This window comes from Brienomyrus brachyistius, chromosome 18 (assembly GCF_023856365.1).
Source record: "Brienomyrus brachyistius isolate T26 chromosome 18, BBRACH_0.4, whole genome shotgun sequence".
In the NCBI taxonomy this organism is placed as follows: Eukaryota; Metazoa; Chordata; class Actinopteri; order Osteoglossiformes; family Mormyridae; genus Brienomyrus; species Brienomyrus brachyistius.
This window is the reverse complement of record NC_064550.1, coordinates 12,692,643-12,836,821: the sequence shown is the minus strand read 5'-3', so window position 1 is coordinate 12,836,821 and position 144,179 is coordinate 12,692,643. Positions and strand designations below refer to the sequence as shown.

Genomic DNA, 144,179 nt, shown 5'->3' with positions numbered 1-144,179 from the left:
CACTTCAGCGCTAAAACCACCAGTCAAATCCAGCCAAATTAAACAGTTTCTGATACGAAGAGTGAAAAATGGTATAAATAACACAGGAAGCATCGCACGTCGGCAGATTTTTCCTTTCTGCTTCCAGCTCCGCCTCTCTTTTTGTCCTGTTTCTGCTACTCCCTCCATCGCCCGTCCTCCACATTCGCCTTTCCCACCCGCGGTCCCCATCTGTGTTTGTAAACACAGTGCGTGTGTCAGACAGTGACGTCACAAGAGCCCACTGTTATTTGGCCACATAATGTAATAATAAATCCTCTTCTCTCAAGCCACACCCACTCCCAGCACTCCATCCCCCCTTCTCCCGTGGCCCATCCCAGATCCCAAGTCCCGCCTCCTCATTGGTCCTGCATCTGATTGGATGCAGCTCCCTTTCCAGCAGCACCAGTACCAGACTGGCGATGCTATTGTTATGAAGAACAGTGCATTAATTGAGTACATGTATACAAGCAAAGTTACAATCAAATGAGGTGCCACACATATTGTATTAAGGACCATGGCACTCAGAAATACAGCTTATTTACTTATAAAAAAGTTTTTTATGCATGTAAAAGTATATTTCATTTTTTTTAAAGAAATAAAAAGCATTTGATATACATCAATAGTACATCAAATATGTTAATTATATTGTAAAGGTACAGACATTTCAATAAATATTTTTAAGGCAACAATTTTTTAACTGTATTTCAGCATAGAAAGTATAATTACAAAAACATCCATCATATTTCCATACAGAATGTAAATCCAGCTTAGTACATATTTCTTGAATTTGGGATTTAACTTTTTCCGCGTATATGAGAAAAATGGTGTATCTACCTGGGACAGTTTGCCCTGGACTCAAAGCTGAACTTTAGAGCTTCGGGAGTCATGATCCGGTTTGAGACGTCACACCGACACCACTGGCTGTTCCCCAGAGAGAGAGCAGGAGACATTACTGGCTAAAACACTGGAAGTCGTCCCCTTCAGACAGACTGGTCACTTGTAAACATCAGATCAAAGCAGCATCAGATCAAAGATTGCACTGAAACAGATAAATATCGGGAAGAAAAAGTCCTGTGATATATGAATCCCACCTGTACCACCTCTGTCAAAGCATGCGGATATCTCTCCTCGTACCCCTGCTCCCCACCTGCGTTTGGATGACGCTTCTTCCCAGGTCACTCCTCAGAGTGGCCGCATTGGCTTCTCGTCACTCTCCAGAGCTTCTACTTCGACCAGATTCTTTATCATCATATCGTGTTCAGTCGAAAAGGAACCGGAGGCAGAAAGTAACATCTCACCGCACTCAGACAAGACTTGGAGCAAACACATCTCCGAAGACTGCCACTTTTCCAGCACGCCAAGACCCCTGACTTCTGCCCTGAAGTGAACGGGTCTGTGTCTGTTAAACCACAGGTTCCCCACAGAAACAGAGAGCAGACAGATCTGTTGATAACAGCCTGTTCCCTGACACAAGAGCACGGACAATCTCTGAAATCCCGTCATTTTGTAGCCCTGCAAACGGAACGAGAAGGGAACCGCGTCGGCCACAGCAGACAAACAGACGGACGGAAGATCACACTCTAGACTCACGTAATCACACACCCACATGCAGAAGCGGCAGCTATGAATCCCCAAACTTCATCCTTACACCTCACTGGCAGTCCAGGCATTGAGATTAGTCCCATCCAAAAATCAGGCACTAACATCACCGTTTAAAGTGCCAAGAAAGAAGCAAACAACGAAAAGGTAAAAAAAGCTGGAAAACATTAAATCATGCTGCATAAATACAGAGATAAAGGATCCAACAGCTATACTACTTGGACACGAAAAACAGCAATGGTGACAAATAAATGACCACAATGAAATGGTCCAAGTCTCAGGGTCCAACAGCAATCTCTTTAACAGCACGGAGCAGAGAAGTGCTGTCGGTCAGCTTGCTCTTATATACTCAGCCTTCTGCTCCTGTCCTCTGTGAGCCTCTAGTACAGCCTAGGTTCCTGGAGTCAAAACACGGCCTTCCAAATAAATCCCCCCCACCACATGCTCCACAACACGCTCCCCAAATCCTCCCAGGTCCAGCGTTGCACAATTTTCCCCCGTCGCCCTCTGCTTTGCTCCAACCTTGATGTTGTTGCGCAATGCGGATTCTCGCAAACCCAAAAGTTGGACAAGAGAGGAAAACAGAATGAATTCCAGAGGCTTGGAGTCACGGCTTCACTTTCTTTAAATGAAAAAAGGGAAAGATCTGGATACACTATTTCCCCCCTTTGCCACCCCCCAGTGCCTCCATTATGGAAACCATGTGTGAGTGTGGAGTTCACACCCCACCCACAGTGAAGTGTGTGGTGGACAGTGGGACAGAGGGAGGCTAGGGGCAGATGGGTAAGAAGAGAGAGGGAAGGTTCACACTGAAGAGGGAGAAAGAGAAGGAGGGAGAGAGGCTCGGAGAGGGATAGAGAACGAGGGGGGCGGCGGAGAGCGGAGGTGGAGAAACATCGAAGCGGAGATGATCCCGCCAGACTGTGCTCAAAATGTCAGGACTGAGGATTTAAAGGAAGCCAGGTGGGGAGAAGAGAGAATGAGGAGAGAACAGGAGGAAGGAGACCACCGTCTCCCAAAAAAAATAAGCAGGCTGTCAGCTACGAAACACACGGTCTGCCTTTCCTCACCCAATGCGGAGATGCAAAGGAAATGCACATTCATGACAGTAGCATGCAGCATGCAGAGGACAGACCGGCACATGCAGATACCCATATGCCTGCAGACCATTAGAACTCAGAATGTCCTGAGCGATATCCGCAAGGCTGTGAATTCAAATTTCAGATGCTGCTTTAATCACTATGGGAACCGCTGAAATAAAACAATAAGAATCATGTGCAGTACGCTGGGACACTTTCACAGAGAAGACATTTGAAACATTTCAGGTATAAGTCTCAGTAAATGTCAAAAACTCCATAGTAAGTGACAGACCACTCCTACTAGCAACGCGACATCGAACTTGCAGACAGAGGCGAATAGTTTCGCAAATTATGTTGTTAGCACCGATCCTTCGTAGGTCAGCCGGCCTCGCATGGTGAGGCCCGGGATTTTTCTCCGTTTTTGTGAATGAAAGCCAACACAGAGCGGAAATCCCTGCTCGCGTGAGTCACTGTTTTCACTGGAGTGGAGATCCTCATAGAACCTTCTGGAAGGACCTCGCTGGGGTGCGGGTGCCCGTACGGGCTGGAGCTTGGGCAAAGGCCAGTGAGTTCCAGTCAATTCCTTATAGCAGGGGTATGTAATCATTTTTCCTCACGGCCCAAATTTCGTCAGACAAGCAAAGCCAAGCCAAGGTCCGGGGGCGGGGGGGTTGGGGGGGGGGGGGGTTCCCCTCAGTAGATTTCACTGACTGGGGGGGCATACTTCATCACAAGGTCCGAATTACAATGTCCAGATGCGGACCACAGTCCACCATTTGATCACCACTCTCTTATAGTGATTTTAACATGAAAATAAAAATGTGCAGTTAGGCGCATTGAGTGACACGCTAGAACTGCAGGTTTCTCGTCTTCTCGTCTCGTTCTGGAACAAGCACACCTGGAGAAATGGCAGATTGCATGCTAATTGCATTTGTTTACCAAGGATGACGATAGCTGTGGTAGTTCAACATTGTGATCACAGCGCAAAGATTACGAGTTCAGATTTCTTGGATGAAAGCAACAGATAAATATGTAATGTAAAGTATGGTAGCTATACTTCGGCCTGCCAAACTTCTGGTATCAGGAAAATCTCATCGAAGATTTTCAATGGGCTTTGTCTGGTGAGTCCAACATGGCTGTCTACAGCAAGGGCACTTACTGACACTTTGAAGAGTGAATGAAGCTCAAAATCAGAAGCTTTCTATCGGAAATGAATGAGGTCTTCCACACTGCGCTGAAGGTACGGCCAAAGGCAGGCAGAAATGTAGTTTATTCGGAGGAACGGAGACATTTTTGCTACAGGTCCACTTTGCATCTGAAGGGGAGCGCAGATGAAGATCACTGCAGGACTTATCAGCAGATTGTGCCAATTACCAAGATGGACATGACAGCTGTATGTGGAGGACATGGAAGCAGTAAGTGTGTGCAGAGATCAGCTAGTATTCTGTGTGTCACCCCTCAATCCCGCTGATGTGGGATCAGCAGAGTTCAGGGACAGCACATCTGAAGAAGGAGTGGTCGGGGGGGGGGGGGGGGGGGCGGCATAAAGTCCACTTGTAGGTTTGTAGGTTTGTAAATTTGTCGATAGTTTTTCCATAATTATTCATCACTGCATTCTAAATGATGCCCCCCGGGTTCCAGTCCATGGTTTAGTCTGGCTTAATTGGACCCCTTTTTTTGCTGCATGGGCACATCTAACATCCACCCAGAAAAAGGGGAAGCAGAGAAGATGGGGTGGCGCTGATAGAGTCTGGAATTTTGGAGTGAAGTTTGCAGGTCAGGTACCATTTGGAGGCACTAGTGGGTTTTTGAGGCTAAATGACCTTTAACCCCGTTCCCAAAAGTGTCTGTGGTGAACCAGCAGTGACGCACTTCGCTTGGACAGAAAGAAGGGCAGGCCTACGGGAACCAGTCCCCACGGGCACAAATGTTAGTTAACGGCTCTCATTCTTTCCAAGACTTAGACAGGAAGTAAGAAACCAGTAGCAGAGGAAATAGGACGACCAAAACATCTGTAGAAAGAGGGGGAACAGAGGGGGCACCATTTACTGAGATATGGGGGGGGGGGGGTTGAAATTGTCACAGTCCCAGCACATCTGGAAGTAATCCGGAATGTAATACTCAAACATGCACACACACACACACACACACACCCTCACACACGCGCACTGAGCACATGCCGTTCCCTCACTGCACACACACACACAATCTCACTGCCATACAAAAACAAAATCAGACAGCGCCAGCAAATCTCATCCTGAAGCCAGCGGTACTGTTCTGCAGTTCTGGTGCCCCTAGTGGTCAGTGCTGGTCAGTGCTGCTGTTAATGCATCTGCATACGGCAACGAAATCATGCATTTCAAAAATGTGGATAAATAAAACAGGGATTCCTCTAGCCATTAAACATATCTGGCCTGTATCTCAACCAGACAGCCTGATATAATTAATTTCCCATTGATTAGCTGAGCCAGGCTATTCCTTCAGGCATCCAGATGTTGGAATGCAACAGAAACGAGGTTTAATGCTTTGAAATCAAAGAGGTGACATGCAAAGCGTTCCCATATGCCATATATTTTTTTTGTTGATAAAATTACATTTTGGGACACAATTACTTCCAAGGAAAATTATACATGACAAACATCAACACATGTTATGTATCAGTACTGCATGACTTCACTGCATTTCTGCACAAAACCACTGGATCAGTGGTAAACCAGTGAATTTCAGTACAATGTTACTAACATTTCCTATGACAGCTTTTTAATATATTAGAATATCCATATGGCATTTCAAAACCACCACTGCATTATAGCTCCCTTCTGTTTCAACACATTGGCTACATTTCAGAACTGTACTGAATTTCAGTACAGCTGCATGCTATTTCAAAGAAACTACTACATTTCAGCACCACTACTGCATTCCAGTACAGCACCAAAATGTCCCAATACAACTGCTGCATTTCTGTATCATTACTGCATTTCAGTGCAGCTTTAAAGCTTATTAATACAACTGCTACATTTCTGTATCATTACTGCATTTCAGTACAGCTTCAAAGCTTATTAATACAACTGTTACATTTCTGTATCATTACTGCATTTCAGTACAGCTTCAAAGCATATCAGTACAACTGCTACATTTCAGCACAGTTACAGTAGCACATTTCAGCACAGCTCCAAACCATATTAGTAGAACTACTACATTTCAACACCAATAGTACATATAAGTACAACTCCATAACATATCAATAGAACTGCCACATTTCAGTGCAACACTCCCGTATTTCAGTAACACCGTCATGTTTTCCACATGAAAATGTGTTTCAGCTGTGTATTTCACCAGTGAGGTTAAAAGAAAGCAATCAACAGCTCTGTTGTGTCAGTCAATACCTGTTAAACCAGTCACATTTGGAGATTGGTGTCAATGACTTGAAATAACCGGTTTGCTTAAAATGTTTTTGAAGACATTCAGGGTTTAGAGAAAGATCATTCATTCAGCAAATCATATTATCATCAGAAATGTGTAAGAAATAGCCTCCATTTATGGAAATGTGTCCTCACAAAGTCAGAAGCGAAACCACTCTGAGTGAGCTGAGTTCATCGTCATTGCAGTCAGCTTCTCCAATCCAAGAAGAACTCGTACCTTTAAAAAAAGAAAACTCATCTCCTCATTTGGCAGGTGGCTCCATGCAGAATTGCTCACAGAGATACAGGTAAGCCCAGCAAAGGCAATAAACCACTGATAATCCTTCTCCAACTACCCAGAAACAATTCAGGGCTGAGTGACTTTAGCTCTAGAGAGTGATGTGTGAAAGTCCAAAATGGCTGAAACACTACAACAACACATTTTCAGCCCAAACTGAGAGCCAAAAGACACAGGACAAAAGGACACAATACTGGAAAAGCACCAAGATAAACGACAAATGCCTTCTTAATTTCATTTCATATGAGACCTTTCCCCAACAGATTTTCCCCAAATGATTTAAATAGCCGCGTTTATGATAATAATTGCAACAGACTTGCTATATTCATGTGGTCAGGATCACACATTAAACCAGACTGATCACACCACTGCATGTTTTTTCATAGGTTATTATTCAGAAAACTCAGAGGGGGGGCATTGACCTCTAGGTCATATACAGTATCAGTCACAAGGTTTAGCACCTATCAATAGAACGGTATATTTGTACTATCCTCTACATTTTTGAACAATTACAAAAACATATACATTGTAAAATAACATATATGGAATATATGTATACACTGACCAAAAAAGCATTAAACAAAAACATAATAATTTGTTGGGGGGGGCAGCTTTATGGGTGGGGACTCAGTAGGTTGCTGGTTCAAATCCCTGAGTTGGCAGAGTGATCCTATCATTGGGCCCTTGAACAAGGCTCCAGGAACTGTCTGACCCTACTGTCTCCTTTATGACAGGATCATGAGGTGGCCTCCTCCAGCTGTCCTGAAGGAGGGTCCACATATGCTGAGCTTTCGTTGGCCACTTTTCCTTCACTCTCTGGTCAATCTCCTCCAAAGCCATTTCTACTGTGTTTAGCTCTGGTGGCCAGATCATGTGATGAGACACTGTTACTCTTCATTGTAAGATGCTTGGTGTGGCCAAACTGCTGACTGGTACTGTATGTGCAATTCTGCAAAGTATTATTTCATATTTCCTTCTAATTGATACTTTACTGAAATGTCATGTGGTAATAGTTGGAGGGAGCAAAAACATGGACTGTCTGTAGGTCCCTGAGGATTGGGAAACACTGCTCTAAGCTGTATGTGAGTGTGTGTGAGAGTATGTGTGTGTGTATGTGCGTGTGAGTATGTGTGAGTGTATGTGAGTATGTGTGAGTGTGTATGTGAGTATGTGTGAGTGTGTATGCGAGTGTGTGAGTATGTGTGAGTGTGTATGTGAGTATGAGTATGTGTGAGTGTGTGTGAGTGTGTATGTGAGTATGTGTGAGTATGTGTGAGTGTATATGTGAGTGTGTTTGAGTATGTGTGAGTGTGTATGTGAGTGTGTGTGAGTGTATGTGAGTATGTGTGAGTGTGTATGTGAGTGTGATTGTGTATGTGAGTATGTGTGAGTGTGTATGTGAGTGTGAGTGTGTGTGTATGTGAGTGTGTGTGAGTGTGTATGTAAGTATGAGTATGTGTGAGTGTGTATGTGAGTGTGTGTGAGTATGTGTGAGTGTGAGTGTGTATGTGAGTGTGAGTGAGTGTGCATGTGAGTGTGAGTATGTTTGAGTGTGAGCATGTGTGAGTGTGAGCATGTGTGATTGTGAGTGTGTATGTGGGTGTGAGTGCGTGTGAGTGTGAGTGCGTGTGAGTGTGTATGTGAGTGTGAGTGTAAATATGTGTGAGTGTGAGTATGTGTGAGTGTGAGTGCGTGCCCTGCGATGGATTTCAGTGCCATGCGGGGTTTATTTTGCCCTAAATTTACTGGGACGAGCGCCCTGCCTATCAGGACACTGTACTGGATAAAGGGCTATGGGAGACAGATCTAACTCCATCACTGTCATCAGTAATATGTTTAAAAACAACTCATGGCTTCCTGCATATTAACCTAATCCATTCTACTTTTGGTTCCATGGATAGTTTTGAGAACAGCCCTGAGTAGGAATACATGTATTCCTCTGGCAGTTGAATATCTTACTGTTTACAGTAATGATGGCAGCCATACATAAATATACCTCAACTATAATCACCTAAAAAGATCTCTAATGGTCTCCTTCATGGGAGGGGTTGCTCAGCTTCTCAGTCATCCAGAGGTGATCGTTTCAGTCGTTCAGTAAATTGCATTAGACAAAATGTCTGGAACGGGCAGCTTGTCGCATGCAATGCAGGAAACGTAGGTAGGAAATGAGTGAGCAGAGCACTGTCCTTATTAAGATGACAGAGGACGACAGGGGGGATCGCTAACACTGTCAGGGCTTAAAGTGAAGAGGAACACAACCGAAGTTATGGACAGCCCATGAAATGTCTGGGTCCTTCATGGGTGCTGTGAATAAAAACGGCAAGTTACTGAACAGATAATGCAGCTGTGTCACATCACAAGTTTTATGACTGCAGTTCAAAAGAATCATAATGAACCGATAAAACCAATCACCTGAGTACTCACACACGCCTACGTCGGTGAGTGTTTTTTAGAGATCTGGGCTGTTAGTCAGTTAATTATTCAGAAATTAGGTAATGACTGAAAGACCCCAGAAAAGCAATAAGGTTAACATGTCAGAGTACTTATTTCCTAAAATACGGAAGGTGAAAGCTGATAGTCTCTAAGCAGGGAAGCTAAAAACATTATAGGTGAAGAATGCTGCATATTGAATTGAGCCTGTGGATACATCATCACACCCAGAGTGCATCCCAGAGCAGTTCCCTCTGCATCCAGGCCTCTGACCAGGATAAATGTTTGGATTCATGTTTGGATGAATTTCATTACATTTAAATCCGAGTAGTTTTATATTATATTTCACCCTTTGCAAATTTGTTGTGAAAGACACTATATAAAAATAAATTGAACTGAATTATATATGGATGTTGGCTCAGTAGCCTTGAGTTATTGACTCTCATCTTCAGCTAGGGATTGAAACGCCACTTTTGCTGTGTATATATTGAAGATTCCTCTCCGTACCTGTTCCCCTGCGGTCCAGTGACATGCAGTGATGAGATCAGGTGTCTCTAAGTCGCCCGAGTTGGGTGTGCCTGGTGATGGACCGGTATCTTGTCCCAGAAGGCCCCAGCTTTCTGTGTTGAGCTCCAGATTCCCATTAAATTGTATAAGCAGTAGGAAGGTGGATAAAAATAGAAAAACATTTTAAGACTTGAAAGTATTTTAAAGAGGCTGCAGATAGATTTTAATGTTTCGCTGATGCGAGTCTCGCAATGATTTGTAAATTTTATTTAAAAAATGCATGAGATCGTTGAAGAGCCTGAGAAGGACGTGAAGCTTCAGCTGGATCTCTTCTTGTTGGCAGCAATGCTCTAACTTCTCCTGATCTGCTTCTCCTTTGGTCTCGTGCCACACTGTCTACAGGATGCTGCTAATCAGAGTGCTATGAATGCAGCATGAATGCATAATGAATAATGAATGTGCATTGATGGGCTATGAATGCATTATAAATGCATTAGGCAGCTGAACTTAATATTATATGAATGCATTATAAATGCAATATGAAGGTGCCCTGAAATGCATCAGGACCGGTGCCCATCTGGTCCTGTCCTATGTGTCATGTTCCCATTTGGCCAGCAGGTGCTGCTGGCCATCCTGTTCCCTCCTCTGTCTTGTAGCCCCTTCAGCCCTAGTGTGTTTCCTCCCTGCACTGCTGTGTGGCTTAACTGACTGAGTGGTTCCCTTTTGTGGTTATGGGTTCGAGGTTGGCCAAAGGCTAGCTTCAACTAATTAATGTTTGTTGGGTTGTTTTTTTTTAGTTCTTCTGGTTTAACGTTTGCATCAGTATTTCAGTTACAGTTCATTGTCTTGCTCCTTGTTTCCTGTTCATTTGTTTGTCCTACTTTTGTTTCAATTAGTGTTTGGACCTTTGTCCCCTATCTGCTAATTGACCTCTCAGTGCCTGTTATTTGTATTACATCATCTGTGCCTTGTTGCTCCATGCTCTTATTGATCAGTTGATTTGATTGTCTTCATCTGCTCCCCGTTGCCCCTAGTTCTGTGAGGCCACACCTACCACTCCGTAGTCATTGATATCAGTGTATTTAAGTGCACTGCCTTTGTTCTAGTCATGAGTCAGTCATTCTGAATGTTACTGTGTTCAAGTCACTCTGTGCAGCAGCATCATTATTAAAGTTCATGTTCTGTTCCTGGTTTTGTTCTTCCCCCCTTGTTACCTTTTTTGATATTTTTGTAGTTGTTCTTGTTTTCCCATTTGCTTTAGACCCCACATACTCTGTTATTTTGTGAGTTTCGCAATGTTTGTTTCTTTCAGTTTCTTTAATAAACACCTTTGTCTTGCAGCCATAAGTGAATCATCACCTCCTTTCCTCGCCCGCACCATGCCACGCCATAATAGGATGGTCTATGAATGCATAATGAATGTGCACCTAATGTTATATGAATTCATTATAAACGCATTATGCAGGTGTACCTAATGCTCCATGAATGCATTATGAAGGTACACTGAATGTTCTGTGAGTTCAAAATGATATGCACTGAATGTTCTATGAAAATTGTAATTGTAAATGCATTATGAAAGAATATTCCCAAATGAAGGGCTTTCCCAAATTAAAGGCCTATTAGGAAACAAATATAACAAGGCTGATCAGTCACTTACTGAAATGACTTTGTCACTTGGCAAATTATATTACAGACAAGCTAATGTGTTAGAAAAGCAGTAAAGTAGGAATCCAGTTAGACATTTTTTTCTTATTTTGCATGTTTGATGTAATATCTTAGAAAGTCCTTCACATCTAAGCCTGTAACAAAATGTTCTCTGACATGTCCTCTGTACATGTGTCAGGTTTTGCATTTGTGGTACAAAAGTTTAAAAAGTTACAGTAATTGGCACTAATCGACCTCTTCATTTTATTTATTTTTAAACTGCATCTTAGTGTTCAAAAGCTCTCCTGACTAGGCATCAATCAATAATCAAGTGATATATATATATATATATATATATATATATATATATATATATAAAATATAAAATGACAAGGTATACAGGCATACATTTCAGAAAAAGAATTTTCATTTAGGTTCAAAAACTTCAAACTTCCAAAAAAGAAATGTTGTAACTGCGATTGGTAGAATGAAAACACCCCCCCCCCCACCCACACATCCACCTGAAAATATTTACTTGGTAAACCCAGCAGGCTGACCCTCCCCCCTTAGACTCTGTGTCTCTGGACCCATCGGAGCATGAGAGTTCGCCAAGGTGGGCGATCAGATAAGAACAGTGGCAGGTTCAGCTATGTGCTTAAGCATGTGTGTAAATGACGTCAAAAACCTCAGCTAAATTATTCGAGGAAAAGGGGCAAATGGAGACTGCAAAAAGAAAAGGTAAGAGAAAGAACAGCACGAAAGATCTCTAAGTCTCAGGAAAGATAAAACAGGCATAAATGAACAGAAAAGAAATGCAACAACACAGTTTACAATGTGGATGAGGTGCTTCTGTTCAACATGAGGAACGAATAGAGGATTTTTAGGCTGATTTCCCTGGAACTTACAGCATTCAGCAGGAGTTACTTTAAAAGACAAATACAATGTGAATCACAGAACGAGCCAAACTGATTACATTCCAGTCCCCAGTCTAGAAGGTGATAGAAAAAAAATCACTCAAGATTCACTACGTCATACGGCCCCCACCCTTTGACTCCTGTAAGCAGGAAGTAAGGAGCGCATGCTGATTACTGAGCCGACCCTTCTGAATAGAAAATCAAACCTTAATGCTACAGCATGCAGTCACATATTAGTACAGGGGTTCATACAGTAAACTGGGGGGGTCGTGAGACACTAGTGAGAGGGTTAGGATATGATTTCCAGAATATTTTAAAAAAATTTTCAAAAGAGAAGTACTGCATGTTAACCCTAACTGCAACTGGTAGAATGAAGGACCCCCCCCACTGGTGAAATGCACACTCATTTGGCAAAATATACAGATGGGGACCAGCGGTGCCATAAAGGGGGGAGTCAGTTAGCACAATTCCAAGGGCCCTAATAATTTAGAGCATAATATGATTGGTTTGGATTGGGGGCCCTATATGATATGCTTCCATTGGCCCAAAATCTTTTACAGCACCCCTGACGGATACACCCCTCCCCCCAAGTCTCAGCAAAATGTACAATGGGGGACTGTTATTTTTTTTTTGGGGGGGGGGGGAGTCACGGGCTGAAAAATTTGGAAATCCATTTTGTAGAGAATTGTGTGCTTTTTCTAAGTCAGTATGACAATGACCTGCACAAAGTGTGGGTCCGTAAAGAAACGCAAAGCTAACCTTGTCTGGTGTGAAGGAAAACACTGGCCATATGCTCAGGTACCATTCTTTGTACAGCATTTACATCACATCAGTGGCTTATTATTTGCGTCTATTGTGTACACGGATTTCATTTGACCTCTATGACACAGCGGAGCTCACGGTAGCTTTGGATAAAAGTATATATAAACGACAAGGTGTGACTGAAGAATGGTATGTGACGGCACTGAATATTTGTTAGATTGTAAGCAAGTGGACTGTGCTTATTGAACCCAATGGCCAATGAAGGAGGCTGTGAGTGAGGAGATCTGCAGAGCTGGCGGTGACGGTGTTTGTGATGACGTTTCAGCTTTAAGATCGCAAGCATAGACAGATTTTAAGCTGAAGGCTTTTGCAATTGTGCAGTACTGAATGTGCAGCTTTTTTACCTCGGAGAGAATTTGCCAAAAGTTCTATCACTGCCCGGATCCTTCTTTTCATTGTATGAATGGTAATTAGGAATTTCGTGAGGATGACACAATGCGAAAAGCAGGGAGCAGAACAGACAAAACAGACGATGCAGCAAGCAGAACCAGCTGCAGGATTGTCTTAGTGCTGACAGGATAATAAACATCTTTGTACTAATGTTCTAGGTGTATTTGGTTCTAGGTGTAGGAAATGTCAGCAATGTCCAGATATCTCCTAAAGCTGTAACTGATGCCTGCATTGAAATAGCTTATGATCTGCTTCAGTGTAATGGTCAGTGGCATCAAAAATATATTCTTGTACATGCAAATTCATTGTAGTGTATTTGCCTGCTTGCTCACAAATGCAATATTTGTAGCGTATCACGATTTATTTATTCATCTCGAATGAGAGAAGTTGCCTTGCCCTGTTTAAAACTGTATGAACCCCTCTGTTTATAGGGATAGCTGATGATTACTGTGTGGTGTGCATGATCGAAAGTGTAATATTAATAATTGTGTTTTGTATTGTTTACTCACAAAATCGTGTACATATGAAAATGCTCATTCCAAGAAAGTTCCTAATCTATCACCTCATACTAGCCTTTTATGTAACTAATGCTCCCCCCCCTCCCAGGGGTAAATTTCATCGTCCCTTATTTCTAAATTGCCACATATTGTCTCTATTTTTGGGGTCAAGAAGTGACCAGCTGTGCTGTAGCTAAATAGGTAGAAATATCTGCAATTTATGGTGACATCAGTGTTCATATTTCAATTCTGTTCTATTTATGGTATTTTTTATTTCAGTGTAAGGCAGAGAAAACCATTACATGGCCTGTTATTATTTATCATTGTCAGTGACACTTGACAAAGTCAAGGTATGTGAAAACTGGAGTTTCCGCCCGAGAACTGCGACTCTGAAAGGTACTTTTCAGGTAGGATGCAGCACATTGGTGAGTCCAGGGGTGTCTGGAGCTCAGCAACAGCCATGGAACCATCAGGAAGGCCTATGCTGCTCCTGACACTGCTAACACATTTGATTACGTCACAATGACAGGGGATCAAACACTGAAGACGACAAGGGCTGGGAGGGGTGAAGTCAGGTGACACGTATAATATGGAATAAAAAAAAAAAATGCATTGAATTTCTTGTATTTTTCATGTGCATACTTTATGTAATGTTTCTCAAACCATTTTAAAAAGTAATTACTAAAAGGAATTTTCAAATACTGAACTTAAAGAAGAAAAATCTGCTAGATGTGCTATAGCATCAGTGTTGTGCTCCGTTGGCAGGCCTTATGCAGAAGGTAGGTCTGCTATAGTACCAGCGCTGTGCTCCTTGACAGGCCTTATGTAGAAGGTATATCTTCTATACCATGAGTATTGTGCTCCTTGATAGGCCTTATGCAGAAGGTAGGTCTGCTATAGTACCAGCGCTGTACTCCTTGGCAGGTTGTATGCATAAGGTAGGTATTCTATAGCATCAGTTTTGTGCTCCGTTGGCAGGCCTTATGTAGAAGGTAGGTCTGCTATAGTACCAGCGCTGTGCTCCTTGACAGGCCTTATGCAGAAGGTAGGTCTTCTATAGCATGAGCATTGTGCTCCTTGATAGGCCTTATGCAGAAGGTAGGTCTGCTATCGAAACTAGCGCTGTACTCCTTGGCAGGTTTTATGCAGAAGGTAGGTCTGCTATAGTACCAGCGCTGTGCTCCTTGGCAGGCCTTATGCAGAAGGTAGGTCTTCTATAGCACCAGCATTTTGCTCCTTGGCAGGTTTTATGCAGAAGGTATGTCTGCTATAGTACCAGCGCTGTGCTCCTTGGCAGGCCTTATGCAGAAGGTAGTTTTTCTATAGCACCAGCATTGTGCTCCTTGGCAGGCCGTATACAGAAAATATTGTAGATCTGCTATAGCATCAGTGTTGTGGTCCTTGGCACTCGAGCTGCTTTGACTGGAAGTGCAGCCAAATTGTTGTTTTATTATTACAATAAACCAGATGATGCTGGCAAAGCAAGCATTTTACTTACTTTTCCATTTCAGGTTTAAAACGTTGTAACCACACAGGATAAAAAGGTTGGGCCTGATAACAGAATTCAACCTACAAATACAAAGTGCCCAGGGCAGTACTGGGATGTGACTGTTAGTGGAGCCCAGGCACTATCTATGTGATGGAATATGGGACGTCAACCACTGCGCTGAAGAGGGGTGGGTGTCTCACTATAAAAATAGCTGAAAATATGGCCAACATACAAAATTTGTCATGGGGGCTGAAGCCCCCTTAAATAGGATCTTGAATCACCAATGATGTCATGTATTTGTGATATTGTTATCATTTCTGGCTAGTCAATTGGTTTATTTGGCTCACTGTTATAAGACGGGCCGGGACTCCACCCCCCAAAGAGGTGCTGCTCATCACTAGTTTCATTCAGTTAACAGTATAATCTGTTTGTTCCAACGATCCATCAGATCTCGGCATTCTTTTGTGCCTCCACAATGCAGGGCCAAAATGACTCAGAAATGCTAAATACGCGGAAAGACGCATGGTGTGCACGCAGCAGAGCCTCGCAGCACACCTCGGTTTATTTCCCTTTTAACATCTTATTAGTTTCATCACCTTTTTAATACAGTCACGCTACAGCCCTGCTCAAGGCAATCTCGACAATTTATTCATATGAGAGGCACACCAGGAAAGGCCAAGTTCAGCTTGAATCCACTGTGTTTAGTAGTAAAAAAATACTTTAGGCTCACAATGCCTCGCATTGTGCCACTCTGACCCGAAAAGCAAAAGACCCACCATCTTAACAGACATTTCACAGGAAAAACAACTATCGGAGAACTGTGGAAAAATGAAGACCGCCATATTGTCATACAAAACTTTGAAACATAGACACAAATAACGCAAACAAATGGTGTATACTATGCCGTATACATCCCAGTATCCAACAGGCTTATGCAAAACACACACACGTAAAAAAAAAAAAATGGAATGCAATAACGGAAACAGAAGATGAAACAGAAAGTTAATTTTTGAATTGGCAAAGACTCAATTACAAATGCATCTGCAAAGATGAGTCACATTTCGTTGTATTTTTCACCTGTACAACGGGTTTGACATTCACCATTTTTCAAAACAATACGAGGCAACTAACATTGTTTCAAAGAGTCAGTTCCCGAATTGCAGGGGTATCGGTCACAAAAACTGCGAAATTATTTTTTGCGTGAAGGGGAACAGGCTCAGAAATCGTGACGGCATAAACCGAACATGGGCTGACTGCGTCGGAAAAGAGGAACTCGGGCCGCGAGCCTAATCTCACCCACAGGGATTCACTCAGTAAGATAGCTCAAACTAAAGCATGAATAATTACAGAAATGACCCAGCACTCCAGTGACTCCAAGAGTCTGAGTCAAGTCTCAAGTCTCCATCATGGTTACAATTTGACATTACTATTTATCAAAAATGTAACTGGATTTTTGTTGTTTTCTGTTAGTAACTGATGCGACTAAATGGGAATCACAGTTCTATTGAACAGTTCAAAAAACCGGCATGTTTCATAGTTCCTCAGGCTTATATGCATTTTCAAAGTAATCGCTTAGAAGCCATAAAATTTTGTAAGAACGTTTTTGCAATATTTTTCTAACATGGATTTTAAACTGATACTTTCTCAAAAATATCATTATCATGATGACATCCCTTGCAGGAAATTTAGAAAATTGCTGTACTGAAAGCAGGTCAGACGGGCCCTGCTCTGGAGTCTGACCAAACCAGGTCAAACTCCGCCCTCAACTATGTCAGAGTGATGTGATTGGCTAATGAATGAGAATTGAGAGTCCATTTATCAGGCTTCTAAAGTGCGTGCATGTTTACAGTAATTTGCAATTTTCATTATTATACATCGTTCCAAAGCAAAAAATTCAGTTGATGGATAAAATTGATTTGTCTCTCAGTTCGTGTGTGTGTGTGTGCAATGAAATAAATGACTATGCAAGTAACACTGCAAACTCCATGTTAAAAAGTTAAATTAATGTGTGCAGTCGTGCTGCTCCTTTAGTCACAGGAGAGCGGTCAATGATATTGCGGTTCAATCGAATTATTTGCTGGTGTTATGTTTTTACTTTATTGAAAACCGTTCAATTTGAATGCGTGACGGAACTCTGAATAAGACATAACGTAACACGCCGTAGGCGGGCCGCAGTGCAGAGGTGCTGGAACTTTCTAAGTTATAAGGAAATACTGGTTGACTGGGAAGGGTCAGAAATGAAAAGGTGTTTTTGGGACATATCTGTTAAATTACCGGATTTATGGCAATGTATGCCGGTCTATGTTATTGTATAACGACACGATGAATATATAATTTACCACACAGGTTAAACAAATATTGTTTCTAAGCAGTACCTTCTAATGTGAAATGAAACTCAGAATAACCCTCAGAATATCCTGTGCTTTGTCAGATCGTGTCCACAGTTTGTACTAGTGGCAAAACGGAAAAAGCCTGTTGTTTGCTGATCCATTAGCAGTTGTTACATTTCCCCATGTCTCGCTTCTCCAGCTCCAGTTCTGCGCACAGCTGCACATCGTGATGTGTTTGACACCTCCATGGTTGGGGGAGAGTTGTACACTCAGTGCTTTGCCTGTATAAAAATTTCAAATGAGCCTTAAAGACTCTTTTTGTTCACGAGTTGCTATTGAGTCAGAGTGGAGTCCAAGTCAAAAAATAACGAGTTGGAAGTCAATTTAAGAGCGACTCGAGTGTGACTGGAGTTCGAATCGCAAATTCAAGTCCCCATCTCTGATTGTATGGTTCACATATTCAAATTTTATTGTACATTGTTCAGCCATAACATTAAAACTGCTTTCCGAATATCGTGTAAATCCCTGAGGTGCTTCCAAACCCACTCTGACCTTCCGAGACACGGACTCCACAAGACCTCTGAAGGTGTCCTGTCGTATCTGTCATCAAAACGTTAGCAGCAGATGCTCTCAATCCTTTAAGTTGCAACGTGGGGCCTCCGTGGATTGAATTTGTTTGTCCAACGCATCCCTCAGATGCCTGATCGGATTGAGACCTGGGGAATTTGGAGGCCAAGTCAACTCCTTGAAGTCTTTCTCATGTTCCTCAGATCATCTCTGAGCAATTTTTGCAGTGTGGCTGGGCGCACTGTCCTGCTGAAAGAGGCCGCCACCAACTGGGAGGACCATTGCCAAGCGGGATGTACTTGGTCTGCGCATAATGTTGATGTAGGTGGTACGTGTCAAAGTAACGTCCGCATGAATCCCTGTACCCAAGATTCCCCAGCAGAACATTGCCCAGAGCATCACACTGTCTTCACTAGCTTACCTCCTTTCCATAATGCCTCCTGGTGCCATCTCTTTCCCTAGGTAAACAACGCACATTCGCCCTGCTGTCCACATGATGTAACAGACAACGTGACTCGGCAGCCATGTCATCTTCTTCCATTGCTCTATGGTCCAGTTCTGATGCTCACATGCCACTTGCAGGTGCTTTTCGGCAGAGGACAGGGGTCACCGTGGACACCCTGACTGGTCTGCAGCTACACAGCCCTATATGCAGCAAAAATTGATGCACTGTGTGTTCTGCCACCTTTCTATGACGGCCACCATTAACTCTTTCAGTAATTTGTGCTAAAGTAGCTCTCCTGTAGGATCGGACCCACATACACACAGCCATTTTGGAGATGCTCTGACCTGTCTAGCCATCACAATTTGACCAATCACTGTCATTCACTTCACCTGTTAGTGGCTTTATTGTTATGGCTGATCAGTGTATTTATTTAGTGTTTGGAAGCAACTTATATCCAAGGCTAATACAGAAAAAAAGCACAACTAGATTCACAGAGCAGAAAACAAGGATTCCTGCACAATAAAAAAAGCGATATGGTCCGACGAGACAACTTTCACCACTTTTCCTACAGCCAGATGGGTTTACACTGTGAAACATGGTGTGGAGTTTTTAATCGTATTTGTAGTCATCTAATGGCAGTCATTAGATGTGATGGTCTCTCGGCATGAGTGCATAATGGCCAGTGAGTAGAAGGCCATTTTAGAGGATTGTGCGCGTCTTACAATACAAACCCTGTTCGCTTATGATGTTCCCATCTGCTAAAATGGTAATAGATAGATAGACAGATAGATAGAGATACTTTATTTATCCAGAAGGAAATTTTGCATGTCCACATAGAGGCTGCTAAATAAACAAACAGTGGTTTCGTGGATCTGAACATCGGAGAGCCTTTATGGGACATTCTGGAGTACAGAGTGGGAAGGACTTTTCCACCTCCTTCATCCCTCAGTGAACTGGTGGCTTTTCTTGAAGAATAATTAAATATGCCAGTACATACAGTTCAGGACTGTGGTGTCAACATTCCGTGAAGAACTGAAGCTGTTCTGAATGGTGGCCCTACTCCTTGAAAGGTTAACATAATAATACATATAGGATAACATAATAATAATAATAATAATAATAATAATAATAATAATAATAATAATAAAATATAATTGTATCCACACCCCTATAATCTCATACAAGAAAAGGCAGGTAATGATCCATTTACAGAAAGTATGGTAGATATGGTCCATCCTTACATATCTGATACTTTCTTGAAGACCATGAAATCAATATTATACCATGCAGTCCTGCTGCAGGGCTATAAATGACAGAATGATTCACAGTTAGGTCCATACTTGTCTGGACAGTAACACAGTTTTCATGATTTTCTACGCCATCACAATGGATTTGAACTGACGAGCTCAAGATGTAACTGTAACGCTTTCAGGTTTAACCCAAGGGGTTTTAGCTAAAATATCGTATGAGCCAATTAGATAATACAGACATTTTTATGCATGGTAACCAAAGTGCTGAAACACAGGCTTCAATCCTAATGATATGACACCTTATCAGAGTGCTGGACTGCAAACAAGAATAAATCAAGTAACGAAAGAAGAGGTTGCACTTTACTTAATACGATTTTATTGCTCGATGTCTCCGTACAAATGTGTTTAGGCCTAATGCATTCTTCAGTGTGCTACTAATAATGTACATTCCCAGTTAAAGAAAGGCAGATCCCTGCTGGACAGCCAATGATAACACAAGTGTCACACAGGGCATCACCAGACCAAACCCCGAATAAGCAGTTTTACACAGTCATAATACATGAAGCATAACACAAGTAATCGATAATATGTATACCATGTGACATCACAAAAATCTGGGTGAAGGAATAAGTCCTCATCCATTCCATTCAGTGCTACTGTATTTAGGGCAAACATACAGAAAGGGAGGCCTGATATCTGGATCCCACGCACATTACCAAATGCTAGGCTTCCCCCCTAGGGACGCCTCGGCACGCCTTACTGCAGTTGTCAGGTTGAGGTCAGGTGACATGGCCATTGAAAAATATTCGGTAACATCTTACTTGAAGTTCTCATCTATAATGTAATATATCTGCATTACAAACCATCAACAATGCATTACTACTAAGAATGAATAAAGCTTTACAGCATCTTCTATTGACAATCATAAGATTATATTGTTGATTATAATGCTTCATAAGCTCCAATGAAGCTCTCATCTATAATGCATTATAGATACCTTCATAATGCATTATAATGGCTGCTATAAGAATTAATAAAGCATTACAGCATCTTCTATTGACAATCACAAGGCATTATATTGTTGATTATAATACTTCATAAGCTCCAATGAAGCTCTCATCTATAATGCACTATAGATACCTTCATAATGCATTATAATGGCTGCTATAAGAATTAATAAAGCATTACAGCATCTTCTATTAACAACCATAACACATTATATTGTTGATTATAATGTTGTCTTGGCCCGTTAATGTTGCTGAGGCACCAGTGAATTCCGTCTTTTTAAGAATATCTCAGATTGTTGATTTGCCACTTTTCTGACAGGTGTATTTTTTCTCAGCCTAATGATCAGCTGCTTCACCTGCATGCAGCTCTTCAGTCCACATGTTCACAGTAACAGCTTCCAAAAGCAAATCCCACATTTGGGATCAACTCCAGACATTTTACCTACCTAAATGTTAATAACATAATGAAAGAACAACCTGCACTTAGCCATGGAACAGCTTGTCAGTCAATTGTCCAATTACTTTTACTCCCTTAAAAAGTGCTGTAATTCCTAAACCATTCCCCGAATTTGGATGCAGATACCCTCGATTTAAAGCTGACAGTCTGCACTGCAAGCCCACATTTATTTAATATAGTAATAACTTTATCAATTTGCGATATTTATGGACCTAACTGTATATTATACTCTCATTATTAAGATAATAAGTCTATCCATTCATTTTTAACATCAGCAAATCTGACAGTAATGATATATCAAAAACTTTTATTCAAAATATCGTGCACTTTTTTGGGTAACATCTTACATAAACACGTTTCAGCCTCTCTACGGCGCCGCTGTTTTCTGAATATTCCCCAGTAGGGGGAGCCAGGGAGCAGAACGTTTTCCGGAGACTAGCTATTGGGAAGTAACCGAATTTCAGCTGCAGATTGCGAAGTAGGGAGGTCAAACCCCATTACGTTTTAAATCCCTTCTTATAACACTTTCCCCGTATTCCTCGCACGCGCGTTTCATATTTTTCTAACAGATGGTTAAGAGGATGTGCATACAAAAACTGCTAAAAAATATGAACAAAGCACTTTGAACATTGTCATTTTAGGGCAGATCTAGGCAGTTTATGTGCGTCTTCCTCCATATTTTATAAAGACCACATAACGTGTGAAACCTATAGAGAAATGTGTTTATGTGTTTACGTCAACTTGTTTGAAGAAATAAATATATCTATTTATTAAAACTCTTAAAAGATACAACGAACGGTGGAAGAATGTACCTCTCCCGACATTTTTTTTAAGTCACGGGGGAGGATAGGACTGAGCGGACAGGAGTGGTCTGGTGGGTCTCTAGGGGGTCTGGAGGAGACGTCTCTGGGGGAAAGTGAAGACAGCTTGTCAGCTGCGCAGTCATGGTGCTGTGATATGGAGCGCAGGTACCACTCAGGCAGCAAAGCTGCTCCGAACAGGAGAAGCAGAGCGAATTTAGCATCCAGCTCCTGCAGCTCCGCATCATGTCAGCGTGACCGGCTAAGACGGGGCCATCCGAGGCGGTGCGGTGATATAGGAGGAAGGTTTACTCACCGTCAAAGTGAACATGACTTATTGATTTCCATGTTTTGAGGTGGGCTTTGTGCATCATGCAAGACGCCGGCCCGGGTGTAAACTACCTCTAGAGCGAAATAAACATCTCGCACAACAGTATGCATCTGCTGAACATCCACATCCCTGGGCGATTGCTTTCAAGCGCTGCGATGCTGCGTCTTGTTGGTGCGTTCCTGGTATAAGCCCTTGGAATTATTTAATCGTATGTGATGTGCATAATGTATTATATACTGGCCTTATCTACAGAGATTTGGTCTTAAGGCTATGTATTCGACTGGCGATATGCAGTTTGTTCAAAGAGATATATGTGAATTCTTTCTCAAAAGCTGAAACAGTGATTCTGGTGCATTTATCATTACAACTGTAAGGAGCACAATGAAATGTTTTTTTTTTTATCTTACTTACAAACGATATACTTGTCATCCACTGTTCACAAAAAGTTGACAAAGCAGGCGTGAAGTCAGTGCATTCTTATATAAAGACTTTTGTTCTTCCGGGTACCCTCAAGGGTCACGTAATTCAAGGGGAAACATATGTCAGTTCATTATTTGTTCTTGAGTAGTAAATGAGTAAATAAGTAGTTTGTACCCCCTCGAGTTGCCTTACCATTATTAACTAATTAGTTAACTGTTAACTAATATAGTGCCTGAATGGAATATATGAACTGTCATGATTGATTACTGGTGAATGAACATGGCATCAGTACATAACTAACATTTAGTTACTGGTTAATTAATGCATTAATTAAGCGTGTACTGCTGCATTATTCATGTCCCTCAAATAAAGTGTGGCCGACTTCAGAATATTAGACTATAAGTAATTCGCCGAAGTCAGTTATCCAGGGCTGTGCGTCGGCTGTTATCTGCGAGGCTTACCGTACAGTCCACACAATAAGCGAGCCAGTGACAGTGTGAGTGTTTATGTGAATATGGAATCAGTAAATAAGGGCTTTCATTTAAATGTTCCCAGTAAGTGCTGGAAGAGAGCGCAGAGGGCATGCGAGTCCCATTCAGGTGGCCTTTCTGAATGGGAAGAGAGATGAATTTCCGATTACATATGCCGGCGAGATAAGGGCAGCTTCACAATATTAAAGGTGTTATTCAAACGTCCATTTCCAATGAAGGTGACGCACATTTCCAGTCAGTTCCTGTATACTGATTGTGCTGGTAATTGAATTAATCTCGATATTTGGAAATACGCAGAAACGAAACGTTTCCCGAACTGTTAAACATCCTAGTATGACTCATAGAGACTTTAGTAAGAAGGGAGTGGGGAGGGAGTCGGGGTCAGACGGAGCATGAGAGAGAGAGAGAGAGAGAGAGAGAGAGAGAGAGAGAGAGAGAGTAAAAGACGCTGTGCGGCATATTTATAAATTCAACACTCCGTTGCTACCATTCAATTTCGCCATTACTTGTCGTTGTATACGCTAGTTTATGGAAAAGATATACTGCCTTTCTTTTCGATATCCCTCAGTGTCCATAAACCATATTTACGGGCAGCCCACATGAATTGGATTTTTTAACCTGCTTACTGGGAAACTTTAGTTTCTTAACGGCTGATTTTGGGAAGATAATTTATGTTTTTTATATATTGCTGTCAACATTGATTATAAATACCTAAACGGAATCTATTTAAGAAGGACCCGCCCTCTTTATTCTGTGTTTTGCTTCTTATATATTTAGAACTGTTATCTCACACCGAAGTCAGTGACAGCGCGAGATGATAGCCTGTATAAGGAGGGCGGGGGCATCAATGTCTTCCTTCTTTTAAGTGGAAAAAAATTAAAAAATAGTTAAATTGCACATTAATTATCGTAGTGATTCATGCAATTATGCGACCTACTACTAAAATTGTAATTGCATCATATACGGGCATTTAGGAACGACGTCACTCAGAGTGAATGGAATGAATGGGGGGGCACCCAAGAACCATTCCAATTTCACTGGCTCAGCCACTGACCTGAACGCTGCTCATATTTATTCATCAGGTCCCCCCCATACTCTTTTCCTGCCCACTCTTAAAAAAAAACAATTTTATTGGCTATAAATAAATATAACATGAGACTTACTCAAAATAACAGCTGCCCATCCCTCCCCAACTTCCTCTCTAAAACCCTCTCGCCTCAAGTTCAATTTTGGCATCAGGGAGAAAACGAGGAGGTGAGATTATGGAGAAGGAGGAACAGTGAATTGATATTGGCCGCACGCAGACCTGCGCGCAAACCGGAATAATTTCTGCGTTGGTATTCGAGTAAACGGGGTTGCCATGGAAACCCGAACACCCACAGTGTATTACAAGTAAAATGAAATAAAAAAAATATTCCGATAATCATTTTCATTGTGCGTGTGTGTATGGGGAGGGGAGCGAGTATATCGGAAACCCCAGAATAGTCTACCACGACCATGGACATGCCCTTCGCCTCGTGTTTAAGAAGGTTTTGCATGTGAACGGTACAGACGGCTCTTTTACAATATATTATACATTATTGGTACGGTACAACTTTAATAGCTCACTATGCGTAATAAATATCTCTGTGAAGGACAGACATGCTGTCCAGGGCATCCTTTGCACGGTGCCCTACTCCTCCTGACACAGGTTCCAGGCTGTCACTGGACAAACACTTATGGGAGATGTATGGATGGCTATATTTAGCAATGGGACAATGAATTGATTATTCCAACCTGTTTTTTGCCACCTAACCCCTAAATTAAATGGGTGGTTTCAGGTCCATAACCATAAATTAATTTCAAGTGGCGTTGATCCTGCTCTTTAGATATGCCTGATTGGAAGTGGAATCCTGGTAGATTTTGTCGGGGAGGGGTGGGGGTCAAACCAGTAATTTTACAATGTGTCTGTAAATGCCAGTTCCACTTGCCCACATTGGCACCCTAATTGGCAGTCAGATGAGTTTTGACCTCTGTCGTTGCAGTACCATGTACCAACAGCAGGTGGAGATATGACCCTATTCTGAGACACCAGTTTGGCCACGTACAGATCAGTGCTGCGATTCTGCTTATGGGTCCGGCACAGATCCGTGTTCTGATCACTCTCATTGGTCACATGCAAATTAGTGCTGTGATATTTCTTATTCGCCAGTTACGGGTTAACATTTTGATCTTATCTTATTAGTCATGCAGTTTCGGATGGACACATAATCAAATGCTTCAACAGGCGGCTCCGCCCTTGAGATTTGTGGAACTTGAGTTGGAGTTGAATGAATTCATTGACAATTAAGTTGCCTACTTTTGGAGTGAATGGAGCAACGCTGCCAAGAAGGAGAGTGTGGTAATGTAACGCAAGGGTGAGCTGCTTGTCCACTCCGATCATATTAAGACTTTAATAACAGGTTCTGTGTTCAATTCACGCAGATTTAGTCCTGAGTACTAGACCAGTGACGTCTGCATTAGTGATGCATCAGTGGCATCTATACTTTCTAGCTCCATAGCTTGTAATTTTTAATAAGTGCCTAATTGCTTTATCAAAATAGTTCATTGAATGACTCTCTCCATTACTTATGTACTAATCATGTGCTACAAAGGAATTGTCTGAAACCCCTGCATCCAGTTTTCACCTTGAGGGCAGTGGTTAACACCCTTAGGCTAGAGGAACAGGAGGGCAGTTTGGACCTCAGCATTAACCGGGCGGGGGTCACACATCCCTGAGACTGAGTTGCATAAATGAGGTATGACATCAGCCATAACACAGCTTTCCATAAAGGCACCAGGTGAGCCCCATGGGTGGAGCTGTGTATCCAAGGCAACCATGGGGGAGGGGGGGGGGGAGCGCTGCCACCTAGCGATGACACCCCCCTATTAGGAACCTGTTTTATCCCTGAAAGTGCCTGGGCAGGTAGAAAGACAATCAATCTTAATGGCCACGCAGTGGTGGAAAGAAAAACAGGCTTAAAAGGCAGGGAAGCTTTTGAGACAACAGCTTGATTTCTTCCCGCCCCCCCCATAGTCAGAGAGAGGAAAATAACAATGATTATTAAAAAAAAAAAAAATCTTTTCATGAAAGATGTGTTTTTTCAGGAAGAAGAAAGGTGAGCTCTGCATTGTTTTCTTTTGAATTCTTGGTAAATTGTATTGATTCATGAATATTTTGTTTGTTCACCAATAGTTTTGTGACAAAAGCAGGAGTCTGGATGGGAATGGGATGAGAGAGCCGAGATAAACGTCACATAAAATGACGTTTATTCCAGGCACAGTCCCTCGATAAGTGGATTTCATAATTGCGTGCCTTTGTTTTAAGAGCCCTTTTGCGTTCCGGAACGTCCATGTAACCTAGGCGACAAAATCCAGCCAATTAATAGCCTCTGCATGGAAGAAGGGAGACATCAGGAGACCAAAACAGGCAGGATCACATGGCCAGATGCACAGAGGCTCCCCAAAGGCCATCAGCTAATGCTTTCATTTCTGCACCGGCTTCATAGATCCGTAATTTCTGAACTCGGTTGCCATGTCTTCAGCATCGATTCCACTGAAATACATATGGTAATTGGGCCTATGTTGTACTGTGTGACAGATGTCCATTATGCATCTTGGCATTGAAGTATAATTAAGATAACTAAGTGAAATGTTCTAATTGCAAATTCTTAGTAATATTTATGTGATTTGTGTGACATAACTGCAGCACAGGTATTTTAAGTACGCGTTTTGCATGGATGTTTTTCGCGTATTTATTTTCCCAGCTCAGCCTTATCATGCCTGCTTGATAGAGCTGTTTGTGTGGGTATGAATACTCAGGTGTTGTGGGTGGCGCTTTGAGCGGTAATTAGGATCCCTTTCAAAGTTATGAACCATGTTAACTAAAACGAGAATGTTAAAAATGTAAATTGAATTTAAGAAGGGAAAGTAAAGACTATCCATATTCATGCGTCTTCTCTATCTCTCCCTCTCTTTTTACTCCTCTGTACAACTTTCCGAATGACTTCTTGCAGATATTCAGCTCAGACTATTCTCTACACGCCGCAGCAATGTATCTCCTGGATCTACGGAACGTTCTGGCAGACCCCCTCCAGCTCGATGCAGCTTTTCCTTCTTGTTTTACTCCCCAGGATGCCATCGCTTATCAGCCATTATTCGTTGTCTGTTTGGCGGCGAAGGATGGCAGGGAAAGCATGCGTGCAGCAGGATCTGGTTGGCTAACAGCCACTTAGCCGATGGTCACTGGAGGTACAGTGTCTTCTCTCAGGTGATGGGGGCGAACATTTTATTCTACTATGGTATGTGTTATTGGAAACCTTCACTCATGTCTGATGTCACTGCCTGCTGTTTAATGTCTTATCGGACACCTTAATTCACGTCTGATGTCATTGCTTGCTGTTTAATATGTTAATGGGCACCTTCACTCATGTCTGATGTCATAACTTTCTCTTTAATGGCTTGCTGGACATATTAACTCATGTCTGATGTCATTGCTTGCTGTTTACTGTCTTATTGGACACATTCACTGACATCTGATGTCATTGCTTACTGTTTACTGTCTTATTGGACACATTCACTGACATCTGATGTCATTTCTTACTGTTTACTGTCTTATTGGACATATTCATTCATGTCTGATGTCATTGCTTGCTGTTTACTGTCTTATTGGACACATTCACTGACATCTGATGTCATTGCTTACTGTTTACTGTCTTATTGGACATATTCACTGACATCTGATGTCATTGCTTACTGTTTACTGTCTTATTGGACATATTCACTCATGTCTGATATTGCTTACTGTTTACTGTCTTATTGGACATATTCACTCATGTCTGATGTCATTGCTTACTGTTTACTGTCTTATTGGACACATTCACTGACATCTGATGTCATTGCTTGCTGTTTACTGTCTTATTGGACATATTCACTCCTGTCTGATGTCATTGCTTACTGTTTACCGTCTTATTGGACATATTCACTCATGTCTGATGTCATTGCTTGCTGTTTACTGTCTTATTGGACACATTCACTGACATCTGATGTCATTGCTTACTGTTTACTGTCTTATTGGACATATTTACTCATGTCTGATGTCATTGCTTACTGTTTACTGTCTTATTGGACATATTCACTCATGTCTGATGTCATTGCTTACTGTTTACTGTCTTATTGGACATATTCACTCATGTCTGATGTCATTGCTTACTGTTTACTGTCTTATTGGACATATTCACTCATGTGTGATGTCATTGCTTACTGTTTACTGTCTTATTGGACATATTCACTCCTGTCTGATGTCATTGCTTGCCGTTTACTGACTTATTGGACATATTCACTCATGTCTGATGTCATTGCTTGCTGTTTACTGTCTTATTGGACATATTCACTCCTGTCTGATGTCATTGCTTGTTGTTTACTGTCTTATTGGACATATTCACTCCTGTCTGATGTCATTGCTTACTGTTTACTGTCTTATTGGACATATTCACTCCTGTCTGATGTCATTGCTTACTGTTTACTGACTTATTGGACACCTTTAACTCTTTCATTCACGGTACCTGCTTCCAGTGTCTGATAAAGAAATGCCACCCCAGGCCAAGGAGAACTGTCACCAGCTCCTTAACAGCTCCTTATGTTCTCCAAGATGTTGCTGCTGGTGCTGTGAGTGATGGCAAACAGGCCAGCAGGGGGCGTCCTGAGGATCAGGCGCGACATGACGACCCGGCACTCTTCCCCATTCTTCTGACATCTTCCTGCTCCGCTGCTGTTCTCCCACGCCTCCGTTTCTGTTCTGCTGAATCTGGCTCTTCTCTTCTGCCTTGTTTGTCCGCCAACCCTTTTCCATTCTGTGCATATTTACTCTGCCCATAAAACCCTTGAACTAAATTGCTTTCGGGGTTTTGTGGTGTTTTGGGAGAAGCTTTGCTCCTAACAGCTGATACTATCGCCAGTGACTGAATCGGTGTCACTTTCCTGTTTTTAATTTTAAATGACAAACAGCTAATTCTGCACCCCCACCCCCTAACCCCCCTAAACATACACAGTGTAAGACGTTTATGCACTCCATCAGGTGAATAAGCGGTTGAGGATCCAAATAAGTTAGCAAGGCCACTGATACATCATAATGGAAATAAAGGCAGAGATATACACAGACACATACACTCCACTGGAACACACATTGCAAAACTCAAATTACAGACTCACATACTCTTTGTGAAATATGTACTCATACAAACACACTGTCAGAGGCAGGCAAGCCCACACATACACACACACACACACACACACACACATACACACAGTGACACTGCAGTGCTGCACAGGTAACAACACAGCAAAACCAATCAGCGGCAGTTTATAAAAAATACCCTGGGGACATTGCCATTGTTACCATCAGACAGGGCTATTTATGCATCTGCAGTCTCTGTATAATAGGGGAAGAGGAGCAGAAAAGGGGGAAGGAGAGGGAGGGGGGGAAGGAGAGGGAGGGGGAAGGAGAGAGACACTTCATCCTCCATCTCTGTGAGCCTCTTCCTCGCGGATCCTTCTCCAGTGCTCCTCACAGCAGAGGCTCACACTGACACACACACAGAGGTTTGTAATTATATCTTTGTGGGGACTCTCCATTCATTTCTATGAGGGAAAACTCAAATCCCAACATGACGACCTTAACCCTACGCAGCCCTGACCTTAACCATAAGTAACCAAACAATATACGAGACTTTCGGCATTTTTAGTTTCTTGGTAACATAAACATAATTCGCACACACACACGCTCAGCCGCTCCGTCCCGCTGTTCTGCCAAATGAGCGCTGTGAGTAATGATGGTATAAGTGTCGCTTCTCCCACAGGCCAATCCTCTCACCCGGCTGGTACCTGTGATGTGCCAGCCCCCCCCGCCACAGCCAGTCATGGGGGCCTGTATCTCCTGGCAGAGTCTCTCTATGTGACTCTATTGGTGTGTGTGTGGAAGCGGGAGGGGGTCTGAATGGCATTACTGTCAGTAGCCCCCACCTCTAGGTGATCAGCCCCCAAAGGCCTTTCCCAACTAACACTTGCTGTCAGCACGGAGCATCAGCGCGGCCTCACGTGTCACATGTGGGCCGCTGGAGCCGCCAGGCGCGTGCGTCAGCGGGGCGATTCGCTCGTTCCCTGCCATGTCGATATCCAGCTACGGCATTTCGCCAACACCTCCCACTGACAAGATGCCAGGACGCATCGATTTAGCATTTCGCTATTCTCGCCTCCGACTGGCAGGTGAGGGTGAAAAGCCAGGGTGAGGTTCGGCCTCATCAACGCATCATCAGCGTTCAGGAAAGACTGCGTGAGGTAGCTAACAAGCAGCCGTCCCGCCCTTTACTGTGACACACGGGCTACTGGACCGTAGCTCGCCTCGCCATGACCTCACATTCGTTAAGGAGGAAGCTCATTAATCATCCCCCGTTCACTTCCTGTTTGATTTCTGCTCTTTACGCTCACATGCATACTTTTAGCTCACCTCTAGCCAAAGCCTCAGTCATCGCTGCAAACCACTGGTCCCTGAAGTTCTCTTGAACTGGGAGGAAGATCAGGGAGACTGGGAATTTGAAAGTAGTACGATTACACAGTGTGTGTGCGTGCGTGTGCGGAGAAAAAGAAAGACAGGCGCTATGTGGGTGTGTGTGATGCAGAGACACTGAGTGAGTACTGGGTAAAGTCAGGCACTGTGTCCATGCTTACAGGGTTGGTTTCATAACTTCACCACTGGTTATTTGCTAAAGCAGATACAGATCTCAGTTAATCGAACGATTTATATGAACAAATCATGAGCAGAACACAGCGCAGCTACATTTTCTCGCTGTCGATCTTCCATACAATTGAGTTAAATGCGAACCAATCTAATTATCTTCAGATGAAGTCAATTCCTTGCATTTGAACTCAATTAGCCTAGTTGGTATAATTTTTCCGAATTAGTGTCGCTAAAGTGTATCAGGACATTTCAGAAAGAGAGCGAGGGATGGATGGGAAGGATTCCGGGGGGCCGCCTCGACTTCTTCAGCTGCAGGGCCTCTGTGCTAGACCAAGACCAATGGGATTCAGAAATGCAGAGAGTGATGTGAACGTTTTCCCCGGAGACTCTTAAGAGATTCCGTCTGCGGTTCCGGAATGTGCGATGACTGCTCTGCGGTCGGGACAGGGTGTCAGCCAGCCCTCCTCCCCCTGTCTGGACAGCGCAAGCAGGGAAGTGGGTGGAGCTGGAGGTGGAGGTGTTGCTGGTCTCCCAGGCGGACATCACGAAGAGCATGTGGGAGGACGTGGGGCGGGGGTGGGGTGCCGCCAACGCCTCTGGGTCCCAGCCGAACATGAGCCTCCCCGTACAAGGATGCTCTAAACATCCCACTTCGACTTTCTGGAGGTAGCATTAAAAAAACAGTGAAGGGTGAGTCTGCTGTCTTTGATCGCTCTCCTTTGAAGGACCTACAAGGCATCTGTGCTTCAGAAGGAGGAGGAGGAGGAGGAGGAGGACGCGGAACTTTCCACGCTGGCATTTCCTTGATGCACTGAGGGTGGGGGCAGGGCGGGCTTCTGGACCTCCAGGGAGACCTTCTGCGCCGCGGCCTTGCATTTGTTCGTGTCCTTTTATTCACGGGCGACTGATGGTCTGGTGAGGAGGTAACAAAGTTATGGGAGACTGATAACGCTGTGAAATAAACTACAGAAAGGCAAGAAGCAAGGACCACTGTAGAATCATTGCAGAAAAAGTGTGTGTGTGTGTGTGTGTGTGTGTGGTCCAGATATACGTTACCTTGTGAGGACCAAATGTCCCCACAACATAATGAATACCCGTTTTTTTTTACCTTATGGGGACCAGTAAGGTCCCCATATGAGAAAACTTGATTTTTTAATGCGATGAAAAAACTAAACGAAAAAACTCTTGTATTTTGCTTGGTTACCTATGGTTATGGTTGGGGCTGGGTGGGGGTTAAGGTTGTCATAGTTAGCATTAACATTTTTCCCATACAAATGAATGAGCGGTCCCCAAAAAGATATGATTACACGACTGGGTGTGTGTGATGGGCTGTCCTGACCTGGCAGCATGATGGAGCCTGGAGCCCCTACTACAACACGTAGATACACATACATACATAAATACATACATACATGCATGCATACATACATACACACACACACACATACATACATGCAAACATACATACATACATGCAAACATACATGCATACATACATACATACATACAGTACATGCATACATACATACATACATACACACATACATACATACATACAGTACATGCATACATACATACATACATACATACATACATGCATACACACATACATACATGCATACATACATACATACATACATACATACATACATACATACATACATACATACATGCATGCATACATATGCAGATTCCCCATATTCACACGTACAGATACACATACTGCACCTATACACACTTACTACTACTGTACATGTACTTGGTCAAACAACAAATCGACACTTGCTGATGGACTGGGTGACCGTTAGCTCACCCCTAAAGCAGATCCTGAAACAGTCACATACACATACATGCACACGTGCACACACACACACACACACACACACACACACACACACACACACACACACACACACACACAGGATAATAGAGCAAGCAGTAAATTATTTTAGGTGTAATATGGGCCCAGTCCTGTCATGGTGATTTATGAAGAGCAGGAATATTCTAATCTCCTGGTGTGAGACACAAAGCATAGAACAAGGATTCTCACACTTACCGGCTGCTCCCAAAGGGCAACCTGAGTGAGGCAGACAGATAGACAGGCAGAGAGGGTGAGACCAAGAGTGAGAGACAAAGACAGGAAGAGACATACAGAGAGGCAGAGACCTGGATAGAGAGAAAGGGGGAGAAGAGAGAGAGAGACTGGGAAAGAGAAAGAAAAAGACAATGAATGTGAATATGTTCACTTAATTCTTATAAATTCACTTTCCAGTTTCTTGCTATATTATTATTGCAAAAACTTTTGTGCATTAATTATAATGTGCTGGCAGTATTAGTTTCATATCATGGCAAAATAATTAGTTGATTTTAAGATAGAGGGGAGAGGGAAATGGGAGGAGATGGATGATGGAAAGTCTGCATTCACAAAAACATTCTGGAGGTCCAGTGAAAGACATCTCACAATGCAAGCTGCAGAGCAGGACATACAAAGAAAAGCACAAAGCAGAATGCGATTGGATGCTAAACAGGCAGCAGAGGGAGGCAGGTTAGCTCATCGCATTGGAAAATACTGAACAAAGATAATACAGAACAGGATAACCAGAATGGACACAGGCTGAGGGAGGACAGGCTGAGAGATGGAGGACAGGCTGAGAGAGGATGAAGGGGACAGGTAGAGAGAGGACAGGGTGAGACATGGAGGACAGGCTGAGAGATGGAGGACAGGCTGAGAGATGGAGGACAGGCTGAGGGAGGACAGGCTGAGAGATGGAGGACAGGCTGAGGGAGGACAGGCTGAGAGATGGAGGACAGGCTGAGAGATGGAGGACAGGCTGAGGGAGGACAGGCTGAGAGATGGAGGACAGGCTGAGAGATGGAGGACAGGCTGAGAGATGGAGGACAGGCTGAGAGATGGAGGACAGGCTGAGGGAGGACAGGCTGAGAGATGGAGGACAGGCTGAGAGATGGAGGACAGGCTGAGAGATGGAGGACAGGCTGAGAGATGGAGGACAGGCTGAGAGATGGAGGACAGGCTGAGAGAGGCTGGGTCCAGCAGCTCACTCTATGCCGTAACTGGAATTCTGGCAGTAAATATGCATTTTGACTTCATTATTACTGTTATTATTCGCATGCACTGCTGTTGTTGCAGTGCTACTATTGTTAGACACAGTATCCATTTGTGTGCCTTTTGTGTAATGAGGTCACAAAAGCACTTTAACTTCTTATGCATTTAAACCAATTCAAACACCTGGTTAGAACAAACTATCCAGTTATGTCCAACATTATTACAAGTACTGTTATAAAAAAGTAGTTTAAGTGTTGATAAATACAAATTACCCATCTATATAGCTCTGGGGTACTGAAATGGACCGATGTAACCCCCAACAGACTTGGTTGAAAGAATTTGGACCTCAGGAAAAAATAGCTGAGTAGCCCTGATATAGATCATTAATGTAACTTAACATTCATTTATTCTGCAGGTTATTTACTGAAGACACCCTGGCTAGTGAAAACTGCTACAGCAATTCCTTCTGTGGATCAGCATTAATTGCCATCACTCCTCAGGATGCATGTAATCATCCTCACCAGCACTTTTGGAGAAAATAAACAGGACATTTAAGGATGAATTTTCATTGGACAAAACTGTAGTAATTTGGAATAATCGTTGTGATGATGTCATCGTCATGGATGGCTGTTACCTCACAACTCCAGGGTTGAGGGTTCGACTTTGTATGTGCAGTCCAGTGTTACGCAGGTCCCCTCTGCCTAGTCTGGCATCCTGCCACAGTACAGACACATGCAGGTAGGTGAAATTGGCATCTCTAAATTGTTCAGTGCTGTTTCAGAGTGACATCCCATCCAGAGTGCGCCCCAGCCTTTTGCTCAATGCTCCCCCTGTGACCCTGTCTGGGGAGAGTGACTGGAAGATGGATGGATGGATTATTTATCATCATTAGCTGTTATCGATCCTCCATTCGAAAAGCTGTTTCACGTTGTGGCCATTCTGGTGGTCCTGTAAGCTTAATGAGGAAATTTAGAGCACAGTGGGAACCTCAGTCCAGTCCAGTCCCATTAGTAATGGCCCAGTATTCAGGCCTGGTGGACCAGTCTGACCCGGTGTCCACTTTAGCCCAGCCGCTCCCTGCTTGGCCAGGCTCCATGTGACTCATCTTGATGCTGTACTCCTGGACCTGGGAGGGAATGAGAGCCCCTCCTACACGGCCGAAAGGCTCAAAGGCATGAAGCAGAAGCTGTTTCAAGTAAGAACGCGAACGGCATCGCCTTGGTCAAGCCCTCAGATTCCCCCGTAACCATCTGAGCTTCTCTTAGACCTGAGTGCTTCAAGCGAGGTCAAAATCTGCCATGAAAGGGAAGCGATGGAATGATCTAGGGGCAAGATGCTTGAGAATTAATGCTCTCTCGCACGCACACTCTGCTCCACAGGCACATCAGTGTTCAGCTGAATGATAATTCTTCCTGTCATGTTGCCAAGATGTTATGTTATCACATTGTCTTACCTCCATTTCAGCACCCAGTTTTCATCCCCTGGTCATTCACTCTTTCTCAGTCAACACTCAACTACCCCTACAACCCCCATGACCCCGATCGCGTCATTGACCCTAGTCACACAGAAACATCATACTTCCAGTTTCATTCTTCCTTCCCTGCAACCATATACTGCTTCTCTCTCGGTTGCTTTCAAAATCCAAGCAGTAATATTTGGGTGCGATCAACTTGGACTTAGGTCTGTCTGCAGCTGACGTGACGTGGAGCGAGATCTGTCACCGGCTGCAGGGGTGGAGTATAAACTGACTGCAGCCAAGTCGGACAACTTCTACTCCTCGGAGTGCGAGACCTGACTGAGATGGCCGCACTGCCAGAAGGCTGTAGATAAATCTATACAAATATCACCTGCTTACACATTACTTCTTTTACAATAAGCAACTTCTGATCTAAACTGTTAGTGGGGGAAAAAATAAACTATTGTGTACAGTGGCCCTGAATAAAAAGATAGATGCCAGGAAAAAGATGAAATACATTTACTTCAAGGATTCTAAGTTTATATTGTCATGTACAGAGTACAATACAGTTCTTACTTAAATGCTTTCTTCACAGACTAGACGATTAAATAAATAAAGCAGCACAACATTACAGTAACTAACAATAAATAAATGACTAACTTAAGTGTACTATTACAGCATTTATTTAAACTTTATTTTATACCAGGTAAATAATTGAAATACTGAAAACCAGTTAAGAACATAATAAATTTACAAATGAGAGGAGGCCATTCAGCCCATCAAGCTCATTTGGGGAGAATTTAAGTCTCACTGCTTTACGTGATATTCGGCAGAAATAGCAGATAACGCATCGGAACTGGCTGGGATACAAACGTCATGTGTGTGACTAAAATCTTCAGCCAATAAGGGCAGAGTTGTGTCGTCACAGAGGCGGTTCCAGTTTGTGCAGCCGGCTGAGGTGTGCTGCATGATCTGTCTTAAGTCGTCTTGCTCTCGCGAGGTTTTTGTACCATGTGACATGGTGATGAATGGTGACGTTTTGCAGCGCCGGCTGAAGTCAGACAAAAAAAATCTAACCATGATGCATTGTGTCAGGACGAGAATGTATTGCTTTAAGCCAGCGTTGTAAGCGGCTGTATGAAGTCGAATGCACCCATTACATCCCTCATCACCTGACCACAACCTGCATGCATCCCTCATCACCTGACCACAGCCTGCATGGATCCCTCATCACCTGACCACAACCTGCATGCATCCCTCATCACCTGACCACAACCTGCCTGCATCCCTCATCACCTGACCACAGCCTGCATGGATCCCTCATCACCTGACCACAACCTGCATGCATCCCTCATCACCTGACCAAAACCTGCCTGCATCCCTCATCACCTGACCACAACCTGCCTGCATCCCTCATCACCTGACCACAACCTGCATGCATCCCTCATTATCTGACCACAACCTACATGCATCCCTCATCACCTGACCACAACCTGCCTGCATCCCTCAATCATCTGACCACAACCTACATGTGTCCCTCATCACATGACCGTAGCCCTACATGTATCCATCATCACAGGAACCATGAGCATTCACGCATCCCTCATCACATAACCCAGACCAGCACTATTCCTTAGTCACATCCATTACTTGACCATAGATGCATTCGAAATCAAATTCTTGTTTGTTATATAGTAGGTGAATGCAGTATGTTTAGTGAGCAGTATGTCTGAATCCTCAGTACAGGTCAGACAGCAGATGAATAGTCCCCAGACAACATACCACAGTCTGAGAAATTCCAAAGTGTGTAACTGATAGATGCTATGGTATCCCACAAAGCCACTGCAGCTATAGCCAAAGACAAAGATTGTTTCTTCAGAAATTTCAATTAAGACGGTGGAGAAATTACTGTCTCTTTATAAATGTCAGAAGAAAATAAAACCCAGTTACATGAGTTGACTAGAACAAGTATTTTTAGTCATTGATTGTTTTTAACAATGTCAAACTTTTGCAGTGGCCCAGCTATGTCACTGGAAAACATCTGATTCAGGCAATATCCGAATACACATGTGCTGTTGTCGTGCATACCTGCAGTACATTCTACATTAACAGTTGAGCAGTAGCCGTCCAATGAAATTCAGTACCTACTATAAAAGTACTGTAGTATATTTCAGACTCACCTTTGATTCTGCACTCATCCTGCATCACATAACCCTGACCATCACTCATCCGTCGTCACATGACCATGACGTTGCACTCATCCCTCATCACGTGACCATGAAGCCACATACACCCCTCATCCCGTGCAAAAATGCAATTAAACTTGTTGTCATTTCCATATAAACATAACAAACCAGCTGGAAAATGACATGCAAATATGCTTTGAACATTTTCCAGGGCGTCGTTAACGAAACCACCGCGATGGAATCGCTCTGCCAGAACTGACACAGCCATCGCCTTCCACTCCCTGTCAAATAGGCACTGCGTGTGGTTTCCATGAACACAAGCTTGTCTTTGCTACCACAACACCATAAATGTCAACATGTGGCTTCAAGACAAATATCCATTGAATTCCCCAAGCTGTGTTTGTTTTGAGAGAAACATGCAAAGACAGCTGAGCTATAAAACACACAGCAGGCTGAGAGGTGCCAGGGGTGACGGAGCTGGGCAAAAAAATAAGTCCCCAGGGTCACCCTGCACTCCGGTAATTCGATGTTGAGTGACTAAGAGCAGTGTTTCCCAACCCCTTCCTTGGAAACCCACAGACGGTCCACATTTTTGCTCCCTCCCAGCTCTCTACCAAGCAGAATTGTGGACTGTCTAGCGAGGAGCTTGGAGGGAAGCTAAAACGTGGACCGTCTGCAGGTCCCCACGGACCGGATTGGGAATCACTGACTTGTCTCGGTACTTGTCTCAAAGACCAGTAAACATTCGTGCACTGGCAGGTACCAATTTTAAACGGCAGCTAGAATGGAAGAAATGACCAAGCACAGAGAATAAAAACACAACTTTCCCTTTCCTGGTTAAGGCAGGTTCACCAACAGGCTCCAGAAACAGGTGTATAGCTGAGACACGGGTAAGAACAGCTGAATATTTTATACTTCACAACCCCATGAAGAGACCACATGCAGGGAGGGGCCCTCCATTTGACAAAAATCCTCAGGATTTCCCAGCAGATGGGCTCATCATGCATCTAATTTACTGGATTACATTTTGATGGAGTTTGTTTTTCAGAATGGATTTGGAGCATTTTAAAATGTTCACTGTTTGCAATGTAAGGCTCTGCTTCTGTAGAGGAGTCTGAATTCTCTAGGGAATATTTTATGGCATATGTCTGCTCTTAATGCCCCACGATGCACAGCAAAGAGTAGAGTAGAGAAAACTTCCCATAATGCACTACGATCAGCCAATGTGGGTCTGTGTCAGAGAGGCAGCAGTCAACATATGATGATGTACAAATGAGTTTAAGTGTCTTGTGTCCTTTCAACGGCATTTTTGAGTCTCTAATGGGTGTATCGGGGAATGCATGTGTGCGCACCATATGCCTGTTATCATGCGGCTGGGTGGGATTCCAATGACATGCAGTAATGGTAACTGGTGGATCTAAACGGCCCATTACGTGTGAGTGTGTATGCGTCCTACGACGGACCAGGCAGCCATTTGCCAAAAAATAACTCATCAGCTCTGCATTGTGAGGATTCACCCCAGAGATTAAAGTATTATCTTTGAACATGTATATAATTATTAGAATCTCATGCACGCAGACACACTCGACGCTGACAGCAAATTCTGCTGGTTCTCAGCACAGATTAAATTGACAGCGGAGTTGTGACCTTTAAGCTGTTACAGTAGTTAGGAATCAGATATCTGGCTTGTGGGATGAATATAAAATTGCAGCAGGACTCTATAGGAAACCTGTGATGGAACTGGGTTTGGGGGGGGGGGGGGGGCGTGATAGTTGGTGCCCCTTTATCTGTAGGCTTTTAGAGTCTTAGCTCTGAGTCTTAGCTCTGAGAAGTGTTACTGCAACAATCTACAGTTTTGGAAAACAGTGTAATGCAGATGAACTCCAAGGGTGACGCCTGATGAGGCAGAAGGAGGAAGGACGTCCCTGAATGACCTCATGCTTCTGTCTGAGCTTCTCAGTGTTTATTTCCTTAGCTGGAGGTTCAGAGCGACAGGGGCCGGCGCCGCCCCGTTATCAGGCAGGACTTTCGGGGATATTCCCGAGCCAAATCCTACTTTTGTGCGATGAGAAACCCCGCGATCGTGAGAGAAAACTTGCAGAGGGAAGTGTCACTTCGAATGTGGCACTTATTGTTCTGAGACAAGTGCAGGAGAGCACAACAATGCAGAGAGTGGCGTGGGCCTGACCGTAAACGCGCGGGTGCTGAAATGCGTAGGGCGTGTGCGCTGGAAGACGGATCGTATGGGCGTACGTGTGTCTCAATGTGTGTATGCCTGTGTTCATGGCTGGAAACTGAGCGTGCCCACTCCTGTGAGTCATTTAGATGGAGAGTGAGTACACAAAACCAAACAGTAGCTTGGTGGCTAGTAAAACAAAATAAAATGTCGGACTGCATTTTATACTGTACTAGTCCAGTTGGCTAGAAGCAAAAAATTGCACCCTTTTGTGTGTATTTGAATATTGTGTGTAAGACCAAACGTGTGTGTGTGAAACAGAGCTGCAGGAATTCCAGGAATGAGACTGTGTGGAAACTTTAATTACTCTTATCAGGCCTGAGCCCCACTTGGAGATGTGAGATGCAAGTGCTGAAGACAATGTGAGTGAGGACACACACACACATAGCTCACTGTCTCTAGGGGATATACACACCCAAGCCATCCTTATCTCACACACATTACCGGCTTTTTATAATAATGGTAAAAAAAAATGACTAATATCTGTTTTTGGAATGAGGGGCGAAGGCACTGTGCTGCTGGAAGTGGGCCCTCACCTGCGCCTCAACATCTTGGCCAATCAAGGGTCAGAAGTCAGGGGTCAAGGGGCGTGGCTGGGAAGCAGGAGGTATCAACATTAAGGGATTCTGCTGCTCATTCTGGACAGGGGTGAGATGCCCAGGATCTGCTGTTCTGTTCTTGATGTCGATGCTTCCAATCTTGGTTTAAAAAAGCCAGTTAGTTTGGGTATAAAATTGCAATATTGCTATTTGTAAACAGACTCCAGAGCAAGAAAGCATGCATTTTTATATTTGAGTACACAAATGTAATGTTATGGTCTATGGTCGATAAATGGTCGATAAATGGCCTATGGTAGATGGAAAGTTCAGGTCCAGAAAGTACAAATCCAGTACAAGATTTTGTTTCAACCAACCAGTTGAATATAAAGTGTCATAGTCGCAAAGTACTCAGCTGGTTGGTTGAAACAAAAAAATCTTGGTCTGGGTTTGTACTTTCTGGACCGGAACTTTCCACATCTGATGATAGGAGCTCCCAGCCTTTCAATGCAGAACAGCATACAACCATTTCGCCGACTGCAGGATTACACACAATTAACGAAAACATCATTAACGTCACAGCCGCTTTGCTAACTGCAAAACACATTTTCTGTAATGTTGATCATATTTGCAGCCGAATGATGTTTTTTTTTTCTACTTCGCTGATGTCCTGATTGTCATTGACTCCCTTTTTTGTGGGTCAGCCATGAAGTCATTCAGAGTCGTTGGCCTTTTCGTTTTGCTCGCTTTCACATCCTGCCGTCTCCTCAGATGCTCTCAGAATTCATGAACATTGGGGGTCATGAAAAAAGTCTTGGCTTGAAAACATGCAGTTTAGTTTTGGCAATTACTGTAACCAGCCCATACATGTCAAATTAGCCCCCCCCCTGGGGTGGAGTGATGACAGTAAAACTTGCCGAACAGGGGGTACAACATAGGCTAAAGGAAAAAATTACAGGTAAAAATCCAAAATATCCCCCCTCCCCTCAGGATCAAGTAAGTCAATCTTAATTTTAATCTCAGAAGTAATACCCTACCTACGGGACTATTGAGTCATCCGCTGTACTTTACGTTTATTTGCACATTCCCCGACATCTTGTTCTCTCACCCTTTACATGCCTACATGTTTGTTTGCTTATTTATTGATAAGACATTTTCATATTTGCCTTTATTCTGTTTATTGTTTTGGGTATTTTTCCCCTTGACTCTATGTTTAAATTGTATACCCAAGCTACCACTAAAACAAGCTCCTTGTACTGTTTGTCCCTGGCAAATAAAAGGATCCGGTAATGCTTCATATTAAACTGCGGCTTCATAATGCATTCATAGAACATTCATAACAGCATGTAAGCAAACCTTGACACCGTAACATACCTTAACAGCTTTAATATACATTCATGACAACCATTATAGGATAAAAACAAACATTATACTCGTATAATCATATAATGCTTGTTATTAATGTATATTAATGCTGTTAAGGTATGTTACGGTGTCAAGGTTTGCTTACATGCTGTTATGAATGTTCAGTGAATGCATTATGAAGGTGCAGTTAATGTAAAGCGTTACCAAGGATACCAGTGTGAGACAGACCTATGTCATCCCCTTCCCCAAAACTGCCAGTGTTCCGCGGTGCGGTGAAATGCTGATCTGTGGCCTCTGATCCTCAGTATCAGCGTTGATGAAGTGCCTGTACAGAAAGAATGTCTGAATCAGAAAGACAGTCGCCCAGAAGTGCATTCTGCCTTCCTGGTCTGCTGCCTGTTTCTTTAAAAGCTCCCCTTTGATTTATTAATTAAGCCATTAAGCTGGGGGCACAGCTATGCTGGCCCATCCAGTGTCACGGTAAACTTTACCGTGTAATCTGTTACCGCATAAATGAGTAACTCAGTGAGAGATGGCTGATTCACCTCCCCGCCAGATCTGCGATTAACACGCTCGTGTCACGATGCCTCCCTCGTTAATTCAGAGAGCCGCCAAAACTCCCGGCTGCTTTCGCACCCGAACTCGCCCGTGAAGTACGAGCGAGCATCTGCCAGACAGCAGAGGCTGATGTGGCTCCACTCATCAGTCAGATAGTCCATCACAAACATCTCGAGGCCTTTTACCGATCCGGCTCATGTGAAGAGCAAATTTCCAAACTTTTTTCGCCATTTTTGAGATGAGATCCCCAGTGACCTACAATCAGGCTTCCTCATCATATGTTGCAGTATCGGGAACCAAAACTCATTCCTCACTTTCATTACGTTTACAAAATTCACTAAGTTTACAGAAATTTTCTCAAACACATATCCCGTGGAATGAGGGAGAGAGTGAACAGGCTAAACTCTACACTCATCAGGCAGGGCTGCTGATAGGCATAAACCTCCACTGAGGCTCAAACCCCCCATTACTGAAATCACGGCATTTTTTCTTGAATGGATGAAATGTATTCTCCAATGTGCAATTTGAACTTGCCTTGTTAACCCACTATTCCTGCCACTGCCAAACTGATGTCCATCCACACCAGTCAATAATCGTTGAGTCAAATCTAAATCGAAATAAGACTAACAGTATTATTTAAAAACTAATTTACACAAATTGCTGCGCGCATGCATTCCTGTTACACTGAGGGTTAGAAAAAAAATCCATTCTTTTCTGTTATTGTCTATCTAAATTAATTCAATGCCGAATATCAGTCAAATAACATACAGTACCAGTCAAAAGTGTAGAGAGACGGTTGGGTCAGCCAGTCTGGAGCAATTGGGGTTAAGGGCCTTGCTCAAGGGCCCAGTGGCATCACTCTGCCGACCCAAGGATTTGAACCAGCAACCTTCTGAGTTCCAACCCACAGAGCTGCACCCCCCCCCCCCCCCAAAGAAATTATATATTTTTTGTGTAATACATTTTTTAGTCAGGGCATAACTCCATATATGTTATATTCCATCCATCCATCCATTATCTTCCGCTTATCCGAGGTCGGGTCGCGGGGTCAGCAGTCTGGGTATATATCATGTTAATAGTTTAAATGCGTTTATAATTATTTTAAAATGTAAAGAATAGTGTAAATAAACCTTCAATGGGTAGGTGTGTCCAAACTTTTCACTGGTACTGTGACTTGTTAAAGCAGTGACTTGTAAAATGTCTCGAATGAGAAATTTTCCTGGGGCAGAACAGATCAATCACGGTGCATGTACCCCAGTAGAAAGCATCTAGCAGAGCCTATGCAGTGCAGCGTGTTACCATTCACATACAGAGAGTATGACACAGCTGAGACTGGTAGGATCCGGGACTGAGATAAACAAATTAGACCAGGAAGCAGGCAGGTGGCAGAGATGACTAGAATTAGCTTTCAGATCCTTTGCGGGGGTGATGCTGTTAGACCTGTGAGTCAGGTACTTCACCTAAGTTACTCCGGTAAAGCGCGCTCAACCGTGATTTGGGGAAGAGAGCCACTGAAAGCTATAAGACATCTGCAAGGGAATTAAAATGTAGCAGAAAAAATAAGGTGACGCAAGGACTCGGAGCGCGGAGGATCAGCGGGGTGGAACAGGGGTGGGGCTTTGTGTGGGGGCTGGGCTGAATACTGATAGGTAGGGGAGGAGCTTGGAAATGAGCAGATCTGTGCTGGGGGGCAGGAGCTAGATGGAGCGGGAGAAGAAGGTCATTCGAAGTCAGTAATTACTGTGATTAACCGCGATGAGTCCCCATTACAGCGAGTGGGGGGTGGGGGGATGTGTTGTTGTTGTTGTGTTAATCCCCTGGTGAGACTTTCTGGTACCTCTGCCACCAGCACAGCAAGCGACTTTGCAGTCTGACAGGCCCAGCGGGATGCAGCCGGGGGGTGGGGGGCTGTTTGGAAGGGGGCTAGATGGGGGGAGGCAGGAGTGTGGAGATCAACAAGAGACGGATCATTTACAATTTCATCATTTAGCTTCTGACGGAGTTAGCATTTCAATCCCGCTACCTGTCACAAGGGTACAACAGCAAGTCTTGGGAAGTGAACCAACAGCTCTCAGGAAACCTCACGATTCCAAGGCCTAGACTGTGTGACTGCATGAGTCACGTCTTACCACACGAGACCACAGCCTGACACGTGTCACACGCCAGGCCTCAGAAAGCAGAGCCACTGCCAGCTTCTTGCAATTAGGAAGAAGCCCTAGTTTGGAGAGGTAGTTGCCTTTCCACCCATGGTGTCATCATTAGCAATAGATCTGCGGCCCCCAGGATAAGCGGCTGCTCGTGCCATCAGGCTACTTTGGCCTTCAAAGCGGCAGAGCCAGCTACCGTGGGCAGAGGAAAGAGAGACGTTTCTATTGGCCAGATATGGCCCAGGTCGAAAGTTCAAAGGTCAGGTGGCAGAGTTCCAAGTGAACTGTAATCAAGAAATGGAATGGCACCTGAATTGCACAATGATAATGACGTAGCATTGTCTGTTAGCATTAGCCCCAATAGAGGCCGACCTAGTTGTGCTAATTTTATGAAACATTCTGAAGGAAATCTAACATTATAACAAAGTCCAGGCTTTGTGCCACCGGTGAATTAAACAAGAATTGAATTAAATAAATGAATTAAACAATAATTATGCATGCAGCCCTCAGAATTATATTTACTTGGAGACCTTATTGTAGATATTGTTTATCAGACAATGGCCCATTCACTGAACACCACCAATTGCAGCTACCCTTCCTGCTGTCCTAAAACAAAGAGAAACACTCAAATAAAGTTTTTGAACGAGACACATTCAAATTAAACACATTTAAATATTGGTCCGGGGACCAAGTGGAACCAAGTAAGCGAGGCGGGTGTGTCCCAGAGGTCCTCAACAGATTGCGACTAATCTAAGCAGAGAAAATAGGTTTCAGCGGCCAGCCGGAACAGCTAATCCCTGGGTGCGATCTGCAGCTCGAGTAAATCAAAATCTGCGGCTTGCCATCACGATCCGCATCGGTTTTCAGCAAAGGTTAGCTGTTATGTCTCCGACGGCTGCTAGGGGGCAGCATTTTGGGGCGTGACTGTTTTGTGCAGCCTGCCTCCCACCACAGAACAGAGCAAACACGACACCAAGAGGTTTTGTACCGTCTGGGAAGCAGAGTGCCGCTGTGTTGGAATGATCCAAGGCTGTTTCAGGGAACAGATTATTAGGAAGATTGTCTGGCAGTCTGTTAATGGGGGTGTGGATCATGTCATTGAAGCTACATTCAGTCCGAAAGCCACTTCTCTGAAGGTCCAGCACTGACAGGGACATTTTCTCAGGAGGTCTGAAGGGCTATTGGTACTTCGTGTTATTACAGCGGGAAAATGCGCCATTAACATTCACCACTAATGCTTAAGATTGAGAAAACTATCAAAACTGCTGTTGTGCGGTTCTTGCTGCTGGTGTTGGTGTTCTTCAATGGACGTTGTGTCTTCGCAGCAGTTTTTAAAAGTAAATAAAAACAAACCAAAACTTTCCTTTGGATAAAGTTGGAAATAAACCACTCAAATATCAGTCAAGTAATACCTAGCGGGAAAAGGCACAGGAAGGCAAGGGGCCTGAACGATTCACAGGAGAATAAAGGTCAAAGAGCCTGGTCTAGCAAAGACAGGCCAAGGTCCTCATTAGCAGGCTGAAAGGTTAGCGAAAGGTCTCATATCCTTTCAGAGGTCAAGTTAAGCAGCTGCCTGTCAATAGTCCCTCTCGATGGTGCCTGGATGCGGGGCTGAGGAAGCTGTGTGGGCGGAGCTTTCTGAAGTGGGCGGGGCTGGGTGAGGCTGACAAATATGCCCTGTGCATGTTAAGCTGTCTGTCAACAGATACGAGCACCTGCCGAAACGTGTGACACACACAAGGCCTCCGCCTGCCAAGACGTACACACCCATTGATGGAACACATTTACCTTGCGCCAACACCTTCCCGGCTACCGCAATGCTGCTAGTCATATCATCTACGTCTCCTGAGACCTCTTCACCAACTATTGATTCATTTTGTGAAGTCGCTCGTCTCCTGCGTGGCTCCTGAAAGGTGAACGGGCTGTTTCCACGGGAGCGGGATTCGATAAGCACGGTGCTCCGGAGGCAGGGATGATGGGGACGAAAGAGAAGATAGGAGAAGGGAGCAGTGTCGTTGCAGCTAAGTGAATGGGCCCTAGGGTAGTACTCTGGGTTAATGCAGTTACCAGGGAAATTTAGTGCTGAGTGTGAAGAACACAGAGCAGGTAATTACCCTGGGATTCACACCTGTCCATGTAACCACATAAATCCTCACCAGGGAGCAGGAGAACCTGACGAGAGTGAAGAAAGACGACTGATTCTCACAAGCTGAGAGATCCTTGCTCACCTCACACCCGTCACATGCATTTGGATTGTTTACAATCATAATCACTTTGGGGGCGGGGTGATCCCTTCAAGCTTGTACGCCTTGTGTCTTTTCTCCTCTAGCACCACAACCATAGCAGTGCGCTAACAATGCAAAGGTCATGGGTTCAAATCCGAGGGAGTGAACATAAATTGTAACTCTTCCTTCAGGTATAAGTTGCTTTCGATAAAAGCATCATGTCAATTTTAATTCTTTGGCATTTTCATGTTTTCAAAGAATATAATGTTACTTGCTTGTTTACTTGAACTGCAGTAGTGTGCTAATTATGTGCAATGTTGTTACTAGATGTCGTGGGTGTTGGGGAACTGTGCAATAAAGGATAGTATAAAAAATAAGCCATGATGTCATCTAACCCACAGTCTAGGCAATGATGCCATCTGACCCAGAACCTAACTATGATGTCATTGAGTCCACAGCTTCAGCCACGGTCACAGGTGGCCCCATCTAGAGAAAGGTTTTCCTCTCTTGAGCATCAAGCTTTTGTGAGCACCAGGTTGTGACATATTTTATTAGAAAGCTGGATCAGCCTGTCCCTGGGTTGCTTGAGAGTCTCATGGTAAAATCACTCTGGGCTTCGAATCAATGACCTTCTGATTGTTGGTACTGGGCCCCAACCCACTCAGCCATACATCACCCTCCATTCAGCTAAACAAAATTCAACTTCAGGCAAAAGCAAATGATCTTCAGTCGTTATCGTACAACTGCTGTACTGCTGTTCTTCCACTTATTAACCAACGTCGCTCATTTGATCATATATAAATATTTCAGTACATTTCCTTGCTGCCGTGCAGCTGAGTGACAGCTGGCATGATATTTAGCGCAGTGATGCAGTGCCTTCCGAAGGGTGTAAAAGTGGTTCACTGCATGGCCCTGGAAGCGGCACACTTAGTCACACCCAGCTCTTTTAGCGGCTCTCCATCTGCTGGCCCAACTGCACTCTAAGATTCCCTGCAGTTTGTCAGCTAGCCGAGTTGCTGTGAGTGCGCTCAGTCTCCTGGGGCAGTGCACAGTGGGCTGGTGCACCCGCCTTTCATTTCCCCCCCGGGGACACAGGCCAAGTTTTCAGGGTTCCTACAGACCAGCTAAGTTGCTTTATTTCTCGTCTCCTATTTTTCCTCCATCTCCACTAATTTATTTTTCTTTTGCACCTTGACCCCAGCTGTTTTTACAATTTGATGTGCAAAGGATGGGGGGGGAATCGGGCAAGAAAGGCAGAGTTGGGTAGGGGGAGTCACAGTGATTCAGTTAGAGAAACACATGGATCAAAGCAATAAATGAAAAATGGATAAAAGTATGGTGGGAAAAGCACAGAGGAGATAAGGAGGCCCCAAGTAAATAATCCAAAAGCCACGTCTGGAAATGGAGAACACACAACAGGAGAAAAAGAAATTATAAAATATTTAATACTTCCCACCACAGAATGGCCAATTCCCCATCAAGAGAAAATCAGCATAATCTTTTAATAACTTTAAATAACCAAAATCCAATAAAGGTGACTGATAAGCAAAATGAAACGTCGTCAGGCTGAATCGTCCTCTGTGATCAGAGGATGCCTTCTTGCTTTTCATATATGACATTCATTAGGGAAAGTAAGGAGGTCGCCGATACGACGCAGGCATTCAGATAGAGATGACTTTTACAACGCCTCAGTTTGCAGGTGATGATTTCTGTCTGGGGAATATTCTCATCACACAGGGCCCTTTGGTTTAGACTGATTCTTTAGGACTGTGGTCCTCAAACGTCTTTGCCGAAACCCTCAGCCATTCCACATGTTTCTCATGCTTTCAGTGCAGGTTTCTGTAGACAGGTGTGTATATAGCACTAAGTGAGTAGGTCCACTTATTTCTGAACATAGTTATCGTTCTCTTTACTTTGATTTGTATATGTTATTGAAGTTTTCCTGGCAGTGCCTTATTGGATATTTTATTTTTAATTGATATTTTAATTTAAATGAAAGAACACATTAGGCTGATAAAATGGTTAACCTGTAAATGCTAACAAGTGTGATTCATCCCTGGTGAGTGAGGGTGGCAGGAAAATGTAACTCCATGTTCTGAATATTCATTGTTAACTTGAAGACTCGGGTGACATTAGACAAAATTTTGATCAGTGGTGCTATTTTTTTTCCTCTGCATTTGGATGTGCACATCAAACTTAGCTGTCCTACATGGTGGAGCATGGATCGCTGATGTTCCCCACATCAAACACACCTTTCCCAGACGTCGCTGTCAAAAAAGAAGGTGGGGGTAGGAATGTGTGTGGGTGGAGAGGAGTGTGTCACTGAGCACCGAACGCGTTCAGCGGGAGGCACACAGGCTACTGGCCCAGACCAGACGTCTAAGCTCATGCCTGCTTGCTGCATGCACTCCTTCACTAGTAACTGGTTTAACGAGTCGGGGGAAGCTGGGGGGGGGGGGGGGGGGGTGTCTGTGCAGTAAACTGCACTGGTGGAAGATGAGACCTAAGCTTTAAAACAGAAGGAGCTAAGCATCTCCTGGAGGAACATGGGAACCAGCCGGTGTGTTCTCACTTCCAAAGGGAGGGCGGGCGATGGGGATGTGACTCACGCGGACTCCCCCACAGGGAAAATGTCATCGAGGAGAGAAAAGTAGGGTGACAGGCATGGAGGGTGGGGGTGGGGGGGGGGGAGAAGAGGCATTTTATACCCTGTCGAAAACTATTTTTTGTCAGAATGGCTCCTTTTAAAGGCTTGACGGCTGCCTTTTCCCAAATGACCAGGGGCCTGTTATGGTTTCGTGGGTTTAAGGTTCTGTGGTATCAGTGTGAAAAGAATCTGAGCCCCCCCCAGCGAATCCCACCCCCCCATCCTGAGACTGAACCTGCAAAACTCACTTACAGGAAGTCGGTAAGTGAATCCACCCATGCTACGAGGTGATCATGAAGGTGTAGGCTTACAGGCGATTACAAAGCTGCCCCTTGTGAATGGGACACTTATTAGGGTCCCGTGGCTTGGTACTTGACTGTAAATCTGCCTGTGTTGATCAAAGGTGATGCTGCATGTCCCATTCAGTGCCAATGTGATGCCAGTCAGAGAGATTCCGTGCTGTTGAATTTCCTATTTGGTCGGAAGATCCTAGTCAGAGAGCTGTCTAGAGTGCATCCCCTGTGCTTTTATGTGGTTTCTCAGAGACCTGTCTGTGCTTCTAAATGGCTATTTAAATTAGATAATCCTAATTAGTCGGCTGTCTGTGGTTCTGAATGTCCAGTTTAATCAGATAATCCCGATTAGTCATCTGTCCGTGGTGCTGAATGTCCAATTTAATCAGATAATCCCGATTAGTCATCTGTCCGTGGTGCTGAATGTCCAATTTAATCAGATAATCCCGATTAGTCATCTGTCCGTGGTGCTGAATGTCCAATTTAATCAGATAATCCCGATTAGTCATCTGTCCGTGGTGCTGAATGTCCAATTTAATCAGATAATCCTGATTAGTCATCTGTCCGTTGTTCTGAATGTCCAATTTAATCAGATATTACCGATTAGATGGCTGTCTGTGGTTCTGAATGTCCAGTTTAATCAGATAATCCCGATTAGTCATCTGTCCGTGGTGCTGAATGTCCAGTTTAATCAGATAATACCGATTAGTCATCTGTCCGTGGTGCTGAATGTCCAATTTAATCAGCTAATACCGATTAGTCATCTGTCCGTGGTGCTGAATATCCAATTTAATCAGCTAATCCCGATTAGTCATCTGTCCGTGGTTCTGAATGTCCAGTTTAATCAGCTAATCCCGATTAGTCATCTGTCCGTGGTTCTGAATGTCCGATTTAATCAGATAATCCCGATTAGTCATCTGTCTGTGGTTCTGAATGTCTGATTTAATCACATGATCCTGATTAGTCGGCTGTCCGTGGTGCTGAAAGTCTGGTTCGATCAGCTAATCCCAGTCAGCTGGTTGTCTGTGGCTCTGAATGTCAAATTTAGTCAAATGATATTGATTTGTCAGCTGTCCATGGTGCAGAATGTCCGATTTAAACAGATAATCCCGATTAGTCAGCTGTCTGAGGTCCTGAATGCCCAGTTCAGATGGTCTGAGCCTCCAGCTAGTTATGCTCTCCTCAGCCCTACAGTAAGTAACTCACTTAACAGTGAAGTAGTTGCTAAGCGGACTTTAAAATGTGCTCATGCCCACAGCATGACATGGGTCAGTGGTTTCATTCAAAGGCCAGTCACCTTGCTAAAGGGTAACCCTCCATTTGTATAGTCTATCAAAAGAATGTTTTTATAGCAAGACATCAGTGCGAGTCATACATAGTTATTGAGGGGGTGGGCCCACTCAATCTGACTGCTCCATTGCCTTTCCTTGCCATCTTGCCATCTGCTTAGATTAGACGGGGCACGTGTGCATTCTGTTTTTCACCAATAAAAAAAAAATTACACATGAGTGCAATGGGGAGATAATGCACAGTATAATGTATCGCCATCTGTATGTAAGCTGCATCCAAAAATAATCCATCTATTTATCTGGAAAACAAGAGTGGAACATTATCCCATGACAAAAGCATTTCGCAATATATTTACTCACAAAGTCTTGCACAAAAAGCAGCAAATAAGGGCCGTGTAAGACATGTATCAGGACAATTCTATCTACTGAAACATCATTACCCACCGGGACATCATTACCGATACACACTAACACCTCACTACACACTGAAATATCATCACCCACTGATACAACACTATGCACTGACAAAACTATCAAATGACATGGTGCTCCTGACTTTAAATGATCAAAAATCTTCCATGAAAAGCAAGTCCACAAATTACACATTTTTTTGACACGCAAAACATATTTTGTCATACCTTAAAAAATATATAAGAAATTTATAGTATTCAATATGCAAATACAAAATAATGAATTTCATGTTGAAATGCAGCAAATTGTCATTACGTGACTGAAAGTAAATATTGAATTTTTCATTAGATGAAAGAGTGCTTCTAGTTTAATGATTTCTCTTTAATTATTTCTGCTGCAATACATTAAGAAACAATTATTAATAACCTGTGAGCTCTGGTCATTCTCACCAACCAATTATCCCCTTTCAGCTTTGCTGTATTAGAAAACTCAGATATATGTTTATATTAAAATAGCATATTAGCAGTTAGCTTCCAAGCCCGAGCTCCTCAGAGCCAAAGGCCCTGGCTTTAAGGACTACAACGCCCTCCATCCGCTATGCACCACAGACCCCCACAAACACATGCCCGCTGGTCACTGATAATTACTCATGCTTGAGTCATTTGACATTTGAGCTTGTGCAAGTTGGAATCTTCACTTCAACATCATGCGTTTGGAGCAATGGAGGGGACCAGAATTATCACTCAGATGATTAAGAAAGAATCTCAGTTGTCCAGCGAAAGGTTTCAAGTAAAGTGAGAGGAAATCCATTTAGCCTCAAACAATGGCTACGATGGAAGCAAGCGGACGGCCCTTTGGCAGATTGACATTAGGACTGAGGACCCAGGGAACGGCTTGGAAACTGACGAGATCGAAACACCAGCAAGTCAAACTTCCACCTGTCCTGCCAATTCAGCAACGTCCAACTCTTCTGAGAAACTGTTTATTTGCCCTTTCAGTGGTTTTCATAAGACGGGCAGAATTGCAATCAGCTTTGATTTTCTTCCTGAGTATACTACTGCAGCACACAAAAGGCCGAAGGAGAGGTTATCCTATATGGACACGGCTTGTCAGCACATATGCCCACGTGCACAAACCACGGCATGCCAGGTCAGCACCTGGCCTATGAGGAATCTCAACGTACCATGTAAACGTGGCAGCATATCACCTGCAGTGTCTCTCCAGGTCCCCTTTCCCAGGGCAGCCAGCCTAATGTGGGTTAATTGCCCGTAAAGAAGCCACTTTTCCTTTGGGAAACGTGGCAGGTTGGGGCTTATCTGTGTACAGCCTTCTCCACCAATCCGCCTATCACCCACACTTCCTGATAACAGTTTCATGCTTCTTTTTTCTGTCACCTGTTTGTGAGGCTCTCGTTTTTCTTAGGTTATTTTGAATCAAAGAATCTGATTTGCCAAGACACTTGCCAGGACTGTCTATCTGTCTGTTTTACTGTCTTTATCGGAAAGATAGTTCTGTTCCTGCACACCACCAGTGGTTAACCATTTATTTCTAGGACACCTTACATGTTCGCCAGGTATATTGCTTGTGCAGCTTAATATTCCAAAACATGAAGTTAACCACAAGACAAAAAGAGATCTAGAATGAGATCTGGGTGAACTAGATATGGCACCAAGTCGCTGGTGACTATGCAGTGCATGACAAACCCTCCTCGGTGGGCGTGGGAGCCTCGTTTTCCTCATGACAGCTCTGAAAAGGCACTTTAAAAGCTTGACTGCTGAACACGATGCACATCATTTTGACTGCCCACTGCCGGGGGGAGCCATGGGTGGCTTTTGCTCCTGTACCAGAGTAATCATCGCACTTTTGCAAGTTAATTTAATTTAAAGCATTCCAATTTAATTACACATACATCAAAGCTTTAATGTTAATTTTGCATGCATAATTTCTTTTATTGCATTATTGCATAGATTAATTTTTTGTACCACAATGAGGCAGTAGCGTGAACATTGACTTTTAATAGAGCATTCCTTCCTGTTTGTAAACAACGCGGGAGCATCGGTCATGGCATCGCTCAATCCCAGAATTCATAGCTAAAATCAAAACGTTCAGTTGGCTTTTGAAAAGGAGAAAGGAGAGGAACCAGTGTTTATTGGTTGATTTTGTTTTTTAAAAATTGCCAAATGGCCCAGAGGATAAAAAACATCATAATTTGCAAAATTTGTTTTATTTTATTTAAGGCTAATACCTTAAAATGGGGATCTTTCCAGTTAAGTGCACTTTCGATGGTTCTCAGGCTGCTGTTTTTAGAATCATTTGTCAGATTTTTCCAGTGAAATGCTTTTATGTTGAAGCTGCTGTATTTGAGTCATGCAGCACTGATACAAGCATGATTAATTTTTTGTCTTTATTTTGAGACTTCAGTTTGGAATAAATTTCTATGTTGAATAAGCAGATTATAAAATCTTTTTGACGGTATGGCAGTATAATTGTTTAAGCAATTTGTCACATAAATTGTGGTTAAAAGAAATTGATGCAGGCCAATGCATGTATGTATGGCGCTTGTCCTATGCAGGGTCTTGAGTTACAAGTGCAGTAAAATATACAGCACTAGTCGAAAGTTTGGACACGCCAAGCCACCTACAAAGGAGAGTGATATTGTCCCATCACATGACCTTGCCACCTGACCTAAATGCAATAGAAATGGTTGGAGGAGTTCGACCAGATAATACAGAAAAAGCAGCCAATGAGAGCTCAGCATATGTGGGGCCTCCTTCAGAACAGCTGGAAAAGCATCTCAGGAGGCCACCTCATGAAAATGTGTTAGAGCAGAATGGAGGTTCAGCCAGTCCATGGAGCAATTGGGGTAAAGGGCCTTGCTCAAGGGCCCAATGGTGGGATCACTCTGCCGACCCAGGGATTTGAACAAACAACCTTCTGAGTCCCACCCTACAGAGTTGTTCCCTCACCCCCCAAAAAAAGAAATTGTTTAATACCTTTTTTGGTCAGTGTATAATTCCATTGGTAAGTGTGTGTAAGCTTTTTACTGGCATTATACATGAAGAACTTCAACTGATATTTCAGATAGTTGAGGAACAGCTCTATTGAACAACACCTGACTCGTAAGACAAGTTTCTGCACAAGAGTATCTGTCACACTGGTACAATACATACATGAATACAACAGCAGCCGTATAAATGCAACAGAAATAGTTTCGTTCCACACGCATTCTGAATAGTGCTGAGTAGTGATGAACAGTGCTTGCATTCTGACTGTATGTTTGTTTTGGATTTTGTTTAGAAACTGCTACACACACCATTTATCAGACTTTAACACACAGCGTGGAACGAGGAGGGAACTGTTTGCATAGGGAAAGAACCGCAAGCACAACAGAACAGCACAGATTTTCACATACGGAATGTCAGTAAGTCATTTGCGGAGCATTTTTGGAGAACCACGGTGGGACAGGCGCTATATGAAAATAAAACGAATTGAATTGAAATTGCCATGCTACGCACATGCCGCGCGCAGTGTTCTGCAGGCTTTTCCTGCGGCCTTTTTCCACTTCATAAAAAACTCTGCTGTGTTTTCGAAGGCCCGTAAAGCCCAGCAGAGGCGAGAGACGGTCTGAGATGCGGCGCGTTGGTATTCAGCGGATTGCGGAGATTTTTTATCGGTTACCGTTTGTACTGAAATGAAAAGAAAATAAACAGGATTGCCCTAAATACAGAGTATGCCCTTAGTGCGGTCGGAGGCCGTGTTCTGTTTGCGGCGGACGTGCTGTATGTTTATTCTCTCTTTTTTTATTTTTTTTTGGGTGGGTGGGTGGGGGGGGGGGGCAAGTACCTATATGTCTGTCATCATCTGAATACCCATGCCAACAAAAGGAATCACCGTTTCAATTACTGTTTATCTCTGAATTCCCACTAGAAGTCGCGATTTCAATGCATAAATTGGATAGGTGTTATCCCACAGATAATTTATGCGCGCAGTGGTTCGTATTTCTAATGTAATAAGATTCACCTTGAATAAAGTACGCAGCGGCTCTGAACGGACCATCTGAACGTTAAGGAAAACATACGGTGCGCATCGTCAGTGGCCCTTTCATGGACTCGGCACATCGCTGCCATCCCGAGTCCTCAGTGAAAAGCGAAAGCGGCGCAGCGACTCGCGGAGAGAGAGAAGGAGGGAGGGAGGGAGAGAAGGAGGCAGAGAAAAACAACGCTGTCTCCCCCGTCTTGTCCGCTGACAGGCATCAAACAGCACACATGGTGAAGTGATTGAATTGTCCGGGATCCTGAGAAGAAGGAGTCGTGGTTCTCCTTCCTCTGGTCTTGCTGTGGAGATGTGACGACTAGGACTACAGGAGAAATCAATTTTTAAAAATCTTTTTGCAACATGGAAACAAGCGAAAGCATCCAATTCTTTTGTCATTCCTAGCCGTAGTTTGCTTTAGCCGGTCTTCGTCTATTCCAGTTTGATTGCTTTTCAAAATCAGAGTTTAATAGGTTGCGTGAAATAAATTCGTCCTTTACCTTGTCTCGATGGGAGCGTCATGATCGACTTACAAGAAATTTCTCCCTTAAACTGGCCCAGCCCCGTGACTAGGGGGGACTCGCACGTCGCAAAACAAACACGCCTGACTTCTTTCTTATGCTGTTATTTAGAGTGATGCCAAAACATGTGGGTCAGTCTGGACTGAACCGAACTGTCTCCTGCAGCTCTCTGAATGTCAGCGGATATGTGACAAAGTGTCTTTTATTTCCTTAAGTGGATATAACACTGAATTTAGCAGAAAAGATAACATTCTGCTAATCGGGAAATGTCTTCGGAATTTTCGGATACTATTTTCTGCAAGGAAATTTATGGGATTGCGGTAATCAGATACAGTAGGCGACATCTCAGAAAGCATCCAGAATCTCAGAGTGGATCAAGACTATAAATAAGCTCAAACAAATAACGCACAAGTCGCTGACCAGCTACCCCGCAAATAATGCAACGCAAGCCTTAGTCGGAATATCAGAATTCGTGACTCTAAGAACACGCCAGACGGTTTGAAATCTCCAAAATGTTTCAACGAGGTAAGTGCAAAACTTTATGCAGATGATATACCAAAATATAATGCATTTGTTTATCTGGGTCCTTCCTGTTTAAGATGTCTTGGAGTCTTAATACGTTGCATACATCGTGGCATCGCAGCGGATCGTCCGGCTGTGAGGATGCCTCGGTTTTTGGAGACTGAAAGTAGGCTGGTCACGGGCTTTTTTGGGTGGAGATGGGGAGAAGCCGGCACGCTCGGACTGCCGCTTTGGGAATTGCGCTGAGCTTTAACTCCAGCCAAGAGCTGCCTGCGAGCTCCACGTGAAGCTAATGTTTATCAGTCCCATCGACCATTATTCCGGCGCATGGAGCGCCGGTGCCGCAGTGCAGCCGAGGAGCCGCTTTTTTGGCTGCTATGTCCCACGCTAAATGATCCGGCTGCCTGATTTATCATCGCGGCGAGCGAGCTATTCTCAGGCGCTAGGCGGGGGGAGTGGGATCGCGCTCCATGGGGGGTATTTCTGCACTTGAGGGAACAGAGGGAATATGCTTCTCTGGGGAAACCATGAGTTTTCTTTGCAGCCTATTCTGTAGCACGGCGAGGAAGCGAGCTATGCGTGCGACGTATGTGACAAGCGCACGATGAAACTTGAGAGAAAAACAATTCGTGCGGGCTGGAAATGCGCGGGTGAAATTGTATTACAGCTCGTGCTGAAGAAAGTGTTCATTAAATGATTAGCATCCCGCAGTACTGAATTCTAGCTTTAATTAGGCTGCTAACATATGCAATCTGCTCTCCTTATACACACACCTTTCAATCTACACACAATAAATTTGAATTAAGATAATACCTTTACTGGTATCATGTGAAAACGATGGGCTGACCTTCGGGGGCTTATATAAACGCTGCCTTTTAAATGTGTTACTAAGGTTTCACATCGTGAAGCACTATGGCACCATATAAATATTTTAGTACGTTTTCAATTTGAAAGCCATGCGCTGTATTAGACTTCTCTGCAGTTTTTCTAACATGGTTGACGCTTCACCATACAACGTTTTCAGCTTTAGGTCACTCGTAGATAACCGTGATCGGGATTTTTACTCGGTTGTGACAGTTCTGCCACTGTGATTGTCATGCCGTCCCTGCCAGCAGGGGCAAAAACAAGTTAGCAGACAAAATTTAAAAAACGGTTTCTCTCACTTTACTCTAATGACAGGGGAAAGGCGGCTGTTCCTTAAACTTCTCCGTGCATTTTATAAAATCAAGTATAACCGGCGTCCTTCAGCAAGACGGTCACGATTCCATACTCGTAGGGGCCCGGAGCAGCATCTCCGTCCTCTAATAATACACGCCATTTAACAGACGGATGAGACCGTTTTCGGTCTGTCTGCGAAAACACATTTCAATGTCTTGAGGCGATTCTGCTGCTCAGGTTTCTTAACTCGATGCGCGCTACCTTCGGTTCACGCCTGCCAGTGTGATACTTCAAAGTTGCGTCGCTCATTACACCTATGAATAAGTGATTTAAGTTTTCCCCTTAGAGATTTCGAAGCTTTACACGTAAGTGCTGTACCCCTTACATCCCACCCCCAAAGCTTGTCCACTTATTAATCGGCAACCACAAAAGCAAAAATACCAGATGGGTTGTGGAGGATTAGGGTTGCCAGCGTTTACGGGAGCAGTATTGAAGTGCAGGCTATTGCTTTTAGCGGCCTTCTGACGCTATGATGCAATGAGTGCTTTTTGCTAGCAATCGTTGAAATCAACATATTGAGGACAGGCCACTCGTGCGTGTATGTGAACTGTGTGAGTATCAAGGTGTGTGTGATGTAGGCTGTTCACACCTTCTCTGCCGTGAATATCTTTAAATGTGACCATTGTGTATATACTCTGCGAGCTGGTCATACAGTCCCACTCACACACGAGGCCTGTTTAGAATGCAAAGCCGAACGGGTTTCATGGTAGGGCAACAGGTCCCATCCTGGCATCCTTTGGTGGGTGGGTTTGGGGTTGCTGGGTGGGCACCGATGTTGGAATTATGTCATTGGTCTTCAGTCCTTTGGTGGGCAGTTGTTAAAAGGTGGGTGGCTACAGTGGAAGCGCCTGACGTGAGGAGTGTGTGAAGATCTGTTGGGTGGGCAGATGACCCATTTAGGTAGGCACTGCCCACTCTGTGGCTGCCAGTATCCACGCCCCTGCACCCTGGCATCTGAGCCTACAATACTTGGGAAGCAGAACCGTAATAAATATGCCAAACCTGATTGAATGTTTGTGTAGAGCTTCTTGGTCAAATTTCTTTATGACCACTGGAGGATTTTTTTCAGGTATTTCAGTGGTTCAGGAGCTACAGTCTGCAGTTGTGAGCTAAAGTGACTTCATGCTCTATAAACAGGTAAAAACAGAATGTGCTAAGCATTCTGGGTAACGGCAGCAGCTACATGCTAGAGCAGAAGCATCTGTTCCTCCTCGGTGTCCATCTCAGAATCGGCAATCGCCGTCTCCAACACACGTCACGCGGCTCGTAAGGTGGGACAGATTGACGGGGGCCTTGTTGCCGGTCCCCAGCAAAACAGCAAGATGGGATTTTGCCATGAGTTGGTCTTGTCAGGTTCCTTTTAAACAATCCGTGTATTTTTGGGTGCCTACTAGGGTACAGCATCATTAAGAGGAGCCTAGACAGTCTGTCACAGCTGCTGGCGAGCATCATTCAGCCCTGCTGAGCTACTCTTTTTAGTGCTACCCCCACCCCCATCTATTTCCCCACACAGGATGTAGATTATGTGCCGTTTAGCGTCCCGTGACAAACTGCGGTCTGTGGCTGACCTTGCCATTCTCTCTAATGCCCCAAATCAGTCTACCCAGAACGAACCACATTCAGACCATTGCCTTGACGTCAGTTGAGACATAACCTCGGTTACCACACCCTGGTCGGCCATGTCGGATGAACCCAAACCAACTCGACCCAACCTGATGTACAAAGGATCCGGTCGTGGCCTCCCTTGTTGACCACCCCTTCCGGAGACAGGATGTGCTCGCCCAGAGATTCGGGGGTATCCCCTCGATCCCTGAGCCGGTTTCAGTTTCACTTTTTCTTGAGGCGAGAGCACGTAGTTGAAGTAGGAAGAGGTTCAGATGAAGAAGTGCAGTCATCCAGCTATTCCAGCCATGCTCTGTGGACTGTAGCGTGTGCCGTGGACTGTAGCGTGTGCCAGTCCCCTGGTGAAGATCTCTCTGCTCTACTGGGCATTACGGTATAAATACAGCACATCGCGGCTCCCCAGCATGGCGCCAAACTGGGGTCCAGCTTTGCTAGACGCGGACCCAGGACTGGGGCAGTGGAGAGGCCGGGTACACCAAGAACTTAGCTAAGACATGATCTGTGCTCCAAAAACACACAGGAAGATGATTGATTGGCACCAGACGTGCGCGATCGTTCCTCCTTCCTCGGCTGAACAGAGTATGATTTAAACAAACAAAAAAAAAAACACACTAACAAAATCAGGAGGCGCATGGTGATTGGGAAGCAGGGCCTTTCTTCTCATTGGTGGGCTGCTGCTGCTGTGGGTGTGTCCCCAGCCTTCACCTAATACAAGATTCACCAGACAATATGCCTCTTACTGCCATGTTAGAAAACGCTCTTCATTCCCTCTTACATGTGCTCAGTGAAGCCTTTGATCTCAAAAGCCAATACAGAGCTCACAACTTCCACCATTTATGGATCCACACTGACATGAGTCAGAAGGACCTTTTTGAAAGGTTCAAAAGCAAAGTTCTCCTCGAACCTGTAAGCACTTGAGGTAATAGTGTAGATATTTAACCAAAGCACCGTCAGTTCACTATTGACTGCCAGACACACCATTCTGAAATCAAGATAAATATGTCCATTGGTGGCAATATTACAGGTCAAAATCTCCAAGGCTGGACAGAACCGGGGCATCTAATAGGCAGCGTTGCTTATCGGGAACATGGCTTTTTATCGTCTCTTCGGTCTTGTACCAAGCCTAACAGCTTTTGCTGCTCAGATGGTCTGAAAGCTGAAATGATTCATCGTATTGCAATTATGTAACTGTGCAATTACACCAGAAGCATCAATTCAGGATACTGCAGGTTTGAGCAGATCCAGCTTCAGACCAGACCTGAGGTGATGCTGAGGTGCATCGGTGAGTGCAGAGTGGAGGAAATGTGTCGGGGAGAGAGACTCGAACCCCTCTGGTTTAGGGATGAATGAGTCCTGCGCTGTACTCAGTGGGAAGTTGTGTTGATGACGTACAGCTGGGAATCTGGACCACATCTACGCTGGAAGTTCTCAATGGATGGTCAAGGCGGCAGCTACCCTGTGATGCAGAGGTAGGAGCAAGGAAAACGACCCGACCAGAGATGCTGTCTGGGTCACATCGGCGTGACAGACAGACCATTCAGGAGATGGCAGCTCTGGTAAAACCCCGAAATGAGGAAGGCAGAATTCATTCTGGGAAGGACGACTGCATGTGACACGTGAACACCGACCCATCCTGCTCTCCATAGCCTGTTTTTTTCAACTTACGCCACACTAATAGAACTCCAGCACACATGCCAGGGCCTGGATTACATCCTGCTATTGATCGCCTCTCATTCGCCATTAGATACCCGTATTGTGTCCGTGTTCCCTGACAGGTACGTGGCTCGAGGTAAAAGCTTTGCTTAACGCGTCGATGTAAAATCGGGCGGAACTGAAAGGGCTTGTATAGGAAAATTGCTTTTCTGAAACGTTTAACGATAAGCCCGTAATTAGCTGAGGTCACAGTGCGCCGGTCACGGGGAAGGGGGAGCTGAGCTGGGTACACAGTGGAGGATGCCTGACATCTCTTCATGTGTGTGTGTGTGTGGTCTGGATCATTTCCCCCTGCATTTACGCTGGGAAATTGTGACCTTCCTTCGACCTAAAATACCATGCGATCTACTCATTCTAAATTACTTCAGGAAATTTCCAGTTTTTTTAACGTAATTCTTGATCTGACAAATCACACTCCACATTCGTCTGTGCTCGCGTTGACCCCACCCACCCAAAAACTACATTACCCACAAACCACCACACCCCATTTCATTCCAGTGACGTTCATTTCCTCCCGGCATACTTCTGAACTCTTTTTACAGCGGTGGTCTGTTTCTGAGCCCAGAGGTCTTCCATGCTGCAGTTTATGGGCCGGCCTTTTTCATTAATGACTGATTTACACCTGAAAGGCCAGGTGAGGTAGCTTACTGTTCAAATAATGGGCGCTATAGGGCCATGCTACTAATCCCTGAAATGAATTGTCACCCACGCAGCCTGTGGCCTCTTCAGCCTGGAATGCCCCCTTTCTGAAATGGAGGATCCACCAGTGCTCTGGCACTGAGGCTGCAGGGACAGGGCACAAAACAACCTGAAAACGCAACATGAAACATATTAAACCTTATTTTTAAGTACAATAAATGGCCAGGTTAGATATATTGGCATGCAAAAGGGATATTTAGGGTAGCATGCTATTCCTGTGCTCAGAAGGTTGCTGGTTCACGTCCCATGGTTCATAGAGTGATTTCCTCATTGGCCCCCTGAGCGAAGTCTTTAAATGGAGAGGAATAAATAACAAGTAATCACTTCACAATAAGCAAAGGGCGACTGTGTATGCAGGTTTTTGGGATAACCTTTGGAGGTCAGGACTCTTCAGCCAATCAGTCCTCTAATTAGTAATCTACAGTAATTAAGAAGTTGCAATGAAAATTCGAATACACACCGGCCCTTTTTGGATAAGATTGCCTACCCCTGTACTAGGTGGAAAGGCAATCCCCTAACCACAGGTGAATGGTCGGTGTCAGTGTAGAAGGGTCAAAGCACCGTGTTCCCATCGTCTGCAAGCCTTGAGCGTTTGCTGCTCACACAGCCAGATGAATTACTGTATTGTGGGGGTAGCATTTTCCCCCACATGGGATTTGGAGCTGCCCATCTATCGAGTCCATCATTTATCCACTAGCCAGCCAGATACCTGCTGACAGTGTCACACACCCGGCCAGACTGCGTTCAGCCCGAGCTCCTGGGGTTTCTCCAGGTGCTGCTGAGAGTTTCTGCTGCTCCGACATCCACTGGCATGCTGGACATCGACTGTGCCAGCAAGGTGTCATGCTTACACATACAGGTGGCAATGTGCAGGCGAAGATGTGTGCGGTACACACTCACAGACACACGCAGATGGGAATGTGCAGGCGAGGATGTGTACGGTACACACAGACACACGCAGATGGGAATGTGCAGGCGAGGATGTGTGCGGTACACACTCACAGACACACGCAGATGCAAATGTACAGGCGAGGATGTGTGCGGTACACACTCACGGACACACGCAGATGGGAATGTGCAGGCGAGGATGTGTGTAATATACGGTCATAGACACACGCAGATGGGAATGTGCAGGCGAGGATGTGTGCGGTACACACTCACAGACACGCAGATGCAAATGTACAGGCGAGGATGTGTGCGGTACACACTCACGGACACACGCAGATGGGAATGTGCAGGCGAGGATGTGTGTAATATACGGTCACAGACACACGCAGATGGGAATGTGCAGGCGAGGATGTGTGCGGTACACACTCACAGACACATGCAGATGCAAATGTACAGGCGAGGATGTGTGCGGTACACACTCACGGACACACGCAGATGGGAATGTGCAGGCGAGGATGTGTGTAATATACGGTCACAGACACACGCAGATGGGAATGTGCAGGCGAGGATGTGTGCAGTACACACTCACAGACACACGCAGATGCAAATGTGCAGACGAGGATGTGTGCAGTACACACTCACAGACACACGCAGATGGGAATGTGCAGATGAGGATGTGTGCGGTACACACTCACAGACACACGCAGATGGGAATGTGCAGATGAGGATGTGTGCGGTACACACAGACACACGCAGATGGGAATGTGCAGGCGAGGATGTGTGCGGTACACACTCACAGACACACGCAGATGGGAATGTGCAGGCGAGGATGTGTGCGGTACACACTCACAGACACACGCAGTACACACTCAGTATATGTTCATAGACACATGCAGATGGAAATACATATGAAGTCACATACACACACACAGGAACAGTTAAACACACGCAATATGATTCACATACACAGTTACGTGTACAGACACACAGTCAGTCATTAATGTCAGAATGTGACACCCAGGTGCAACAGAGCAGTGTGTGTGTGCGTGTGTGTGTGTGTGTGTGTGTGGGTGGGGGGGGGCGGTGGGTTATGTATGTATTCTATTGTGGGGACCAAAAGTCTCCACAACGGGACAAAACCCTGTTACTTTGACCTTGTGGGAACATTTTATCAGGTCCCCAATATAAACCTTAGTATCATAAAAATCTGTGACTGCAATCAGAAAACTAAAAATGCCAAAAGTCTTGTATTTTGTTTTGTTACTTATTGTAAAGGTTAGGGCTGGGTGGGGGGTTAAGGGTGTCATTGTTGGGATTAGGGTTTTGCCCAGAGAAATGAATGAATGGTCCCTCAAACGATATGAGTGTCTGTGTGTGTATGTGTGTGTGTGTGTGTGTGTGTGTGTGTGTGTGTGTGTGTGTGTGTGTGTGTGTGAGCGGGTATACCTATCCTTATGGGGACACAATGTTCCCATAATGTGATAAATATCCGTTTTTTTTTTCGCTTATGGGGACTGGTTTCCTGGTCCCCATAACGGAAAACTCTATTTTATAAACATCAGTGACTGCTATGAAAAAACTAAAAATGCAAAAACTCTTGTATTTTGCTTGGTTACTTATGGTTATGGTTAGGGCAGGGTGGGGGTTAAGGTTGTCATAGTTAGCGTTAGCATTTTTCCCATAGAAGTGAATGAGCGGGCCCCATAAGGATAGGTATACCCTACATGTGCGTGTGTGTGTGTGTGTGTGTGTGTGTGTGTGTGTGTGTGTGTGTGTATGTGTATGTGTGTGTGTGTGCATGTGTGTGTGTGTGTGTGTGTGTGTGTGTGTGTGTGTGAAATGCTCTCTGTCGGCTGCCCTTCCATGAGTATCCTGGCAGGGGGGCCGATAATTGGGCAGGGCTATGCAGCGGCACGCAGCCCCCGCTCTCGCCCTCCATCTCCTCCTGCCAGCACTTCAGCCCCCCCTTCAGCCCCCCCTCCCAGCCAAGGGTCCAGCTGCCTGTAATGAGATATGATCTTATAGTGTCAGGATTGAATTCCTCCAAGAGGCATCTCGTGGGGTTATGCGGGCCCCACCCCCCGGGCCGCCAGTGACCGCAAGGAGGGGGGGGGGGGTGGTCACTACAAAGACCACTCCCACCTCAACTCACAGCATCCGCACGTAACGATCCAGGACAGTGAGTGCTTCCATGTATCCTTACAATTATACATTTACATGCTAATTAGTATCATCGCCTGTTATTGTGGGGTGGTTGTTAGCGCTACCGCCTCTAGGAAGAGGGTTTGAGTCTCCGTCCATGACTCCATGTGTGTAGATGCGTGTTCTCCCCCGTGTCATCGTGGGGGTTCCCCCTGGATACATCGGTGTTCCCCCCAGTCCAAAAACACGCCGAGGTTAATTGGAGTTACCGAATTGCCCATAGGTGTGACAGGTATGTGTGTGTGCCCTGTGATGGGTTGCCCCCCCCATGCTGTGTTATTCCCTGGCTTGCACCTGTAGCTTCCCAGATAATCTCTGAACCCCAGTGACCCTGTATAGGACAAGCAGGTATGAGAAATGGATGGATGGATGAGTGGATGGATGACTGGTGGACTGATATTTTGGTATAAAGATGGTGCAGGTGCAGAGACGCCCTTTATAATATAGTCAAAGAAAAGCAAAGAGGCATAAGTGGCGCGCAGAGCGCTGAAGGCGCCCCCATTTGCATGCGTGTCGACGAGCTCCTGTCCATGGGGCTGCTGAAAATACGAGCCAAGGTCAGACCGTGGTGACAGACAGAATACCCACAATTCAAGGCCAGGCGGCGGCCTCCCTCTTCCCTCCGCCGCAAATGGCCGCTTTCGCAACAATTTACCGGACGATTTAGAATGAATTGGCTTGAGAAAGTGGCTCATTGTGCCGATTACGGCGCATGGGGGCAGAACAACAGGAGCGCAGCCCCTGTGGCTGCTGTGATGCACTGCGCCCTGTCGCTGCGCGTTCACCGATCCCGGGCCCTTTTTTCTTCAGCTGAGCTTCCCGAGGGAGTAATTAGAGGCCGGATCGGCACCACCCGTCTTCAGCCCCCTGTCTCGGGTGGGATTAGGGTCCTCGCCACGAATACTAAAGAGCTCCGCTCTATTCAGAAGCGGGGTCCAAAGGCCGGCCTGTTCCAGGGCTGCCCGTTTCCAGTGCCTGTGCCAAACACCACCGAAAGGTTGCAGGTTCAAATCTCAGATGGTGTATTAAAAATGGATCCTCTTTAAAGATAAATCATCAAAAAATAAAGACATGGGATAAGGGGGGGGGGGGGGGGGACATGATGACTCAGTGAGTAGCACTGTTGCCTCACATGTAACAGCAGAGATTTAGGGCTTCAAATCTCACCTCTGTTCTGCGTGTGGAGTTGGACTGTCATACCCATGTTGTGCAGGATTTCAGCAGTACTCTGGCTTCCAGCCCAGATGCATGCAGTCAGCTTAAAAGGCTGTTTTAAACCACCCATAATGTGTGTGGAAGTCCTGCAATGAGCTGGGATCCTACTCAGGGTGTAACCCCGCACTGTGACCTTCCCCTCTACTAGCAGTTGGAAGATAGATGGACAAGCAAAGAGAGACTGACATTTCTGATGATAACCTCACACAGGATACTTGTAGGTATGCGGGGAGGGTGGCTCGGTGCTGCAACCGTCTTAACTGGGCCGACACAAAAATCCTTTAGCTTGTTTTAGGTATTCGGGACTATGAGCAGAATAATCATGCCCTGTTTAGAGCTGTGAAACTACCTTGCCCCCCGGCCCGCCCCCGCCCTGACACACACACACACACACACACGCACACACACACACACGCACACACACATCCCATCCATACACTCTCTCAAAACTCAAGGGTTTGCCTCCTAAGCATTCCAGTGACCAGGCTCTCCCCGTCAGATGGGCACGACAGGGGTCAGATATCTAGGGGGTGATTTATGGGGCATCAGAGCTGCCTCCTGCACCACCACGAGCTCAGGGACACTGCGAAAGCAACAAATAAATCAGCATCTGGAAGAACAAGATGTCACAGACTCTCTGTGGGTGATTTTCCAGAGGGAATCAGGACAGTTGAGATTAAAAAAAAAAAAACTATATGGAGAAAATATGACATAGTTATCCAACCGCTTGTGATTTATATATATTTATATAAAGGTTTATCTATATTTACACCGATATTTATTTGGCACGTACTTTTTTACAAAACAGTTGACAAGTGAGGCAGATAATACGTAATACTGAAAAATGTAGATGTATTCTGATACATATTTGTTTGCTTTCTGTGGGTAAGAAGCCTTTCCCCAGCGCTTCCCTGGTATATCTGTTCCCTTCTGTTCCACTGCTCCCATGGTACGCCTGGGTTATTTCCCAGTGCTGGCCGTCTATGCCCATATTAGTTACCAGTAGGAATGCCAGCATTAGTTACCAGTATTGGACCCACTGGTATCGGCTAGTAGGGTGATGTCACTGTTGGGCCCCTGAGCGAGGCCCTTTGCCCCATTTGCTCCAAGGACAGGCTGACCCCGCTTTTTCAATCGTATATTGCTTTAGACAAAAGCATCTCCTAAACAATTTAAAAAAAAAAAAAAAAGAACACCACCGTCTTGTAGTTCTTCCACTGACCATTAGGAGGCGATCTTTCTGCCCCTAGATTCACACTTTCGACTAGGATGAGGCCCAGAACAGTCCGCGACAATGTGGACGTTTTCGTTTGCAACGGCGAGCCGAAGAGACTACAAGTGTCTCTGGTGAACTTATCGATAAAATCTATAAAAAGACCTTTGGACGACTTCTTAGCGACAGCAGCCTCAACCAGTAACATGATATATAACAATCGTTCAACAGAGAGAATGTTTGGTTATCCTAGCAAAACAACTATAACTGCCACTGGTTTAAAATCCAGTTTATGCTCATGATATGATGATACCATGAAGGGACTTTAATTTATCTAAGAAGGAAAGACTTATACGAAACCCAGACAACATTCCACATCTGGCTCTACCAAATTTGTGTATCAAGCAGCAACCTTTTTTCTCACATTTAATTACACTGCAATGGGGGGGGGTTGTCTTTCCTGGGAAACCTACTTTGGCTGCTGTGGATGACAGCTTTAACTCTGTCGGGGGTGGGGCCCCAGAATGAGCCCAGATGTCATGTGTTGCACTAGACCCCGCCCCCTGCTCTACAGCAAGCCAATCCCGTTGGGAGTGATGTGAGCCCAGCTCATTAGTGGCTGATCTCCAGCTGCTGATATAAATGGGATTGCTCAGTAAACTATGAAGGGTAGGTGACCTGCGGAGCTGGGGATCCGGGGAGCTTTGGAGCTGCTCCAGTTAACGAAACCCAGAGCAAGGGAGGACAAATCAGAGGCGGGAGAACAGATAGATCACCACTAGCTGTCGTGTAATACATTCAATTACTTATTCACTTAGGAGACAAAACAACTTATGTAGCTCCAGGCAATTGCCAATCAATCAAGGGGACAACAGACGAGTCACTGTTGAGAGATGTTAGTCACGAGTGAGCCAGGGGAAGGGGGGGAGGAGGGGCGGGTGGTCATCATTGGGATCAGATTAGGATCAGGTTAAGATCAGGTTAAGATCAGGTTAGGAGTCAGGATAGGATCCTGGTTCTGGGGAGCGTGACAGAAATCCAGGAGCAAAAAAACAGAGATTCAGAGATTGCAGGCACCCTGGGAAGCAGCAGGATTAGGGAATGAGGTGGTGGTGGGGGTCTGCACGTATAAATGTCAGAGAGTATGAAAAACGAACAGGCGGCCACCTGGTCAAACCAAAGGGGCCACGCTTGCATATAAATCGGAGCTGACCTTGAACATCGATCCACAAGCATTGTTCCACTTCCCTGCCAGAATGTGGCGGAGGCAAAGAAACATGGAGCGAACCACCCAGGGAATGGAGGGCGGGGATTATGGGGAAATCGATACCTATGGCAGTGCATAGCCCAGGAGCTCATCACAGAGCGCTTTATTATTGCATTATGGTGATGTGTCCACTTAGCCGACACCATTATCCAAAGAGACTCACACACAGTAACTGTTATGCTGGTTTATATCAGTGACCAGTTACTGCAGCCCTCAAAGAACAGAATGAGGAGCAGGGCTTTCCTTCCTTTGCATTTGAACTCCTTCACTGCCACAGCTCTTCACCAGAGGCAGTGCACACTTTACTGCTTCTGTAGCTGGATATTAAGTGCAGTAATTTAGCTAAAGTCGCTCCTGGAGCATCTTTTCTGCAGTGCACTACTGTTAAAAAGGATTACTGGAGCCCATGAGTGGTATATAGATTTAGTACTCGTGTGTCACAATCTCTGCAGTATAGTTAATGTTAGATGCCTTGCTAGGACAGTGTTTCCCAATCTGGTCCTCGGGGACCCAGACCGGTCCACGTTTTTGCTCCCTCCGAACTCCCTGCCAGATGGTCCGCATTTTTGCTCCCTGGCAGCTCTAGGGAGGGAGCAGAAACGTGGGCTGTCTGTGGGTGTCCGAGAACTGGATTAGGAAACACTGGGCTAGGATAACAATGCAATCTCTCTGTTGATTGGTTGTCACTTCAAATGTTATTGGCTGAGGTTGCTGTCTCTCAGAAGTCATCCAATGCTCGAACTTAAACGTTTGGCGGAGACACTCGTATTCCATTCGGCTTGTTGTCGCAAACAAAAACGTCCAGTTGGTAATATTTCATTTGAGTTGACTTGTGAGCTTGTGTGCGCAGCTACAGTACGTATGTCAAGTAGCCCTGCTACGTCCTGCGGAGTCCGCTGCGCTGAAACATGCACGCGCATGGAGCAACCCCGAGAAGCCCCGCCCCCTAACACATACAAGGTCGTACACGCGCAGATCATTAAAGCGTGTAAGGAAGACAAACACGTACACATGATGTGATATTCCCGTGAAGATATATCATCTCCTAGCTGGCTGGCCTTAAGTCTGCTGTTTTAGCTGGGACAATTTGTGGTTAAGGACACAAGAACATGACCCTTCTGCCAGGTGAACGGAGCACAAATGTGTCCCTGTAACGTTAGTACTACTCACCCAGACTGACTCAGGGTCAGGTAATCTGATGCTGTGATTTCCCAAAGCACTTCCTGTCAGCTGACATTTGAGCTCCCTGCAGGTAATCACTGCCCGAATCTCACTAATGTTTATCCAGCCACACTATTTATAAATCTCAGTATTCAGGCAAAGTATCTCAGGGCCCCTTCCTAAAGAGGCACCTATTTGTGATTAGTAGTGAGGGGCCAAAGGCTTGGAAGAACTGTACACCTGCTAATTGAGCTTGACTAGAATGGCCACATGTCACATGGTTTTGGTCACATGTCTTCCTGTCTAACGCCTGCATCACCTGGTGTATGTGACATCAGCTTGTGATTATGGGGGAGCTTCAGTTTTGCCCAAAATAAACACTCTGCCAGGCCTTGACTTTTCAGTGGGAAAAAGAGCTTCCCTACGAAGTAACCAATGGGAAGCATTTCAGCTGATGATTGACAGCACACACCCAAAAGGCTTTGAACCTATGTCAATAGGCAATGCAGACATATCTGAGTTCCAATCTTTTCCTTAGCCACGCCCTCTATCTCTCTTAACCACACCCAAACAAAACTTTAGCTTAGCAGGTTTTTTTAGTTTATTTGATTGCAGTCTCCTGACTGGAAAAATGTCCCCACAAGGTCAAAATAATAGGTTTTTAGTAGATTTGGGAGTCCCCCCAATGTAATATATACATTTCCATACACTCACACACACACACACACACACACAGAGTGCCCCCGTGGCAAAGTAAGAGATGTAACCTACTTTTCAGCACTGTCAGTAGTCCAAGGTATGAGTCTGCATTTATTTCTGTACACGGACCGGATGGAGGCTGAACCATGTTAGCATATTTTACATATGATTACTTTGCTGTAAAAATTGCACGCAGATCTCTAAATTCCGTTGCACCTCCCTTGGGGAGCTAGCAAAACATATGTAAGGGAAACATTTGTCTGCCACAACAGGCACTGCTACAGCTCCTCATTGGCGTGGAGACGCCAGTCCAGTTACCCCCCAGTTACCATGTTAAGGAGGATTCCTCCCACCTGTCGGTCATTGCCGTCGCAGCCCGGACCAGAACGGTGAGGCTTTCAGTGAGTCACAGCCTTCCTGGTCCCATATTGTGATGTCACCTCAATTAATGCACACAGCTAGTCTACCATTACCGAAATAGATCTGGCTGAAGAGCGCTCCCCTCCCCCCTGATCCTTGCGATGGTGACTGCTGCACTCACATCAGCAATCCAGTCCGTCGTTACCCAACACCCTGCAGCCGACACAGTTAAACACAGAATGTTATTAAGACGCGCTTCTACGTGACGCACTTGGGCTGCTGGACAAACTGTGCCATGACACGTAGGGTTACAGAGCCATCTGGAGACGGTGATATCCCAGCATGCCGTTGGGTGACTCGCTTGTCAGCATTTAGCCCCCCCCCCGCCCTCCCCGCCGGTCGGCCCGCTGCAGAATGCCCCCACCCCCTCTCGCTCTCTCTCTGTCTCTCTCTCTCTCTCTCTGAATTTGCACTGAATTATTAAAAAGTGTTTTGATTCCCAGCCTGATTGTGAATCTGAGGCTGCGCGTCTCACCATTGTGGTCGTGTTCCTCTCTCCCCTTCTTTCTAATCAGACTATAATACCCCCCCCCCCACATTGCTTTCATCCTACTTCCTCCTGGATTCACCTCCAGACACCGCCCATCCTCCGCCTCTTTCCCACACATCCACAGACAGCTTGTGGTATTAAATTGCCCCAACCTCCCCCATCCTTATGAATCTGTATTTAGGTCCAATTTTATACAGGGTGAAAGGGAATAACAGACAATGGGGGCACGAGCTTCCCATTCCCATAATGCGATAGCGTAGCCTCTCAAATCAGTATTGGGATGCCCTTGGAGAAAGCAAGCTGAGAGACACATCATCCCTACAAAGTAACCAATGGGAAGCATTTTAGCTGGTGATTGACAGCACACATCCCCCACAGGCTTTAAACCTATGTCAGTAGGCACTGCAGACACACCTGAGTTCCATTCTTTTCCTTAGCCACGCCCCCTGTCTCTCTTAGCCACACCCACGACCCCACCCTCAGCCCCACCCACCCAGCACCCCTTCTCCTGTTGTCCTGCAGTATGGCCTTGAATGCAGCTCCCGGGGCTTTGGCCTGGCAGCTTCCATGCATATTTCATGGCACATTACCTTCCCTTCTGAGCATGCTCAGCCTCCGCACCCCCGCTGCCGCCTCGCCGGGCACATTTCGCTTTTTAATTTGCCTTCTAGGAGAATCCCGAGTTGCCGGAGCTTATATGCTGAACCCCGGTAACTGAGTGGGGGCCGGGGGGGATTGGGGGTGTTGGGGACAGAGCTTGCTCTCAAACAAGTAAGGAGTATGACAGCGGGTGCAGAAACATGATAAGCGCAGGCGAGGAAATGTGACAGCGAGCGACGTAAAACGATAGCAGGCGTAAACGTGTGATGATGGAGGTGCAGAAATATGACAGCGGGTGTAAAACCAGCAGGCTTCTGGAAAAATGGGATGGGGGGGGGGTGCAGAAATATGATAGTGACCTGAGTAGCGCTGGCTAATCCGTTTAGGCTCAGCCCGTGTTTGTTTGTTTTTAATAGAGCTCATTATGTAAGGCAAGACTAAGTGTGCATTCATTATTCATCAATACGGCCATAAGCCGGCATGTCGAGGCTGTTAGGAGGGGGGCTGTAAACATAGACAGCTTGTTGGGCGCCCATGCAGTGCACGGGCATGCTGGGGGGGGGGGCGTGACCCACAGGGACGCGGGTCGTTGGTATGAAGAGGACAGTCGTGTCGGGAGATCAGGTACCTATTAATGCATAACATTCTCCGGATGTGTATGAGCACGTATGTGGCTGTTTGGGTAGCATAGCTACGGATTCTGGGCCCCCTGAAAAAATGTCACCTTGGATCGCCCTCTCATTATGTCCCTCAACATATTCAAAGGTGTGGGGGGGCGGGGGGTAGCACAATGGTTAGCACTGCTACCTCACATCTCTGGCACCAGTGTTCCAGTCTTCGTTTGCATGTGTCATCGTGGGGATTCCCCTGGGAACAGTCCAAAAACACGCTGAGGTTAATTAGAGTTACCAAATTGCCCATAGGAATGCTCGTGTGAGTGCCCCCTGCAATGGGTTGGCACCCCCTACTGGGCTGTTCCGGGCTTTGCTCCCATAGGCTGTGGACCCTCTGCAACCTTGAATTGGACACACAGGTACAGAAGATGGATGGATGGACATTTAAGGGCTGGTGTAAAGTGCTGTCCCCCCCCCCTGAACCTGGCAGGGTATTTATGTCCTTGCATGAGGACGTATGTGTGTCCTCTAGCTCTCCAGATCACTGCCGGCAGAGTCCTCTGGGCTATTAGTGGAAATGGAGAAGTTGCAGTCCTTTTACAGGGTGTGGACTTCATCACGAAACCATCAGATTTATTTGACTTGATTTGAGAAATAATACGAAATACACCAACCAATAAACACACGATCTGAGCATTTTACTCCCTCTCTGCTTGCAGGAGTGCTTTGTTAGCCTTTCGGCCCCCGAAAAACTGTCAAGCTTTTATTTAGTAGAAGAAAATGACACTTTATGCCCAGGTGGTCCATTGTTTCTCTTTTATTCACCAGAATGACTGGAATGTGGAAAAACAGTCGCATTAATCTGGGGAAGCCGGCTTTGTTTACCAGCGGTTAGATAAACATGGACTCTTTGAAGCCTGGGTCATCCATCAGCACCTGTAAAGTCAGGAGACATTAGTTCACTGGTTGCCTAAGACAGGGGAATGTTAGATTGGCTGGGGCTGGACCATAGACAGCAAGCCTGTTGCATGCTGGGATGGGTTTGCGTTTTTTTGTAGCACTCACCTCACGCCTGACCTTTGACCCATGACCCCTGGCCCCAGGTGCTGGTGCACTGTGGCAAAGGTGAAACACTGCAGTATGCCAGCACACGCTGTGTATTTAAGAGAGAGGTGTGCTGTGCAGTAATGCGTACACTCTGTCCCACAGAGCTGGGGGGTCCTCCAGGAATGGAAAAGGCGGAGCTTGTTGTGGAGATACTCCATGTTGCCCAAACGCTGACAGCTTCCTACGCTTATCAGCCTCTGCCCAGTGCCAGGCACTGTTTGCCCACCCGTGGCACTCTCATGTGGTAGGCCAGGCTGCCCCACCTAAGGAGCAGCTTCCATATATAATTTAAGAGCGATGTCTTAAAAAAAAGACTTAAGAGTGAGTAATAAAGACCCGAGATTTCAGCTCTTCAAGGCCATATCCATAGCGGTGCTTTGAAGTGGGATGCGTGTGTCAGCAGCTCTTTGTTTCCCTTCCTCCCACTTGACATTCGTGGGTAACGCCGCGGTTTCACGCTCGCGCCCATGTGACGGCCCGGCAGTGTTTCTTGCAGTCCCGCTCCTCGAGAGGAGCCTTGAACCGCCATGGAAGATGGCAGGCAGGATTGCGCTGAGCGAGAGCCGGTGGGAACAGCCCGGCCTTCACACACCCAGATCATCCCCACGGCACGGAGGGAAAGCGAATTCCGGAATGAGGACGGGCTCTGCAGCCAATTGACGCGCGAGGCCGCTGAACCTCAACCCTCCATAAGGGGGCGTGTGAGCAAACCACACAGACTACACAGAACACCGCGGTAAACGACATTAAAGTTTAATGTAGCCTAGTATGTTGGCCCAGAATATGATCCACAAGAAACTGAAACGTTAGGTGTAACATTACACATGTGTAAAGAAGCAGGGAGAAATATGATTCTCATTTCCGTCAGGGGTGAGGGGTGCCAACAAACTATTCTGTGCCCCCCCCCATTTGCATTACTGACAGGTAAGACAGATGAGTTGTCAGCAGGGGCGACGTAGGTCATTCAACTACCATCTTACACACACACCTCTGTCATGACACTGGTAATGTATAAATTCACTCATATGCACAGTCATTACTGACAGACACATAGTCATTACTGACATAACTACACACATGCTCTTTACTGACAGACACACACACTCATTACCGACAGAACCACACAAACACTCATTACTGACAGACCCACACAGACACTCATTACTGACAGACACACACACACACACATTACTAACAGACCCACACAAACAATCATTACTGACAGACCCACACACACTCATTACTGACAGACCCACACAGACATTCATTACTGACAGACCCATACAGACACTCATTACTGACAGACCCACACAGTCATTCATTACTGACAGACACACACACACACTCATTACTGACAGACCCACACAGTCATTCATTACTGACAGACCCATACAGACACTCATTACTGACAGACCCACACAGACATTCATTACTGACAGACACACACACACAGTCATTACTGACAGACCCATACAGACACTCATTACTGACAGACCCACACAGACATTCATTACTGACAGACACACACACACACACTCATTACTGACAGACCCACACAGACATTCATTATTGAGAGACACACACACACACACACACACACACTCATTACTGACATACCCTCACAGACACTCATTACTGACAGACCCACACACACACTCATTGCCGACGACAGACCCACACAGACATTCATTACTGACAGACACACACACACACACACACAGTCATTACTGACAGACCCTCACAGACACTCATTACTGACAGACCCACACAGACACTCATTACTGACAGACCCACACAGACATTCATTACTGACAGACACACACACACAGTCATTACTGACAGACCCTCACACACACTCATTACCGACGACAGACCCACACAGACATTCATTACTAACAGACCCACACAGACACTCATTACTGACAGACCCACATAGACACTCATTACTGACAGACTCACACACAGACACTCATTACCGACGACAGACCCACACAGACACTTTGATTCACATGCGCGATCCCTGTACCACATAGGCTCCTCCTTTCGCAGGGCATCTGCCTGAGCTGTACTGTAAGGCCTTCTGTCAGCCTCGCCTCTCGCGTCTCCCTGACATCTCCTGCTGCACTGACACAGCTCTTGGTCTCTCTCTATCTCAAGCAGCAGGCACATCCGGCCCTGTCGACTGCGGTCCATTTGTGGATCACCCTAAGCAGCCAGAAACGCAATGAATTCCAAGCTGATGGCATGGCGGGAGCCTGAGGTCAGACTCACCGAGAGCCTCTGACCCAAGTAATATACTGTAATATAAAACCCAGGAAGAACTGAGGTTCATCAGGGCAGAATGGACTGGTGAATGTACCATAAGCAGGGTGGGCAATGCCTGTCAAGCAGAAACCACGTGCCACTTATTATACTGTAAATACGGTAAGACTGGTCCATTCAGTATGAGTCCCTGTCATACTAATCAATCCCAAATCGCCTCATTTTCTACGAGCTAGACATTTACCCCTTGATTGCGACAGTGCCTTTGAATTGGCCAGCAGGGGGCAGCACCCACGGGCACCAGCCACTGTTAGTGACCGCCAAGACGGAAGCAGTACCATTTCCTGAGAATAGCTTTGGGTTTAACCCTGTGATTTCGCTCGAAGGCAGACTTCAGCACACTGCAGTCTGTGTGACCTAATTATGCAAGATGGTGATTATGTGACGCTGAATTTCAATGGTGTAGCAGGAAATTAATTACATAATTGATGATGAATTATATAACTGCAAAAAAGAATGTATTCAGAGAGAAAGTAAATGAATTCATTATTGAAATTAAATTCAGGCAGAGAATGTGAGATCGACGCTGTATGAAAACATCAATAAGTACTGAGTCTAAGACCTTTAACCCTGTGTACAGCTATTTAGAGGAAGACCCATCTGAATGTCAGTAGTTGGTATGGACTTCACTGGAAACCATTTAATAACCCAAACTGAACAGAGCATGAGGCTGAGACAGATGATTTCAGGAAACTTTCTTCTATGGGAGGAGCATCAGTGCTTATTACATCCACATGTTTGGGGACACGTTGGGGACACACATGGCTGAATCCATCGTGGCGAGGACCATGCCAATGCCACAATGGTGAGCACTAACTGGCTTCCTAGACCACATCTCTGATCATATGATGTGGGTGGCTGGAACATCACAGAGACCCCCTTCACTCATGCTGTCATTTGTGGAGTAATTCAATTCCATTTGATTTGATTTGACTCTATTTGATTTGATTTGATTAAATTCAGTTCTGTTCAATTCAATTCATTTGTCATATGCATGTTAAAGATTCAACATTTCAACTAAAATGCATTGGACGGGAGAAGAAGCTGGAGAAGAAGTCTCTCAGCTTTAGAAGATAAGAGACGGGTTAGGATCCTAACTCTGCGGGTTAGGATGATTTCCCCATAATCAGAAGGTCGCAAGTTCAAATCCTGGTAGAGTGATTTCACCATTAAGCCCTTAAGCAAGGCCCTTATCCTCCAATAGCTCTGGGGTCTGGCTTAATTGTATGTTGCTTTGGGTAAAAGCATCTGATAAATAAATGTAATTCTGTGGTACCCCAATGGTTTTATTCCAAAGACTTATCCTTTGCCATCTTGTTTAGTCGTGTCCTCCAGCAGAAACGGTGAAGAAATACTCACAGAGCTGCCCCATAAACAAGCAGAAATCAGTGCCCCCCCCCCATTCCCACTAGTTTGGCTTCCCATTGGTTTCCATTTTACTGTAATTAATGGCCTTCTAAATTATCCAAACTCAGATACCGGTCCATAGCAACCCGACTGACACATTTCAGCTTATTTAACTAACTGATAAATATAATGAAATGTCTTCACAGCATCTTTTTTTTCTCAAGCTGTGCTACTGTATCATTCTGGGGACATTTTCTCAAAATTTGCTCTCACAGAGACAAACTAGAAAACTAAAATATACAAACACACAGACACACACACACACTGATCAGCAGGAACTCTGGCCAGTAATCCCACCGCATATAAGAGTCTGTAATCACACAGAGAGGAAGTGAACAGAACCCCCCCCTCCCCCCCCCCCCCCCCCACACACACACACACACAGACACACACACACACACACGCACACACCCCTAGCCAGCGGCTTCCTCCCGGTGCCAGAGAGACAGCCGTTCTCAGGAGCAGTTGGAAGCCTGCCGTTGAACATGGCTGGAGTTTATGCAGCAGCTTCGGGGTGCGGAGTTCATTATTTACAGCAGATCCCTCCTGCCGTGGAGCTCATCAGCATCTGGGTTCGCGGAGACTCACCCGAGTGAGGTCCAGGTTTGGGCTGAATGGGGCCAAGTCAAGCCCAGCCAGGTGAATGACAGGAGAATTCAGGCAAGTAGACAGGTAGTAAAATTACCAGTTTGACACTCCCCAGATTGCAGAATCTACCAAGGGGGACCTATTGGCAGGGATGCCGGACACCCTATGAAATTTATTTCTGGCTGCTGGCCAGGCAGAACTCACAACTATAAATTAGAGCAAATCCGCAGTTCATGTCAGCCTACTGTAGAGCTCTCTCTCACTCTCTCTCTCTCACACACACACACACACACACAGGTTTGTAATTATATCTTTGTGGGGACTCTCCATTCATTTCTATGGGCAAAACTCTAATCCCTGCATGATGGCCTTAACCCCTACCCAGCCCTAACCTTAACCAAAGTAACCAAGTAACCAAACAAAATACTTTCAGCATTTTTACTTTTTTTATTGCAGTCACAGATCTTTACAGGGACCTGAAAAATGGTTCCCACAATGTCAAAAACAGGTTTTTATTACATTGTGGGTGACATTTGGTCCCCATGATGTAATATAAACCAAATCCACATACACACACCGACACACACACGCTCCGTGAGGAGTGCCATTTCCCATGGACTGAAGGACGAATCATCTTCTGCCACCTTCAGATGAGAGTGTAATATCAGCCAATCAGAGATGCCCTCTAAAATCATTGCGAATTCATCCAATGGCCTCCGCTTGATGTAAGTAGGGATCCCTCTCCAGCTTCTGCTGGATTTTCCAGACCAGGAGAAAGGCTTAGGCTAGTGGTGCTTAACCAGCGATGACTTTGGACAGTCATTAATTTTAGGACGGAATCGTTTTGTCAGACGTTTTTATCAATACAGTTTTGGAATGATAATCTCTAGCAGTGATGGGTGTGAGCAATGGTGACCATTTGCAGTAATGACCTTTAGCAGTGATTGTATTTAAAAGTGATGACCTTCAGCAGTGATAACTTCAGGCCATGATGGATTTGTAGTATCTGTGGCTGTAGTGGTGATCATTGGAAGTGATGACCTTACGCAGTGATTGTATTTAAAAGTGATGACCTTACGCAGTGATTGTATTTAAAAGTGATGACCTTACGCAGTGATGACATTTAAAATTGATACATTTTTGCAGTGGCCATCATAAACAGTAATGTTCTTAGGCTTCCCACTTGTGCCACGCCTTCAGTCATACGACCGCACCCTTAAATGTGGGGTCCCACACTTTCTGTAATGGGCACCACCACCACTTTACTCATGGGAGCCGTTGCACCATATGCTGGTGGTATGAAGCTCAGTAAGTTAGGATGCTTTGCTTGTACTGTGAAGGTTGTTGGTTCTAATCCCATATTTACAATGTGGTGCCTGTAATCTGAAGCTTCTAATCCCAGAGTTAGGATCCTGTTTGCGCAACCAGAAGGTTGTTGGTTCAAATTCATTTAAGTGCTGGGGCCCTTGAGCAGGGCCCTTGATGATAATTTCTTCAGGGATTTCTCAAAAATGTACATAGTTTTGGATAAAAGCTTCTTTCAAGACATTTAGTGCACAAGCCCCTCTTTTTAGAAGCGAAAGACGCAAGTGTATGATATATAACAAAAAAATGTAGAACACGTCTAGAGCTATAAAGAGGGTTTGCATCACTGTGTGAGGGACAGCAGAAGGGCAATAGAAGACAAACAGCCACCAAATGACCTCTGGTTACCCGCAGATGGAGATTCATCACATTTCCAGTCAGAAGAACCTTAATTTTAAGCAGCTAAGTTAAACTAGCTATCTTTGCATAGCTGGTAGAACATATATTGTTATATAACTAACATGAAATGAGAGGGATTCCTGAAAACTAATAACAGACTCTAATGAAGAGATGCACTGTATGCGGCGTGGAACAGGTACGCTTTATTAAAAACAGGCTTCATTCATATTATCCTTGGCCCTCCACCTTCCGACCTATTAGCATTAGCCTTCGCTACCGCTATCTGTCATGGTAATCGCCGTAAAGCATTCGCGGCAGTAGCGGTCCTCCGGTGAGCCCCGGCAGTCGCATCATCCCTGCTGCATGCCAGCGCCAAGCCATTTTCAAATCAGATTTCACCACGAGTAGCTCAAAGGCGGAGGAGATTTCCTAAGCCGAGCGCTAGACTTAATGGCTAACACCGGGAACTGGCTGGATAATTACAAGCTATTTACAGCCAGTCAGAGGAGAGCGGCCTTTGATATCACCTGCTTATCTCCCACCTTCCATGTTACCTTCTCGGAGTCCATGGCGGAGGATCCGGCGGCAAAAATCCATTCCTGCATTAAAGTGTGAGCAGCGTGCTGTGGATCAGCAGCTCAGGGATTTCGGCAAACTCTCGCTTCCCCATCCCAAAGAAGGAAGAAACTCTTCCCAGAACTCCTAAATAGCATTTCATACCTGCTTACATAGACCCAAGAAAGCAAGTCTGATGGAGTTTCAGCGCAACGATGAGAGGGGCTGCATTCCCGCTTCACTTTATTGGCAGGGCTGATAGCTCGTATGCTGGACCCACTGCAGATGGCTCAAAATGTAGCAGAATGGCTGGTATTCAATCACCCGAAATGCTCTCGTGTTGCACCTATTGTTGACTCCCTTCATTGGCTCCCAATGGGCGATCACATTGAGTACAAGGTGGTGGTTTTCAGAGCAGTTAATGATACCTAACGTCATCTCGCATTGTTCGGCCAGTAAATCAGTGTTACCTGCTGATCCCTCCAAGTCTAACTCGGCTACCCAATAGTATCCGGTCAGTGGAGTTCCTCACAGCTTTCAAGAAGGACCACCCTGAATAATTCACCCAACCACTGACCAGCTCACTGTCCTCATTGGCTATCCCCTCATTATGGGCGCTTACACGGCCAGATTAAGTGGACCAAGCGCACATGATGTCACCTCAGAAAGACACAGAGCTGATTGGTGGCTCGTGAAATTCACAGATGCATCTAACACAGGGAACGCGCTACGTAGGCCGTATGAAAAGAACAGTATTCAATAAAATTAAATATATTACATATTAAATTGCTTCAAGTCATTCATAGATACTCAGGAATGGGGGGGTGTCATGCCCCCTGGCAATGTGCCCAAATAGCTAATCCTGGTCTGGTTTCTTGGATTCTCTAGATGATCCTTCTTGGTTTTTGCATTTCTGAGGCGTTCATTTGACTGCCTGTTCTGAGATCAGCCTCTAACAGCGTTTCATATGGATGTTGCTCCAGTGCCAATCTGCCCTTGTTATTGGTCCCTCACTGCAAACTCCAGTCAGCACCTTGAAAGCTGCATGCCTGTTAGGCCTCGCCTGTGCGTCGCTTTGGACAAAAGCCTCAGCGAAATAAATGTGGAGGTAAGGAAGAGAAGGTCTGCAATAGAGCGGGATGCTAGGGGCGTGCTCTATCGATGTGGCTGTGCTGCGGCGTGTTCACCCGCATGGACACGTGCAAACTGGAGGCTGTTGCTGAGCACGTGGAGCTCCGAGAGCATGCAGAAAGCAGACACAGCTGAAAGACAGCGATGTATGATAAAACTGCCCCACTTTCATCTGCTTAGCATGCAGAGATATCCATGTCTCACAGAGCCAAAGTAACACAAGGGCTCCGGAGCCAGTCGCACCATTATATACCTGGCAACTCCACCCCAGCCCCGCCCACAACTGCAGAAGCCATTAAAAGTGCAGATCATGTGACCAATTAGGCAAGGCCAGCCAGAGCAAAAAACAAGATGGTTCCTTCGGATGCTCAGTGCACGAGGGTGGAAAAAGATGTTCAAATAAATGCAGCTTCATCAAAAGCGAAACAACCAAAGAGGCCGGGATGTCGGCTCATTACCAAGAAGACAGTTTCATTTTGGCTGGGCTTGTGAATAAGGAGGGTGGTTAGGCAGCCCCAGTGACATGCTGCGATATATAAGGATGGGTTACTATCAAAGCATAACTGCTTCGGAAAAAAAATAAAAAATGCAGGACTGTCAGCTGTATAATCTATCTGTTATCTGGATAACGATATGTACTGACAGATAAATGCAGAGATGTACAGAGAGGAGAAAAGAGGAGTGAATAGAGGAGGAGGGCAAGAGGAAGAGAAGAAAGGAGGGATATAATGGTATAGGAAGAAAAATGACCTGATGAAAAAAATAATTATTATGAAGGAGGCCTTTACAAATTTTCTCGGCGCTGTGAAGCCCTCAGTGTGGACACTTTGACCTTTTTCATCTTTAAACTTCACTGCCAGTGTGTATGTAACTATTTAGCAAAGGATCTTGGCTGTGGGGTGGGGGGGGGAGTGTGTTTTGTGGTTGAAAAGCAGAATGAAGACTCTTAATGGCAGGGAGGGTGTGTGTGGTGTGAGTGAGGGAAAAGATAATCTGCTGTCACTGAGAGAGAGAGAGAGAGAGAGAGAGAAAGAGAGGAAGATCGAGAAAAAGACAGATGGACAAGACTTTTCGCTTAAAAATGTTCAAATCCGCCACAAATATGTAGTAAGTAAATGTCAGGCAGGGAGGCAAGGACAAGGGTGGGAGTGCTGTTATGTGGAGTGGAGCATGCTGGGAAAACAACTCCTCTCTCAGTACCTACTCAAAACTCACTGGCTGCAGAAAATGTGCCTAATGCATTCTGATCCACTGCAGGGTATGTGGGATTTACATGAAGACTGGGCCGCTTGCTGAGGGACAGAAAATCCCAATGATACTTAAAGAGTCAGCGGAATAAGCTAATGGTTAGCCTGCATGCTAACCTTTGTTATATCATGCAGTGACACGTTACTTAGCGTCAGCTGGAGAATCTGTAATCGACGGGCGTCCCTGAGGCTGTGGTCTTTGCGGGCCGTCGGACGACGTGCCAGTTATTACTGCCCACGTCACTGAGCATGTCAAAGTATGCGAGCAGACGTTGCTGCGAAGTGACCAGCCCTGAGCTCGTTGACATGCACATAAGTAATAAGCTTCCAAGACTCCATGTTCCGGGTTAGGACTCTGCAAGTCATCAGAAGGTTGCGGGTTCAAATCCCGAGGCTGTAGGCTGATTCCGCCACCAGGCCGCTGAGCAGGGCTCAGGGGTGCCGCACGCTGGCAGACCCTGACGCTGTGACCCCCCCAAAACTTGCTCTCACCTGTCTGTGTGTCCCATGGTGAGCCAGATGGGGTAGGCGAAAAGAGAATTTCCCCACAGGGATCACTGAAGTATCACTATCCTACGAGGAAGTAGCGATTATAGCAGGGGGTTCTAAAAAAAGCATGAAGGGAGGCAGAAAGCAGCGGCAGCCCCTCAATGCCCGCTTGGCACACTGAGAGCCTCAGGCTTGTCCGGCCTGAACAACATCACACACATGCTTCATGTGACAGTGACACTAACAAGCCTTAGTGAAATCACATCAATCTATCTTTGTTATTGACTCCTAACCCTGTTTCTTAAATCTGAGTAGTGTTTTAATGAGTCGATCTTGGATTATGTCGTAGCCCAGGGAGCCCTCGGCACCACGAACCTGCCCGGACGCGGCTCCCTTTACACACTAGGGCTCCTTCTTGTCCGTCTTGGCTAAACATGTTTCTGTTTTTGTTGAACTCGCTCTCCTCGCCGTATATCCCACGTCCTGGGGGATTTGACAGCGAGGCTGTTCTCCTCATATACAGGATGGATGAGGAGGCAGAAGCCCGAGGGTCCAAATGCAAGGATCTCGGCGTTCCTGCAGCAGCAAACGGGGAGGAGCGTGGGAGGTGGTGAGGGGGGGGGGGGGCTGCGTGCGTGTGCTTAGCATGGACACTCTCCAGCAGCATTTCCTGGTTTCGCATCTGTCTCTTTACCCAGCACTGGATCCAAAATCAGCTCTCCGCGTATGTGCTGCTGTTTAGATTTCACGCCCTAGAACCTTCTACGGTTCCCCTTTGGCCACAAAGTGGGGGGTGGGGGCAGGGAGCTGAGAGGATAGATGGGCGTGTGCATTCAGCTAAGGAAGTTTAATCAGAGAGAACAGTATGCATGTGAGTGTGTACTTTAAAACATTCTCCAAGCAGGCAAATTAAATAAAACACAAGCCCACTTATTCCTGGTTGGTTTGGCGAACTGCCCGTGGCGGCATATTGATTACGCGTGGCGGGATGCAGGCCGCAATGCGGTGAGGACCGATGGTTCCGGCCTCGTATGTGTTTGCCACGCCGCAGCGACTAGTGTGGATCGGGGGCCCCGTACAGGATGGAGCTCAAGGATCCGCGTGGGAGGAGGTGAGCACTTTCAAGCTCTCAGATAGATGCCACTGGGAGTGGCAGACTCCCCCACTCGCTCCCCTGCTCCTCCTTCAGGATTGTACGATCACTGCCCGCTTTAACCATGCGAGCAGAAACATTCATGCCCATTTTACAATTTCTCTATTTAGCTGACGCTTATCCAAAGTTATGCGTAATTTAAAAAGCGTTAGCCAATTGTTCGAGCAATTTGGGGTTAAGGGCCTTGCTCTAAACCCTTGCGGACTCTGGGATTTGAACCTACAACCTTCCGATCACAAGCACAGCGTCCTAACCTGCAGAGTTCCACAGCATCCCCTACTGGTCATCTCCTTTACTGGGCAGACTGTGGCACGCACAAAGGCTGGCCTGCTCTGGACAGTGAAATCAGGGTGACATGAGAAGAGACGAGAGCCCGTGTAGATGCAGGTGAGGAGATACGGATAACACCAGTAGAGGCTTATCGGCAGAAGGGAAACACAAAGAAAGCAGAATAAGGTCTCGAGAAGGGCTACAATGGGACGGAGAGAAAAATGAGAAGCCGATGCCCTTATCTGTCTGCCCCAGGGACGTCCAGCCCCTCCTCCGCCAGTGTAACATGCCTTACATGCTTCTACAACCGGATGTGTACTGACCTAATTCAAATTAAGCAGCAGTGCTACTTGCTTGCAGTGGAGACTTACAGAGGCAGAAAAGAGCTCATGACCACGGGGCTACCGTCTCTGTGACACTGATAAAACATGGAATAGAAAAAGCGAGATTGCGTCCACGTGCGCTAGGAGACCAGAGCCGGGGTAATCCCCGGCACACCATGTAAGCAAGCCAGGCTGCTAACCGACCGGCCAGATGTGGAGCTCGAGTTCTGACGAGTCAAGGATGCCGCGCTCATCTCCCGCAATTACGGCCCTCTGGACCGACGCGCCGCATGCCCAGCGGGGTCACGAATAAGGACGCCATGTCCCCGTTCCTTTGGTTTTACCTCGTGCTCATCTGGCAGGTTCAATCGCCAGCTTTTGTCGCTGGCCAGCATCTCCATTTGTAGAGGAAACTGGTTTCAGTACAAACGATGCTTTTAGAGAAAGTGCCCTGAATGCAAAACACACGACAAAAATACGCCAAATTAGGGATCCAACATGGCATGGATGATGGCTGTTGCCCCCCCCCTATTTCATACAGTGTGTGAAGATGAATACAGGGAGCGGAGCAAGGCCTGCTGTGTTCTGTGGGAGGGGCGCTGTAGGTGTGAACGGTACATTCCCTGCTAATGTAATTGCTAATTTACGGCTGGGGAGAGGAGGCCGGCGATCCCCTCTGCCGCTCCGCATGCTCACAGCATGGACAGCGATGCGACGCTGCATCCTAATAGTGTCACACCAAGCCCTCCCCGCAAAATTAAACCCTCACACCCTCCGTCACCCACAAATATGTCATAATGCAAAGGGCTGTGAGGGTCTTCGCAGACATATGAAGGAAGTGATAATCCATAATAATCCCTTTCCGAGAAAATGCATAGATGCTTCCGCATGTTCTGCTAGACATTGCTGGTGTCGGGTGAGGGTGGGGGGGTTGCAAGACGATGTAACAAAAAATCTGATAACATCGGCGAAATCTCCTGAGGGGGACCTCCCCGCAGTCGGCAAAATGGCCAATCAGCATTACGTGCTAAGGGGAACCAACCAATTAGAGTAATGTACTAAGGGGACCCGGCCAATCAGCGTCATGTACTAAGGGTACCTGGCCATTCAGCATTATGTACTAAAGGAACCCGGCCAATTAGCATCATGTACCAAGGCCGTTCCAAATCACTGGCACTGTGATTTGTGGGCTGAAAAGTTTCGGGAACCCATGTATTAGAAAACACATTATAATAAATGGGGCCATTCAACTTTTACACCTGTACCTGACATTCTCCAACTTTTACGTAACACTAACTTGGCTGTTCTTTGGTGCAACCAAGTCAGTCTCGGTAGTACAGTATATCTTTTGTGTCGACCATTAAACTCTCTGCATTTGTATACAAAAGATTATTCCTGCCAGTTGTCACATGGTATATTTAACTGAAGCAGTTATGCTCCATTACCCTCACTGTGTTCCATAAGACATTCATTCATCATGTGACGGCCTCCAGCCTCGGCCACGGGGCACCCAGTCCAGCCGTCATCTGCACCAGGCCCCTCTGTGTCACCACAAACGCACCTATGACCCCAGCACAGTGACTCACTGCTCATAACTGTACCTCCAACTGGCAAGTAAAACTACTGCCACCGAGCGAAGTATCAAAACAAACTACAATATTTTCTATTAAAAAAAATACTGAAATACATTTCACATACGTCTATATCAGCCTCTTCTTTCACAAGGACACTGATTCCAGTGGCCGAGTATTTGACATTTTTCCGGTAGACAATATAAATGCGAAATCAAACAAATATTCTGAAGTGTCTACAATATATCCCAACCAGTCGTGTGAACACTCAGATAATGGTAAGTCAGCCGAATGAAAAAGTAATATCAAACTCAGAAAGCTGTTCTTTATTGTTCTTGATTGGCCTAAGCTTGAATGGGCCAATGAGGCAACAGGGCAAGCCCATGTGACCACTTAAATGTTTCCAGTTGGCTACACCTAAGCTTGAACGGGCTAATGAAGCAGTGGATGAAACATGTGACTAGAAGGTGGCAAACGGATGTAGTTTGGCAGGCTCAGAAAGTGGCGCACTCTCCCTGGTGAATGACAGGAGAGGAGCTGAGAGATTCTGTCCAACGGGCAATTCATGTGCTCAATTTTCCGCACTCGCTTCAAACTGTGTGATGTTAGCTGCTGAAGTTACTTTCTCCCAGTCTTGACTAATTGTTTTTGAGTTGATATGAGAGGTTTTGGTGCTTTGCCTTCCTCAGTGTTTAGTCAGGGATGAATGTACTCAAAGTGTGAGGGAGAGGGGTACTATATAAAAATGAATTAAATTGAATACCTGTAAACGCGTTTGCATGCCTCATTCGAACTGCATGTCACCACAGAGGGTGAAAAATCCTCCGTCCATGTCCACGGATGGAACCCCTCAGCAATTTGGCTCCCGTGTCATCGGCAAATGGGCCCAATTTATTACGATCTTCTACGGCTGTGATTACGCACATTATTCTCATCCACAGAATTCCGATAAAATATAACGGATTATCTCATTTTCCAGCTGTCTATTTAAAGAGTTGTTTACTAAAGTAACTCAAATGCTGGAATTACGAGACCAAAATATCAATTTTGGCAAATGCTTGGGTGTTTTTGATAATCGCTTTGGGGAAAAGGTGTTTTTTTTTTAGCCTGCAACTATAAGCATCATATCCCAACGGCCCAAACTAATGTGTTTCCCGCCTGTTGAGGGTCATTCTTGTGACCACTGCCGTGCATCACACTCCCCCCTCCTCCGTTGACTCTTTCCTTTGCTACATGGTTTCCTTCATCTCTCTTTTCCTCTCCTCTTTCCCTCCCTCTTTTCCTCTGTTTCTCATGTTATGCGCTCAGTGACTCAGAAGTCATCAGCAGGGAAGCCACACGATGCCTCGTCACGTTGCCGGGCGCGCAGGAAGTGACAGCGTCCTCTGTCACACCGTCCCACACATGACACCCCCCATAACGTTGGTGACTTGCTGGAAATAGCCCCCTCCCCATGCTCCGAGCAGCAAGGGGTGTGCTGGTTGAGTAACTTGATTTCATGTAAAGATCTGCCGTTGGCCCTGGAATGGAGACCTCATTGTGTCAATAAAACATCCAGTTGAAAATAATGGCCATTAGCACGCAGTATATAAGTCTGTATTCTCTGGCCAGTCACTGATTTTAGTGTTTCATGATTTTACTGCTCTTGTGCTACAGTCTCAGAGTAGAATGGGATGATAATAGGACAAACAGTGCAAAAATGGACAAAACAATAGTGTAGTAATAGACAAGACAATGCAAGACAAAGGACGCTCAAAGCGCTTGACAAAGGCGAATGATATTCATTATTAGAAATAAAAATTCCGAAGTAGGGAGGAAAAAATCATGCTGTAGTTTTGTGTCTCACCTTCCAATTTCAAACCACTTATGGTGCTGCAGGCTGGGGAGGGACTGGAGCAGGGGTCACCAACATGGCCCCCAAGGACCACCTGAGTCGCCCGCGGACCTGTTCTAAAAACAGCACAACTCACCACTGGGCAGCATCTAAAATTTAATTTCATCCTGTTGCTATTCTTCTTTAATCACAAATGCATTTATAGATTTGAAAATGACAATATCTAAAAAAAAAGCATTTAAAACATGTTTATTACACATGATTTAAGAAGAGTGTATCAAACTGGTAGCCCTTCGTATGGCTCAGTACCCGTGAAGTAGCTCTCAGTTTTAAAAAGGTTGGTGACCCCCGGACTGGAACATAATGCAGAGCAGGGGAACAAGCTGGATGAACCCCAGTCCCAAAAATGACGACCTTAACCCCGCAACCAACCCTGAGGGCATTTGGTCCCTACAGTGCAATGTATGCATAATCCACACACACACAGCCAAGATGGGATTCAAACCCACAACCTTAAACATGCAAAGCAGCAGGGCCGCTTCCTCAGCCTCCGTGCCCTCTCGCTTCCTGTTACACAATAAATAAAATATTGCAAGCTACCCATAATGAACAGCCCAGCAAGCATTGGAATGATCGGCAAGCATTGTTCCTCCCTTTATGATTGGCTACTGCACTGGGCTTTTAATTGTGTAAAAGCAGCATGCTTTCCCAAACTGGTACGGGGATATGGGTGTGTGTGTGGGTGGATGGGTCAGGAGAGTGGAAAGCAAAAGGTCAGGCAGGGAGTTGGAGAAGAAAGAGCCTGCAGTGAGGAAAAGGAAGCCGTACTTGGCAAGTTACACTGGAGATGTATAGGTCTTGTTGCCGGTGGAAACAGGCCTGCATTGTTATAAATATGCCATAGTCACACCTGCGGTCCAGATGTGACAGTGATGGTCTACAATAGGAGGTCTGAACTGAGGCTTAGACACTGTATTCCAACATATCAGGGCCAGCGGACGACTTCACACACTTTTAAGATGGTAGACCAGTGTTTCTGAATCCAGTCCTCGTGGACCCACAACCGGTCCACGTTTTTGCTCCCTCTGAGCACCTTGTCAGACAGCCCACAGTTTTGCTCAGAGGGAGCAAAAACGTGGACCGGTTGTGGGTCCACGAGGACCGGATTGAGAAGCAGTGCAGGCGATTGCCGAAGCCCCCAAAGACAAGCAGCACATTTATTAAAAACGAACCAGACGTGAACGGAAGTCTGTGACAAATATAATAATGAGATCCAGGTATATCGGCCCCCGACCGGTACCACAAATGTGACTCATTTGGCCGAATCGCTCTTCCATTTTAGTAGCGCTGAATGTATAAGGGACGCCATCCTATCGGTGCTCATCACACCGTAGCTACAGGTAACTTTGGAGAGAGATCATTTGGGTCATTTTATAGACGTTAATTGGGAATGACAGAAGCCGTCATTGATTCTTGACATTATAATTCTTGACTTTTGATTGTCATGTTTTCTATTGCCATGGCCCTGCCCCCCCCGTCCCGGTTCATGGCTGCTGATCGTGGGGAAATTTAATTAAGCATCTGCGAGCTCTTCAATCACAGGGATTAGCTAGTGAGCGCGACGTGGACGGCGACGCCTTCTTGAGTTATGAATAGGCCTGAAAGGCAGAGCAAAGCGGAGACTGGGGGGTGGTTGGGGGGGGGGGCTTGTTTCGCCTTGTGTGCGTATCGTTCAGGAAATTAAACACAAAATAAACACTTGATAATTGAAACCCTATTACCCTTTTGTCAGCTGGCTGGAGCGAGATTTTCAATTCTGGTTTGCACACGCATGCACACTCATTTACATGTATGTAACAGTTTTGTTACCTTGTAAATCGTTTGATGTCGCTAATTTTAGGTTTATAATGTAATAATAAAGATTTGCCGTGAGATTTCTTACCTGAGCGTGAGAGTCTGAGTGCGCGAGTGTCACGGCAGATGTGGGAGAGTTGCAGAAATGCTTCAGAAATAAAATGCCAAGAAGCAAACACACGCAGTGCTGAGAATTAAGGGGTAATCGCGGCTGGTGCCCCAACCCCGGGGTACTGGGGTGAGAGGAGTCTGGCCACCGCTGAACTATGAAAATGCTATTAGCAGCAGCACGGACCTCAGCATTTCTGCCTGTTAGCTTAGCGGTGGCTTCCGGGGGGGGTGGGGGCTGCATGGGGGCAGAGTGCATGGCGGCCAGCTGAGAGATGGATCCCGCTGTCAGCAGGAACGCTGGGTGCTGGGACGCCCAAATGGTGTGTGTTTGTGTGTGTGTGAGTGTGACTGTCTGTGAGTGTGTTGTTGTTGCTGAATAATATCGGTGTGTATTTCAGGAACAATGGCAATATAGATATTGATCTGTTGGTGTGTTGGAGGTGTGGTCATGTTATTTATAGGTGTACACAGTATATCTTGGTGGTCTGTAGCCCACTGAGTGTGCCCTTCTCTGACAGACACTCGACATGCAGCATTGAATCCTCTATAAACAGCTCAGTCCCTCCGATCTGAGGGCTCCAGTTTCACTCTCCATCTCCCCAGACACAGACCTGTTTCTTTCTCTGCTCCCATCACTCTCTCTACCTCCCCCCACCCTTCAGTGTCTCCCCTCATACGTTTTATATTTTGGTCACACTTGATTTTCTTACTAGATTAGTCGCAAAGTTAAGCAAAGCAGAGGCCTGTCTTCCTTAACATTCACTCTCTCTCTCTCTCTCTCTCTCTCTCTCTCTCTCTCTCTCTCTTTCTCTCTCTGCTGCCAGGGAGATTGTGGCACGATTTTACTAATTGATTCATTAGGAAGCTCCTGATTGCTAAAGGCATTTTGGGTCCATTCAGGCGTGGGGCTAATGTGTTATCAAGACCTAACCCATGGTACTGATCCTTCCTGCATAAGCTGGTGCAGATCTGCAGGTTGCTAGCAGGTAGCAAGTGCTCATCCCTGCATGGCATGGCTGCAGATCTTTATGGATGGTGTTTTGCCAATCCGGTCCTCGGGGACCCACAGCCAGTGCATGTTTTTGCTCCCTCTCAGCTCCCTGCCAGACAGTCCACATGTTTATTCCCTCCCAGTCTGTGTCTGCGGGTCCCGGAGGATTGGATTGAGAAACAGTGTCTTGGGAGACTCTATAAGCAACATAGGAGTGCTACTTCCTGTGTGGCCATTGGGCAGATCTTCACAACGTTTTGCATCTACATTACGTTCTTCTACCTCTGTGATCCCACCTTTTTCACCTTCCTCTCTGTCTTCCTTCCTGAAATGCGTTCTTAACCATATTCCCTTCCCACTCCTTCTGAGCTTTCCTGTCTTCTCAGTCGGCACCTTTATCCGATTTTCTGGACCATGCCATTGGATCCAGCTTCCTCCTTTTCATTCCTTCTCATCCATCCCCTCGATTTTTCAGCCATATCCCAGTCTATCGCTTGCTGGCAGCACAGGGACGCCACACTCCCAAGGTCCCGTTCTGGCAAAACATGGAACAATCGTCGCGATGCCTTTGATGGGACTGGCAGACGAGCGTGTGTGACCCTGCAGTTTGTCTGTGGAGGTGTTCGTGTCAGTAGTCAGCACCTCCTCAGACAATGCCCTACGTATTAGATACACAGCCCGCCAGATAAGAGATAAGTGTGATAAGAGATAGGAATTCAGTCCTCAGCTATTAAGCTACTCAAAAAGTGCTTTTAACCAAAGGAACTTGCTTATCTCATACTTGCTATCTATAGCGTAGATGAGCTCATTTCTTTATATACCCACCAGTATAAGTTATTGTTTCCTTCCCTCTTCTTTTTCCACAAAAAAACCCTTTAATATAGCATAACATCATCAACTGCTGTGACACTGGGCTTAGTGTATTTCTAATTAACCTGAATTTTTTTTGCTAAATCCTTTATTAGGGGCTTCAGGGAATCTGTGCTAAGAAGGACTCCATGAAAAAACTCAATGAAATAGGAGCTTAGGTCCATGCAGCTGCAACACACCTGCATTTACCAGCAGGGGGCGAGTGGACTTCCCCTGTTCATCAGCAATAATTATTAAAGGAGACGATTATTCTGATTTGAAAGTATGTCGCTCCATCACTAGTATGTATCTTACTAGTGGAATAAAGATCAGAGAATAGGTACAAGTGTGGTGCGTCCCTCAGCCCAGAACAGACCGTGCTCTACCACAACACCAATCTCGCCCCTGCATCCAGTGAGCTCCCTGCGTTCCAGGGAGCAGTGGAGTTTCACAGTGGTGGGGGGGTTGGAAACAGATGCTTACTGAGGCTCCAACACTGGATTGCATCATGTTTGGCAATAAGTCCCTGGATGGAGTTAAATGCAGGTGTTAGCTGACGCAGTGTGTGCACTTCACACCGAAGAGTGAAAACAACATAGGTCACATTGCAGGTGCAGGCATGAGGGACGGACATCAGGCACCAAGATGCACTGTGTTTAAGAGCAGTAGTCCAGCAAAATAAAGGCCCGATGATTCTGCTTAATACGGGACAGAGGATCCGCCGCATGTCGACGTGCCTTAATGTGCTGACAGCTGGACGAGCACAGAGAGAACAACTGGACTGTCTGCAAAAGAGCAGAATTTGAGTTGTCTGTTAACAAGCAGTGTACCAAGGCGTTAGACAGCGACTGGTGTTAGAACATCTTCTTCTCTCACTTCCTCTCTCCCACACCTCTGTTCTCCATCCTCTGTTTCTTTGTTTCCCAATCCGGTCCTCGAGGACCGCCAGACAGTTCACATTTTTGCTCCCGCCCAGTTCTCTGCCAGACAGTTCACGTTTTTGCTCCCTACTGGGAACTGGAAGGGAGCAAAAACGTGGACTGTCTGAGTGTCTCCGAGGACCAGGTTAAGAAACACTAGTCTATTTCATCTCTCTTTCTCTCTGCCTGTCCTCCCCCTGAGATTTTCTCCCTCGGTCTGAGGCATCAAGGGGGGTTTCAGAAATACTAACTAAAGCAAGGAGAGCCTTCAAAGCTTCCTGAAAAGCAGAATGCCTGCCACATCCCTGACTATGCACACACCGACTGTGAATACCGTGCTCTTCTGCAAGGCTGCATATACAGCTCTTGAAAAGCCTGCCTCTCTAGGATACTGCAGATTTCCCAATTCTATACTTAACTTACACAGCTAAAGTGCTTATGTGCTACTCTACCCCCATCTTATAAGGTAGGCTGAGCAGAGTCCTTAACAATTACACAGTACTGTGCAAAAGTCTTAGGCAGTCAGAGAAAATGATGTTTAAATGGTGTTCATGTTGGTGTAAAACTATGATTTTATATCCTTCAGTGTGTCAGCTTGGCCATTTCAAATCCTCTCCTGAAGCCACCCCATTATCTGCAGTAAGCATCCAAAAGACTCAAGTGTTTGTTGACTTGTGCACTTGCACACCTTGTTTGGCTAATCAATACCTCATTGAGCTATTTAACTAACTTAATGACTTAATTGAGCCGGCGCTAAAATATAACGACTACATGGAATGGCTAAGGTGCCCTCGGAAGAGAGGTTTGGGAACCATAGTTGTGTTCATCAAGCCATCCAGCTAGATAGCAGTAACGTTTTGGAGAGCAGAAATTCTTGTTAGTTTTTATTGGTGTTGCTGTTAATTTGCATAAATGTGAAATTGTGCATGTTTTTCTGAGCACAGACACGCTTTATCCCCAGATAAACAGGTTTAAACAATTTCTTTGACCTAAGATTTTTGCACAGTGCTGTACATAATTAACTCGTGCCATTTCAGGTGTAAACGTTGTCAGGAGTTGGCCGTGTATCTCGGCAGACTGTGCTTATCGCACGCCGTGAGAGAGACGTCAACACCTGTCTAGAAGAAGACGCTGGCTTTTGGTGACTGTAGGGATTGAAGGGGCTTTGCAGAGAGGCTTTGGGTCTGCCTGACCCCATGGGCCACTGGAGCAAGTAATTGGAGTGATGCTGCGATCACCCAAGTCCAAAGCTTTTAACCCCACCGTTCTCCAGAGCGAAACCGAGTCTATGGACAAACACATCCCGTCCCCCCCACTCCCAAAACCAAAAACCAAACCAGCAGACTGATTGACCCTCAGAGGAGGAAATGACCCACTCGAGACACACGGAATAGGATTCTGCGCTCCTGTCCCTTAAGGAAAGGTCATGTAATTAATTATTAACATTTGCCATTCCATTGACATACTTTAATCAATGGTGGCTTCTACAGTGGTTCTAAAGCTGTGTGTTTATGTATTATACATTCATATATAGACAGACAGACATGGACACTTTATAAATCCCAAAGGAAATACCTGATTCACAGGAATAAAATAGATAACTAAAGATAGTCAAAAGACATCTAAAGATTAAAAGACAATAGCAATAAATAACAAACTATAATAAACAGTAGCAGTGCAGGGAATATAATGAGAGTATTGCATGAAATCCCATAGGAACGGTTCAGAAATATATAGTATTGCACCCTGGTTATTGCACAGTGGACGAGGGAGTGTTCTGTGAATTTGCTTAAGCGGTTCTGATCCATTCAGCGTGTCAGAACGCCTCTCCCCCCCTGCATTCTAACTACGCCGTGGGAAGTGGCTGCCTTCACAGTAGCTCTGTGTTTTTGGTCAATGTACAAAATCTCTTATAGACAGAGAGAAAGTCGGAAGAATTTTGTTCACAGGTATAGTCGTGTAACTGCTGTATACATTCTTTATTGGGGACTTTGGAAAGGCACCAAGTGCCATCAGAAAACATCACAGTGACCGTGAAGATGTTGGAAACGTTTGGGTCAATAACTGCTCAGGGACGTGGGTGACATTCGTACGGGCCAACCTGAACAAGACTTGGAGAATTCTGCTCACGAGAATTATTTAATCGTGGTAATCGAATCTTCCTCTTTAAACCTCACATTAAAGCAGGATGTGTGGTCTCACCGTCGCTTATATTATTAATTTGCTAATTTCAAGCAAATGCCTCGTGACACCGTTCTTCAGCAAGTGAACCTGAGATGTGGGAGAATTTAGCCTGCGTTTCACTTAAAAGCTGACACGCAACGGTGATGATAAATAGTTCTTGCCTGTGCATCACTGGGCAATCGTCTATCAGACCTTCACTGATGGCACATCGGAGACGCTGACAATCCCTTCGCTGGGGCCTGCCAACGGCTCAGTGTGGCATAATGTCTGCGGGGACTAAAATGCGCGGCTGGTAACCGGCAGAGAGACCTGCCAGGGCCCCCCCTTACGTTTGACTGGCATTTGCTGTTTTTATTTCTCAGGTAGAGTCTCCCTCCCCCATACCAGGAAAATCACAGCCTGATAAAAAGAAGACAAATTCTCTTATCTGCAGGAAAGAACGATGGTGATGAAATGAATGAGGTCAAAACGAGGGAGAAAACCAAAGTCAAGGATGACAAAAATAATATGGATTTCCGCATTTCCAAAGGAGATGGTGGTTAGTGTTCCGATTCTTCCCATCCCTCTTCCTCCTGCTCGTACTGCTTCCGAGAGTAATGGAAATATCGACTAACAATCCGTCAAGCTGTTTACACCGGCCCGTGGCGACGAGGTGTCGGAACTCTACGCTGTTGTCTGTAACAGGCTTCACACCAGCAAAGAGTAAATTCCCACTCCCCCCGTTGACTCCAGCATCAATGGTTTTGGCCACTTCCCCATCCCGCTCAGACATACCAGGTACTTAACAGACATGATTGAATGTGGCAGAGATCTGGGCAGAGTGTGGTGTACTGCATGCCCATAGTGTTTTTTTACTGTGTGAGAGGATATCAAAGGTGGGCGAATCACAGGCTACACAAAAAAGACAAGGCCTATCACATGATGGGAATTCTGCCAGAGATGCATGTTTGCAGGGAAGGATTATAATGGTATGGGGGGGGGGGTAAGATGACAGCTGGAGGGAGAGTAGGATGTAAGGGGAAGGGGGTTACATATTGGGCACAGAATCAGTCTTCACACCTATCAGAACATCTCCTGTTTCCCTCCAGATCTGGCATTAAAATGCATATTTAATCTTGACCAGTGTTTCTTAACGCATTCCTCTGAGAGCCCCAGACATTCGACATTTTTGGTACCTTCCAACTCCCAGCACACCTTCACCAAACGATTGAGAAAGAACCAAACAATCCAGAACAAAGCAAACGATCGCGAACGACCCAAACAATCCAGAACAAAGCAAACGATCGAGAAAGAACCAAACAATCCAGAACAAAGCAAACGATCGCGAACGACCCAAAACAATCCAGAACAAAGCAAACTATCGAGAAAGAACCAAACAATCCAGAACAAAGCAAACGATCGCGAACGACCCAAACAATCCAGAACAAAGCAAACTATCGAGAAAGAACCAAACAATCCAGAACAAAGCAAACGATCGTGAACGACCCAAACAATCCAGAACAAAGCAAACGATTGAGAAAGAACCAAACAATCCAGAACAAAGCAAACGATCGTGAACCACCCAAAAAATCCAGAACAAAGCAAACGATCGAGAAAGAACCAAACAATCCAGAACAAAGCAAACGATCGTGAACGATCCAAACAATCCAGAACAAAGCAAACGATCGAGAAAGAACCAAACAATCCAGAACAAAGCAAACGATCGCGAACGCCGAATACCCGGTATAGGTGCGCTGGACTGCCTGGGGGTCGCAGAGGTCAGGGTTGAGAAACATTATCTAGAGGATAAATGTGTGTGACTGTTTGTTCAAGAGTGTGTGTTCAGCACACCTTTCCTTGAATTGGATACTCGAAATCCCTGCCTTTATCTGCCACTTTCCATGCATCCAATTTCCATAACCAGTTATCCAGCACGGGCTTGCAGTGAGCCCCGAGCCAATCGCAGGATATACTAGGATATCCGCCATGGCGTGTGTCCACTGCTTTCACACCATTAATTCTCCCATGTTGTGGCCGCTTTTGGTTGAATGCAAAACGAAGCATGACTGAGCTATCGATTGGCTGAGCTCCGTGAGCCACACGGGGGCCGGTGGGCCTGTGAAGCGGGTCAGTGATTGACTTTTGAGACAGAGCGAATAGCAGGTGACAGCACTTAGCTGACATGTCATTAGTAGCTGACAGAAGCTTCAGAGATGATGGATAATTGCGACTGCTCTGGGAGGGAGGGGGAACGGGGTCAATCAGGCCTTCATTAATGGCTCTTGAGTGCATCCTGTAGCATGTCCAGAAAATGAGAAGATGAAATGCTGGCCTGACATCTGTGACACACACCTTTAACCTTCTGCTTGTGCGCTCCTGTGCTTTTCGGCGTTTACGTGTCATCCTCAAACATGTCCGCAGGGGGTCTCTGTGTGCTGTGGCCACATTGCAAAAAAAAAATGATAAAAATAACGAAGGAAAAAAATGAGAAAGCTGATGATGATGCCCTCCCACTCCGAAGGACACCAGCGAGAGCGAGGCACCCCTGCAGTCTGTGGGCAGCTGGGGATGAGGGGATGACACGAAACCATCAGAACTGGGGCCTCTGCCCAGTGGCGTCGCCCTCGTTTTCATACTCAGTAATGAATTTCATTAGAATAACAAAGCAGGATCTGGATGGGTGGGCTGGCCATGCGGCGCGGAGCCTGACACCTGCTGGCTGGCGCCCAAAGCCGTGCCATTGCTGGCCGGGTCTCTGCGTGCAGCGCTGCCCCCATCAGGGCCTGACCGTTCATCTGTCCGCTGTATCTCAGTGCCTCACTCGCTGGTACCCCCCCCCACCCCCCCCCTGCTGTTTTGAACTGGACTTATGCTAATACATCGGTAGCTAAATGAAACAGTAAGACTTGACCAGGGAGGTAGGACGCCTAAGGTGTAGCATTTAGCCGCAGCGTTGATGTTGCGGTAGCTAACACAGCCGCCGTCTAAGCCAAGGACCCGGGTTTGAGTCCCAGTCCACGTAGCCTAATGTATTTATACAGATCTTATAGCAGTGCATCTTGCTTTGGTCCGACTTACGATGTTTATGCTTTACGATGGCGCGATAGAGATGCACATTCAATAATTCTGAATTTATTTGTTCCCAAAAAATATGCCGTCCGATGCTTTCCACTGATTTGGGAAATGGCAGCTGCCACGCAGTTTACCCGACTCTGCATCCATCGTGAGGGTAAACATTTCAAATAGGGTTTTTTTTTTCTGTGTTTAATCAAATAAACTTGTATTCATTTATTTAATTCTTAATTTCTGGTGTTTAGTTAGTTACAGTAATTATTTATGTACTTACCGAATGACTGTAGTCATCTACTTATTTGTCATGTCATATTCATAAGCGACTTACAATATTTTCTACTTACCATGGGATCATGAGACCGTAACTCCATCGTAAGTGGAGGGGCTTCAGAACTATATACCACACTTGTATGTTGGACAAATGTGTCTGCTATGATGAATAAATGTAAATGTTGGGGTGGCGTATGACTGCAGGTCAGGCCTCCAAGGCTTGTTGGCATGTTCTCCGCGTGTCATTGTGGGGTTTCCTCCCACAGTCTATAAACAGGTGAGCAAAAAGGAGAGCTGGAGTTACCAGATAGTCTGGAGGTGTGAATGTCTGTGTGCGAGTCTGACCTGCGATTGGCTGCCGCCCTATACTGGGTCATTCCCTGCCTTGCGCCTGTAGCTTCCATCGTGGGCTCCGGACCTCCACAACCTTGAACAGGACAAACGGGTACAAAAACAGGATGGCTGGATGGACTCTAAGCTCATGATCAGAAGGCCATGGTTCGGAACCTGTGGTTGGCAGAGTGATGTCACCATTGGGCCCCTGAACAAGACCCCTAACCCCATTAGCTCCAGGGACTGGCTGACACTGTTTTTTTCGGTTGTACGTGGTTTTGGATAAAAGTGGAAAAACTGTAAAGCAGTGACCCTCCCCAGGCACAGGTCAGCTCCTATTGCACCTACACCTCCCCCAACCTCGGTCAAGGTCATTCCGGCACTCCTGCCAGGTGCTGGAACCACCATAATCGTGCTAATTAGACCCGGGTTGCTGGGGCAGACTGACGGCACCCGAGTGACCCATCGTTAACTCCTTTGCTGGGACAAACAGGAAGTTTGTTAGCGCAGTGTGGGGCGTGAGCTGCAGGGGGCGCTGTGAGAAAACTGAAGAGACATACTCAACTCAACAGCTAATACAACACAGTACATAAAATCTGCATGCTGATAGAGACTGAGAGTTTTTCTTCCTCCAGAGGATTCTGTTCTCCCTGCAAACTAGCCCAGGGCTGGACTGGCTATCTGTTTTTTTTTTTTCCTGGTGGGCTGATGGGTTTGTGGGCCGGCAAAATTAATTCTGGGTAAAGTATATCTGGTGCCCAGAGCCGGATCTACCTTTTTAGAAGCCATAGGCAAAGCTTTGCTTGGCAGACCCTCACCAAGAAACTGATGATCATTTCACTTTCTGTCCAACACAAGTAATTCGGGTGCCCTAAGCAACTGCCTATAGCTAGAGCTGGTCATCTTTCCTCCTGCACATAAACATTTTATTCATAAAAATATTTTGTTTTTATTTTTGTGTAATTATTCTTATCTATAAATTATATAAATATATGAATGGCTTTGTCTGGGCCCCCTTGTGCCGATTGGGCTCGAGGCAGCTGCATGGCTTGCCTATACCTGCATCCGGCCCTGGGGGGGGGCTCTCTTGGCAGTTCTGCCTTGGACTGGCCTTCATTGCTTTTGCATGGAGGTGGGGGGGGGTATTTGAGGATTTAAATGAAAATTTCAGCTGCCGAAGGACTGAATGGTCCTTATAATGGAACACTAGTGGACTTGTGTTGCCCTTCATCTACCGGAAAGATGAATAGAAGGAAGAGAGAGCGAGAGAGAGACAGGGGCAGAATGAGAAGAGAAGAGTAAACAGGCTACACACTGTGCAAAAAGGCTTCCTCACATTCGTCACGCTCTTATCACAAATGTCTTTGTACGTTTTTCACTTTTAGTCACGTCACTGGTGAAATGTCACTATTGTTATTGTTTCATGCCTCACTTTGTTTATATATAAAAGGTTAATTGCATGTAGAATGGATTGACTTTTATATTTAAAATGATATTAGCAAAGTTCTTTGGGAGGAAGGAGAGCTGAGCAGGGGAGAGGTGGGACTGGTAGGGTGGGAGTGACAGGGACCGGAAGCCAATCAGGCGATAGATAGCAGATGGCGGGGGGGTGCGCGCTACGGCTGTGCTGCACGGCCGGTTTATAGAGCGCAGTGAAATTTGATAAGAGGCCCCCGTCGGGGAGGACGAACAGGGGGAGACGCTGGAGGGAGTAAGAGGAGCGATAACGAGCGGGAACAAAAACCAAAACGACAGATAGTATCGGGTCCCGGCAGGCGAAACATTGAGCAGATAAGGGGGGGCTATGTCCATCCAAGGGGGCCAAAGGGCTCCACACACACACACACACACACACACACACACACACACACACACACACACACACACACACACACACACATGCACTCGCAGGTTTGTAATTTTATTTTTGTGGGGACTCTTCATTCATTTCTATCAGGAAACTCTAATCCTAACATGACGCCCTTAACCCCACCCAGCCCAAACCTTAACCACAAGTAACCAAACTAAATACGAGCCTTTGGCATTTTTAGTTTTTTGATTGCATTTCCATATTTTTGGGGGGACTTGAAAAATGGTCCCCACAACATCAAAATAACAGGTTTTTAAAACATTGTGGGGGACACATGGTCCCCCACAGTGTAATTTAAACGTAATACACACGCACACACACATTGCAGGAACTCTGTAGTTAACCTCCTGCACAGGGCTGTGATCCCATACACAGATGGAGCCTTACACCCAGTGGCACTGAGACGCTCAGGCAATGGAGATGTTATTCACACTTGGAAACCCTCTGGCAGGGATCCACCCACATTCGTGTGTGTGTGTGTGGGGGGGGGTCTCATCCCCTCGTTAGCGGCCTGCTGGCCTCGGGGTCGCAAACATAATGCAGCTGCGGGCCGCGACTCTGCGAGAGCTGAGAACCAACCGGCAATTCGAATAGAAACAGAGACAAAGAAGGACTGCAGAAATTACTGAACAGCCAGGCCCCTCTGGTGTGGGTGGTGGGGAAGCGGGTGTTATGGGTTCCAGCCCCTAGAAGTGCTCAGAGAATAGAGTAGGTCAAATCAGTTGCTTAGCAACTAAAATATCCATTAATTGTAGTGTGTCCTTCCTGGTGTGACAGAAATCCCTTACGGTTAATGAAATTACCCCGAAAAAGCTGCGATCAAACATATTCCTGAAGGTACAACAGTAGAAACCCTTTTGTGAACAGGAACTGGACTCCTCAGTGAGCTGTGGCAGTGTGGGGAGGGGGGAGTATTAGGGTGTTAGTCATCCTCACTGAAGCGGATCCCCCCCCCCAAAGCAGTCCCACCAGGCCACAGGCTCCTGTGAATGGCTAAATTCTGCCTGCTGATTAATATGAAGGCAGCACACAGCATCTTAATCCACACAAGAGACACGGCTGGTTTCATGCGCCGAAACAGGGAATCGAGGCCTGACACACACACACACACACACACACACACACACACACACACACACACACACACAGAATACAGAATACAGGGAGAGAGGGAGAGAGGGATGAGAGCAAGGCAATAAGCAGAAGAAAGGGAGGTGAAGGTGCCTGCTTCAAAGCCTGTTCTAATGCTTCACTAGGCTTCACTAGGCTTCACTAGGCTTCATACTCCTTGGGCTTTAATTTGGCGACAGGCCAATTTCTTAGGAGAGAAATAGAGCCAAAGTCAGCATGGAGAGGGGAGGCCCAGCCAACCAATCAAGGGCATCACGTGGATAACAAGGTCAGGAAAGTGAAGGATGAAGGCCAGGGGCCAGGACTTCCCAGGGAGGAGCAGCCCAGTCTGCCACAGGCATCACTGTCATGTGATGCATGTGCAGTCAGGTGCACCAATCAGAGCCAAGCCCACCTGCTGCCTGCGCAGTCTGAGCTCTTAATTACTTCGTTCGAGTGGTTATTGAGATGTTGACTACTCCATGTGTTTCAGTCGTGTTCCATGCTGTCACTCAACTGACAATTAGTGGGTCTTTTTTAATTAATTAATTTAGCAGACACTTTTATTCAAAGCTTTTTCTGTTTTTTGAGGAGGCAGGCTCCGACAGTCCCTGGAGTAATTTGGTTTCGAGCGAACAACCATCCGTGGGATTCAAACAAACAACCTTCCAATCACAGACATGGTACCCTAACCTGCTGAGTGACACACCAGGTTTGCGTACCTCTGACCAAAAAAACGTCTTGTTCAGTCAAGCCTCTGGATCAGAACAGCAAATGATTCCTAAGTCGAGATGAGCTTTGATGAGCTGGGGGTTTATTTCAGGTGCAAGAGGAAGTCAGTAAATGGGGGATATTTGAAAGATCTCTGTGCTCCCTATTAAACGTCCAGGGCATCTCTGTGGTCACGATCACACGGTGGGGGGACTCTGCTTCGTGCGGTGAGACGCTGCCGGCAGAATGTGACAGAATGACAGGAACAGGGCACAGTACAGCGGGACTCTGGGTCATGCACTCCATGACCAAAGAGACCAGCCTCAAAGAAAAGGCCGAACCCTCTGACCCTCCGCCGTCTTTGATGACGGCTTCCACTATCATCCTACTTCCATTCTCGTCTTTTATCTGAGACCAAAAAAACTTAACATAACTTATGAAAGTCTGCAGCAGCGTTCATCTATACCTTCAGCTTCTGATGAGATTAAAATGAATATTAAGATGGAATTTACCGATCGCAGGGGGACACTGTGATGCAGCGAGTGCACAGGGGAACGTACATATAGCCAAAGAGAAACAGCACACATGGTGCAAGCAAGCAAATGTGCTGCAAGCAGATTTTACACACAGTACACAAACAGAAAAGCCTGAATATTGCTTTCCGTGATCCATGAACCCGCCCCTTGGTACAGCCCACCCTGTGGCCTCAGCAGACAGCCGGTTACCAAGTTAACCCCTAAAATGTGTGGTGGGGGGCAGCCCAGGTTCCGATTCTGCCGTGAGGCACGGATAGTGCTGAGACACGGACAGACGAGGTCCCTGTTCAGCTCATGTTCAGGGCGGCTCTGGCAGGGCTATGTGAGAAACTATTTCTGGGAAACTATTTCAAAATGAAAAAAGAACAATAGTTGTCCTTACTATGTTTCAGCTCCTTTATCTCACCTCCATTTGCTGGTTGACACCTGATGGCTCTGGTTGACATGTGATCGTGTCCCCCGTTGCCGGTTCTCATTATCGCCCCCTGTTGGCTGCAACACCATATGACATGCCTCCCCGCCCCGCCTCCGGGCCGCTGTTCTCATGCGTCGGCGCAGCCAAGCAGGCCAGGAAAAGCAGGAAAAGTAAGGTCTGTTGACAGAGAAACAGCTCATTACCGCTTCATTGTGATGCTGAGGCCCCAGCGTGCTGGACGGCGGGAGGCCAACATGGGTTCTCTGCCTCGCGACACGTCCTGGCTGGAATCCCCGCTTGGCGGGATGTCGATGAGTTTTTAGCGTGCCGCAGACAGCAATGGGATTTCTCTGCACGTCTTCCATTATTGGACCCCCCCCACCAGACCTGAAGTTTGCGCGACAAGCCGGTTTATTTGCACCCCGACGACAGAACAGGCACTTGGGGCCGATGATGAGGCTGCAGGGACCAGCATCTCACCATCTTCCCAGGTCTTCCCACTGAGCTGGACCCCCCGCTAATATCTCTGTGGGATTCCACACACAGTCATGGTGTTAAATGGCTGGATGCAGCGGATTGGCCAGTGGGTGCTGGGCTGATCACGTGACTCATACTGTCCTGATATAGCGTCAGAGTAATGGCTCAGGACAAACCTTTACAAAGCAGGTGGAGCAAAACAAAGAAAAAGAACGAAACGAATCTCGCAGCCTGTATCACGAAGCCGGATTTCTTGCTTGGCTGGACACCTTGTCGGATTTAAGGAGGTCTGGGCTAAATGTAAGTGAACAAAAGTGAAACCCATTTAAACTGGGTTACCTTAAATCCAACACATTATCTAGCTCAGTGTTTCCCAAACCAATCCCCGGGGAACCCTGGACAGTCCACATTTTTGCTACCTCCCAGCAAAAGCAGTGGGAAACAACGATCTAGCTAACCAACAAATCTGGCTTCATGATACAGGCCCCAGGACCAAAAAGCCCCATAAAAGGTCCTTAATGCCCCCCCCATACCATCATTTAACTGGTGGAGGATTTTAAATATTCTTTCTATGATCTGATATATTACATGTAATCTATTTAGCAGCTGCTTTCATCCAAAGTGACACACGTTTTTGAGAAAGTGGGGTGAGACCTTCCCTGGAGGAACTGGGGGTCGGGGGCCTTGCCCAGAGGTCCAGTGATGAAATCATTCTGCTGACTCTGGGATTTCAGCCAGTGACCTTCCGATCACAGGTACTGCATCCTAACCCACTGTGTGACACAACGCTCCATTTAATATTTAACAACCCCTGTATGAAACCATGTGACCTTCCGTGTATTTTTCCACGACCAGATTTTGTCACTAAGTGTTCTGAGCCTGCCAAAGCTCAAACATCTCCCCACCGTAATCCCACAAGATCTCAGCAGTCTGCTCTTCTCGTACGCTGCTCTCCTGCCTTATCACTCCCAAGTCACAGATCATTTTTAACCCTACCTGAGTCACCCCGGGATCTGTGTCACACTCTCTCTATGGTTGTGAACTTCCTGGTCACCCCACCACTGTCACCTTTGTCTATTTTTGTCTTCATCTCCACTGGGTTGCACTTTTTTGGGTATATGCGGTCATTAAAAAAATCCCCGTTGAGATCGCAGAGAAGACCCGCCAGACCTCTTTGTAACCTTCCCAGAACCATCCGGATGTTTCCATGCTGATTCCCCTCGCCTGGCTGTCTCATTCCCTTGGGCTATTTTAGTTTCCAAATTTCCAGACCACTTGACGTGTGACTGCAGTATCGGCAGTTCAGATCCCAAGAGGAGCTTTGCAAGTCACCCTGGATAAAGACATCCAATAATAAAATTAATAACATTTAAATTAAAAGAGTCAACTTGTTCCCCACTAGGGTGAAATGCATGCCCCACTGCAGCCATCCCACAGGCAAGCTGTGCTTCAGTCATACTCTGTGTACTTTCAGAGACAAACAACTTTATTTAAATATTACAGTTTCATAGCCCTCACTCCCTATTCAGACAGATACTGCAGAAGAGCGTCCTTTGCAGGGATGGGAATTTCTGGTTAGCTGTGTCCTATGAGGGTACAGCTCACTCGCAGGAATGGGAATTTCTGGCTGCTAGTCTCCCAGCTGTCCCTTTTCCAGGGAGCGGTATCCACAACATTTAGGTCACGCAGAATGGCAGACACAGCTGTTCAGTCCAGGTGACCCGGCTGGGCCCGGAAACTGGAGCACGGATCTCGAAGACATGACCCTCCCCAACAAACAGTGCATTCATCATTTGGGGATTTTAACAAAGCCGGCATTCAATCTTCATTAGGAGGTCAGCTGGAGCAATTCTCAGTTCGTTTCCTGCTTCTTAATAGCATTATAAGGCAGAATCTGGGAGCGTGTGGTGCATAGAGATGTCCCTTCTGCCGAAGAAGGCCATGTGAGAGCGTACACACATATGTACCGGCACAACCTTTTGGCAGTGTTAAACATATTGCAGTCACACACACAGACCGATATGTTGGTAAATGAAGAATCACATTCTGATCAAATGTAATTTAGAAGCAGGTTAATCATAAAACATTTATGCGCAAAGGCACGGCTTATCAGTCAACAGCATGTAGCACCTCAAGGACACCGAAGGTTAGTAAACTCGAAATCTTCTTGACTGCCTTATTGCGTGGGCAGCGAATACTGTTTGCTTGCCTCTCGTTAGGCTAACGAGTGCTCATGATTGCCCCTAAGTAGATTCTTCCAGACACTTCAGCCCAGCCTGCTTCCCTCACACTTGCTCGACAATCTGCACAGAAGCATATCACAGTTGAAGAGCTACCTTCATCACTCAGAAAATGTCAGTTTTGACTGGGGAGTCCTGGCTATCTTTCAAGGGTGTGCCATTAGTCTCAAAGGGAGGGGATGTGCCTCTTCTCTCAGGTCACTGTATCATCAACATACTGGTGCTCATTGGTGAGTCAGTAGCATTTAAGTGGCATTCAGGGGTGCATTATTTGATAGATATCCCCACTCCCCTTACTTTGGGCATCCAGTGGGCTGACCTGAGGTCAACCCAGCCCTGCCCGCCTCATCACCAAGTAATTCTAATTGGTAGCCTGCCTACCTCACAAACTAGAATCAGGGTGTTCACTCCGACAAGGTTAACAGACCCACACGGTGACATGATATCACTGATGTGACATGCAGATGAGTGACAGAAAATCGATCGTGCATACAGTCAAACCTCCCTTATCCGGGCAAAGTGGGACGGAGGGGTGCCCGTAAGTAAGAAATTCCCGTTCAGCTCCGCCCACAGCCTCGTCCTCTAGCTCGCTCTCCATTCTACCTTCGCTCCGCCTCCACATGCAGACTCCGCCCACAACTATCTGTATGCGGCATTCGTCACTCCCGTCTCCCGAAGTGAAAAGACGTCTCTGGAGCTCTGCTCACTTATTGATTATTGTTGTTGGTTACTGTGTATGATTTGTTTGGTTTATTGGATTTCTGATTTTCGCTTTAGCCTTGTTTGTACTTTCGTTTGGGTTTACTTGCTATTTGGTTTCGAACTCTCCCCCTTTTTTGTTGCCGTCTTCGCGCGGCCCTCGGACGCTTTGATCTCCGTGTGTGTGTCAGGTGCGCAGGGAGCGACTGCCATTTTTGTTTCGCGAGCTTATGTTGTATGCTGCTGTTTGGATAGGGAGTGAGGTGTAGAATTTGTCATTGTGTTTTTGTTTTCCCTGCACTTTAGCTTTGGGTTGCGTTCAGAAGCTGGTTTAGTTTATTTTCGCTACAGTCACTCTTGAGTCCTTTTGCACCAGGGTTTATTTGCTCTGTGTCTGTGGCGTCAATAAAAACAGAAATATATATATATAAAGAAAATACTCCTTTGTCCGTGTGTGTCCCCTTGTCCATCGCACCCTGTCCTTCCCTTATTCCATGTCCTCTTTCCCACTCACTCTGTTACACCCGAACTCTAGACTGGGGCTCGTAACAACAGCTGCTGGTTGTAGAAAATTAATTTGCGCATGTGCGTGCCTAGAACTGCCCGGTAGAGGGAGGTGCCCATATATTGGAGGTCCGGATAAGGGAGGTTTGACTGTATATCACAATAGCTATTTTTTGTGTGGTCGCCCAGTGCCACCCCACCGGGCGGCTGCCCATGTCACCCATAACTAAATCCGGCAGTGGATCAGAAGGTGGTTGGTGCTGGTCATGGAGGTAGCATTAGGACACCGGTGGTGAGGGAAGCTGTCAAGATGAAGGACAGGCCTTCACAACAATGCTGGCTTGGGTCTCCTGAGGCAGCTGAAAGGTACTGACAGGACAGAAGAAAAGGAAAATTCAGAGGCAAAAGCTTGTGCTTGGGAGGATAGGCTATGGGTGGTCCGAGAGTTTGTTTTGGACTGTTTGAGTCGCCGGAAAGGGCAGATAGGGCCTTACTCAGCCAGAGCAGGGAAGTGCTGACTAACTCCATTGTCGAGCAAAAGAAGGAAAACTTATGAACTGTGGGTAATGACTGAAGGACTAAGAATGCACATGGTGGAAGTGACAATGTTGCCAGGCACCCAGCAACAGAGTTAGGAGTTTGGAGAGCCAGGGAGGCACCAGGACACTGTACCTCCGTTTCAAAAGAAGCCAGCAGAGCCACTTTGGGGTTATAAGGATGCCATCTAGTCGGGCTCCCAGGGCATCCCAAGGCCCCTGGAGGGACTATATCTCTCAGCTAGCTTGGTGATCCCCTAGAGCAAGCTGCAGTCCATGCTTACAGTAGGGGAAGTCTGGGCTGACCTTTTGACCTTTTGGGCATGCTCCCACTTAAATCCTCACCAGGAATAGCAATATGAAGACGTTGTAGCCTTTAGCTGATTGAACAAACTATTAGACAATGGCATCACTTCCTTTAGGTGATTTGCTTACTTTCTTTACATGATTTCTTCACTTCCTTTAGGTGATTTGCTTACTTCCTTGTCCACACTCCTCCTTACATCTGCAAGAGCAGTGGTGGTCCTGATTCCTTAGTTTAGAGGTCAGAGGCCTCAATCAGCAAGATCAGTAACCAAAATATACCAGTCTTTACTGTTTGTTAACTATTCACATGAAGATTATTATGACTATATTCAGTCATTTTTTTCCATTAGAACAATATGAATGTAGCATCCAAGGGTCCAACAGCATGACTCCTGAGCTTGGGCATCCATTTGAAATGTTTGAGTTCTAAACTATTACACCTCCCAATGGCTCATCAATAGCTTGTAGGAGTTTAACTTACACAAAAATGTAGATCTCCATTGTTGTGGGCATAAGGGAAAATGATTGATTAAGAGAGATAACCAATCAAATTGCAGAGGAGGTGGGTCCAAGCAACTAGAGGAGCAGGACCAAGGCATCTGATTCGTTGGTTTTACTTCTAGTTGCTTGTACCACCTCCTGTACAATTTGATTGGTTATCTCTCTGAACCAATCTTTTTTCCTTCTCTCCTCAGAACATTTTTTGTGTAAGTAAAACTCCATGGGCTCATGAATAAATACATGAAATTTAAAAGTTTTAACTACGTAGTGTTACAGCAGAGGACACTGGGCATATTTTGAAAGCAGTCATGTATAAGAGTACATGTAAGTCCTTCCATGGAGGTGGTGGGGGGGGCAGACCCTACCGGCTTTCTGCATGTACTTCTCAATCACTGACCAATTTACACACTGAAATACCCAGAGAACCATAACTGTGATACAAATTAAGACTTCAGTCTCATCACTGAACACTGATTACCCAGAATGCCCAGCAGCCCTGGCCAATCTCTGCCAGAGAATGCTGAATAAAGCTCCCCACGGTATCTCTTTAGTTAGCTGTAGTTTGCCTTTTCATTCCAATTCATTCCCCTGACTTAATTGGTCCAATTAAACAATTTTCACACTCAGTTCATCCAAAAATTCTTGACAGGTCCAAACAGCTACAATTTGCCATTTTAAGAAAAAGTGTCAAAAATCTGACAATTCAAACATCCATCTGTCTATCATCTGTTCCGCTTATCCGGTTGAGGGCCACGGTTAGATCTCCGAATGACTGGTGTAATTTAATCATTTGCAACAGAGTTTATGGCAAAAAAGCTGAACACATGAAGGCCTCGAGGAGATACACCCAGGGCTCTCAGAGAGAGACGAGGAGAGATTAGACCGTGACTGCATAGCCAAATGTTTTTGGGTTTAGAACCTCTACGTTCGTTCAGTTTTAGCTACACACATACATATTTCTCTATACTCCAGTTTAGAAAACAATTACACCCAGCATTAAACATGTGGTTGAGATTATGCGAGAATAGATTTGAGTATTTCCATCATACAGAAATGACTAAGCATAAAATGTGCATTAAAAATTCAATAAATCTCTGTGTTGCCCTTTTCGTTTATCTCTCTTCCTTTGCCCCTCCCTTCTGGTGCATGGAAAGGATGAGTAAATTATTTCAGGAGCAGAGGCAAGGAAAGTTAAATGAATTTTTGGGAGTCCATGGGAGCTGACAGCCCTTCCAGCCATGTTACTATAAAAACACTGTGACTTCACCTGTTCATTTTAAACTACAGACACATTGTGAATGGATATGTGAGTGTGTGTCAGGCCTGTGAGTGTCAATCTACAGACATATTCTGACTGTCTGTGATTGAACATCAGGCCTGTGAATGTTAATCTACAGACATGTTATGCCTCTGTGAGAGAGCGGCAGGCCTGTGAATGTTAATCTACAGACATGTTGTGACTCTGTGAGAGAGCGGCAGGCCTGTAAATGTTAATCTACAGACATGTAATGACTGTGAGAGAGCGGCAGGCCTGTGAATGATAATCTACATACATGTTATGACTGTGAGAGAGTGGCAGGCCTGTGAATGTTAATCTACAGACATGTTATGACTCTGTGAGAGAGCGGCAGGCCTGTGTATGTTAATCTACAGACATGTTATGACTCCGTGAGAGAGAAACAGGCCTATGAATGTTAATCTACAGACATGAACTGACTCTGTCTGCTAATGTGTGTCAGCCCTGCATCAGGAGGGGGGCCAAGCTTATCTCTCTGTTTCTCTCTTACTCTGAGCCAGGTGTATCCAGGCCCTGTGCCTGTCTTTTATTGAAATTCTAATTTAAAAGACCTCCATTGGCCTGACAATACAATTGAGTCAAGCGGTGTTCCAAAGCATATTAAGACACAGCAAAGCAGATACAAAAAGTCGTTTATCGCTTACCCTAATGGCCCACCAGAGGTCTATGAGGCTTTTGAAAAGGAGAGGGCACAGAGTTTGGTGGGGGGGTTGGGGGTAGGGGGGTAAACAGAATATCGACCAACAGAATGACCCAGCTTATTAGCAGGAACTAATTTGCTCTCAGACTGGTTTTCTGAAAGATTATTTTCAATTAGAAAAGATAAAATGTCAGGTTGCTCACTTTTGCTCTTATAGAGTCTCTTTAAATGTCAATGGCATTACTTTATGGGAGGAGGGTTGGCAGGTGTCCAGCCTGTTTGTGAAGCACACAGCTCCAGAGTTCCTGTTGCGCAGTTACTTAGATGACCACATAGCAAGTCAGAGTGGCAAGAGGGACTGCATTTGACTGCTGCCCTCTGCCCCCCCCCCCCCCAAGGCAGGATTGCATAGCTAACCATGGTAACTGTAACGCGGTAAAACTGCAAGCTGCCTCTTCAGTGGAAACAGGCTGCGGCATGTGATTGAAAAACAGCCTGTGATGCCCCAGAATCAGACCAAAGCAGTCGATCTGAACCAATGGGGCACCAAATGAATTTACAATCACAGCTTTAAGTCATTTAATGAAAGCTCCAGTTTGGATGGTTCTTGAAAGAGCCCAGTAGGGGGCGCTGGAGGGTGGACCCAAAGACGACTCTGCATGTCCTGCCAAAGAGGCCTGCATGCTCTGATTCCAGTAGTTTCTTTACTTCTCCTCAGCTTTCAACTCCAATATGGGATTTAGAAGCAAAAAAACACACTGTAAGCCAAATCAGGTCCTTCCTCTCTGCAACATAAACAGCCATTAAATTTTTTTTTTAAACAGTCACTTCAAAAGGCAGAAGCCTGGATCCCTTCTGCATATGTGCGTTAATTGAAGTGTAGGGAGGCAAAAGCTGGCGTTAAAAATTCTGGCATGATATTGCTCTAAAAAAAAGATCATAGCCAAGCCATGTACCGTATGAATAAATGCATCCCACCAGAAGCCTTTCTACGGGCCAAATGCTGCTTGTGTCAAGTGGTTGTTAAGGAGGCCTGTAATCCAGTGCTACTGTACATTCTACATGTCACATGCTGTGTCACATGTATGTGTCTCTGGCTTATGGGTGACAGGAAAACTTAGACCCAAACTCCAGCCTTTTAAATTCCAGTCTATACTTCATTGCAGTCTTGCATTCCCATGCCAAAGCACGAAAAATCAACCCACAATGGAACCCCATAGCCAGACTGCACCAACCAACTCCCATCCAGTATTGCCCCCACCCTCCCGTAACTGTACTGGTCCCAGGTCAGAGGCTGAGCAAATAAAGTAGGACTTTATCCTCAAGGAGGTGATATGGGGCTAGGAGGAACCTGCCGGAAGGCAAGACAGAGGCCAAAGAAACGATAAAGAGTAATGGCAAAGGATGGGCCACGTGGGGGAAAGTGGGATGCCGGCGCCCCCTGCCTGGGTCAATATGCAGCGCGCCTGACAGCATGAATTATACAGCAGCGCTGCATATGAAAAGGATAAACACATAAAAGATTCAGGCACTGAGGCGACGTGTCACAGGCCGACTCCAAAGAGGCAATTGTGCCTGTTTGTGTTTGCGTGAGAAAGGCGAGATGGGCTTACAGTAAGCCACATGGGGTTTGAATGGGGTGAAAAGAGGGAGGTAAGAGGCGGGGCGGGGTGAGCTGGGGGTGAGGAGCGAGGACAGGGGGTGCTAGGGGTGAGGATGGAGGACAAGGTGAGTTGGGGGTGAGTAGAGAGGATGGGGGAGCTGGGGGTAAGGAGGGAGGACGGGGTGAGCTGGCGGTGAGGAGGGGGGACGGGGTGAGTGGGGGTGAGTAGGGAGGACGGGGTGAGTTGGGGGTGAGGAGGGGGACGGGGTGAGTTGGGGGTGAGTAGGGAGGACGGGGTGAGTTGGGGGTGAGGAGGGGGACGGGGTGAGCTGAGGGTGAGGAGGGGGGACGGGGTGAGTTGGGGGTGAGGAGGGGGACGGGGTGAGTTGGGGGTGAGGAGGGGGACGGGGTGAGTTGGGGGTGAGTAGGGAGGACGGGGTGAGTTGGGGGTGAGGAGGGGGACGGGGTGAGTTGGGGGTGAGTAGGGAGGACGGGGTGAGTTGGGGGTGAGTAGGGAGGACGGGGTGAGTTGGGGGTGAGGAGGGGGACGGGGTGAGTTGGGGGTGAGTAGGGAGGACGGGGTGAGTTGGGGGTGAGTAGGGAGGACGGGGTGAGTTGGGGGTGAGGAGGAGGACGGGGTGAGTTGGGGGTGAGGAGGGAGGACGGGTGAGTGGGGGTGAGGAAGGGGGATGGGGTGAGCGGGGGTGAGGAAGGAGGACATGGTGAGCTCTGCTGTGGCAGAGACATAGGAGACAGTATTCTGCTCTGACGGCTTCTGTTCCTCACTGTTTGTTCAGCTCTGTGAGACTCACCTTACAGCCGCCTCACCGTCCACAAACACGCTTCGGCATATTGGGAGAAATGCCTCGGCATTCATCTAATTTCTTTCTGAACTTGAAAGCGCTCGGTAATGCAAACAATTGTCAGCTCACGCGTTACAAAAGCGTGTCAACGCAGACAGATCTGAAAGCCGGAACGCCGGAGACGGAGCAGAAATGGAGGGGAGAGAGCCGCTCATAAAAGGAAGACGATATGTGGGATTCCTTGTTTTCCCGCATTCTAGAGAAATCTCCTTTCTTTAATTGCAATGAAAGTGCTGACGCATAGCAGTTGACAATCCTGCTCTCCAGGCAGTAGCCTGCAAGGGCCCTTCTGCTCTATCTGGGGCTTTTACCTCCCCCACCACCACTTTTCAGATGGGGGAGGGTAAAAGAAAGGCAGAGGCCTGAAGACTGTCAACTGAATTGTAATAGGTCTGAGCCTCACTTCATTTCAACCAGGGTCAGCTTTCAGTTGAACATCCCATCAAACCTTTTGTTGCACAGGCTCCAGAATTGAAGAACATGATAAAATCGACACAAGTCACTCCTTCCTTTAGAAATGCATAAAAAACCCAACAAGTGGACCTATACCCTCTGCCTAACTCTATTCTCTAAATCAGTGTTTCGTAACCCAGTCCTCGAGGACCCCCAGACAGTCCACATTTTTTTTTTAACACCCAGTGCAACTGAAGCAAACAATAAAGAACAAAGCAAACAATCGAGATCACAAATACCTGGTCCAGGTGTGCTGGGAGATGAGAGGGCGCTAAAATGTGGACTTTCTAAGGATCCATGAGGACTGGTTTGGGAAACGCTGCACTAAACCAACTCAAACAAACAAAAGGACTGTAAAAATCTCAGCGCAAATATTCATTTGATAAAAATAAGCAGGAGGCCTTATTTCATTAAAAGCGTACCAGCAAACGGCCTGCTCCCTTTTCTCACTCGGCCTGTGGGGGGCGCCACTCCGCTCCCTCAAATGCTACATGTGGACCACCTACATCTTTCCCCAAAGCCTTTAATCGGATCGAACCAGAATTACAGCCATTAGCTAAACAATGTTAAACAAATACGAAGCGATGACCTAGAAACGCTGAGGTAAACGTGAGAAACATGCCGGCCTGATCCGTTATTTATAACTTTCTCTCCGACACAGAGCAGGGGGCTGGTAGGTCTGTGACCTCTTGGCTGTGAATAACAGCAGGTCTAGGGCTGGAAGCTGATTGGTGCATCCCAGTCCAAGAGCCCGGGACTTAAAGCTGTGTTCCTCTGCCTCCTCAGGGTCTGACCTCTTCCCCATAATTAACTTCTCTCTGCACAGGTAACTAAATGATTACCCACTAGTTTTTTTTTTACATACTTTTCTTCCTTCTCCCTTAAGTGCAGATGTTTCCCACAGGCTCCGGGCATGTTTATGGAGTTCATAACTGGCCTAAGGCGGAGGGATACGCCTCGCGCCACATTGGACCGTAAATGTGTTCGGGTCCCGATTATGCCTGGGTGATGGTATATGAGAGATGGGGACGTGGGGGGGCAGAAGATAAAAGCCAGGGCGCTACATCCTCCCTGTACTGCCCCCGTATTTACCCCGCAGGGCACTCTGCAGTACCTGGCATCCACAGTCCAGCTGCTCGGCAAACACAAACACACTATAACCTCAGGTGGCATCGAGCCTGAAAGCCCCAAAGCCCTCAAGCTAAGCGAGACTGCCAACCATCATCAAAACAATTAATAAATACAAGCAGCCGTCCATTATACACACACACACACGTTTGTATTCATATCTTTGTGGGGACTCTCAATTCATTTCTATGGGCAAAAACCCTAATCCCAGCAATGACAACCTTAACCCCAACCCAGCCATAACCTTAACCATTAGTAACCAAACAAAAGTCTTTTGGCGTTTTTAGTTTTTTGATTGCAGTCACAGGCTTTTAGTAAATTGAGTTTCCCCTTGTAGGGACTGAAAAAAATGGTCCCCAATACGTCTAAATGTTTTTTTGTCACATTGTTGGGGCATTTGGTCGCAGAAATGTAATATATGCATACCCCCAATCCACCCCCCCCACCCCACACACACACACACACACATTTTGTATATGTAATATATATTTATATATGTGTATAAAATATATACAATTTTTTTTCATCATTTCATTTTTTGAGCTACCTTTTCCAAACTAACCTTACATGTTACTTTTTCAAATTTCCTTTGCTATTAAAATTAATTATTGCACTCTAAGTAAGCGCCTAGTCTTATTGTTACTCCTGACCCTCAGCGGGGCCCTGGCAGTAATGAATGATGTTGACACAGAGGGCTCATTAGCACTGGGGCTAACCAAAGGCCTGCTGGACCTCGAGGGCACGTCTGCGGGTGGGATTACGCAACGGGGGACTCTCTGCTGGGAAACGCTGCTGAGGAGGCCCAGAACTTTCCCAGCATTTCCATCACGCCAGACAGTTACAGCTGAACTGGCACACACACAAACAGATGTCTGCTTACTCACAGCTGTACACTCATTAACATGCATGCTCACAGCTGTACACTCACTAACACACAAACTCACAGCTGTACACTCACTAACCCACAAACTCACAGCTGTACACTCACTAACACACAAACTCACAGCTGTACACTCACTAACACACAAACTCACAGCTGTACACTCACTAACACACATACTCACAGCTATACTCACTAACACACAAACTCACAGCTATACTCACTAACACACATACTCACAGCTGTACACTCATTAACATGCATACTCACAGCTGTACACTCACTAACACACAGACTCACAGCTGTACACTCACTAACACACAAACTCACAGCTGTACACTCACTAACACACATACTCACAGCTATACTCACTAACACACATACTCACAGCTGTACACTCACTAACACACAAACTCACAGCTGTACACTCACTAACACACATACTCACAGCTATACTCACTAACACACATACTGACAGTTGTACATTCATCAACATGATTTAATTAGCTACTGAGCTGATACCTGGCAAATGAAATTTAAGATAACTGTAAGGTAATCCATGCAGGGAGCAGAAATACAAAGTACAGCTTTTATGGGTTCCACTGAAATAAAGGTAGCTGATTACGAAAAAGATCTCGGTGTGTATGTTGATGCTTCCATGTGTCACTCTCACCAGTGTGAGGAAGCAATAAAAAAGGCCAATAGGATGTTAGGTTACATCTCTAGGTGTGTGGAGTTTAAGACAAGGGAAGTGATGCTGCGATTATACAATTCCTTGGTAAGACCCAACCTAGAAAATTGTGTGCAGGTTTGGTCACCATACCTTAAGAAGGACATTGCTGCCTTGGAACTAGGATGCAACGTAGGGCTACGAGAATGATTCCTGGTTTTAGAGGAATGTCTTATGAGGAGAGGTTAGCTGAGCTGAATCTGTTTAGCCTCGAGCAAAGGAGACTAAGGGGGGCCATGATCCAGGTATAAGATTCTAACAGGACTGGATGCTGTTCAGCCAAATGGCTATTTCAATATTAATTTAAATAGTAGCACTCAGTGCCATAAGTGGAATTAGGAGAACATTTTAAAATGAATTTGAGGAAGCACTTCTTTACACAGCGTGTAGTTAGAATATGGAATAGTCTTCCTGCTAGTGTAGCACAAGCTAGAACCCTGGGTTCCTTTAAATCAGAGCTAGATAAGCTTTTAACAACTCTGAGCTATTAACTAAGCTCTCCCTAAACGAGCCTGATGGGCCAAATGGCCTCCTCTCATTTGTAAATTTCTTATGTTCTTATGTTCTTAACACGCAGATACTCACAGTGTTCATACTGTATATTCCTTTCATTTCCTCTCCATTCATTTCTAACAACATAACTATAATCCTAGCTATGATAACCATATCCCTCACCCAGCCCTAAGCTTAACCATTGTTAACCAACAAAGTAACCAAACAAAAATTAGGCTATTTTAGTGTGTTGATTGCATTCACAAATTTTTATAAAATCAAGTTTTAGATTGTAGGGACTTGAACATTGTAAGTACAAACCCACAGCTGTAAGCTCTCTCTCTCGCTCTCTCTCTCTCACACTTATTCACACACACTCAGACTTACATACTTGCACACACCAGGTGTCCACCCTGTCATTGTCTTCACCCCAATAGGCAAACACACACATGTTCCCTTTAAATTCAGTATCTGGAGAGCATATGGTGTAAATGTAGAGGTGATAACAGCCTGCTCATTCATTTTTTTCCTTTGCGATGGTGGGGGGGGGGGGGGGGGGGTCGGTGGCTAATGGGGGGGTTAAAACGTGAACGTCAGCAAGATAAGCAAGTAGGAGCCGGGCAAAGCCTTGATACAGCGTCCACCTCCCGTCTGTGCTGAGATCAGGGTCCAGCTGTTGTACTTATACACATCATCTGCACACACACACACACGCACACACATACACACATTTATATCTTTTTGGGGACAGTCCATTCATTTCTGTTGGCAAAACCCTAATCCCAACAATAACACCCTTATCCCCACCCCTCCCTAACCTTAACCATAAGCAGCCAAACAAAATACAAGACTTTTGGCATTTTTAGTTTTTTGATTGTAGTCACAGATTTTTATAAAATTGAGTTTCCCCTTCTAGGGACTGATAAAAAATTGCCCCCACAATGTCAAAATCACAGGTTTTTGTGACATTGTGGGGACATTTGGTCCCTATAATATAATGTATACCTGGACTACACACAGACACCCAGACACCAAGCATAAACAACCCTCTCTCACAGAGACACACATACTGTTAGCTGTTGAACAAACAAAGATCTTATTCCCCACTGACATATTCAACAGGCTCGGAAGGTCTCTAACTCTGAAGAGAATCGGTTATCTCCCACTGGTCTGGGGAGAGCTGTTGACTCTAATCCGATTCACTGATATGTTATTGACAAGGAGATTTGCGCCCTCTAAACTGATTCATTGACTCGTCGCCGTGTGACAGCTTGTTAGAGGAACCCGACAGAGCATCTTTTAGCCTGGGCAGGTCGCCGTGGAGACGGCGGTAGCGGATACGGCGACGCCTTGTTTATCTGAAACGGGCCAATCATTCGGCGGAGAAGAAGAAGTGATTAAGCGCAGTGAAGAAAGCCTTGTGACCAAATGATGAGGTGTAGGCGTGCCATTAATTAATTAACAAGCTTAGTGAACAGACATCTCATCAATCATGCCTGAAAAGGACTCAGTAAACAGGCCTTATCCCTCTTTTTGTGTCTCCTACGCTATTACTGCAGTCGTGTCTTCATAGGCTCCTATTTTTCAGCTGTTCTCACTTTTTTTCAGCATGGAGCGTAATCTGATTGGCTTCTCCTCTGTTAGTGCTCCCATTCAGTGCCAGTGCCTGGAGTCAAATGACTTTGGGAATATAAATGACCTGATATGGGACCACTAGGAGCTGCAGGTTCAAGATCCTACAGGGTGCATGGCATTGGAACCCTTGAATACGTGGATTGAACCTAATGCAGAGTTGAGCAAATTTACAAAACTCACTCGGTCCATTTTTTTTGTCGTCTTTGACATGTTTTTTTGACACGACTAAGTCATGATTGAACTGAAGTCATGATTGAACTAAAGTCATGATTGAACTAAAGTCATGATTCCGCGTCATATTAGTTTCGGGGACTAAATCTCACTCAATCCTCATGTAACTCAATGAAGAACATTTGTCACAAAATTCCTCAGAAATTTTCTCACTGACACTCTATATGTCAAAGGGCCCTGGGGCCCCATGGTGGTTAATTTACACTGTATATGTCAAATGGCCCTGGGCCCCCCTGGTGGTTAATTTACACTGTATATGTCAATGGGCCCTGGTGCCCCCTAGTGGTTAATTTACACTGTATATGTCAAAGGGCCCTGGGCCCCCCTGGTGGTTAATTTACACTGTATATGTCAAAGGGCCCTGGGCCCCCCTGGTGGTTAATTTACACTGTATATGTCAAAGGGCGGGGTGGCATGGTGGTTAATTTGCACTGTATATGTCAAAGGGCCCTGGGCCCCCCTGGTGGTTAATTTACACTGTATATGTCAAAGGGCCCTGGGGCCCCATGGTGGTTAATTTGCACTGTATATGTCAAAGGGCCCTGGGCCCCCCTGGTGGTTAATTTGCCCTGTATATGTCAAAGGGCCCTGGGGCTCCATGGTGGTTAATTTACACTGTATATGTCAATGGGCCCTGGTGCCCCCTAGTGGTTAATTTACACTGTATATGTCAAAGGGCCCTGGGCCCCCCTGGTGGTTAATTTACACTGTATATGTCAAAGGGCCCTGGGCCCCCCCTTGGTGGTTAATTTGCCCTGTATATGTCAAAGGGCCCTGGGCCCCCCTGGTGGTTAATTTACACTGTATATGTCAAAGGGCGGGGTGGCATGGTGGTTAATTTGCACTGTATATGTCAAAGGGCCCTGGGCCCCCCTGGTGGTTAATTTGCCCTGTATATGTCAAAGGGCCCTGGGCCCCCCTTGGTGGTTAATTTGCCCTGTATATGTCAAAGGGCCCTGGGCCCCCCTGGTGGTTAATTTACACTGTATATGTCAATGGGCCCTGGTGCCCCCTAGTGGTTAATTTGCACTGTATATGTCAAAGGGCCCTGGGCCCTCCTGGTGGTTAATTTACACTGTATATGTCAAAGGGCCCTGGTGAGGAACTTGTTGTATGTGAGGGTTGTAGTGCTTATCTTGCGCTATGAATGTTGCGACTTGCAGTCACTAGTACTCTGTGGCCCCCTCCAGCCTTATCCTCCTGGGTCGCGGGGGGGTCCGGAGCTTATCCCAGAAGCTATGGGCACAAGTCAGGGCAAAACAAATATAAAAGAAATAATTTGCCATGAATTAAGTTTATGACACTGAATGAAATGCTCCAATCAGTGAAGGTGTGCTCCCTAACCCTCGATCTCAGAGGGTTAAACTAAGCAGCTGCTAGTAGCTTAGCAGCTAGCTACTGTACATAAGGCAGCACATTAGCAGGATGTGTGTGGGGGGGGGATACAATGCAATGCAATACATTTATTTTTTTATATCGTGTCTATCTCTTCACAGGGTTGTTTTGTGATACATAAAACATAATTAGAGAGCGATATAGAACGGATGAACAACAGGTGACTTTTGGTGGCTTTCAAATTGCCATTGGGCTTGGAGCCAGTCCCTTGGAGAGATACCAGATGGGAGCATTTCATAAATGACTGGGTCTGCTCCAGGAATGCCATCACCGCTGCCTTGGGGCAGATACTACCCCTCCTGTGTTTGAGAGAGAGAGACACTGAATGTGACCGCCACTGTGAGTGTGTGCGTGTCATAATGTCAACCTGAAACTGAGACACTCGACTAGAAGGGAAAACCGGACAAGGGAAGTGACAGAGGTCAGGGAATACAAAAGGTACCACTGAGACCTCATTGCCCTGAACGACGACGCCGGGGAGAAGATCTGCCCCCCTGCCTTTTAGCCTGATTCATACCTTAAATAGCTGGATGATAATGCACATGAAGTCATTTACAGAGTGCCAGTTGTGTTAGTACACCATGCAGCCGTATAAGTTGGGATTAATAGTGAGATATTTGCTTTGTGAGTCACTTTGGGCTTGAAAAACGACCATGGTGCCATAATACAGCCACTGGAGTCTCGGCTGTGTCCTTGGCATTTGCTTGTTGGCGTTGTCGTGGCGATGACCCCCCCCCCCCCCCCCCCCCCCCCCCCGTTAAGGGGTCCCATAGGCTCTGCAGGGCCTGAGAATCAGAGTTTATAGCAGAGGGTCTATCTCACACTCCCACTCTGTATATTACTTGCAAACCAGCTTGGTGTCACGGGTGGAGTAGAAGGATGGAATGGGGTGATGGTGATGAGGGCGTACGGTGACTGTAGTGCTGTAGAAGACAGAGAACAACCTGATCGCCTGGTTAAAAGGTAGGGCCCTGTTCAGGTTACCTCCTCACCCCCACTACTGACCTAACGTCATATCCACAGTCACCTCAATCAGGTCGGGCCTAAGGATTAAGCGGAATTAGCGGCTGCTTAGGGCCCAACGTCCACCAGGGGGCCCCCTATCCGATCAGCCAGTCAGAATAGGAAAGGAAAATTACAAAAACAACTAGGTTAATCAAATTTTGATTATGGTCCAAAAAAGTGTTAGGCTGGCCCGGTTCTCAATGTAAGCACTTAAAATGAAAAAGTCACCTTTGCATGGTCGAACTTAAGCATGCACTCAATTCCCAAAAGCCCACAGAGACACATATCCTGGAGAAAGGAACCTCTGGCTTGCTATGCATGTGAACATCACTTAAGCGAACATCACTTAAGGTCAGCAGAACTTGTCATCCGAATGGCCAGTGATTTGAATTAATGATGTACCTTTGCTCTGCTGTTAATAAGTTAGTGTGTAATTACCGGTATTTGTGCAGACTCCCCTCTTCAGAGTGAGTCCATTTCTGTGGAAATCATTATAATCCAATTACAACATGGCACTGTCAGATTCTCCGATCTGATTGGTCAAAAGGGTGTTAATTAATTTTCAATAACCGCACTCACAGTGCCAACCAGGCGAATCACAGTAGCAAATCAATGTATGATTGTAATCTATAATTCTTACGTGACTTACAATTTCAGATGCTGAACACAATTAAAATTTCACAGAAGCTAAAAAAAACAAAGAAATTGCTAGAAATCACTTAGACAACAACGGTGGTTGAAGTTGAGGAGCACGCCCTGTGGTCATTGATTAAATAAAATAATTTACAGATGTAATGCACTTGTAGTCCAGTTGGACCTCGCAGTCCTGTGTAACCTGCTTAAGTGGGATGGTACGCAAGTCCGGCTTTAATAATCGATAAACAGCAAATAAGGTGGGGTTTTCCCATAATGTACCTGAATACCAAGAGGAACATGAAGCTAAATTAATAAAATAAAGATGTATAATGCCTGGCATGGTGTGTATTAACCCTTATATGACGCAGATGGTTGTCACTGCTGTCAAAGCGTGGTCATGTTGTGCGGCGAGCAGCTGCAGGTATCTGGGCAACATCACCCTCGCTCCCAACATCACCCTCGCTCCCTGTGTCTGCTCTGCGCTGAAGGGCAGGATGTGGAAATCGATGTCACTGACGCCGCCTCTTTCTGCTTTTCATCTTGGCTGCGATCGATGGGGTCGCTTCCCTTCCATCGGCTTGCGGTGGAGGCCCGGCCACGCTCTCGCACACACGCGTGCGGTGGGGAGGGGCTCCTGTGCCTGCGCTGATTCCATTAGTGTCCGTCTGGAGCAGAGATGTGCGCTGAGCCGATCGCAGCTGGATCATAACCGAGCAGCTGAACTTGCGACAGGGAAGCTGCTTGCTACGAAAAACACCGCGGACAATTCTCATGACATTCTGTCTCCCCTCCCCCTGCTCCGCCTGTTGCTACACTGCATCACACACATTATCCACGCTGGGCACATCATTTTATTTACATATTGAATTGATTCTGTTTTGTGTAGGACAGTGGTTAGCAATGTTGCCTCCTTCCTCTGGGACTGGGGTTTGAGTCTCGGAACTGGATCTACATTTCTGTAATGTCTAAGATAAATTGAAGTTGCCAAATTGTCCATAGTTGTGAGTCTGCTCTGTGATGGGTTGGTGTCCCATCCTGGGTTATTCCCTGCCTTGTGTCCTGTGATGGGTTGGTGCCCCATCCTGGGTTAATGCCCTGCCTTAGCTTCCGGGACAGACTATGGACCCCCGCAACCCTGCAACCAAGTAGATAAAATAGATGGATGATTGTCCTTGATTGTTTTGCACGACACCTCGAAAGTAAATTCCCTAAAAGTAAAAGTACTGCGCAATAAATAGACGATTCTGATTCCAATGAGACAGACTCACTTCCCCCTGAAGAGCAAATAACGGGGATGGTGTAGCAGGGCTCTGCTGCAGTTTCCTCCTGACTGCACACTTTAGCCCAGATAGGAAAGACAATCAGTTCCAACAGCGCCTACTTCAGGCTCAGTAACCCCCCCTCCCCCCCCCCCCCCATCTCAACCCGCAAGGCGCTCTGGGTCTCAGGGATCACAGGCAGGAGAGAGAAGAAGTAGAATCAGAATTATTAAGACCCGGATGAGTCAACACATGAACTCTCACACTAACACTGACACTGACATCAGGGACAATGACTAAAGGGTCCCCAGTCATATCTTTGTGGGGAATCCAGTGTCCTGCAGGAGAATAACCAGGCTCATCGCTAATCATGACTTGTGGAACAGATGAGAGAGCAGACAGCACAGACGCCAGCCCTGAGGTGTTTGGGAAGTGCTGGTCATTGTGTTCCAGAGTTCAGGCCAAACATAACGTTTTAATCAGCGATTCAGCGGCACAGCCCAGCACAGAGTGGGTAATGAATCAACATAATGGCAGGATAAACGGCAGGACTGGGAAGGGAGAGAATAAAAAATCTTCACTCGCTTAACACTGAGGCTTCTTCCCAGACCGGCATTCTTACGTAACACATGCCTGTACTTTGCATGCTAGGCGACCGTAGGCAAGCCCATTTTCAGCTGCGAATATCAGGCCTGACACACCCTCAGGCGGTCGTTCTCCCTTAAGGTTTCACAGAGAAGAGCAGAGAGCACCGGAAGTAGCGGCTGAAGGTATCAACTTTGAGTCTGGTTTATCATAATAAGCCTGCAAATGAAACCTGCGGATAAAGTGTTTCATGCTTCTATGTATCCATTCATTTTCAAATGGTTCACAGGGAACAAGCTCGTGGGGGGGGCTGGACTGACATAAGGCAGGGTTTTACCCCAAATGGCATAGCAGTCCATCACAGGACAGTCTTCTCCTGTATAATACAAGCCCTCTGCTGTTCAGTTTCCCCGATTCTGTTTAATCATGTCGGTGTTCCTGCGCCTTTGGGTGCCTCCCGGATCATTTCAGGCCCGTAACAAACTTTTGATAAATAATTGAATCATTACCTTATTGAATTATTCATCTCGAAAAAGAAGCTCGTGTGATTGTGAGGGACCTTCGTAAGCAAGTCAGGTGCCAGTGTGTTTACAATTTGATGGGCAGGAGAAGACGGGAGTGGTGGGGGCGGTGGGGGTGGTGGGGGTGGCAAGGCGGCCACAGCGGCGACAGGCAGTGCTGCAGGCTCCCGTCCAGAGTCCCCGCCCTCATCACGCACAGGAGCGCTGTCGCCCCGTGATTTATATCTCCCAGCCTCTCATCATTTATTACAAAGCCCTTTACTCGCATGTTGCAGCATTAGATAAACCCACGGCTTGTTGGGCCCCGGTGTCATTAGCTGCAGGTTGCGGCTAACGGAACCAGACGGCCTTCAAGGGTGCGAAGAGCCCAGTGGATTAAACGGCCGGTGTGCGCTGACAGACCTCAGACCCCATTCGTCACTGTCCCAGGGACTATAATGTATAGCGGAGTAAAACCAGCTACTGGACAGGGGCTGGGACCGTGCATCTCAGGAAACCTTGGCCGTCTTGGGGCGTGGTCCTTAATATGCATGAAATGACTTCACAGCTCCTCCCTGAAAACTGCAATGAGTTCGCAGTGAGATTTATCACTGTGGGATCAGAGACAGGGGTGCCATAAATGGGGGGGGGGGGGGGAACGAACGATTCCAAGGGCCCCTGAGCGACAGGGCCTCTCATGTAAAGGACCCCTGAAAAGGTAGATTTGGCCCGGGGTGCTCGCCTGCCTTTCTTTATATGTAGTGCTGATTCTTTCGGTTTGTGCATTCACACCTTGCCGAAGCAGGACCCAGGCACTGGAGACTGTAATAAGCAGCCGGCCGAGGCTCACCGCCCACGGGCCTGTGCAACGCTTCTCCCTTGGCTGAAACCCCTTTACTCCTACAGCAGCATGCTGGCTTTTGAGTACTGTAAAAAAAAGCCAGCTCACCAACTCCCCCATATACCAGGTCAAACCACAACGGGGATATTTCTGTCATAGCAATGCGATTTACACTGAGAAAAACAAAACACGGGCCCCATGTGTATGCCACTGTGAATAAACGCTTTTATAGGTCGGGGTGGCATCACTGAGCCAATCAGCATGTGCGTTTGTGCACGGCCAATCAGCATGCACGTTTGTGCATGGCCAATCAGCATGCGCGTTTGTGCATGGCCAATCAGCATGTGCGTTTGTGCATGGCCAATCAGCATGCACGTATGTGCATGGTCAATCAGCATGCACATATGTGCATGGCCAATCAGCATGTGCGTTTGTGCATGGCAATGGGAGTGATTTGGAGATTCCCGCAAATATGCAGGAGATCCTGAGATGAGCTTTCCGTGTCGTGAATTTTGCATCCCCCAGCACTGGTACGTTTCTCATTGGCGTTCATGTTGTACTGAAGGTCCCTAAGCCCATCTGTGAACAGACTAAGCTGCAGTAAATAAAGGGGGCTCCCCAGAGGTGGATAGTTCGGGTCCAGGAAGTAAAAATCCAGACCAGTATTGTGTTTCAACCAACCAGTTATACTCACAAACTGACTGGTTGAAACAAAATAATGGTCTGGATTTTTACTTCCTGGACCTGAATTATCCACATCTGAGGCCCCCCTGTCATCTGTCCCACATGAAGGGTCGCTCTCCCATCGCTCTCATTGCCGTTCAGGGACAGATCAGTTGTCACCTAAGGCCCTGTTGAGCGAAGTACAGCGTCAGACAACGGCGAAAGCGACAGACACTTCGGATCCATCAATACGCCAATCGGTCGATCAGCTTGTCTCTAACCACTTGCCCCCGCTACTATCAATGGCAGCCATTCAAGCCAGAAAAGAGAATCCTTCCTTTCCAGCTGTCACAGCCGTGGTCGTCATGGTTATGGATGAGACAGGTGACAACGCTGCACCTGCAGCATGCAGAATTCCCGAGAACGGGGGAGGGCTTTTGTGTATTGAATGACCAGTAGGGGGCAGTGATTAAAGCACTGGAACCTGAAAGGGATCAGATAGAGACAGCAGGAGTGTGACAGCCTGTTCCAGTACTTCAGAGTCAACAGGCACAGCTGTAAGCTGCATGTGGTTCGGAATGAAACCATGACACAAATAACGGGGCGTGAAACAGATGTGAAATATTTGTGGCTGCCATTCCGCCTTTCTCTTTGCCACAGCCTGGCCTTGGCTCGCTTCCCTTTCCGTCCTCATTGCCTCGCTGGGGAGAAGCTATTTTTACCCGGTGTGAAGCCAGTCATCCGCGTGTGCACGTCATCTGTGTGTGTGGGTGTCGGCCCCGACGTGTGCGTGTGTGTTGCTGTGCTTTTGTTTCACGCGCACATGTCTGGGAGCGCCAATGCGCGTCAGATCGTCTGTCGCTACGGGCAGCAGCCCTCATCTTTCTGTCTTCTACCTGGTGGGAGTCTTGTGGTCTGACAAAGAGGAACCACACAGGCATCAAAATGTGGACACCCGAAAAGCCCCAAAAGGACATAGACAGTTTAATAAACCTGCAAGGCACGGCAGCCACGTTCCTGGAATGATGAAAGGCTTTCCCCTTTCCGGAATGCAGTGACCCGATTTCATTTGACCTAATCATCAATCCTATTATGCATTTCTGTGACGTGGGCGGGGCCTCAAGGATCCAGAGGCGTTTCAGGCTAACCAATCAAACCAAGGCCACCATGTCACACCGTAGAGCAACGCAATCAGGCACCCAATGAAATCACTCATCTATGCAGCAGACAGACTAGACAGTGGCCTTCGTGGGGTTTTTTTTTGGCTTTATAAGAGAGTTTGTTTTGAGGTTGATTTAGGAGGAACAACAGACATGTAATGAGATCTCTGTCAGCCCTCAATGACTCGCATCTGAAACACTGAGCTGTTTTACGGCCCTGGACATGCGCACCTGCACACTTTAGCCAGCATAGGCTTGAGTTCCTAAAACAGAGCATCTGAGCTTTCACAACACAGGACCTGAGGGTCTCATAACTCTACCAGTGTTTGACCTTGACTTTGGGGGAAAAATGCAGAAGCTGCACTTTACAGCAAGTACATTAATGAGACTTTCTTCCAGAAAAGCTTGTGAAAGATGCCTGAAGTGACTTCAGGGCTGCCCCGCTGATGGCTAACATCACAGTGGATACACCCTCCCAACCCTTAGATTGGGGTCACCAACTGGCAACAGACTACAGTCCGAATCTCAAACATGTGATGCCCCCCCCCCCCCTAAAAGAACCACCTCCCCAGCCAGCAAATTGAATCGTCCAGACCCCCCTCCCCCCCCCCACCAGCTGATGCAGTGGACCTTGGCTTTGTGCTGCTTAGGAATTTAGTCCTCAGAGAAAAATAGTTGGGGTAGCCCTGCCTTAGATCTTCTATAAGCACTAACGCCAAATTAATCACAGCCCCTGGACATTAGTTAATTCAACAGCAAGATAAATATGGCTACATCTCTTTTCTCTTTCATTAGTGATTAGAGTTGCACCCATTCATCATATGGAAATCATTAAGCATTTGGGCTCATATATGGTTTGGCATTTAACCTTCTATTGGCCCATTATGAAGAGTGTCGTTGCTTGCAATTCTTCCTCTTGGCCCGATGGAGCAGGTAAGGAGTCCAGTTCCTCGGGAGCGTCCTGCCTGACTCGCCGCTGCGTTTTCTCACCGTCTCCATTTCCTAGATCAGACATCGAGCAGCTCCTGCGGTTGAAAGTGGCCTAGAGAGAGGAATGAAGCTTAGCCATGTCGCCTTCAATGCACAATGACCGGCCAGCAGAAGCGAATCGGCTCACGCCGTCACATTGTTGTGTCAGAGCTTTTGATATCTCAGTGCCGATAAGAGGCTTAGCATTGGCAGCCTTGCTGTCATCGCAGGGTCGCCAAGGGTAGGTGTCGGCGGATCATATTTCAGAGAGGCATTGTGTAGCTGGGGTGGAAGGACCAGGCGGAGTGGGCATGGTTTATTGAGCGGAAAAAGTGAGAGAAAGGAAGAAAATGAAATAAGGGAGAAGAAAAAGTAAGGAGGGGGGGGGGCGTAGATAGGAAGGGAGGGGGGAGGGTCATCCTCTGTCTGTGAGTCTATGGGAGGGACAGAAAATGGTACTTTTTTAAAAGAACCATGCTTCATTGCATGATGGTCTCCTTGTGGAACTACCAATTCGAATGTTATGGAGTTTTCGGTATTCAGACCTCATTGTTGTTGATGGGCGTCTGCCTTCGCTGGGTGTGGTACTGTCATTCCTCCTGTTTCTATCCCCAGGCAGCCTCTCTCCTGGGGGGGCCTTCACCACTCCCATGGTGGCTGATCCTTTCCTATCGCCTCGAGTCCCAAGCATTGCATGCGACTGGAGTCATTTCCATGAAATAGTTACATGGGTGTTCTCAACGGCATTCCATCCACGCAACATTTTTGCTCTCTGTCACTCCAGAGACATCATTATCCAGAGACTGTCAGTCTAGTTGGGGGACAAATGGGTGTCTGCAAGCTGCGGGTTTGCAAGCTGTAAGCTATGAGGGCCGAACAAAGCAAACACTCCCGCTGATCCATATTGCTGCCAGTGAGGGACATGGTGCACTAACAAACTTGCAATTCCACAATGATTATGCTCTGGAAGGCAGTGTTAACCAACCCGGTCCTCAGGAACCAGCAGACAGTTCACGTTTCCGCTCCCTACCAGGAGCCGGGAGGGAGCAAAAATGAGGACCAGGTTGGGAAACTCTGCTATAAGGTGTACAGGCTGGTGTGCTGTAAAGGGGGGGAAGTTATGGTGATTCCAAGGGCCCTCAAAAGTGACATGAGCCCTAAAAATATGCGACATAATTGGAATGGTCTGGGTTGGAGGCCCAAAATGATTAGCTTTCATGAGGTCCAAAATCTCTACCGGCACTCCTAAGCAAAGGTGAACCTGAACCACCAGCAATACAATCGGCCCCCTATTATCCAGAAAGTCTTGTGAAAAAGGCCAGGTTCAGTCGGTAGATGCTAAATAGCATGACCTGAAACTGGCTGCCTTGCCAACAGAGTCATTTTACTCTAATTAAGTATCTCCTCTCCAGCTACTGGAACAGAATCAAGTGCTGGCCGCAATGTCAAGGGTCCGTGGGTGGGCCTCTCTTTCAGACGGTTCTTTCAGGAGCAAAGCCATCAAAACCACCTGCTGTGGTCAGCTAAGAAGAATGGGCATGAAGGAAGTTGAGGGAGAAGGAGACACAGCGAGCTGACAGCGAGAAGCATGTGAATCACTCCTTGATTTCATTCGTCTCGCTGACAAACTCACACAGACATGGCGAAGCTCTCCTATGTCCAGTGGTGTTTGCATAATGGAATCCAGCAAGAGCTGGCCATCGTGCAGCAGGACTGTGACGTGACGATTCTCCCTCCCGTCTTCTTGATGAGTCACTCTTGCTGTTATCTTTTCAGTCTCGACTCGCTTTCCATTTTGCTCTCCTCTCGGCTACCTCCTTCTCTGCTTTCCCTCGGTCTCCTTTGTTTTTCTCCCTTGTTTGTCAGCCCCCTGCTTTGTTTCACTTTCATTTTTCCATGACTATTCTTTCTTCCTCTCCATCGCTCTTTTCAACCCCATACAAATTGACAAGCACTCAGTCAGACGCACAAATTCATTTGATGTAGTTCAATTCTGACGCACCTGACTGGCATGATGGATGATGGACAATGCCTCTTTGTCAGCCGTGTCCTTTTTCTGACTATGAGTCAGTTTACATTGACTAGAACTTCAATGAAATATAACTCAAAATAAAGCGGCGAACAAGAAACAAGCTCTTTAGACAGTGTGGTGGTTATGACAACAGGAAACCGAAGGATGTTTTTTGGTTCTGGTCCCAGGAAGAGTCATAGTTCTCAGTTCAACACACGTAACCAGAATTGGTCTTGCTAAATGAATACTGTAAATGGGTAGAGTGTTGGGTTGCCTCACACCTCTAGAACTAGGCTTCAAATCTCTGCAATGGCTCTGTGTGTGGAATTGCAATGCTCTCCTCGTGTCATTGTGGCATTTTCTCCTGGTTCATGGGTTCCTACCCACAGCCTAATAACATGTTGAATTTAACTGGGGTTGCCAGATTCTCTGTAATTCTCTGTAAATGTGCCCTGTAATGGATTACCACCCCATCCTGGGTTGTTCTCTTGTGCCTGTTGCCTCCAGAGTCTGGACCCCACAGAACCCTGAATAAGATAAGCAGTTCCAGAAAATGGATGGGTTAGAATGTTTTTTAAAGAAGTACAGTGAGGAAGTAATCAAAATGAAGTGTTGTTTATATACAGTATGTGCAGATTTCAAACAGAATGGCATAGTAGCTTGATGGGTTAAGGATCTGTGCCCAGATTATTATAGGTTCCTATGGATGGTAATCATTAGCGTTGGTATCTTAAGCATCTGCTCCAGTGCTGGACACTCATGGACCCAACATTTGGACCCCAAAAAGTTGGTCTCGCTTGTCTGTGTCTCTCATAGAAAGCAACATAGAGGATATAAAAATTACACAATTCCCTTAATGAGACGAATAAAGTACCACTATTCTATTCTAAATGAAAACCTAAAGACTGAAGATTAGTTCAGTGTCTTTATCAAAGTAGGATAACAGATCCTACGTAATTCCTTTCAGCTCACTATTCAGAATTTTCACTCCATTAACTAAGATAATGAAGTATGGCTGTCTGAAAACAATTAGTATAACGGAGACATTGAGTGGGCAAATTCACTTCTCCGTGAGAAGAAAGAGGTAGAGAGGAGCAGGAATACGTAGCGGAGCAGAGGAATCGAGGGATGAGAGGCTGAGCAGGCCATCTGGAGGCCTCAACTGCCGTAGTGGGATCTGTGTCCAGCTTCTCTGGATCTGCACAGAGGGTCATTTAGGGCCTTACGGGCTCCCAGAAACCAGAAAAACTTTCCAGAACAGAATGTCTACCAAGTGCAGAACTTCCATGAAAAGAATCCTAATGATGACCTGTGTGCAACGGAATGCTGAGGGAGGCACAACTTTGTCTAGCCTCAGGATACAAGTCTGTCCTTCACTCTCAGTCATTTCTCAACGTCCGCTCCTCTTTTCACTCTGACCTCGGGTTCAGAGGCTAATTCCATTCTTTGCGTTGCCGGTCTCCTGCTCCCTGCTCTTGTTTATTGTCTAATTTCATCCCGAGTCCTAATTTCCCATGAGCTCCAACAAGTTTTTTTTTCTTTCTGCCATTTATAAGCGGAGCAGGTGCCGCACTCGATAAACAGAACAAGAGTGCAGAGAGAGCAAGAAAGGAGGCAATCGCTTGGACGGCTTTATTTTCCTCTGTCTGCACTACATTATCTCCTAAAAAAAAAAAAGGACAACTGCTCAACACACGAAGTAGAACGGAAAAACTGGCAGAGAGACAACCTGTTTATCATCTGTAATTGTCTGAAGTGCCTGCGTTTTTTTTTTTTTTTTTTTAATCTTGCATCAGGTTCAGGAAGGGAAATTGAATGTTCATGCACTGGGGTAACGCAGCTCCCAAGGTTAGGGAGACGCTTAATGGTTAATAGCAAGTTAAACGTGCAGCATCAGTCACAGGCTGTTAAACGCACTGGAGCATTGTGTCGGCGGGGACGCCTAATTCGCTCGGGTTTTATCTGCTTGGCACGTGCGTGTGTAGCTCTTTGGGAGAGATTCAGTAAAGCGCCGCATGGCTTTCACTGTCACACAGGGTCAAGACATCCTGCCAGAGAGGTGCAGGTGGCAGGTAGGGCAGAGACCATCATTTAAACTTGTTGTCAAAGGGCTCAGAAGTCAGCCATCCTCAGTCATGACTTATAAAGGAGTAAATGGCCATTCTCTCTGCAGTGGAAAATTCTTCCTCCTTCAGAATCTCAAAAGCAATAGCATGACCTCGGGGTTTTCTAGGTGACTCAGCTTTGAAGTAAAAAAACTGAACATCTCTGTCACTTTCTCCTGTTTATCCTTCTGCTCCTTGATTCTTTACCTCTTTTCTTTTCTCTCTTTGCCTCATTTCTCCGCTCCGGTCTTGCTCTCAGGCTGCAGGCTGGAATTCCTCCTGGTGCTGTGGGGCTTGGAGCTGTCCTGGGCGTGTCCACGCGACTGCGTCTGCTACACGACACCCAGCACCGTCAGCTGCCAGGCACACAACTTCCTGTCGGTCCCCGAGGGCATCCCGGCAGAGAGCGAGCGCATCTTCCTGCAGAACAACCGCATCGGCCAGCTGCTGCGCGGCCACTTCAGCCCGGCCGCCATCATGCTGTGGCTTTACTCCAACGACATCTCCTACATCGAGCCCACCACCTTCCATGGCTTCTTCCGACTCGAAGAGCTGGATCTGGGGGACAACAGGCACCTGCGAGCCCTGGCACCCGACACCTTCCATGGATTGGGTCGACTTAATGCCCTGCATCTGTATCGCTGTGGCCTAAGCACCCTACCCAGTGGCATCTTCCAGGGTCTGCACAACCTGCAATACCTCTACCTACAGGTAGGGGCACTGTGCAACTTTTCGCCGGCATTATCCTTGTAAAATCACAGTTCATGTGTTTGCGCAGCTACAAACGAATAATACGTTGCTGCTCACTTTGGCTCCAGGACTTTTTTCTTGTAGACAGCTGTAGATGTTGTGCTTCACTCGGAGGGCAAAAATGTTGTAAGATCAAAACGAAAAATGATTGGTTCAGAGTGACAACCAATCAGATTGTAGAGGAGGTGGGTCCAAGCAACCAGAGAAGGTGGGGCCAAAATGTCTGATTCATAGGTCTTGCCCCCTCTAAAACTCCCATGAGCTCCACTCCTCCTTTAAAGTATGATTAAAAAATCTAAACTACAAGATTTTGCCCTTTAGCTAGCCCTGGGTTGGCCATCCGGCATGCTAGGCATTTTCCCAGTAGGCTGATGGATTCGTGGGCTGGCACAATTAATTGTCGGAGGATCCCAAAGTCCAGGGCCGATTTTTAATCCCAGCCCAGCCCTGTCTGTTGCCCTAATTCTGTAATCATACATATTCCATTGCACTGAAGTCAGGAATCTATATTGGCAATGGCAACATTCTGATGTTTTTCTCCACAAATCAGAACATATGCAAAATTTTTCAATGATGTCCATTTCCCCTCTAAATCAGAATGGTGCCGTGTGCCCATGAACAGCATAATGCAGAAGGCCTCTCCCTATGGCAAAGAGAGCCTTTATTACACTGAGAAAATGCTGAGCTAGTCAACAGCAGAACCTCATAGCTGGACTTTCCAACACATTAAGTGGGTAATAACATATTCCATTCATTTCTACCCAATATGTACATGGGAAACCCAAACAGCTCACGTCTCAGCCAGCGTCTTTGTCCGGCGAGACCCAAATAGCCAACATTGTTGTGTCTTATCTATTTATATAGTCCGCTATTTAACATCAGGACACATTAACACTTTCCTGGGGAGTACAACAGCCATGTCTCTCCAAAGACTTTAGGCAAGATATAACAACCGGTTCCTATTGCTCCTGCACTTAGGACAACCACCTCGACTTCCTGGAGGACGACCTGTTTGTGGACTTGCTGAACCTAAGCCACCTGTTCCTGCACGGAAACCGGCTGTGGAGCCTTCACCAGAACACATTCCGTGGACTTGGCGCTCTGGACCGCCTGCTGCTGCACCACAACCGGCTGCAGTGGGTGGACCGGCTGGCCTTCCATGACCTGCGGCGCCTCACCACGCTCTACCTGTTCAACAACTCGCTGACACAGCTGCCTGCCGAGTGCCTGGCCCAGCTTCCCGCCCTCGAGTACCTGAGACTCAACGACAACCCTTGGGATTGTGGTTGCCGGGCACTGCCGCTCTGGGATTGGCTGCGCCGCTTCCGGGGCTCCACCTCTGAGGTGGGCTGCCACGAACCACCAGGGTTGGCCGGCCGGGACCTCAAGAGACTGCGGCAGGAGGAACTTCCCAGCTGTGTGGCGTCCGAGTCTCGACACCAAAGCAGCGGCCACTTCCCGCACCTCCCTCACCGGGACCAGCACCATCTCATCCCGCCTCCTTCACCGCTGCCCCGCCCACTACCCTCAGCCCGTCCCGGCCGTCCCAGGAACTGCACCCGGCAGCGAGGGCGGTGGGGCAAGGGCAAGGGCCTGAACGAGGCCCACATCTCCAGGGAGATGGACAAGGAGTACTCCTACCCCAACAAGCACGACCTCGACAATCCCGATGGCTCCGGGTCGCGACGGAAGCACAAGTGCGCCCCGCGGACCACGGTTGGACCTCCAAGCGGGGTCCAGCGGGCCACTAGCGGTGGGGCGGCAGCCTTCCGCTGCTCCTTGCTGCTCCTTCTGGTTATGGTGGGCCTCCTGGAGCCGCTGAGCGTGAATGTATTGCGCTGAGGCAGCAGGGGGCGCCGATAAGGGAAACACAGCAAAGCGGTGGCTTTGAGACTCCCGCACTGAAGGCGTGTGTCAGGACGAGTGCCAGACTCATGGAACTCAACATGAGCAGAGGGGGAGGATGCTCGAGGGAGCCAGAGACAAAGAACACAGGGGAAACATTCTCGTACTCTCATAGAGTCACTGCTGGTTTTACCCCATGTCTATCACACTCTGTCTCCCTTTCTTTGGGTCTTCATTCCATTCCCATGTTTTATTTAGAGCAATAGCCACCCAGGCTGTGCAACAAACAGGTCAATGTGGAAGCTGATTAGCTGAAATTACTCCTTGGGTTTTTTTTTTTTTTTTTTTTTTTTTGTTAGCTTATCGATTATTTTGTCACAGAAAAGTGTGACGATAGGCGAATGAAATACAGACCGTGGCTGCGTGAGTCGAGTTTTACGTTAAGTGCATTATTACTTGTTTCCAGTTAACAAGGCTTTGAAACTGGGAAAGTGCAACCAGGAATAAAGTGTAGTAGATCCCACCCGATTACCTAATAAGGCTATCGCAGCAATATTAAACTCTTGGTACCATGCAAGTAAAATACTCTAACACACTGATTCTAGGTGGTCTTAATCTTGCCATCAGATTTATTCTGATTTCTAGCTCAGCCATTGCTGGGTCATGTGCTTATTACCTGGAATACGGATACATGGTCTGCAACTATAGATTAAAACAAAACGTCCTTCTTTGTCTTATTTGGTTTTACTTCTGTGTTTCTGTTTCAATCTTCGTTATGTCACTACAAATAAGAAGCCAGTTATATTCAAGCTGCTATACTTTATACTGCAGCCGGGGGGAGACATTCCAGCCGCTGTCTGCTTCAGGTGTAACTTTCTCTCCAGGAGGATTAAGGTGTTACGTCGTCTCCTTTGTCTGTATGTGTCTCGTCCTGTTGGTTTGAGTGTTTCTTCATATCTCCGCTGAACGCGACTCGACTGGAGTTGAACAATAATTGTGCATCTATATGTTTTGGGAAGGGGGGGTGGGGGGGGGGTTGACGACTCAAATTAAGCATTCCAACCTTCTGTCGGAGCATCCTGGACCCCTCTCCCACATGCAGAGTACATATTCCGGTTTCCAGAGGCTGGAAATGAATGAAAAAATGACACACGTCCCTCCTTCCTTGCTCCGAGTGGATGGAACACTATAGCTTATTCATTAAAACGTGTTTCCTTTTACGGAGGGAAGACAGACGAGGCGGATTACTGCATACTGACTGCCCCAGCATGGACAGAAAACGGCTGCCCTGTCAGTGAGCCAAGGGTAAGACTATTAATTAATCTGAAGTGGACGCTTCTCACCCAATGGGTGAAGTCAATACAGACCGATGAGGCCACCAACACCACAGCCCTCCATCTATGGACTGTTAAGACTGAGCTGGCCCCGGACCCACGGACTTTGAGAACTTTGTTTCAGGATCCTTTACGTGGAAATGCTCACAACCATTTGTCACCATTGCGGTAATAATGACGTCATAGATGATAACAGGGTCTCCGCGTCCCCCACAATAGGGGGGCATGTGGTTGTTTTTTCTTTATTTTTCTTTGTAAGCTCATCCTAGTGCCATTTCGGATCAGTGGTGCACCCCTTCTCCCCCCCCCCCCACTTGCTGTGTCCCCCACCCCCATCCCGCCCTGCTCTGCTTCTTTGTGACTCAGTTTTTCTGTTTATCATCATTCAACGGGAACAACGTGAAAGCGGTTCAAAGCGCCTATTAAAAGAGAGCTATCTTGGTATGTCACTGACTGCTTGTGTGGGCATTTTCTTCTGCTTCCGCAGACGGGTTGGTGTCACATTAAACATGGGTTGTACAGCACTGCGCAAAAGTCTCAGGCAGTTAGAGAAAAAGATGTTTAAATGGTATTCACATTGGTGTAAAACTACAATATTATGTATGTCTTCTAAAGCTACCCCAGTGTTTGCAACAACCATCCAATACACCCATGTATGTTTGTGACTTAACCACTATCACCCTTTGTATGCCTAATCAACAATTAGTTGACATTTTAAAGCTACTTAAATTGTAACACTTCATTTGACAGGGCCGTAAATACTTAGTAATAATTCAATTACTTCTGAAGCACAAATCATGAATAAACACAATTGCTTCTTGAGATAAAAGATGTGTCACGATTCATTAATGATGAACAAACATGTTCATTCAGTAGTTCCTTCAGTAGTTCAAAAGGTTTATAAAATTAACACATACAGTAACAAATATAGTAACTTCTTGAGAGATAACGTGAGATCAGTATGTAATCAAGATCATCTGTGGTTAATTAATACATAAGTAATAGTATAATACCATATAATTTGTGCCCCTTCAAGTAAAGTGTTACTACTTAAGTTAATTAATCAAGTGAACTGGTGATGAAATTTAACAAATGCATGGAATGGCTGAGGTGCCCCTGAAGAAAGGTTTGGGAACTGAAATCGTGTTCATCTAAGCATCGGGGCTAAGTTGGACCCTACAAATGTTGAAATTAAACCTACACTCATGACTTTAAACATTTTCTTTGACTGCCGAAGACTTTAGCACAGTACGATCTATGTGCACAAACAGAGTAATTCGACATTCATCAAGCATACATGTGTACACTAATCAGGCATGATACATGTTTACTGTACCTAAAGACACACTGATATTTACAGGGGCAGCCTGTCCCATTCACTCCAGCCACACTCACACACAGCAATGGCGTACAGCAGGGCTTCCCAATCTGATCCCCGGGGACCCACAGACAGTCCACGTTTTTGCTGGGAGGGAGCAAAAATGTCCACTCTCTGGCAGGGAGCTTGGAGGGAGCAAAAATGTGCACTGTATGTGCACTCTCAGAAAGAAAGGGCAAAAATGTGTACCTTTGCTTGTCACTGATGCTGTAACCCTTGTATTTGTACCTTTTAAGGTACAGAAATGGACTCTGAGGAACATCCCAAAGGGACAGTGAGCATCAATGCACCATCAATGGTACAGAAATGTTCCTCAGAGTCCATTCATGTACCATAAAAGGTACAATTACCTACAGCTAAGGGTACATTGGCAGATCCTTTAAGGTACAGTCCCACGACAAAGGTACAAATTTTTATCTTTTTTTCTGCGAGTGCGGTTTGTGCAACCCTGCCATACAGAATGTAAAAAGCAGCTTCTGTCGGTGAGTAACTGCTTATGAGAGCATCACAAAGTCTGTAAGTTCTAGTAACACATTATTAAAGCGGCTTTGGAAAGTAAATTATATTCCATTTATCCCCAAACAGAATTGATTTACAGGCAAGATTGCAATTTATTTTGTTATTTGGTTCAACAAAGTGGGAATCGGGGCGGATTTTTTTATTATGAATTAACTGAGGATGAGAAGAGAATTACGTTTCATTTGAAGGACAGCGTTGGCAATATGTTCTAAAATTCCTCTTCATGAATAAATCACAAAATCAGACCCCACAAAGGAACATGTGAAAATCCAGGAGACTGACAGGCACATTAACAGGCAGTAGAATTACGAGTCTGAAATGTTGGTTTCCCCCTGTCCCTGTGCCTTGGTTGGGCAAACTTACTAGAAGGGGAAAAATATACCTAGGACGGCTGAACCACCCACAAAATTTATTCCTGGCTGCTGGTCTGTAGATCTGGGTTCACATCACTGATGCTATGTGAGGAATGCCAAGCCGTAAGATTAGAAACAGCATAAATATCGAAGCTTTAGCATTTTTAGCATTATCTTGATGTTTAAATCTTTGTTTCATTTTAAATGAAACATGCATTGAGTTTTTTTGGCTCCGAAAATAGCAGATTCTGCTGTCATTGTTGGTTCATCCATTGAGAAACACTGCTGGATTCCCATTGTGATGCAATCGGCCGACTGCAACGACATCCGTCGATGCTGAGGGGTATAAAAACGCATAAACAAAGTAGGAACCGGCAGGACCCGCGCAGCCCAATCCCGAAAAAGCATAAGCAAATGTACAGTGGAAGAGCCTTAAAAAGCCCGGATAAGGAATGAAAAAAGACATGTTACAGCCACGGCATGTTGGAACTGACCAGGGGCTTTCTTCCAACAAGCTTGCAACATTTTCAGATAGTCTATAGCAGCGTTTCCCAGTCCAGTCCTCCGGGACCACAAAAAATGTGGCGGAAGGAGCAAAAACATGGACCGACTGTGTGTCCCAGAGGACTGGGTTGGGAAATGCTATATTGGTCTATAGCATTACGGGCCAGCGCAAAACATCCTGAAGACGTGTACAGGGTCAGCACAGCCACAAATGTAAGCCCACGTGCCTGTGAGCCCAGCCCTGTGAGTAAACTGCATCCCGCATGCACAGCACCGCAGTGTCACCCTGCCCATACTCAGCGGCCATGGCTCTCCTTCCTGCTTTCACGCTACCAGCATCTCTATTACCATACCAGACACCGCTGCTCCCAGAGAATCGGCCTTCACCCCGTCCAGACACAACCTACCACCCTTCGCAGGACAAATGGAAAGAGGAAGTTTATTTATTATTACACCCACAAGTGCAAAACCCTGGAATATTTCGCTGGAACAGGTAAGTATATCTCTCAAGGCTACAGAATCTCCTGTATTTCAATGGAAAATCTTCGACCCACAAGCCCTCATCCACGGCAGCGGAGGAAAATTAGCCGCCCGCTTTAACAACACGCCGCGCTGATCTTAATCTTCCGTGGCGTTAGGTGAATGGCTTACATTGGTCACAGTGCCCTGTGACTCACCAGGGGGATCCAGGATGAATGTCCACAGACCTGCCAGGGGGCAGGCGGATGAAGCGAGGAGGAGGTACAGCAAAGACTGGTAAACATAGAAATGAGAGGGAGGGGGGGGAGAATACGAGGACTAGAAGACAGAAATGAGAACAGTGCAAACAAACACAAGGGGACAAAACACAGCAGATATAAATACACCCAGAGAGCGGGGGTAGGCACCTTATCCCCCCCCCCCCAATGCAATATGCCGTTTTAATGTTTGTTTGTGTTTGGCTTCCTGTTTTCATACATCCCTCAAAATTACCATTCAGGTTTGCGCTGCTCTATTCATTTGCTAAGTAGAGGTTCTGCCAAGACAAACGACTTTGTTGCACCGGTGTAGCTGTTTCAACTCAGCGTAAATGGAGGCGTGTGATTAAAGAATAGACCAGCAGTAATAGGGGTTGGCTGATATGAAGCTAAGGTGTGAGGAAACGGAATAGTGTAACAGAGATACAGATGATCAAATTAGGCATTCGTTTGCAAGAGGTTGTATTCCTCTACAAAACATAAGAGGGTCATCCGCAGACTACATTCGGAAGAACAAGTGAGTGCTCATAGCACATGGCGTGGTCTGTCAACATTTCCTGCATGACTCTTTAATTAGGTGTCCTGTCTTCGTTCTGTAGCTTTAATTAAAAGCCAGCATTTGGAAAATTAAAGAGTGTGAGAGAATGAGGTTTGCAATGCAAGGGGGAAACTCATGGTAATTAACATCACTGCATCAGCTGCCATCAACCCCTCCAATTTAACCCCCCCCCACACTTTGTCTCCAACTCCCTGATCAATCATAGATCCCATGCAGGATTCCATGCTCTCAATAATTTTGCATATGCATACAAACAGATGCAAATGGACCCTCAGAGCATCCATTCCATTCACTCCGCTTCACCTTGACTGCCAACACAAACATCTGGCTACAAACTAATTGTGAATGCAAACAGCACACCCCCTACAGGGCTGGAGGTCACATAGTGTCAAGGCTGATATTGAGAAGAAAATACATTTTGAAGCTATCTGCAGATTCACGCCACAAAAAAAAAGCAATCTGTCCCTAGCAAGACGTTTACCCTGAAAGTAACACAAAAGCCACACCCAAACTGTTTTCTAAAACTAATACTTGTTCCACTCAATAGTTCACCGGATCACAGTGAAGCAAAACTTTAACATACAGCTGGGTACAGTTTGCCCGGAGAAGACTTTATTACTACTTCTACAACACGACAGAGACCTGGTTATTGACCCGAGATGCAGGCATATGGTGGGTCAGTCTGCTTCGTACCCTCCAGCTGATCAATGGTTGCAATTAACAGCAAGGATCGCACGCAGTGAAAAGCAATATAGACAGACAGAGCACGTAACCTATAATGCACCTGAGACACTTTGGAAAGAAGGGCTGGCACATTGGGTTTTTCTTCGTGATTAATCGTGCCTGTCTCTTTTTGATTGGTTAATTTTGAAGTGTGCATGAGGCAGAAGGCCACACTCACTGTTCTCTGAATGCTAACAGCCTGGCAACATCCGGCCTTTTTCTTCACTCTGAGTCTTTTGCTGTGACTGTTTTTCTTGAACTCACTGTTTCATTAAGGGTTAACCTCTCCCCAGAGGCTTCTCTAACCTGTCACCATGAAGTCAAACTGCCCTTCCTTGTCGGAATACATAAAAGGCTGATGAAGGAGAGCATTTTAAATGCTCTGGGCCAGGAGGGGAACAGTGGCTAGTCTGTTAAGTTACACACAAAAATCGTCTTATCATTCAACTGTGCGCACAGAAAGGATTGAATCATTTGATAAACGTTCAGTGAAAATACGTGAAAATGCATTTATCGGAAATATTCTTCCTGAGGATTCTCTGAGTCTTATTCTTACTGGTGGCCGTTCTCTGTCTTATGTTCTATGATCTTATTCTCCCTCTATCACTGTAGATATTTTTTACTGTAGCTGTTTATCTGAATGACGCTTCCACATGCTCCTACTTTTGATTCAGCTGCGGTGAAAAGCATAACAGCTGGCTCACACACACACACACACACACACACACATTTTGCCCTTAAACAAGCTAATCTTTACCAGCTATGAATAGACAAAACACATGCACACACCATCCATTCCATACACCCATTTTCTGAAACCACTTGACCTGTTGAGGTTTGCGGGGATTCTGGAGCCTGTCCCAGAGGCTACAGGAGCGAGGCAGGGAAAACCCAAAATGGGGGGCCAACCCATCACAGGACTCACTCACACGCCAGCTACGCACACCGGCACACCTATGGACAACTTAGTAACACCAATTAACCTCAGCATGTTGTTGGACTGTGGGGAGAAACTGAAGAACCTGCAGGGGAACCACTATGCCTATACGTAATGGGTTAAACAGGAACCGATGTACCATACATTTTAACATTAGATCTTTGTCCTCTCTCTCTCTCTCTCTCTCTCTCTCTCTCTCTCTCTCACACACACACACACACACACACACACACACACACACACACACACATACACACACACTCTGAGGCCCAATTCAAAGTTACTATTTCAGGGTCTTCGCAAACACAGCACAAAACCAAGCTTTACACCTCTGGGCTGTATAGAAGGGAATTTGAAGTTTTCAAAATTCGGATATATTTTCCTCCTCGGTACAAAGAGGTATTTGCCAGCTGTGTATGTGTGCGAAAAGAGGTATAACAACCTTAAAAAAAACTCTGATATTTTTGTTGCATCTCTTAAAAACGTGACATGCTCCAGAAATGTTGGAAGTGAAAATACTTAAAAAAACACATGGGTTCTCATCCAAGGCATAGTGTTGTGGGGTAATTATGTTCTAAAAGGAGCCCCTGTGCAAAAGACCTTTATCTGATGTGAATGTAGTGTAGTATGGCATGGTGGTGCAGTGGTTAGCACTGTTGACTCACACCTCTGGGACCCGGGTTCGAGTCTCCGCCTGGGTCACATGTGTGTGGAGTTTGCATGTTCTCCCTATGTCATCGTGGGGTTTCCTCCGGGTACTCCGGTTTCCCCCCACAGTCCAAAAACATGCTGAGGCTGATTGGAGTTGCTAAATTGCCTGTAGGTGTGAGTGAATGGTGTGTGAGTGTGCCCTGCGATGGGCTGGCCCCCCATCCTGGGTTGTTCCCTGCCTCGTGCCCATTGCTTCCAGACCCCCCGCAACCCAGTAGAATAAGAGGTTTGGAAAATGGATGGATGGATGGGTTTTGCTTCAACTAACCAGTTGGGTTCTCTGTGACTGTGACTTTATGCTCTTTTATCGACTGCTTGGCTGAAACATAATCTTGGTCTGGACTCTTACTCTCTGGACCTGAATTACCCACCTCTGTTGATGATAGTCCTGCATTGGTTAAAGCAGACGCTCCCAGATTACTGGACGTGCACCACATATTTTTGGCAGTTTCAAAAATGCGAGGCACTGTTAACTTCCAGAACCACGTGGCGGACTGGTTCCCCAGCTCGAATCCAGTTAAATGCACTTTGTTTATGGCTTGTGCGAATTTCTGGATGCCCTGAGACTGGCAGTCGAACGACAGGCACACATAGAGCTCACAAATCCGCAGCACTATAAGTCTAGCAAATCCTCGAACAAACAAGACAAAGCCAGTTGCCCCGTAATTCTGTAACAGCTCTGATACTCTGCAAGGGCAGCAGCCACCTTCTTCTGGCATGTGGCCAGCGCAGGAACACCAGAGGCTAAATCACACACTGCAGATGAAGGAAGTTTGTCAGGAGCTTCACTGTGTCCCCCAGCTCTGGCATGTAGCCCCCTGTCACAGACGCAATGCATGAGTCACGTTGCTGCTGCTATTCATTTATCACCAAATTTCTCAGCAACTTTTCAGTTACTCCGAGAAGCCCGCAGGCGATGGCTATGTCCATTGAGCACACCTGACTTATCATGACAATGTCTACATTAAAGTAGGCAGCATGTGTATTGGAAGACACAAACACACTGATCTATCAATAGATAAATGGATAGACATTCATGAAAATTAGGTTCATATAGAGCAGAAATTCATGCACATAATGCAAATCAAACATGCCACTTGTGAAGTATTTTTTGTCTGATTTTGTATGCATCTATGAATATGTGCTTATGAGAAAAACCTATAATATGAATTTGCTGTAAATTATTCAAAGAAACCAAATCTTGTCCTTTTGCAATCAATCCTATTGTAGAAACACACATATATGTCTCTATGGAGTATGTGTGTGTGTGTGTGTGTGTGCGTGTGTGTGTGTGTGTGCGCGCGCATTAGCATGTCACAACACAGCACTTCATAGACGATCCTGACAAAGAGATACGCTTTCAAGACATTTCACTCTGTTCTACTTGGAGATGTTTTGCAATGAGGTTCCTAGCAACTTCTGTCTTCTCCAGCTGCATGTGATGAAATAAACACATCATTGCTATTGTTACAGGCCCTTTGCTAGGCAAACCCAAAATCCCCAGTCTCGCAATGTGAAGTTCTGTAAGTATTCAGTTACTGCCATTTATAATACATATAACCTGGTGTTTTATTTCTGGAAACATGTCATGTGGCTTCCTCAATTAAACATTTGTTTGTTTAAATTCAAAGGTTGAATATTTAGGTCAGACATCGTGTTATTGTACATCCCCATTTTGTTATGCATCAAAATGATCCACCATAAGTTAATAAAATTGCCCCTCCTGTGTTAAAGACGGTTGCATGTTGCCAATGTTTTTCTTCAACAGACACAACGGTCCATTTGGATTCGAATCCCAACTCGAATTGATGAATGACATATGCTGAATACCTTCATTAAACATCCATCCCTTGTCCAGTTTATACTGGATGGGGTCAAAAGAGGCCCGGAGAATATGCCAGGCAACATAGGAAGCAGAGCAGCTTATACTCCATGTAAGATATGCACACTACAGCTAATTAGAGACACCAATTAGCCTAACTGCAAGTTTTTGGACTGTAGCAGGAAAACCAGTGCAGCCAATGGAAACCTGCATGACTGGAGGAGAATGTGTGAACCTCTCGCAAACAGTGAAGGGCTGGGATTCAAACCCCCCCCCCACCCCCAGCCTGGGGATGTGAGACTACA

General features: G+C 46.0%; 2 protein-coding genes and 1 long non-coding RNA gene across 4 annotated transcripts in view; 2 read left to right on the top strand and 1 right to left on the bottom strand.

The window, feature by feature from the left end:
• Positions 1–2,124, bottom strand: part of LOC125712962 (uncharacterized) — a 3,376-nt gene extending 1,252 nt beyond the window's left edge. The window contains exon 1 of the long non-coding RNA XR_007383426.1: positions 856–2,124. This is a non-coding gene — a long non-coding RNA (uncharacterized LOC125712962). The remainder of the gene's footprint in view (positions 1–855) is intronic.
• Positions 2,125–26,105: 23,981 nt separating this feature from the next.
• Positions 26,106–29,117, top strand: LOC125712957 (uncharacterized). Of its 2 annotated transcripts, XM_048983597.1 has the most exons (3): positions 26,106–26,326; positions 26,717–26,777; positions 27,224–29,117. In XM_048983597.1, the coding sequence occupies exon 3, from the start codon at positions 27,688–27,690 to the stop codon at positions 28,786–28,788; it is 1,101 nt and encodes a 366-aa protein (XP_048839554.1). In that variant the 5' UTR covers positions 26,106–26,326; positions 26,717–26,777; positions 27,224–27,687; the 3' UTR covers positions 28,789–29,117. The 2 variants fall into 2 exon arrangements, with proteins under 2 accessions (XP_048839554.1, XP_048839555.1); XM_048983598.1 differs by lacking the exon at positions 26,717–26,777.
• Positions 29,118–55,381: 26,264 nt separating this feature from the next.
• On the top strand, positions 55,382–135,945 carry LOC125712955 (reticulon-4 receptor-like 1). The gene is made up of 3 exons (XM_048983595.1): positions 55,382–56,433; positions 131,962–132,413; positions 133,431–135,945. Exons 1-3 carry the CDS (start codon positions 56,421–56,423, stop codon positions 134,292–134,294), a joined length of 1,329 nt encoding a protein of 442 aa, XP_048839552.1. The 5' UTR covers positions 55,382–56,420; the 3' UTR covers positions 134,295–135,945.
• Positions 135,946–144,179: the final 8,234 nt, after the last annotated feature.

Bases quoted from the DNA above. Each gene is read 5' to 3' on its own strand.
- LOC125712957 (XM_048983598.1), top strand. From the start codon at position 27,688: ATGTCTGATGTCATTGCTTGCTGTTTACTGTCTTATTGGACACATTCA.
- LOC125712955 (XM_048983595.1), top strand. The intron at 132,414-133,430 runs GTAGGGGCACTG...TCCTGCACTTAG, and splicing joins TGCAATACCTCTACCTACAG to GACAACCACCTCGACTTCCT.